Here is a 144179-nt window from a genome sequence, read left to right on the forward strand (position 1 = left end):
AGACTGAGTTTACCAGTATTTGTTCCTCATTTAAAAAAATTGAAAATATTCCATTTTGACTGTTAGACCTAATGTAAAATGTGATTTTCTACTCAGAGGCTGGAATAGGAAGAGAATTTCTTAACAATATGCTACTCAATGTTGCTGAAAACAAGCACCCCCACATCCCCTTTCTATAAAAATCATTTAGATTATAGAAAATAAACGGATGCAAACATAGCGTCCAAATAATAGCATAGTTTCAGCCAAACTATTTCCAAGGAAATCACACTATTAATCTCCCAGGGCTATCAGAGGTACAGAAGACATGGTTGGGTCATAGAGACCCCAAATTCTGTGGCTGTTGTTATGCAGTGATGGCACTACAAGAGCCAGAAGTCACCAGTGATGATTAGGAGGATATGGCACTGGAGCTATTTAAGCAACTAAGATAAATACCCTCATTGGGATAGGTTACTGCTCACACACACAATATGCATTAGCTTTTGACCTGATGAGTGGGTAGTTTCAAATAGTTAAGACAGAAGGCAGAAAGGAGAAGATGTATTATTAGCACATAGCAAAATGACACTTACTCAGTTACAGGACCCTGACAAGCACAGGAGACAAACCCACGGTACCTGAATTCATTAGTCCTTTTACTTATTATGTTTCTCTAAACATATGATTACACTAAATTACTCCACTTTTCTCCAGCTCCTTGTCATGATGAGCTATCATGCCCTTGTCATGCATGATGTGGTTGGCTAGGATACCATCCTTTTTCCTTAAAGCCAATTTTCCTTTCTGTGCTCCATTCCCCACTCTGGCTTTTACACAGAAAAACCAACTTCCAGCAGTCTTTGTGTTCACATCTACTGGAAACAAATTCAGTCGTTTTAATTACAACTGTCAAATATTCCTGTGCATTTAAAGTCTCTAATTCTGAAGTTTCTAAGCTTGACCATTAGTTGAAAACTGGAAATGATTTTTCCATGCAGTTATTACTGCAATGCAGGACATCACACAGTGTAACTATTCTGCACTCCACATTGATCACAATCACATCGCCTGGGATGTGGGTTGCACACTTAATTTCAATTTAGGTTTAATTTTAATTAGGTTTAATTTTATACCTTGTTCAGGTTACTCTAATACATATTTTAAGCTGAAATAGCCTTTGCTTTCTGGACACAATTTTATCACCACCTTTTTATCAAAACTTGGTTGATCTACATTGGGAATGATTCAGATGTAAGCACCTGGGGATCTTGAGTTTAAAATTTCTTGATGACAGAACTCATCAGGAGTTTGGTGGATCTAACCACCTAATTATTAAAATAAATATATTGTAGGTTAGTAATAGATGCATTTTGCAATTGACTATGCTGAAAAAAACCACAAAGCAATAAGATTTATTTACAAAATAAGATTTATATTTAAAATTTAGTGTATTTCCTTTACTTCCTTTAATTTTAAATTAAATCTCTGACTACACCTTTAGACTACAGTAACTTTCAAGCAGGTTACTGCTAGAAACTTGAATAATTCCCAGAATATTTTGTTTTTAGGTTTCCACTTTTCAGGAAATGAAGCAATGGCAAGTATTTTGTAATACACATGTATATACATTCCTTTTTCCCATGTTAATCTTTGATTCATGGATCAACAGAAGAGTTACTTAATGAAAAAAACTATTTTAAATAAGAGCTGTCACAAACCTGTTTGACTCATATTTAACCTTATTTATTCCTGACATAGATAATGTCAGGGCTTGATTTTCCAGCAGTCCTAATAATCTTAAAGATAACTCTGAAATTTACTTGCTATCTTTCCTGTGATGACCTTGAATAACATAAATGTTTCTGCACATATTCTGGATTACAAACTTTTCCCTGCTAGGCACCAACGTGTAGTTTGCAATCATTGCTTTGTGTATTTATTTCTAGGTACACAGTTCTTGAAGCTTTGTGCTGCTCCTGGATTTCTTCAGACAAAGCATTTGTAGCAACATCACAAAGACAACACTACATCTCCTTTTATGCAAAGGCATTAAAACATTAGTATCAGACATGCACACATATTTAAACATAAATATCAGACACACAAATGTCCAAAGTGCAAGTAAAATTCAAAGTGCTAATAAAATATCTGGACTGTAGCTTTTTATTTCTGCTTACAAACAGTAAATGCAAGGATTCCTAGAAACCTCGAGCCACCTTTATGACACTGACTTACTTTAAGAAATGTCTGACTGGGTGAAATGGCACCTGATGATATCTGCAGCACTTAGTGCCAGTCACTGAAGGGAAATCACCATTTATAACCATCCCTACTGCTGGTTAAAGATAAAAATGTAGTTTTATCTTACAGAGAGCTGGATCATAGAAACTTGTGAACTAACATTTATACCATAATTTTAAATATATTCTACATCATGGATGAGTTCTCTGGATTTTGCTGCCTTGAGCATTTTCAGAGGCAGGCTCAAAAATGTACCCAAAAAGTACCCAAAAATGCACCTAAAGCTGCTGGTGCTGTGCTGCTCCCCTTGCATCAACAATCCCAACTGCAGAACTGCCCAGCACCATCACACTCAAACCTGCTCCTCCAGCAACAATGTTCTCATGCTTCCTGAAGGACAGGGCTGCCTTGGGAAGAGGTGGGGGAGCCATTTGGGGTTTAGTGTTTTGTTTCCTTCCTCTGACTGGGTTACTGCACCCTTGCAATGCCAGGGTAAGGAGAAAGGAGGAATTTGGGGTCAGAGGTGAGGAAACCAAAGCTGCCCCTCTGACTGCAGCACAGACCCAGAATGGTCCATGCTGACCTTGAAACTGACCTTACACCATCTGGGATAAGATATTCATGCATTCCCTTCCACAGCCATTTGTGTAGGTTTTCCTTTTAATTAATTTCTGGGTATGATAGATTGTGCTTTCAAGAGCTATCACACTACCATATTAAATTTTAGAATCATTCGAAAAAGAAATTGATAAAAAAGAACAAAAACATGAATTTCAAAGGTTAGGCATAGAATAATAACCACAGGAAATAACAGTCCCACACACCTTGCAGCTTCAAGCAAACTGCTTTCCAAAGGTAAAGAAAGGTCATCATGTTCTGACCTCAAGAGTTATTTATCTGTTTCCTCACATTCCAGAAGTTTATGTTCTAACCATCAGAGTGTAAAGTGTCCCATTAATTTACTTTTTTCTTATTAGCAAATATTACAAATTTTGTACAAACAGCAATCTATCAAACACTAGGGTGCACCCATATCACCTTGAAACACTAAGGGTCAAAAAGCTGATTGGAAAATAACTTTTTAAAGCTTATTCTGCCTACCTGAAATAGGGATTTAAAGCCAAATCTGTCAGAACTCAACATTCCAAGAATATTCTGCAACAGAACTGCTTCTTCCATCTGTTATGGGAATTCAGAGGGGCTGCATCTGCTCTGCTTTGTCCAAAGCACTTCATTTGGAACAGAAATGAGCAGCACTCCTCCAGTCTGTGTGCTGACTTCAGAGCAATTAGGCAGCACCTAAGGCGAGGTGCAAGAGGCAGGGACTTGCCTGGCAGCCTGGATGTCCACTCTCCATCCTGTTACTGGAAATACTCTCCATGGGTGACATTTACAAACAAGAAGCTACTGGATCTCTTGGCTGGCAAGGATGTCTTTTGTGCCAGAAGAACATTCATAGTCTCATCCAATAAATTTAAATTGAAAGTGTCCTTAAATCCCTTTTTTTTTTTTTAATTAGGTTTCACCCAATAGTTCAGAAAAAAATCAATAGTGCTACATCTTTATACTTGTTGATCCCCTTCTAAAGCCACGTGTCAGACTGTTATTACTGAGTGCAAGTGCTTCCCTCTGCAAGGGCTGAACCTCATAATCCATTTTGCACCTAAACCCAATCTCCACCGAGAAAAATTATTCCCCAACAAAACACACCAAGAATCCTCATGTCTGTATGGGCACCAAGGCATCCCTGAGGCTGAAATAACTTTTGTGGAACTGTTCAGACCAAACTGAAGAAGTGTAACCATTCCAAACATGTTTTCCTTCTGTACTCTGGGTTGAAAAGTAAATGCCTTACTACTTACCAGTGGCTCCATCTGCTCTTTTTGAGACTGGTGACTATTCATTTAATCAGTAACCCTAAAAAGAAAAAAGCAGGAATGCTTATTATAGGTGCCACCCTCAGGTTTAAGTTGATGAATCCCAAATTCAGCATTGTTCACAAGCATTTAAATATGACATAGTAAAAAAAAAAGAAAAGAAAAAAAGTTGAACAATCCTCTGCAACTTGATAAAAGTTTTCCCACAATCAAAAATCATTGCAATAGATCTGAACATGTCTGTGTGAGACAACATCTGTTTCTGCCATCCTCTTCACCATCTCTTCAGTCCCTAAGCATGGATTGTCCTGGATGCCTTTTCCTAGGGTGCCAGTGCTTCACAAATTACCAACATTCACAGCTTTTCATTTCCAAAACTCCCAACAATGGAAATTAGAGTTCTCGGAAGTCAAAAATCAAACAAACATGACTGCATGGAGTCAAAATACTCTTATCCTTGTTTTCTCTGGTTTTTCTTCTCCAGTCTAGAAGATGCAGCTCCTTCATCTATCAAAGAGTCTTTGCCAGTTACAGCCAAAAAATGTTAATTTTAGGATTAAATCAAGAAAAAAAGCATCTCAGACTACATTTTACAATGAAAACAAAAGTATTTACACAGCTTTGTAGAACAGTCCAAAACACTTAGTTTGCACCAAAATCCTAAATATATAAATATATTGCCTTATATATTTATTTTATAAGTCATTAATCCTAAACAAATCTTTTCCTGCATTGTAAAATTTTGTTGCAGATTTAAACCCCAGGTTCATTAACAGAAGCATCATAAGGAGCTTAATCTAGCTTGGACTTAGCCTGTGCTGAGAGTGCCTCTTCTAGCTATCACCAGAGAACATTTTGGGTGAATTTTGGTTGATCCCAATGATGCCCACAAAGGGAAAGCTATCAGGAACTTCTTTCAGCATAACAAAGAGTTGGACAAAGCCACTTTTACTTCCTACAAAAATGTAAAATAGCAATAACAAAGACCAGCACTTAAAGAGTAACATAAATTTGTACACAATACCGTGTTCAGAGGCAATTAAGAGTTGCATTTACAGCAGCTTGTTACCAAAGTAGTGCCAGCAGTGTTTATTAATTAAAGGTGTTTTTTTGTGAAGAAAGTGAGAATTAGTCTACTGTTTCTGGGGAATTACAGTTTTCTAATCATTTAAAAAATGAGTGTGACTAGTTCTGCCACCTATTTGCCCTGCAAACATTCTGCCTCTTATACATGCCAGGAATTATGACAGCTCTGTTTCACACTGCCTATACATTGCTTCAAATATTGCTGCTGTACAGAATCAAAATGATTTTGTCCATCAACGAAAACCTGTGCTGGTGTTCTTTTAAAAAAAGCTCTGCTCTTGGCTTTCAGAAGAACATGTTGTTTCATTCCCCTAAAGAAGCTCAGAACATCAAGGAAAATAACATCAAGTGATAGTGGGTTCAAACACATTTCTAATCTTTACAACCCTTCAGTACTTACATTAAAAAAGTGAGGCATAATTTATTTCTGATGAAACAGATTTGCTCAGCTCTCTGCTAATAGGATCCTCAGGGCAAAAGGGGTAGGGAAAGCACTGATAAAAGTAGAGAGCTTCATTTTGCTGGTTTTCTTTTTTTTTTTCCTAGTCTGGAAACAATAAATTAATAATAGTGTTTACTCTGATTATCGTTGATTTAGGATAAATTGTTCTCATTTAGCAAATGGGGAAATGAAATTCAGTGCCCAAGGGACAGAGAATGTAAATCTGTGCCAAAGGCTACAACTGAAGACACATTTACAGATCCATTCCGAGTTCCTGGATTAATTCCAATCATTGCTGATAGTAGGGAGGCTGATATTCCAGTACCATTTACCAGCTGAATGATGCAAGTTGCCACTCCTTTCTCCTCCTCTCTCTTTTCTTTCCTTTCTGCTCTCCTCCTGTCCCTCATAAAACTTATCTGCCTTTTTATTAATCCTTGAAGGGCCACTAGATTCCAGGCTTTTGGAAAAGCCAGTACAATTTTCCTCAGAGGTACATACCTATTTTGAATACTTTTAATCCATCCAAAATTATTCTTCTGCCAGCCCTTATTCAATGTAGGAATTGAGCAAGAAAATGTCAGAACCTTGAAATGGCATATTGTACTAGTAAAAAAGCAGGAATTCTCAGGAAAAGCATCATGAGAGCAAAAGAAACATCATTATTCATCCAAAAAGACATCTTGGAAAAAGTGTTAAGGGTATTTTCATTTCCTTAAAGTGCTGTGATATCATCATACTTCCCACACTTGAAAACAAGGAAAGAGGGTACAAAACACAGCACTGGAGGTGGTGACAGACAGCAAAAGCTTCAGGCTAGTGCTGCATTTCCTGCTATGGAAAGTATCACTGTTTATTACCACTCATTAAAATTTAATTTTATAGAGCATCTTTAAAAGGTCATTTTTAAAATGGGAGTATTATAGCTGATATTACGGATTATTTAGAACTTTGACAACACAAATCCTCAGTCTTGTTGCTTTCAATTATTAAAGACAAGGCATAAATCTGATTAATTCAGCTTTTTTAATAAAAAGCAGTTTATTCTTTTGCTGTGTATCTAGCCCAATCCTTTGCTTTTGTTTGAACCACACAAGCCCAGTGTTTAACAGCCAACTCTTCTTTTTCAATGCACAACCAGAGAAAATTAAAGCCTAGTTAGCAACTGGCACACAGACACGGGGCAGGGGATGCCTTGACTGAATGGTTGGTTTAGACTGACCAGGTCAAACCCCAAATGTCAAACTGCACTCAGAGAATGAACTAACAGTGATACACCCTCAGTCCTTGGTTAGAAAAGGTTTTCCAAACTGCTAGATATAATGCAAGATTCAGTGAGATGTGTGATTTCACTTCTGCTCCTTGGACTCTTCTATATTTGATGCTGAAATTACAATGGACTTGTTCTGAAGGGAATGCTTGAATCAGGCATATCAAAGAGATCCACCTGCTACTATTAAATAGCATTTGTAGTTTGCCCACTGTGATATCCTCTTGTAAGTAAAGTTCAAAACCTATGAGAAAACCTGCTCTAATAAGAAATCCATTTCAACAGAAACACCAGGTTACATTAAAAAAAAGGATTGGTTTCTTAATACCTTTTTAAGTAGCTCTGGCTAAACTGCAGGGAAACATCCACATACCTTGAGCTATCCAGCTGCACCAGAAAAAGAGAAAACTTTAAAAATCACATTTCCCAGTACACTTGAATTTTGTCAGTCCCATAAACAAGCAACAGCCTTCACGTAATCCATCACCAAAATTATAAATGACCCCTAAAATTTATAGCAGAAGCAAATGTAAACCTTAATTCTAGAAACAACTGAGACTCAACACTTTCCCTGAGGCATTCTGATTTTTAGTCTGCCATTCTAAACAAAAATCAGGAGCGTAACTCAGAGAATCAGATGTTTTTGAATTTGCTCCAGAGTGAGATCTTTGTGCCATCAGCACACTCACACAGCAGAATGATCAATGTATTTGACTCTAAACCCATGGCCTCCAAAAGGCCTCCCAAGTTCTTTAATGGCACTTGCTTTCTGCTGATAATAATTCCTTGACAGGATCAGCTTCATGGTAAGATGTGCAAAGCTTCAAAAGGCTCTGAAAAAACAATTTCCACAATAGCCTCTCCACTTATGCAGGCAGTAGCAAAGCTGCCTGCAAACTGACATTCCTGGAGTTTTTGTTCACACCATTTTCAGATGGCCTTACCTATTATTTTTGTAAAATCTTTTACATATGTATTTTAAAAGGACTTTTGAAAGCAGGGCAGCTGGTTATGGAGAGCACAGTAATAGGAAGCAATAACATATCAGGAAGGAAAATGTCCTTTCAAATGCAGTTTGCAAACTCAACCTTGTTTGCTATATACTGCCTATTTTTTAAATAATGCACAAATCATCTCCAGTACCATGGAAATAATCAACACAGAATCAAAACCTGGAGCTTCTACTAGAGCACAAATCAAAAGCTGTTGGAATCCAACAGCTGGAGCCTGCCTCATTATTTCAGTGCACTTTGATGTGCTTTTCAGCCAAGTATCTTAGAGATTTACTTACAGATATGTCTATCTACAAATTCTACATTGCTTACACATTATAGTTTCCAACAGAGATAAATACACTGAGTTCTCATTAAAAAAAAAAAAAGTCTTCTATTAAGCTCAAAATCCTGTAAATAGACGAATTGAAAATCAGCTGCATCTAATAAAAGAATCAAGTTTGTTATTGACTTTGAGCTGGGAGTTGCCATTAGATTATCCATCATACTTTTATTATATGATCAACTGCCTAATTAATTTCATACTCATGCATTTAGGCAGAAAGCTGTATGTTTCAATGGGCTCTGCTATAATCCTGCACCTGCGGCCTCAGAGATTTAGACAGCTCTCTATCACAAGTTTATACTGTGCCTATAATCATGTCAGCTGGAGTATGCTTCCAACTAGCCAGGCTGTTGAAATATAACAGTCTTTAATTTCTGAGGCACTAGAAAATTTGCATCTGTGGTTATGTATCTTTGGACTTTAATCAGATGAAAGTCACTGAGAGATATTAAGAGAGTTAGATACAATATTTTGCTCAGACAGTTTTAGTGGATGTATCAGACACTGTTTTGATTTTCCTTGCTTATCTAGTAATATGAACAGATGCAATCTATGCTATTGTATAATGAATGTTGATTGCCAACAGAATTTGATTTTGCAACCATTCTGTAGTGATAATTAAAGATAACTTGATATCCTATACAGTGATAGTTAAAGATTGCTTTGTTTGCATTATTGCATAAATAAATGCCACAGAGAGAATGAAAAACTCTCTACAACTTTTTTATCTGGAATATATTTCAGGGCAAAAAAAAAGTCACAAGTCTTAATAACACAGTAATCTTCATAGCAAATTTGGTGTCATTTATCCTTTATTTTCTTCTGGCTTATGGAGTTTACACAAAGCAAAGTTTAATAATTTAGGATTCATCAGCTGTTCCTTCCCCAAAAAGGACAAGAAATGCAGTCTGATGGGAGCCATGCCATCACCCACTGATCACACCAGGCCTGCTGGAGCCCATGGGGGGTGTCTTCTGTGAGTACCATGAGCTTCTGATAGGGCCCACGTGTAGGAGAGATTAGGTGCTTACTGCACCATTTGGAAACCTGAGTAAGCAAACATTTAAGTGTACTCTTTTCCACTAATACACTTCACCAAAATTCAGGTGTTCATACCATTATAATTTTGGCCAAAACAACATGGACTTGATGTTCAAACTAAATAACACACAAACTGTGTTATAGGAGCCAAGTTGGAGTTGTCCTTTTCACGTGAGTAGCTTAAGGAAAGCATGGATAGGCCCAGCCAAAGAGACTGGTAATTGCATTTTATTTTATTTTCAGATTGGGCATAAGGATTCTGTGGTTCTCCTGGCTACTGGAAGAAATCTGCCCCAGCCCTGCAACCACTGCTCTGCTCACATCTAGCACGTTCACTGGTTAGAGCATGAGTGAGATGACACAGAAATGCATCTCGATCCACTCAGGTGTGCACAGCACCTACACTGCATCCTCTGCACTCCCTGTGTGCCCAGGAAGGCAGAGAAGCAGAAACACCTTCCTTTGCACTGCCACAACCAAGCCCTTGGCTGACTATCTGCAGCTTGTACAGCCTATTTCAGTGGCAGATATGGCATCAGCCCCATGAACAACAACATCGTGCCTCCAAATTGAGGTGTCAGTTTGGGTGAGTTTTCTTTGGAGCAATGCAAGTCAGTGTTTGATTGCCATGGGTGCTGTATCCAGCACTAAGTAACTCATGTGCATCTCCAGTGTCAATATTACATGATGATTTTTATCTCTGGAGTTTTATGTTTCACTTTTAATCATAATTCAACAGAGAAGACAGCAAGATCCTTAGTTCACTGGTCAATACAGTTAGCAGGTGAGCTCCTTATAAATGACAGATGTGCTTTCACTGCAGCAGCTCTTCCTGGCTTAGAAAGGATGTGTCAGGTGTTGAAACTTGCCAATTAAATCATCTTCATTCTTGATGTGAGCTGTAGTCGTTGAGTGCCTTGTGAGCTGAAATCTCCCTCCTCTCCTGCTCAGACAACACCTATACATTCCCTTCTGGATCACTGATAATTTGAAGCTGATAATTATTTCTGGTTTTTTGCTAAGAAACTGAAGGATACCTGTGCCTCTGATGTATTTCCAGTGTGTCTTTGTGTTTGTCAGAAAGCCATCAGCTCCCTGCCATCTAAGAAAGCATTTCTGCTGACATTTTTCTTATGACTTTTCATTCCAATTTATAAAGGCACCTGTTGAGGAATTTTTATGATACCACCTACTTCCCATAGAGGCTACCACCTAAGCCTTGATTAGTTCACAGGAGATCAAACTCCCTAACAAGTTACTGTCAGTTGCAGTTTTTAAGACTAGAACTAGGTCAGGTTTATTACCTACATCAATTCTTTCATGTAGCACAGCTAAGACAAAAAAAGGGTTTTAGAACAAAAAGAAATAAAGGAAAACAGGACTGAAAGTCTGACTAACAGATATAGAAATGCTTCTCATCTCAGAAGTGAAATGCCACAAATGATTTTTAAATCACCAAACCCCTGAGGCTGAAGCCATATAGTCTCCAGCTTTGACTAAGAGACCTTACAATAGTGCAGGAGGTTTTGTTACAAACATAGCATATGAGCAGAAGGGTTTCTAATATGGAATCCCTTAGATATTCATTCAGCAAAGGCCGTGGAAATGATTTTTGTTCTGATGAGGACAGAAATAGATTTACACAATATTGATCTTCTCCAAGTCTTGGGATTGCTCTGTGTAGTTTTGGAAGAGCTACATCACAATAGAAGCAATAGTCAAAGCTTTATAAAAAGCTGGTTTGTATCATATTTAATTATATTTTCTTTCTCTTTGCACCTCATGATAACCCATCTCCCCATGGAATCCCAGATACCTTTCTACAACTAACATCCATTTAGTGTTAAATCTTTATTTTGATGTTTTGGTATTTCAGGTTCTGATTCAAGAAATTCCAAGAAACTGAGGGATCACAGTGCCTGTTAAAAAAATCTAGGGCTTGTGATTACATTCCAAGAGTTTTTGTGGTTTTTTTATTTGTACTGACCAGCCAACCTATATTTGACCACTATGTACATGGCTAGGGAGAGAAGCAATCAAACACAGAGAACCACACTTAATTTTTAGTTTGTTTGTTTTAAATTTTGTTCCTTTTAGTGGCAGCATCAGTGGTGCTCACATTTTCAGGTCATCATCTCCTCAATGCTTAAGCAGAGAGCAGCTGACAGCAGATAGGTTAAACCTGCTTTTCCAAAAGCACTGACAAAATTATGGCTGCAGCATGTAAGGGAGAATTCTAACAAACCAAACAGATACTGCAATACCAAGTCTAAAGGAGTTAATCAGGAAAGTTAAAGCTCTCAGGTAATCAGAAATTCCTATTGTGGTGGTGTAATAATCATTATTAATCCTCTTGCTTGAGCTCACAGAGTTTGGGGATAAGCCATGGAACTAGATACAGATGGCTTTAGATATGCTTTGCAAGAACAGCCATCCCAGGAGACAGCATGACTTAAACACATTTTTGGGTCATGTCTCCTCTCCTGTACACTCCTTATTCCTGCCAGTACTAATTAATGAACAAGACCAGACAAACATTGCCTGTAAGTGTGTGACAAGCAGCCTAAATGGGAAGATTTCCTAACAGAAATGAAACACACAGGAAGAGGGATGAGGGGTAGACAAAACACCATTGTACTGATTTTGCCACCTATATCAAGTGAAAAAGCGAGGAAGAGCCTTGTGGATCAGAAGGCTCAGCTCAAACACAGAATGCTCCTGCAAAGCTAGTTTAAACCACTGAAGGACTAAAGCTGTCCATCAGCTTCCAGCTCCACACATGCCAACAGGAGCAGGCAAACAAACCAATAGAAAAGTCCTTCCCACGGGTCCTTTTCTTCAGCAGCTCCAGGCCTCCTATTGATCACCATCTCCTCCTCTCGTGAAACAGAGCAACACAAAAAGCAACAAAGCCCACCAGTGGCTTTACCTAGCAACATTTGGGAACAGAACCTGACATCTTTCCTTCTGAAATCTATCCTATCCTGAAATCTATCCTCATCATGTTTCAACCCTTGCCGGCTTTTTGCATAAGTTCTTCACTTCAAGAGGGTGGGTAACAGCACATCTGATCTTCCAGTGAAACCTCCCTGAGGTGACACATGATGCCCCCAACCATAACTAGGAGCTGCCTTCTCAAAGACTGAATGCTCTCTTTTGGTTTTAGAAAATAACCCAAAACCAAACTTAAAACGAAATGCAGAAATGCAAAGTATTGAAGATAGCAGCTGGTGTGATGAGGCTGTTAATGGACTTCACTGAGGAGGGCATCCCATACTTGACAACCTCAATGGAATGAGGAAATGGGGAGCTCTGACACACAAAGGACAGTGTCAGATCACCTTAGGGAGTTCCCATTACAATCCCATTCCCACAGTCAAGTAGGACTGTATCTCACAAGAACCAGGTTTTGGGATTACCTGTAGGAGGATAGGAAGAAGTGGGGACTAACCAGGGCAGACTGGATTGTTGAGGCAGAAATCAAACCTAGCTAGATACTAGCAAAGATACTGTGGTGACAAATGGCTGGAAACAAAAATCAAGCAACCAAAACACCCAACAAACCCAGGCAGACAGGAGGTCACCTACTTCTAAACACAGCACCCCAAGCAGAAGAAAAGCCCTGACTTTTGTGTCAAGACAAGTTAGTTCCACTTTACCAAATGGAGGCAAAGTTCTTGCTTAGGAAAAAAAATAAAAATCAATCAATACTCTTAAATATGGCAGGTCTAAAGACAAGAGCAGAAAGCAGATGTTTAAAGAATAAAACCAATCCCCCACAAAGCAGAATTTGTTTTAAAAAGTAAATAAATATGACCATCCTGCTCCTACTCCAAAGGGGGAAAAAAGAATTATAAAAACCTTTTAAAAGTCCAAAGAATTTTCTGAACCCACAGATCCTTTGCCCTCAGAATCCTTGCTCGTGTGATCTATCTCTACTATTCTTTATGTACACTGCATCTGTATTCACAGGGATGCATTGTTGTACACACACATCTCCCAAAGCTCCCCAGCTCCTGTTTTTCACTGAAACACTGGGATCCAGCCTTGCATGAGCCTGCAGCACTCCAGATGGGTCACAGAGCCTTGCCAGCAGCCCTGCTCAACATGGCAAGATAATTTTACAGTCTTCTGTTTAAACATTGTGCAGTGAATATGATTTCTGATTCAAAATAATAATGACATATGGCACAGCTTTAATAGCACTGCCATTTTGGATGGAATGGAGGGTTTTTTTTTTTCTTTTTAATTTGCTTTATTAAAACACAATATCTGCCTTAGCTACTGAGAACAGACAGCCAAGAGTAACGAGGATGACCTATTCAGCATGGAAATTTTGTGCAAAGGCCTTCTGTGCAAGTTGGCTAAATCATGTAACAGGCACAGGAGTTCAAAGGTCTGAAAAAGTGACAAAACATTAACAACTCAGTATCTCCCTAAATTTAAGAAGTGTGGTCCCAGGGTTTGCCTGACTCCTTTTCTCTCTCTTTTTCTTTACTACTTTTTATTTCTATCAGAATATCTGATTGGGAATTAATCCTTGGCAACCTTTGAAACCATTAAAATATTCAAGTTAATTTTCCTCCATCCTCCAAAATGTAGCTGTACTTTGGGAAGGTATCATGCATTTGATTTGTACTCCCTTTACCCAAACTCAATTATTGCACAAGTCCTTTTATCATTTAAAGGAGGGAAGGAATTCAAGAGCTTGAAAGAGCTGAAACACAGCAGATCAACACGCTGGCAGTGAGTGACAGTTTAAGACCCTCAATCCCACAGCTGAAATATGAAAATTATTTTTCAAATAGCCAAACTGCATAACACAGAAATATCACTTCATTCCTACTCTGACAAGGAGTCCCTTCTCCAGTTGTACAACTTTGAACTTCACTCACACACTTGAAATTAGCTCAAGTTTCTTCTACTCCTACCATTAACCTCCTAGGATTCAAATTCTTTGCCTTTTCTTTGTCCAAGTTTTCCAAAATGGAGATTGTTCTAATGCAGCTTTACCTAAAATCACAGCCTGAAAGTAGTAGGGAAAGTAATCAGGAGGTTAATTCAAATAGAATTTTAAAAAACCCCCAATAAATATTGGAAGATTCATCATTAATGTTTAGGAAAAAAAACCCAAAAAACCTGAAAACTGAATTATTTTATGGAAGTTTTGCCTCTTTTTATTTGCCTGAATATTTGCATAATTCCTCTATGTCCCAGCTACAGGCCCTCAACCAGCCACCACATAGCTGGGTGCAATTAAACAGAGGAGTCATTTACAGAATTACCAGCACCCAGCTGCATTCAGTGCATTTCCTTGCAATTACATGGTATTTTAATTAAAAAACAAGGGATATATGCAAGTGGTTTCAAGGCTCCTTCAACAGAATTTGTTACTGCTACATGGGAGCTAATGGAAGTAGTGGCTTTTTTTCTTAATATTGCAGTTTAAAAAAATACAATCCTGTAGTTTAGATTACACAAGCATTAGGAAAAGCAAAGATGTTTTCTTTAAGCAGACACCAAAAAATACAGTCCATATTGCTGTCCCTCTCTTTCATCATGAGGAAGACTCCTCACCATTTTCAGTCTGCCTTAAGGCAGTGTTAGAATCCACAACGCTGGAAAGAAAAAGGAAAAAAGTGTTCTGCAATTCTCTCAGCCACTCTGAGCTGCACACTGCAAACACCACACATCAATAAGCCTTGCTCAGGTGTGGATGAATGAAACCTTGCACTCTTTAAGAGCCTGAGACAGAACAGCAGAGATTCAGAGCTCTCCCTCTGTCAAGCCCACTCCATCACCTTCCCCATTAGAAGCAGAAGATGGAGAGCACAGATGAGACAGAGCCCCCCAGGGTCTGCAGCCCGCACGAACCTGTCTCACCTGAGAGCCTTCCTTCCCTAATAAAAGGCTTCTTGGGCTTAAACTTCCTGCTGGATCCGTGCATCTGACCTCCACACCTCCCTAAAAACATCTCTCCAAGATGCCACTTATCTTTTCAAATCTGTGGGCTCTCTCCTATCTTGATCCTTTCCCTCTCTCCAGCTCTGAACGGTTGAAGAAAAGCAGCTCCTCATAAATCCTCTGCTTTCCTTCCTGTCCAGCACTGCATCAGTAATCTTTAACAAAGCAGCTTATGGAATAGCATCCACAAACTGTGGAACAATTTTCCATTCCTGCACAGTGCTATGAATGGCCTCAAAAATAAGAAGAGATGGTGACCTATGAAGTAGAAATCTTTTGAAAATTGTGTTTTCCTGTTTTGCTTCCCTGCAACTTTACACTTGAATAGATTAGTCATTTAGCAGCATAACTGCAGCGTAAATCTGAATATTTTAAAGCCCTGTTTTTGAGAATTGGTTTAATAAATATTCTGGAAAATAGATAACTCCCTTGTGACTTGTCTGTGCAGAGTACTGTCCGCTGAGCAATGTTTATAAAAAGGGAAATCCTTGGAAACTGTTTTGCTTTGTTTCCAGCCTGTAGCATGCCTTGCTTCTCAATTCTTCAGAGGGATGAGATACAGCTGTAGTCTGGTGTTATTCTTCTAAAGCATTAAAGCATAAAATTACCATTTATTGCAAGGTGTAAGACAAATTAAATAAGAGACAAAAATCTAAGTAAAACTTTTTACTTCTAATATAACTTTATTTTTTTAAAGAGACTATATTCAGGTTGCTGATGACTTAGAGAAAGAATAAAACAGAACACCTAGAATAGCTTGCATCTACTTTGAATGGTTATCACCAATCAGAAAAATGATATTATATGCCTTTCTAACATAATGTGAAATTACTGGAATCATTCCAACTTCAAGATGAAGCTTTAAACTGTATGATCACAATGGAGAAATTAATTCCTCAACTTTACTACTGGATCAGAAGCTCTGTTTAAAGGAAGAATGAGACAAAAGGGAAAGGATGGTTCTGCAGGGAAAGTCTGGCATTCCCCATCACTTCACCTGGCACAGAAGCTGTGTTTATCATGCAAAGACAAAGTCAGAAAGGAGGAATAAACTTCACTAGTCACTGGTAATGTACAGTGATAATTGGAGATTGAAAGACAGCCTTTCATATTTACTGTACATTTCACAATGCATAACAGCATGATGATAGAAACAGAGAGCTCCAATTTTTTCCCCAGAAAATAACCTAATTTTCTTTTTAAAAATCCATTTTTGTCCCCTTTTTGAGTAAAACTCAAATTCCATTCTTTGTCCACATAACTTCTGGAAAGCAAGCCTAATGTTCTACTTGCCCTTGAACATCTCTTTCCCATACTGAGAAGCATTTAAGGAATATGCTTCAGCTCTCCCTATAATGACCTGAAGGACAATCTAAATGCCACCAGGCCCAGGCACTGTCACCTGCACTCCGTGGTTGTGACACTCTCCCACCAGGAAAGCAAAGGAGACAGCTTAAAGACACAAATTCTAAAAGCAAGCATCAACAGGAGTTTAAAGGTGCTCCTGCAATCTTGATCTGGTAATATTGGAAAAATAAATTAGATATAGCCTGACATCCACTTCATCCTGTGAAAGAGGATGAGAGCAAAAATATTGAAGAACTGCTTTGTAATGCACAGCTGTAAGAAAGAATCCTCAGGATACCTGACCCTGGAATGATAGGGATATGTATTTTCCTTCAAATCTGTCTTTTTTCATACACCCCTTCGTCCCACAGCATTCAATACAAGCACATCTCCAAACAAAAATAATTCTCTGCAGAATGACATTGATAATTGCTTAGTTCATCAGCAAGAACTCAACAAATCAGCCTGAGGAAAAAAAAAACATTTGAACCATCTGCTTTCTTCCCCCTTGGTGTGAAATAAGGGTGGAATCAAGAAGGGTGGTACAAAATGCTCTGCTCACATGAAAGCACTGGTTTAGAAGCACAGAGTATTCCCAATAAATGAGTAGTTCATGTAAGAACCCCAAAGCCTAAAAAGCAGGTCAGCCTGTGCTTTTCCATCTATAGTGCCCTCATTCCTCTCTTAACTCACCCTTCTTCCCTCATTCAATATCCTGCTCCTCTCCTTGTCTGCATTTGAATTAAACTGTTCCACCAGTTTTCTATTCTGCTCAAAGTCCAGGTGGACAAAATAACAACTGAAGGAGACATTTTTTCATTAGCTCAAGCACTCATCAAACAGAAGCCTTGAACAGCCAAGGGGAACAAACACAGTCACAACTGTGTTAAGGTTTAATTTACAAACCCAAAGCAACAAACAACACGCACACAACTCCCTGCTTAACCAGGAAATTTAGGCTCTCTCCAATCCAGGTTCCTGTCTAAATTGTGTTTTAAAGATAATTTGGAAGCTCTAAGGCCCACACTGAATGCAGTTGCAAGTCATATTAAGTGGTTAAGGTTTTTTTCTGTATAGACAGAGAAAAGCAACGTGTGATCACTGTCCCTGGTGCAATATTCCTGGATTAATAAAACAGCAGGACTCACATGGCTTGCACACAAACAGTAGGACAAACTGACTCCATGAACATTTCTAATCACAAAATTGAGTAGTTGCTATGTAGACTCACTCCCACTTTTCAACTTCTGAACTAGCTAACAATTTTGTGTCAAAGGCAAAGCGGAGATCCCCCAGCCCAAACAAATTATTTATTTTTCCAAGAGCATAGCCTCCAATGTGAAATTTGACTATGTAAGCAGAAAGCTTCAGGAAAATTTGCAGTGTCCTTATTCAAAATTCCAAAAGCATGAATTAAATCCCCTAATCTGACATTTTTACAAATTGGAAAAAGGAGAACATTTTAAAATCCTTATGTGGTTTGTTATGCACTGAAAGGTTAGAACAATTTTGGCATGCATCACTTATTAATTTCTGAAAGTCTGAAGGACTTTGCTGCACGTTTGCAGTGCCTAACACACCTGGGTTCTGGCAAGTGGAGAGCAGCTGGACATGAAAACCATCTTTCTCTCACAGCTACTGCAAGACCATTTTATTTCCACTGAACAGTGGGAAGAGGATGAAAACTGCACAGAATCCACAACAGGCACACCCACATTCAGCCAGGAGCAGACACTGTGTCATACCAAATCCCCTTGGTAAAGAAACCTCCTTACAATAAACTGGATATTAATTAGTTTAAACAATGATAAATTCAGTGCTTAAGTTTTATATTTCAAAGGGTGTAGCAACTGCCTGGAGGTCACCACAATAACAGATTTTCACTGGAAAACACCTGGTTCAGCTAACATGCAGTTTTACAAGAGTTAGTTTTTCTATGACTTTTTAAAAATTCTTCATTTTCAGTTGCTTCATTTCAGTCCAGGTGTCCTGTATGAATATACAGGCAGAGATTCCATAAAAGGTCTGATAGAGCTTTTCAGGTTCTTTGACCTTTTGTTATTATTTCACTTTAACACCCTTTACTACAGTCACAACCAGGTACTGCACTAAATTTTTCCTTTCAGCATGACACAGAACTCACTGACATCAGCGTTCATTTTGCTACTGCATGAGTGAGAAACTTATATCTACTTCTGTGAACAAAAATTTTGCAACCAAAGCTCTTGAGTTATGCACTGTTAAACTAAGGTTTGGTTAATGAAACAGTATGAATCATTCATTCCTTTTGTGATTGAGTATCTAACACTGTAGTACAAGTGTGCAACCGAGAGACCAGGGATCAATGTAACTAATTACAAATTTAAGCACTTGCATTATGGGCCAGCAGCACTGAAATGAACAGAACTCAAAATATAAAACTCCACAGGCACAAAATTAATCTACCAGTTACCCTGTTTCTTTGAGAAGAATGACAATCCACAGGTTAACACACCTGAAAAATGCCACAAAGTCCTGAACTCAGTTGCTTCTTCATCACAGATTACTCATACAAATTGGACAACTCAGAAATCATAGTTCTGATTTTGGAGGATTTGTTCCCTGAAGGACATGAAGGCATTTCACAACCATGTCTGAGGCAAAATCCAAATGTACACAAATTAGTTTTCTGCACAAAATTCAGCCTTCTAATCTTTATTTGTACTGCCTATGGTGATTAAGAATGAGAATCTCTTTGGTTTCAGCCAGCAGACTGCACAGCACAGAGGACTCTGGCAGCTGTCCAGTACTCCACTACAGTCAAGTAACATTTTACATGGAGCAGTGTCCCTTAAGAATAACTTAAGAAAGATGACACTACTCAATATAGTACTTGCTAAAGAGAAAATTTAAAATAGATCTAAATCTCTAGTGTACCTCTTGTTCTCTTGGAACAGCAACTATGCTTTTAATACATAACATTTTCCATTACTGAATTTCCACTGTATTAACCCTTATTTAAATACCAAGACACATTTGCACCTACACAATAAAGAATTCCTCAAATTATCATGTAGCACATTTACTGAACTAAGTTAAATACTTCAGTATATGTGTATTCACCAGAACAGCATTTAAAAATATAAGCCTGAGGATCAATGGGAGGTAAAAACTAAAGTAAATTAAGAGATATATAGTATGTATATCTGATATATTGGATATACAATCTGTGATTTGAGCAAAACACCCAACTGCAATGCTACATCTCAAGTAGTTTTGTGCAATGGGGTGGCCTGAAGCAATTTTTATACTTTACAGAAAAGACTGATTCTGTGTCAGGGCCTAGACTGTCAAATGTCACCTGCTCATGGTGTTTAACAAAGAGTTCTGCCACGTGCAAACCCCACACAACACGTTAATTATGATGTATTTCAATCTGAGAATGATATCAGAAAGAAGGAACATTTATGCACAATAGTTTTTGTCTTTTCTTTCTGATCACATTCCATTGATCAACCCCATCATCTCACCCAAGCAACTGGTGCCTTCACTATGACTCAAGTGGATTTGTTTTAATAGAACTGTTTAGAGAACTGCTCTTCTTTCCCCAGTGTGTGACTTTCCATGTCCAATTTATCCCACCTATGGGTGCCAATGCATTCATTTCAGAACAGAATAGACCAGGCTATTTTTGTTGGAATAATGCTCATCTCCAAGTGCCTGAGCTGCACAGGGCTGGCCAAGCTAAGGCTCCAAATGCCTCTTCAACATGGCAGGCCTGATTCTGTGAGCTGTTGAGTCCCTCTGCAAGGCAACTCCTCCCACAACAGCACCTCATGGATTGCCTCTCAGCCAACTTCCCAATGGAGCATTTGACTCCTTCCTGCCAGCACTGACCAATGTGCTGAAGAGAACTGAGCCCTGGAACTGAGCCCTGGGGAGCAGTGCTGGTCTGGAGGCAGAGCCATCCACTGCAGCCCCTCCAGCCCTGCCCTTCAGCCAGCTCCTCACCCAGCTCATCCCACATTCAGGCAACCTGTTCAAAAAGAGGTTCTGGTGGGCAGAACCACGGGCATTACTAAAATCCTGAAAAATTACATGCACCACCTTGCCTTTATCCAGCAGGCAGGTGACCTTAGCATTGAAGAGTACCAAATTAACTAAAGAGGACTTTCCCTTTGTGAACCCCTGTTAACTCTGCTTGTTGATAGCATTACTCTTTAAATCTTTTTACAACAGTACCCAGTATAACCTTCCCAATAATTTTTCCAGAAGCTGAAGTTAGACTAACAGGTCTGTAGTCCCCTGGGGTCTTCCCCCACACCCCTTTTGTAAATTTGGATAACACTGGCAAGCATTCTTGTAAATTGAGATGACACTGGCTTGCTAGTGTTCATCAAACTCCACCAATATCTGTGTACTGCACAGGATTAAAAAATAAATAAATACACTTTTGAGAATGGGATACTATATATTACATATTGTATACAGTATTATGTATATAAAGTTATTTCATATTTTTAAAAATAGTTTGACAAACAAAGAAATTAATCTGTTTGTATTTTCTTAGAAATATTCCTTCCTCTTCCCTAACCTTTTTTCATAGTTTTCAGTGTTTGGTCCTCACTGAAAGGTTGTGTATTAGCCAGGCCAATGGGCAGACAGGTAGGCAGATAAATCAGATGAATGGCCACGTGTTTGTACAAAGCATGAGACTAAAGAAAGAAAATTAACCCTGCATCTGATAGTTCCATTATTTCATATTGCCATTTCCCATTAACATTCACTCAGCAGACATACATATTTTTTTCATGGCAAATGGTATGGGGGAGGAGGGAAAAGTGCATTTTACTCAGAAAACAACACAACTTTTTCAAGTGTCAAGACACTTGCCATTCTTTTGCTTTTCCTCAGCTTTTAAAACTCACTCATTATTGAGAGACCTACAAAATTGCCAAATACATTTTAACATTTCAGAAGACCCAGCCCTTGCCCAAACTGCATTTTCTCTCCTGTATCAGCAGTTTCACTGCCATGTCTGAGTGCTTGCTGACATGCCACCAGGCATCTCTTCCTGTTGACGATTCTGACCTTTATTAATTCAAATCTGGGCAATCTCCACCACTGATCTGTCAAAACTGACACCTTGTCACACTAAGATTTTGCAGGGAGCATTCTGAAATAGTTCACAGGGCATTACATTGAATCTACCTGATACCCAGAGAGGAAATTTACATCTTTTAGCTATTTATTTTATATTTCTCTGGCAGGATGGCCATACACGTTGCAATTAATTTACAAAACAGCTCAATACTCAAAAAGACTACAACCAATCCTAATAAGTGACCATCTGAATAACATTAATTTGTTTTTATAAAATAGTTTTCAATAGTACATTTTTTTCTGCTTAAAATGTATCCCTAAAGATAAAGAAATCTGAACATCATGAAGTTGAACCAGGTAGAGTTTGAGGCCCTTACTCACAGGTTCAGTGTATAAATGTACTTCACAGGAAATAAAACAGCAGGCAAACAGTCCAGCCCTTTTAGCATAGTCTTTTGGAAAAGAATCAAGATTTAGAGACAGCCCTGCCCAAAATATTCCACAGGCTGAACTATTTTGCAAGCAACAGTAGCAATGGTCAGTTGTGGCTGCATTAGGCACCTTCAAGACTGACATTCCATCAGGTCTTTGCACTAATTCCCATGACACAGCAAACTGCTGCCATAAATATTCTTGCCTAGTTGTAACATGGGGTGGTACCTTTTTTATAACCACCTAAAGCCAGCTTAACAGCAAAGGGTAATGTTTCTGAATATGAGCTACACAATAAATGTTTTAAACAATATTATTTAAGTCTCTTAATAATTATTACTCTTACATTTTAAGTCCTGTACGGTGTGGAATAACTTCTGAGAAATGAATGTGTATGAACACCTCACTGTAACTGAGGCAGACTGACTTTTTATCTGCTGTAACTACACTGAAATGAAGTGAAGGAGGAACTGAGCTCACTCAAACTGAGGCTGTGTCAGAACCTGCAGGGCTTTATTGACAAGGCAATTCCCTAGGTGGAACATCACAGCTGGACTCAGTAATTGTTCTCAGCATGGGTGCACTCCCATTAATGAGGACATTCTGGGGAGTCACAGAGTGGCTGCAGAAATGTGCAGGTTGGACTTTCCTCAATGACCTAGAACATCCCCTCAGCATCCTACAGTCTTTAACATCCTCTTGAGGAAAAGGTACCTTTAATTATATGATGCATTCAGAAATAACCTTCTGTGCCAATACACAAGGATTTCTGAAATGCCAAGTGCAGCTGGGACACTCATGCTGTTGGGTGTTTATGTTTATTCAGAGGACACCCTCTCCAAGTTTCATTCCTGACAGAAACTGTACTGTATGGCTGGTGTGTTCTTTGGGGCTCTCTAAAGCCACCATTGTGTCTAAGACAAGGTTTTTATTTCCTGTCTCTAAAGAGATTAGGGCAAAGAAAGCACAGACAGGTCAGAATTACAGACCAATTACAGACCACTCAGCTGTGCTGCAGCCCTGGGCAGACTGATAGAACAAATACATTACAGTGACTATTTATAAGCACCTGCAGATTAACCATGAGATGAATAGCCACCAACACAATTTTCTTGAGAGCAAATCCCTTGTTTGACAGCTCAGTCCAACTTCCTTCAAGCCAAACCTGGTAGCTAAAAGGAAAGCAGGAAATGTCACATCTTGACTTTAGTAAACCTCTCAACAATATCTAGCCAGATTGCCGTGCACCAGCTGGACAGACAGGTGATGTGAAAACCTTGTAAGAGTGGTGAAAAGCCCTTTGGATAACCATTAGGCACATTTCTGCATGTCCCAGTAATTATGGCCTGTCTTCAGCTGCAGCAAAAGGATTCCAGTTAAATGCTATTAGGAGGTTTCAAATCCAGGAGACGACAAAACAAAACTAAATTGCATAACGAGGTCAGGGTGAAACACCACTAACAGCAGATGTGAAGGAGGACAGGATATTTGTTTTGCAGGATTTCTGACTTGATTTCAAAAATAGAAAATTAAAAAGGAATGGTGAATTCACTTCCTAAAAAGTACATTTAGATTATTTACTCCTAGTCCTATTTACTCCTAGTTCAACTTCTTCACCATCTTCTCAAGTATTTTTCATATCTGTAAGAAAACATTGGTAGAAGTTTGGAAGAAAAATAAAGTGAGATGCAAACTAAATCCTGCAAATTGCAGGCCCCTTCTAAAGTTATTGCAAATTCAATGATAAAATGAAATCCACATAAAGCACCAATTTTCTAAAATCACAATTCCCAATGAGACTGAAGAGTGGTTGCCACTTGCAAGGTATGTTAATCAACTAAGGTAACCTCCTAATTAAACACCATGGTTTATCCTAAATGCCAATAAATGCAGTAATCTTAGGAAGCATGACAACATGCCGTGAGCATTTCCCATGAATTGATATAATTCTTAATTCTGATACCCAAGTAAAAGTCAATCTTAGGAGTGCTAGTTAATTACCAAATTTTCTTGATGGTTCTAGCACTTGTAGGCTGTGCAGTGTCATGCTATCAGTCTGGTCCTGCTACTAGGTCCTCCTAGTAGCAGGACCAGACTGATAGCATGACACTGCACAGCCTGACAAGTCTGTAAATAAACTGATTTATCCCCAACAGCAGCACTTATACTACACAGGAAGCAGAAAATTCTCTTTCATAAATTGTAAAAATATTGAAAATACACTAAAAATAAAAAAGACTAGACAAGAATAAACTAAACTTTGCTGTCAGAGCCATTAGGTGAATAGGATTTGCTAAATCTGCTGGGAGAAATAAAAAGGAACAAATAAACAACAAACTGGTAGTACCAGCATTGCAGTGGTTCAGAACACAATCTAGCTTTCAGCTACCATCACTGTAAATGTGATTATTCATTGTCATGAGTAAGGGGGGGACACATTTAAGGCTGTGTCAATCTGCATTGACACCTCCATAAAACACAGGGAGTGCCTCATACACAACTTTGGGGATCATTCATCCATAGCTCAGCTCCTGACCCAAAAGCAGCCCCCTGGGCCAAAGAGGGCACTTGGTGAGGTGCTGCACACAGAACCAGGTCTGATTTCTCACTGTGAGAAAATGGCAAATGGTGAGCCCTCCACTCTTCTGAGCTTGGCATAAAACACACTCAGTTCCACCAAGGGCAGTTCACAGCCTGGGAAGTCTGAAGTTCACCACAGTTAAACACCTTCCCTCATCTCCAGGATGAAGTCTTTTCCTTGATAATGTTTGTTTTTAGACAAAGAATTTGCCTAGAGAACTGATCAAAGAAATGATCTGTTGGACAAGAAGATGAAACTGCATATCTTCTTTTCTGATATATTATTAAAAGGTATCACTGTACCACACACTTCATATTTCTACTAAGGATCTAGCTACTCAACCAGAGATTGTTGTTGGGCTTTTTCCTCCCTTTTTAGAACTGAAACAGTGTTAGAGGGTCTTTCCTACCTGCCTTTTTGTTAAATGTGGCTAGCTTTGAAGCAAGTATCTCTGAAATGAGGCAGATGGTGTATCCTTTGAAGTACCAGCTTATTCAAAGCAGAAGCAAAAAAGGAGAAACAGCTCTATTGCTGTTACTTTATTATGCAATGCTCTTTTAATCTCTTAGGGATGACCACTGAGAATCAGAGGATGAAATCATAATTCCTCCTGCCACTGCTTTGCAAAAAGAGAAACAGAGCTACAAGGAATGGCTTCAGGCTTCTCAATAGAGTGCATGGAAGAAAAGTCCATTGTAATGATCCACTGTCTCACAGTGCCAGAGTAGGAATGCCATTATGATTTTTAAATCATCGGGAACTGCACAAGTTCCTGCACTCCTGTCTAAAGAAAGATGGCACAGTAGAATCTGTTCAAAGGATCAGCCTGAAGAGACCAGAGTCTGTCTTCCAGCACCTGGACTGGGCCAGCAGTATCACATATTTGACAGGTCAGTATAACCAGATCCAAAAAAACCCAATATTTTTTAAAGTGACAGGACAAGAGGAAACGGCCTCTAGTTTCACTAGGGGTGGTTTAGGTTGAATATCAGGAAAAACTTCACTAAAAGGGTGGAGAGGCACTGGAACAGGCTGCACAGCCAAGTGGTGGAGTCAGCACCCCTGAAGGTGTTGAAAAGATGTGCAGATGTGGCACTTGGGGATGTGCTTTAGTGGTGACTTGGCAGTGCTGAGTTAGCAGCTGGGCTAAGTGATCTAAAACTTTTCCTCCACCTAAACAATTCCAGGTTGCTATGACTGAAAGATGCCAGTCCAAGCAAAAAATGTGCACAGTGAATATCAGACTGCTTTTCAGAAAGACAAAAAAGTGAGATTCTCCTAAGGACCAGTTTCCTCAGATGCTGCAATAAAAAGGAAAGACACCTGAGGAAAAATCTCTTTTGGTGACAGCAGGTTCCCATGAACTGAAAGTGGTGCCTGCTGGCAAAAAAATGTTAGCTTGGGATCCCAGCAGGGAACATTGAAAAACTTGCAGTGGCTAAAAGCTTTGGGTTTTGTAAACAAAAAGATATTTTGCCAGCCAAATAGGGTTTTGTAAGTGCTTGCAGCTCCAATATAAAGAATAATCTAAAAAGAGTAAACAGTGGATATCTGCAGGTACCAAATTCTTTTTTTTTTGTCACTTAAATAATTAAACTGAATCTTATTAACTACTGAAATTATTTAAAAACATCAGAGTCACATTCCAGCCAGCATAAGCAACTGGTTTTGCCTCAAGTAACACGTTCAGTGTAGTAGATTTTATAATTTCCTCCTAAAACTTATTCTGTCATGCCTGCAAGAGAGTTATTTTTAGCTGACACATGAAATAGTAAAAAAAATAAATATACATGCAAAGCTTCAAGCGAAATGGATGGTGACTCATCAGTCTGAAACTGCTCTTGTAGCAAGAGGAGTCAATGGAATAGGAATTGGCCAATGGTGCCTTTCCTTAGCAATAAAAATACTCCAGAGCTCTCAAGTTATATGCAAAACTGGCAGAAGTAGTACAGTGAGTGTTGCCTACATGGCAGACAGGAATTGCCTGGTAGGTAGGAAAATTATTTCCTACAAAATGTCACAGGCATCATTTGCATATCACCCAAAAATATTCAAACTACTGATAGCTTGAAAGAACACTGCTTTTTCCTTACTAAAATAAGCACATGAAAAGCTATATGAAAAGCTAGTTTTAGCTGTGCATCTGAATTAGGAAATTGGCCACTCTGTCTTCCTTCCAATAAGGGAGAGACAGCACACAGACAACAGGAGAGGGGAAGGATCAGACTAATTTCCATCTCCATAACTCATTTATTTACTACACTATTTCAGATTATCATCACCCCACAGTTATTTTATTATATCCTGAAAAACTTAGAATGACTGATCTGTCCAAGCTTTCATGAAGAAGCAACATGAGAACACAAAGAAAGAATTAATTACAGAAAGATGACACTGAACTTCATTTGTGACAGTCCTCTTTCTATCAGGTGTTAGGCCATTTATCTTGGTATTTTCTGTGAGCTCTGTGGCTCTACAAAACCTACAGGACAGATTTGTTTGGTTTTTTAAGGTACATGGAATTAATTCTGGCCATTCATATTTTTGCATAAATGTCCATTTCTCTTTTACACAAAATGATTAAGTCACTAGACATGGTCAAGGACCCTTACTTTCTTTTCTGAAAGACTAAAAATCCCATTACCAAAACCAAAAAAAAAAAAAATTCTGAATCAAGACACTTAAATCTGGAAGAGTTACCCAAGAGTTTAGCTCGGATTTATTTTCAAAAGCTAGCTAATTCACAGAGATGAAGTGACTAAAGTAATGTTATATGCTACAAAATCCCCTGCCTGCAATGCAAGCACAAAGAGATACAGTATTTTATCATAGCAATAAAGCCTGGTTTAAAGGTTGCCTTTCCCATCTGTAAGGAAAGAAGTGCTCTAGTTTAAAAAGACCCAAATTGCTCTATTTGTGATGGACATACTTTGAGTATTCCAAGTCTTTATTCCTGAGACTGAGATTTAGACATGTTTGGGGAGGGGCACAAAGCATGTTTTCTTTGGGGGGGGGTTTGTGTGGGTTTTTTTTCCTGTTCAATTCCTCACAGTTATTAGGAACCCACAGCAATCACCCTTCCTGTTGGCAAGAATTAGAAAATCAGGTATGCAAAACAACCTGAAAATCCCATCTTAGGGAATCTCATCTATTTGTCTAACTCCACAACCTACCATCTCAGAATTAGTGGATTCTCAGACTCAAAAAACATATATTGTTAGTTTTCCCAGTTTTTCCTCCCTCAATCTACTTGCCAATTGTCAGTGATGCTTTTTTCCATGTGCTCTCTCCTTTTTCTTCATTTACTGAAAACTTGGTAAGCAGACAGAAATGCCAATTCAAGTAATTCCCACGTCTGAAGGAAATCTGCATGCGATTAGTTTTCTCCAGGGTTTTGTTTTCAACAACTGTTTTAAAGAGCTACAAACTTCACTCTAAAAGATTTCTAATCGTTGTTGCTGCTTATGCAAACACCTGACATTGAAGACATGCCTTTGGAGTGTATTACCAGAGAAGCAAAAACATTCTGCTGAAGAAGTGCAGAAAGTATTCCTCAAGTGTTCCTCAAACAGTAACCTCTGTGATTCTTTGAACTGCTGGGATTCACTTTAGTCAGACAAATAGAAAAATAACACATTTTAAACTAATGAGCTAAAGCACCTGTTTGATATCTGTCTGTGAATGGTATTTATTTGTATTTGCTCCTTAGACACCCTCCCACCAAACAGAACTTCTATCACCTGCAGTCCTTGCTCACCAAGTGACTGAAGAGATGAATCAACACCCAGTGTCACACCTTTCCTGCAAATAGGAAGAGAAGCAGTCTGTCAGACACTCCTCTGTGGCTTTATGAATCAAGCCATGTGTGGCTTTATGAATCAAAGCTGACACCTGAAATTGCACCTAGAATTACAGAGAAAGACAAGGCAGTTGTCAGGCAAATGATTTAATGCATTAACTGTAGCTCTCTCCAGTCAACAGGCAGGCAAGCAGTTCCAGGGTGCAGATGTACACAATAAACAGCAACTTAACCACCTGCATGAGGATGTTTAGCCCAGAGCACAGATTACTCCATCATAATCAAAAATAAGTCCTAAACCCACATAGTCTTAATAGGTGAAGCAAATACAGCCAGGTTATACCATCCTAGACCTTATTGACTGTTCTAAGCTAGCAAAGCATTTAGCTTCAGTTAACAACTGTGTGAAACACTGCACAAACTCAGTTAAAGTTATACCCAGCACATTTCACACACAGAACTGCACCTTCAGAATGCTCTTCAGTCTCTCTGTGCTAACTTGATTAAGCCAACAGAAGAGCAACACACAGTATTGCTGAGATGTGCCCACTGTGAATTGCTGCAGTGAGCTCCACACTGCTTCTTGGAGCCAGGGAAGAAATAAAACACATCAGCATACAAATCATATTTAAAAGCCCCCATTCCATACTCCTTTCTCTTCAGCACTGTACAGACACTTGAGCAAAATACCAGCAGGCCAATTATACAGTACAGTGTATCAATTGTATTAATACAGCAAGAACACAGATGACTTCAGTAAATTACTGAAAGGTTGACACTGCATTCTTTCTCCCATATATTATTATCCATGATGATGTTATCAACTGAGACTGAAAAGTAAAAAAAAAAACCAAAAAATTCCTTCACCTCTTTTTCAGTGAAAACAGGCTTTGTCAAAGATGACAAACAACATGTACCTCATTTCTTATTAACAACACATTTGTAATGTGAATTTAGGAAGTTGTGATATCTGTGACCTCCCACAGGTCATTTGTAGCTATGTCTCCTATGAGTTATGAGCTCTTGCATCCATGGACTAACTTCAATCTGGTGACAGTAATGAGACAAATATGTATTAGCTTCATGCCTCTGAAATTGTAATGCCCCGAGTGAATCCTTGACATTTACTGTTTGCAATTTCCCCTCATGTAAAATGCAGTGTAAAAAACAACTGAAATGCATGAATGTGTTGGCAAGTAATTTCAACTTCATAGTGACTCATTAAAGTTAAAACACAGTCTTTTCCAAATCACTCAAGGAATAAAATTACCACATATAAAAGGGGATGCCATATCTAGTAATATCATGTTTTATGACCTCGACACCAATCTTTTGTGTCACTTAGTCCTAGATTGCTGCAAACACTTGGACAACTTTTTCACTGTTTTTATTTTGATCATCTTCCTGATGATCTTCACTTATTTTGTTGGACTTGACTGGGCCCACTCACCTTTCAGGATGACCCATTTCACTGCATTTAGTGACATTTGTCACATGCAGATGGCTGCAGGTGCTCTGTATTTTAACCTATTGATAAAAATCAGGATAAATCCTCTATTAACTGAAGCTTCCCAACCCCAAAGGCACTGCATTTCTGTTACATGGAAGCAATTCATCACAACACCCACTATACTATCTCAGAATTCCCTGACTGGGAGCAAAACATCTATTTACAGTGACTCTAAAAAAATCTTCACAGTCTGCTGGGTAAACAACCCTTATTTTAAAAATCCTTTATTATAATATATAGTTAAAAAACCCAGAACTGGTATTTTGTCTGATAGACTGTAATGGATCCTGAAGAAATAACAGGTATCTTGTAAAATATCTTTATATATAATTATGTGATGACTTGATGCTAAAAATGAAACTGGATACACATAATATATCATCAATCTACAATAACATGGGAAATTTCAGTATCCTGTTCTAGGCCACCTATCAGTAATTATGGAGCATTTCTCAGCTCACACTAAATAATATAAAATTGTTAATGTCTGCAAACATTTCCCAGTGTATTCCATTTGGTTCAGACTTTCTAGTCATAATTCAGGCATAATTTTGTACCTCCCAGCAGGCAGTACAAGATCATGACTTCCTGATGAAATGTACTTCATGAAGTACAAGACTCTTTCCCCCAGTCTTAATTCTGTATGAAAAGCTTCATAGCTGGGATGTTTATTGTGTAAAACCACTGCAGGATGCTTTCTTACTTAGATGACAATTTTGAAGATCTGAAGGGCCTGTAGCTTTTAGATCAGTGCAGAGTGAATAAGGCCAGTGAATGTCACAGACAACCAAGCCCCTTCCTCCTGCACACCAGTTCTTTCCAGGCAATAAATAAAAGCCCAGAAGCAAAGTAGTAGTCTGAAGATTATGGGCTTTTGAAATTGGAAAGATTAGTCATAGACTTGTGTAAATACTCTGTTCCCCAAGTAAACATTGCAAAGGATTGCAAGATGACACAGTGCAGGCAAAGGCTGCTGAGGGCTAAAGTTACCAGGTCTGACTTAACAGAGCCATCACAAATCAAAGTACACAGATGCCACAGAGAACAATTGATAATAAATCAGATGTCAAATCAGATGCCAAAAGAAATTAAAGGTTGAAATATGAAGAACAGTTTGACATGAATGCTCTGCAATTAGCAACTAAATGATGTTTGGCACACTTCTGCAGGTAGAACTTTACAAGGCACTATTACCTGACATATATGACAATTAAGGGACTATTTGAGCCCTATTTAGGATCTTCCCTAACATTTCAATTAGATTTGGAAGGTTTTCTTACAGAATGCTGATAATAATAGAGCAAGAGAAGTGTTTTACAGAGGAGCCTGTAGATCTCATTGCAGCAAACTGATAGAAGAGACCACTAATCATCCTAACAAATATAAGCTGGAGTTCACTGGAGCATTCTCACTTTTCCCCACAGTAGAACCATGCAGTCACAGTATTCAAATTGAAATTTTGTGAAATTAGCCAAAATGAAAAATCAACAACTTTCAAAACACTTCTCTGGAATTTAACATTAAAAGCTCACAACTAAGCTGATTGAGAGCTTAGTTGAGCTTGTCCACCTCTACACAAAATGTACCTTTTCAGGATGCTTGGCTTATCCTAAAAGTGGTAACTGGAAATTCTACTCAATCAATCCAGAGAAATCCAACTTTTTTCCTCCTAGTTAATTTGAATGACCTGGTAGTGTCTACCACAATAAATATTCACACAGTTCACTGTATGAAAGTCTGGAACACTTTGATTCATATAGGTAATTTAGTAATATTTTGCAAACAGCATTTTGATCCAGAAGTACCTAATTGCTGGAGCTTTCAGAAACAATTACTTCAAGAGACTCTCCAGTTACCTTCACTGGGTTATTCTTAAAGCTGCTCTTACATTTGAAATGCAGTTTCTTCCTAGCGCATAAATCAGTTTAACTATGCTGCAATTGCTTCCTTTTTCCCACTACCCTTTTATTTTGCCTGGTGGAAGAGGTAAACCTGATACAAAATGTTTCAATAAACAGAAGAAGAAACTCCTGTTAGCTTTGATATTGATGGAGACAATCCCTGTTGTCACTGATTTAACTATTGTTGGCCATGGTCTCCTGGGCTCCCATAGGAAAATATCAGTGCCAAGAACAATACTGGAACAATCAAAAAGAGGCAAGTCTATCAAATATGAGAAGCACCATTAGGATTTGCAATTGTGTAGCATTGTGTGATGACATTCAAACCCAAACCAGGGCACTGACTGGCTTTAACAATACAGGATATCAAAACAAGGGACAGAGGAGCTCAGAAAAGGAAATCCTTGTTCAGCTTGGCAGCTACAATGATAAGAAACAGCAAAACTCAACCATGTTTTTTCCCTTAATGTTTGCATATAAATAAATCTAGTTGATATAATCGTATATTTTGGGACAAAGAGCTAAAACATGACTTGAATATTTAAGAGCAAACTGACATGCCATTTTTAGGAGCAACCTGACTCCAGGTACATAAACCATATCAATTTCAGTATTTATTATCTTCCAGCAGATTTTTGCACTTTTTGCTCCCTCTTATGTTACTTCATTTCTAATCCTTGTGTTCTTCACAGTCACTGAGAAGGAACTTCCAGTAGAAAAGATGGCTGTGTCTTTCAAGCTTGTCTCAAATTTTTCTGTTTATTCTGCATATGCAATAATCACAACTTCTTGCTAGATACATCCTATCTACTTGGTTCTTTAATGGGAAGAACCAAAAGATTAACATTGTAGTAGTGTACAAATACACATAAAAGTTTTACTTAAGTTTATTCTTTTTGAACAAAAAAAAAAAAAAAACATTTCAAGCAGGGGTTAGGAAAATAAAGCAAGACCTGGGAAATAATTAAAAGGAAAAAAAATGGCTTTTATAATGACTTGAGTGTTCACATGCATACACAAATATTACAAGTCATTATTTTCTGTAATTCTTATCAGAAAAAACAAATCCAATGAAGTGAAAAGCAGATTTTTTCAGACTCAGAAGAAAAACTTTATGGAGTGATACATGACCAAAAGCTTCTGAGTCACAGTGCCCAGTATCTAGGTAACCACAGATCCTGGCAACTGGCTTTTGTTTATTTATTTGCCTGATGAACAAAGAGATATTGGAGTGCCCTAATCCCTGAGGCATCTCCCCACCTACCACTTCCAAAGGACTGGTTTGCTGCAGCCCATGCTGGATGTGAACCTGAGGATAAAGAGCAGTATCAATGCACTGAGAGAATTCAGAAAATCTTCAACACATTGCATAACCTGGATCATGGGCTGGAAACCCATTCAGTGGTTATCATTAAGCAATCATTTGAAGAGTTGAGTAAATTAATGCTTTTTCTGATTTGATTCAAGTTGTATTTGGCTGTTAGTCTAAAACTAGCCTTTGCTTTCTCTGAAGGACGCTCACATCTGAAAATTCCTAGTTCCACAGCATTCCAAAATACTTATCTACTCATGCCTAGCAAATCTTATCATTTTCAATTCCCATCAGACTTCAAATTTGGAACCCTATCAGTATTTAACACAGCTTCTCAGGTGCTTTAAGCACATAAACCTGCAAAACAAAACGGTCCTCATATTGTCTCAGATGTGGAGTTTTTCACATGTCTGGCAGTACCCTGTTACTAATACTCTAACATCAGCACTAAATGTTCATCTAGAAAAAGGCTGTACTCTTTTCTCCTTTTTAATAACATTTTTATTAAATAATGTACTGATTTCTACCTAGAGTATGTTACTGAGAAGGTGTCAGAGCATGTGTGCCATTCTTATTTGAAGTGATTTTAGTCCTATCCCAAATAAGCCCTTAATTTTCTGTCATTCACTTCAGAGGAAAAAAAATGCAAAAAAACCCAACAAACCAACAATCCACCATGCAACAGTCTTTTTTAGTAGTTTTCATTTATCTGTTTTGCCTGTGTAAAACAATTGATTCAATGACATGGGGGGTTTTATTCCAATAATATTCCATCAAACAACTCCAGCAAGAGACTGGACTTTTTCTCCAAAGATTTGGGAACAAGACAAGATTTTACTGCAGCACGTAGCCACCAGTGTAAAGGGCTGTTTGTCCTTGCTACAGGAAGGAAAACCATAGCGGAGAAATTTCAAATGTGTAATATAGAGAATGAAAATGAACCTTCTAGATCTTGTTAGTTTTCAGACCTCATGAATTATTACCTATTGCCTGTAATAGTAATCTTGAGCCAATTTTACAGGGAAAGCTGGAGTTAGTTAATTTTAGGGAAGCAGTGCCTGGCCAGGTTCATGAAGTTAGGACAGAACATTGCTTTGATTTCTTGGCCAAATTCATCACAGCCTAGCTACATAGTGAGGCCACCAGCAATATTTTTTTAAAATTCTTGCATTTAAATCAAACTCACAAGTTCAATTCCAAGTTTACCAAGCCCATGATTTCCTACAAAGGGTTTGAATCCAGTCCTGCCTCTCAGAAGACCACCCCTTCCTGCCTTCATTACCATTATACACCCACTTAACGAGATCCCTTATCCATGCTGCCTCGCTTTCACTTCCATATCAACCATACTCCATTTCCCCTACCTATTAAAAATGCAATTAACATCTTAAATAACTCATATATATGTATCTGTTGCTGTGCTTTCTCCTCTGCACTTCCCTGCAATTGCAGGTTTTCCCTGGTGAGTCCCAGCCCCACCCAGCACTGTTTCTGCTTTATTCAGCATGAAGTGCTGTAAGATCTAACTTGCTCTAACCATTTCCTCATGGGAATATAACTTTATCTAATACCACCCTGATGTTATTTTGGCAATCTCAAACTCTGCATTCAGCATGCTGATCAACTCTTTGAGCTATGAGCTCACGGTCTTCAAGGTGACAGAACCTCTCGAGACATGAAATCCCCAAAGTTACTTGGAGAGTTCTCATCACGTTTCCTGTTTTTAATCCATGTTAAAGACATCTCCCTGACCTGTTTCTGCTCCTTCCAGTACCTCAGTATTGGATTTCCTAGGTGGATTAACACAGATTTCTCTCCTAAGAAGGCAGCTGTAAATCCTGTAAGAGCTGGTTCATGTGCCCCTCCCTGGAATTTCTCATCCTAAACCTTCTCATCTTCAATATTTTTTCCTGAAGTAGGTGACACTGAACTCATCTGTTGTGTCCATTAGGAAAAAGAAAAAAACTTTAGATTCTCCTCTAGGTTCTATTCTGTAATCAACATTCCCAGTGCAAGTTTTTAAAGCCTCTTAAACAGAGCAATATCTATATAATTCAGATAGTCAACCACAAGATACAACTGGAAATAAATTCTAGGTTCAGCAATATTTGGGGCACTGCAGTATCAATTGGTCAAGATGGGTTTGTACAACACTTTTCTGTGGGACATTGAGTTAGGATCTCTGAAAAAACTTCTCTTGGGCCCCTTCAGAGCACTTGCAGATGAAGATTTTACCTTGTGAATTCCAGATAGGTCTGGGAGAGAGAGCAATGGACAGCTTCTCTTTACTATGCCTGCTGCCATAGAAAAGGAGGAAAAGAAAAATCCAAACAAAATCACCTCCACATGCACAAAACACATTCAAATCCAGTTTTTCTCAAATGACTTATCCATGGACAAAAGGCAAGTGTGAATTTTCAGGACAGTTAAGAACACTGAGTGCATACTGACTAGTAACTAAAGCTGAGGAGCAAACCAGGATGGTAATCACAGACTGCAGAAGTAAACCTGTGCATTAATTTCATTCCTATTATTAGCTTTTTACATTTGCTACTTTTTCATGTGGGCTTTTGTTTTGTTTTCATTTATTTGCATTTTTCTCCCCTCTCATGCTTTCATTCATCACTTCTGATGGGACTTTCTGCCACTTCTGAGACCATCATCAAACTCCAGAGGTTTCAACAGACAAGGTGGATTCAATGGAGCCTACAGAACTTACAGAGTAGGTCCAAAGTAGAAAAATCTGAAATAAATCCAGTAAATCTGCAGCAACACCAGTAAGAACTAAAAAGTGCAAAATAAGAAACTGATAGGAAGTATTTACTGCCACTCAGATATGGAAAATTGTTATCAATAGTTATCATTTCATGATAACTAATTAGTTATTAGTTATCATTTCATGTTTTACTAGGCTAAAGAAAATTCCTCCTTTCTGTGAACTGCACCTGGTGTAGCATTATCATTATACCTCAGGCTTGATTTCCTTCTGCAGTGATTTAGGGACCTGCTTCATTTCTGTTCCACAAGTTCCCAGCTGATTGATGGAGCTTACAGCTCCCAGAGCCCTTGGAAACAAGGAACGCACTGCAGGCTGGTCACTAGTGCACTCTGAAGATACACACAGATTGGGAAAGGGTCTCCATGGCTCAACAGATGGGACAGAACTTCCTGCACAACTTTTACATCAGTAAAAGCTCCCTCTCCTCACATCCCCATCCTGTCCTAGCAGATCCCACTTCCCATTTAAAATGCTTTTGGTATTTAACAATAAAATGTTTCTTGTTGCCTTGCCTAAAATGTTAGTTATCATTTCCCTTTGGCATAACTGTGCTGTATTTTACTTTACAGCAGCAGTTGATTCAACTTCTCATCCTCTTTCTTGTTTCTGACCTGAACAGCATAGGACCAGAAAGTTAAAAGAAAAATTATAGGACAATTATGCCTCACTATTCTCTGATTGCTATTTGACACAAGGGATGGGGAGAGCAAAAGAGGGCTGATTTGTCTTTTTTTAAAAATTCTATAATGATTACTAAAGTACAACATCCCTCTATGCTATGTTCTCTTTGTGAGTTAAACCAGCAACAATAATAATCTACATAATATTCTAAATTCACATAAATAAGATAGTTCAGCACTCCCAAAATTTTTTCTGGAGATAAAAAGACTGAAGTGAGTGAAACTCCATGGCCAGTGGTCAGGATTTTCTCCCCATTGTATGCCAAACCACTGATATGTGGTGCAAATTCAGTTTATTTCTTGTGCTTTGGACCCTTGTGATTTAATGTGTCAAAGGTCTCACACCCAATTATGAACACTTTAATTCCTGGATTAAATATCACAGTTTTGCTATTCCAACTCACACAGCAGTATATAAACATCTTGGAAATACTTTAACTGGGAAAAAAAAAAAAAAAGTAAAAAGCAGCCTAACAAAAAAATCAAACTCAAAATCAGAACTTAAAACAGCACATTTCTTGTTGGATTTTAAAAGAAGTTAAACATTAATTTAAAGTAGAAGACAATAAACCTCATCATAGTGTATTTAAAGCTATTAAACATAGATTTCCATTTATATATTCTTGGATATTAGCAAACTACTTAGTGGCTGGACACATCAGTATTTTATGCCTTTTGGATTCACTGAAATAACCAATATTAGCAAGACATGAATTGAATTTATTTTAGCATTGGCAAACAAGAGAGCTAATTAGTGGCAACAATTTACCTCAGAACAGGATTTTTATGATTTGCTGGGTTATGAACTATAATTAAATGTATTTTATGTGTTTCTTCCATCAAGATAATTGATATAATGCATAAGGCTAGATGGTTTAGGGCCATTTCTTTCTTAAAATGCAATTAAAAATAAACCACACTGTCAAAGATAAACTGAGTTGGACATTTTGAGGCTCAAAATCTTTATATCAGTGTTATGAGGTTAATACAAACAAAAGAGATAAGAATGAGGCAATTTCTTTAAAGTGGCACTGAGGAAATCCCACATTTCCATAGAATCCCATGTGCTTGTAATGGAACCCAAATAAGCCAAAGAACACGGAGAATAATCAACTTGCACAACAGCACTTGGAAACCCCACTCATCAACTTGGTGCTTTCAGAAAGACCTGAGCACATCACCTGAAAAACTGCACCATTCCAAGGGGCTTTCATTCTGTCTTAAGAAATGATGTGTTTCCACTAAAAGTGTCTTGGGAACAGACAGAAAACCTACAGAATATTAAATCACCAAAGAACACCATTTAAAATGATTCAATCTGAAGGCCTAATTACATAATTGAGAGCAATAACAAACAGGCCTTTTTTAAACTTGTGTGCTAACAGCATAAAAAGATTTTTTTTTTAAGCAGCAAAGAGAGTTGGTACATTTACTGAAGGCTGTACATTTACTGTGACAGTCTCTAAAATGTGTTATTCCTGCCTTTTGAATCAGTATCCACTGGTTTAGGTTCTCTTCAACATGATTTGTTTAAAGTACTAGTTCATGCTCTGATAACATTCAGCAGGCAATATTTCCACTATTTTCAGGAACAACTACTGTGCTATTGGAAATAACTGCAACTGACAGAACAACATGTGAGACTTCACTAAACTTGAAATAAAACAGGAAATAAAAGGAAACGTGGGGAGTCAGGGGTTGAGAGGCAACAAAACGGATACAAATGTGATAAACAAGTATTTAAGTTGGAATGTGGCATTAAAAATGATAAATGTTTTCATTTGAGGCCCATGTGCTCTTCAAAGTTTTCAAGTGTTTCAAAACAGTAAAACACTAAGCACTTTCAGAGTTCTATATGCTAAATTTCCCTCTTCAAGTGACCCATTATTTCCCTGGGATGGACTAAGTTTTCAAAGTCAAGATTGGTATTAACTAACCCAAAACAGGTTTTATAAAACAGACAAAAGGAAAAGCCTGACTTGAAGCTGCTCACCAAAAGAAGATTTCCTGCACAACTGATGCAGGTGTATTAAGAGCTGCAGTATGAAATTCAGAGTTGTAAAATACCATGATGGTGGATGACACCAAAATGATTTGAAGACTACATCCTGTGAGAAAAACAGCACTCAAAAGTCAATGTTATCAGGCCTTACCATAAGCACACAAATAGATTTTATATGAAACTAATTTGAGAAGGGCACTCCTTTACATTAGGGGAATGTTGTAAAACTGATGTATTACACATGCTGAAAACAAGAAGGCTTTTTCTGAAAGCTCTTCCTTAGAAGGGGAAGGACAGGAAGAGGTGCACCAGCTGCTGTGGGTGAGGTGTCCCTGTACCTTCTCCTGTGCTGTGCAAGCAGCACTGCCCAGTTACCCCTGGGGCACAGGGGAGCACTGCCCTGGGTACCCTGAAAGGCACAGTGCCAAGGGCAGCCTGGGGAGAGCCACCAGACACACACACAGAACCTGAGGGGCACTCCTGGGTCCTGCAGCCTGGCAGCAACTGGAGCTGCAGCCTCCCAAACACCTAAATCCTGGATTTTGGCAGGAAGGGAGAACAACCATAAATCCAAGGGACAAATGCCAGTACAGTGTTGCTGCAATGGAATCCAGTCGCAGACAAAAGAGTGGGGACGTTTTCATCAATGTCCATGCAGAGGATCCAGGCACAGCCAAATCTCCAGCAATCAGCAACACCCATCCATAATAACCTACCTGCCTTTGATCACATAAACCACTCATCTTCTCATTCATTAAACAGTTTTTCCTGATGGGTAATTAGCTGCTGACTGACTGAGCTAAACAAGGGCTTTGTTTGGGGTTTTGTTGTTTGGTTGTTTTGTCCCCCCTCCTTCCCTAAAGACACAAGTCAATATTACCAGTTAATACTCTTGCCCTGGTGGATACAGCAAGCACAGCATTCGTGCAGGCATCCTTTTGTCTTCTTCCTGCACAATTTCTAAGAGTACCTTGAATTCATTACAGAAATCTTTAACTAATCAAACCATTATTTTATAGTGGGAAAGCATCCACAGTATTTAAAATGAGAGCAGCAAATTACTTGAGTTCCTGTAAACTGTATAAAGCTCTCAAATTCTCTTGACTTAAAATTTAAAATAAAAATATACAAAACCCCCTTAATAAACACATTCTATACTAATTATTTCTTGAAAAAGAAATAACAGATGAGTTGTCAGAGGGTACTGCAATACTCTTTACATGTAAATATTCTCATTATGCATCAAACCACTCATCACCTCCTGACAAAGAAATAGTTACAGTTGCCACAAAAATTTTCTAGTCATGAGGACCCTGATAATAAGTTAAGTGATGAATTTTCTATAAGCAACACATAAATAAAATTATGTTTTAACATGCAGCTATCAGATCTTCTCTTTATTTCATTTCGCTGGAAGGATGAACTAAATGAATGCTTTTATTTTGACAGAGAACCTCCTCATCCTCTCTCAGCTTTCTTCTCACTTGTGAAGACATCTCAGCCCCCCTCTGTCAACTTGAAAGCTCTTACTGTCACCAGGCAGGAGGAAAACACCTCGCTGTGTGTGAGGACTGTCGTGTGCCAATGGATTTGGCTGTCAAGCACTGAAAAGTACTGTCACTCAGTGTCAGAGGACTAACAAAGCAATTATCAAAAAACCCACATTCATGAAGCTGAAGACATGCAGATTGAAATGAGACTCAGACAAATCTAGCTGGAAATCTCTCTCCAAACTAAAAAGGTGTGACTTTCATGCAGATTCCACTGAGCCTTGGCTTTGTATTATCCCCTACACAAACAAAAGAACCCCCAGACCCCCTGCTCATTATTTAAGATTTGGTAAGTATTTTAAATACTGTTTCATGGGAACTCCTTTTAAAACAGCAACTAGAAAAACATCCTTTTAGTGCCCTCCATAAGGGCCAGAAAAATTATCACTTGGAAGGCTGGCCATGGTAAAAAAATAGGTCTAAGGAAGCCAAATGCATGGAGGATGGTGAATTTAGAAAAGTTAGAACTGTGTATGAAATAAAGTCCAGATGCAGTTGTGTCAAACAAGGAAATGCAAGATAAGTCAACCAAAACCACACACAAAGCTGCAGCTACTGAGAATACAGTATTTAGTTATAAATGACTGAACTAGTTTATAAATACAGTATTTAGTTATAAATGACTGAACTAGTTTATAAATACAGTATTTAGTTATAAATGACTGAACTAGTTTATAAATACAGTATTTAGTTATAAATGACTGAACTAGTTTATAAATACAGTATTTAGTTATAAATGACTGAACTAGTTTATAAATACAGTATTTAGTTGCTCAAGAAAAGTGTTCCCAAGGAAGAGCATAAGACTCCTAATGAAGAAAAGCAAAAAATTGGAAAAAAGCAACTGAGCAACATTGACATTCATCTGTTCTAAGGAGCAGCAAAGGACAATCCTTCCACACATGTGATGGTGCAAATTCTCAGCCTACCAGCACTGCCAATATGACATATTCTTGTGACATATTTCAGATTAAATAACCACTTCCTACTCCAAAATACCTTTCTTAATTGGTCTCTCTGCACACTTTAAAACCTGCCCAAACAAATTGACTCACAGAGAGGGGGGTCACTTTCTGACAGCTAAGTCAGGTTAAAAGAAAGTTCTCAGCCTAAAAACCAAACCACTCCTTAATTTCGTATTTCATTAAAAAAGCCAAATAAACCCCTCACAGTTTTAACAATTTTAGTTTTGATGTAGCTCTGAAAAAAAAAGAAAAAACCCTGGAATTATTTGCACAACAATGAATAGTGCACACTTTCCAGATCTGCACTCACTTAATAGTGCAAGGTAGAAAGAGCAGAAGTGATGATTTTGTGTAAGCTGGGAGGACAACAGTTCTGCTGAGTTCATGAAGATAACTCATGCAATAGTAATCCTTTTCAAAAGCATGTTTCCCTTTCCTGGTTTGTATTTCATCCTAGATATAGTAAGATTCCTTAGACTTTTTGCAATGCATTTAGAATTGTCTGCTCTCACTTTCATATCACTATTTCATTGAAGACTCTTGTTACCATTTCTGGATTGTTTGGAAGTCATCAGATATATATCCAATACATTTAAGAGAAACACCTAAAGCTTAAGTTGCTGACAGGTGCTCAGTAAAGTTTTCAAATTTCACAAATTCCACCATGACACATCAGGCTTTTACATTGAACCTAAAGTAGGAGTGCACCATGACAGGAAAAGCAGGTGCCAGAGTCTGGACACTGTTCAGTCTCAGTCATGTCAAACCCTAAAATACAAGAACCATGCTGGTGGAAAAAGTGTTGTAAAATGTATCATATGATTTGATAAATGAGACATTGCACTGTCATTGGAATAACTACAAATCACCAGTCTGCAGATATATTTAGGTGAGCAGTCTGTAGAATTTATGAGAAAAGCCTCAAAAAAATCACAAAAATACCTTCAAGATTTTTTCTACTTTTCCCATACTTAAAAAAAAAATCACTAGTCTTTGAAAATTAACTGCCTTTCCAGATATATCTAATTCTATTTTTAGACTGAGAATTGTACATAAGAGATCCAGTCTCTGTCCAATCTCTGTAAAAGATTTTGCCTCTTGTAAGTCATGCTATGTTTGCAACAGGTACTGGCAGAAGGAGAGCTGTTGGCTGTGAATTTATGACATCTCCCAATGTAGTATATTCTTTACTGGCCAGATCTTCTTCGTTAACTCACTTTTCACTTGCTGGTTTCTAAGTTAGAATGGTTCAGCTTCAGGAAAAAACATCACAAGAAACAGTTCTCTCCAGTGCCTCAAGTATTGGCACAGGCACTAGGGACAGCAGAAGTGGTGGTCAGAGAAAGTTAAGAGGGAAACTCAATTGAGAAAAAGCTAATTAAACAAAAAAAAAAAAAAAAAAAAAAAAAAAAAGAGAGAAAGTTTTTAGCTGAACTCAGTCACAAGCCAGCACAACCCAGAACTGCACAGACACATTACTTTGTCCAGAGCTTTCCTGAAATCCTGGCCAAGCTGGGGTTTGCCCAGCTTGTGCAATTTCCCAGCAGGCTGCATTTAAAAGTTATGTCACCCTCCAAGTTGTCTCTGGTGACAAATGGTTCCATAAATGCTAACAGACTTCAGTGCTGCTTCTTGTTCTGCCCGTGTGTGCAAGAAGAAAATGTTCAGGTCGTGAAAGTGATTGCTCAGGGCCCTCTTGCAGATGGAAGGACAGCAGTGGCAAGCAAGGCAGAACAATTGCTTTTTAAAGGGACTCCATCAATTAAGTCTTCTTCAGATGCTTGGTAACAGGATAGCCATTAGATGAAAAAACCACAACCACACACATTCAGAATTGCCTTTTTCTTGAGTGTGAATGCCATTTACACACTGAGGGTTGAATTATTACTCTCAAAAGAATCACTTCATTCTTTTAGTTGAATATTTCAGAAATGTAATTTTGTTAAAAAAAATAAAATAAAACAGCTTTGCTTTTTAATAGCCATAATTATATTTGGCAAAAATGTCCACAGGAAAGGTGTGTGCCCCTTTTAAGAAAAGCAATTACTCTGCTCCAGGTTAAATCATTTCACCTGCTGTGAAACATTCACAATCTCTTTTGCTATTGAACACAGGCAGCTGCTTAATAGAAGGGTCATGCAGGCATTCACAAAACACTACTGCAAAACAGTCAAAAAGTCTGCCAATAGCAGGTGCATTCAAAAAAATTTTTTTGTATAATTTTAATTGCCAGTAGACTTGCAAACCTTTTGTAGTGATAAAAGTTGAGGGACACTCAGAGCTGCTAGAAAGTTCTGCAAGACCAATTTGTCTTAGAGGTCTTTAAAGAAATCATTCATGCTATTGTTAATGGGCTGATGAAAAAACCTCCAAGCACACAACTCCAAGCGACATAAATACACCTCCTTTATGATTAGTGACACCATTGCTCCAGCACACACCTCATTTCTCTGCCTCTACCAGAAAATCCGAGATTGCAGAGCACTCTGCAGGGCTTTCCCTCGCACAGATTTGCATCTCAGACCCGCCTTTCAAGGAAAGTGAAGGTTATGCAAACCTGCACCCAAAGCCACAGACTAGCTGCTCTGCCAGGATGAATTCCCTGGGAATTCACAGATGCGAGGGAAATCTTTACCTCTGATCTGCCTGCAAGCAAGCCCATCTCAGAGCAGGTCTCACAGCCAGGACAGTGACCTACGGCTGCCAGGGAGCAGGTGCCAGGGTGGGTCCTTTTCAGATGGCAGCAGCTGAACCAGAAAGGTGACAAATACCAGGCTGGGCCCTGAGCTCTGCAGGCACTGAGTGGGGCAGGGCACCACAGGGACAGGAGTGACGGGAAATGGGGCACAGGCTCTGCACTGGCCACAGAAACCTCACCAAGAATCCGTGAAAGGAACGCACATCTGCAGCTTGACAAGTGGTTTAGCAGCAACAAAAGTCTAAATAAGGATATTTACCAGATGTAACAACAACTGAAACAACACAGAGCGCCGGACAGTAAAATATACAATTCCATCACCTTCTGTGCACAGTTTGGCTCTGTCACTGGTTGTACCCAGCTCTTTTTAAGCTTTAGCTTTGACACCCATTCCATCAGCTCCAGTGCAGCAGGGGTCAGTGGCTCAGGGCAGTTGGTTTGCTGCAGCTGCTTGAAGCCCTGGCCTTGCTCACAGCTCCTGCAGGAGTGGCTCAGTGACACTGGTGCAACTGTCACTGACACTGCACAGCTCCCTTGCCGTTCAGAAATGTTCTTATTTACTACTATAAACACAAATACTTGTTACAAAACACCGCCTTGTCACACAGCAAAATTGTACTTGTAGAACGAGTTAGTAGAACTTACAATATTTATATTTTATCATCATGATAATGAAAATCATTGCTTAATTATATAATTAAATCACAGTCAGGAAGTGCTTAAAGAAAGTAGCATGATACACCAACTGGTTCATTTCATTCATTTAGTTCAGTCACTTAAAGACTGTTGGTTTAAAATAGCAATTAGCTAGTTTGCACCAAAAAAAGTGTAAAAGTTAGCATGACATTAGCTTTGATAGTTGAAACTACTTTTTAGTCTTAAAAACAATTTCAGAAAAAAAGTGCATGGGGTCTAGAAAGGCATTTCAAAGCCTTTTTAGGCAGTTTCACAGCCTTCTCATGTAGTCAAATGTTTTCTGTGTGTTTTATCCCAAGTGAATATACAGTCATCTACAGGAATGCATATTTTTCCATCCTGAAGTACTCAGAGGAAAAATGACAATTTATGCTTAGTTATTCATATATAATAAGCACACACATTTATTCACCAGCAGGAATCCACATTCAGAAGCGTGGCCTTATTTGCTGTGCAAGGGGCACCCCTCTTACAAAGGCCAGGTTATTACAAAGATGGTACCAGCAGTGGATACAAAACCATTTCCATGCCACTGAACTCTGCAGGAAAACGCTGTTAGCAGCAAGGAAAGCCGGTGGCATTTAGCAGGTCATCACCTGAACAAAAGCAACAAAGAGGACAAGTCCACACCGTTTTGGAGTGTGAACACCTGCATGATGAATGCATGAGAGCTACAGAGCCTGCTTTAATAAAAGCCATGTGCTGGTATGTATTTATTTATTTAAACAGGCATGAAATAAACTTGTTTGTTTTTCAGAAACTTTCCAAAGTTGTTTTTTTATTTTTAGTTTCTGGAAAGCACCTATGGGTACTCTTTTTCTCAGGAAAAGAAAATAATTAGGGATATTGAAACCAATAGAAGAATAAAAAAAAATAAAGTCCAAACCTAATTTACAGAGGCTCTGAAAAGGGAGAATCTGTAATAAGACAGAGCTATGTTTCACTTTAATGAAACTGACAGACATTAAAATTAATGTTAAATTGGTCTGGTCCCGTTTAAAACGACTCAATCCCCCATTTTAAAAGATATGCAGATGTACTACATGAGGTCACATGATGCTACTTCTAGCTCAAAAGTCTACTGCTAAAGGCATTGACATGGACAAGGAAAAAAATTATACCATTTAAGAATGATTATCATCTAACTATATCTGATCCACAATTACAAAAATGAAATAGCTAGATATCCTGTAAAATCAAAACAGAATAAATTTCAAGTTTTATTTGCTGAAAATCTAGGTACTTCTTTGTCTGTTTCAAGCAAGGAACTAAAATACCAACATAAATAATTTCCACATCTCTATCTGAGAGCACATTCTTCTCCCGGCCATGCATCTCTAGATACTGGAAGGTTTTTTGCAAGTACTGAAATTTAAATGGCAGACATTTACCACTATAACTATTAATTGTCCCTCCACATCCATATCTAATCTATCCTGAAGGGGTGATCAATTCCCACTCCTGGAATTTATATGAATGAACCAACAAAGAAACAAATGCAGGAGCTACCTGGCAAGTGAAAACACTTTCTGTGTCCAATGGGATTGATCTACACAGTAAATCCATTCAGTGAAAGTAGTGATTTCCCCAGGCTTTTAGGGAAATCTGCCTGAAATGAAGGAAAATACAAAGTATTCCAGAGAGACCCTCCTTTTTTTATTCATATTAGAAGCAAAAACTTGTGTTAGATAACAGCATTTCCAACCGAGGGTATGAACCGCAGACAGGGAGATGCTGTACATCCAGATCATTGCACAAACAACCCACAAAGTAAATCAGTTCTCAAAAGTATGGCCAAAACCCCTTCAAATAGGGGGAAATAATTTGATAATGGAAGTTGTGACAGAATGTGCTCCAGCTATCTCAAAAGCTATGCCTTTGGGATCTACTTGCAAAAGGTTCAGATTAAAGCAGTTGATAGGATATCCCACTTAAAGAATAAAAAAAATATCAAACAAAGGAAAATCCAACAAAATCCCTCACACAGAACACCAAACAAACAAAACCCAGCAGCTGGAGAGGCAGCAAATTTGATCTAAGGATTATGAGCTATTTGCCTGAGTAACACCTCTTTTAATTACAATCCAGAGAGGGGAAGCACAGCTGGGCAACTGATTACCTTCCTCACCCATCTCTGCCCCTAAGTGTATAACAAAAGAAAAAACTAAAATAAATGTGAAGAAGCCAGCAGTGAAGAAACAACAAAGAGCACCCAGACACTAGCAGGTATTGGCATCAGAGGAGTAACACCATTTATGAGAAATTTCTGGGTATGTTTCTCAATTGCCACCAGCAGCCTTGCTAACCACTTGAAAACCTGCAGTCTTTCTGAAGCAGATAAATAACAGACAATAATACACAGTCCTATTCCATACATCTGAGCAAAAAACACCCTGGGAGCAAAAATGTCCATTAGAGAATCTCAATGACACCGATTTGGCAAAAATTCAATTAAAGAGAAAAGCTGTTAGCAGAGGATGGCTTGTGCTCACCAATTAACATGATTTTTGACAGTGTTACAGGATGATAATCAGTCTAATGGCTTTTATGGATTTCAGTCTTCCAGACTGGCTTAAAATAATAATTCTGCCTTTAAATACAAGGGCCTTGGAGAGACTTGTAACACAGCCATGCAGAACAACACTGGAATTCTCACTCTGAATTCTCATTCAGAGTTGCAGTATGGGAAACATGGACAAATATTCCATAAGCAACACAGAAAACCCACATCACATCCATGTGCTAGCTAGAGTTACAAGAGCTGCTCAGAGTATCTACATTAATTACAGGGTCTCCCCCATGAGTGTTATTAAACACCCAAGTTTTTTTACTCATTTCAAACACTTGAGCTACTCAACATTTTGGTTTCAGAATCTGCAATTCATTCAGCTGTCGCCTTTTCATTTGGCATTTCTCTCACTTGAGGAGCATCAGAATCCCTTTCCCTCATTTTTCTCCTCAGCTGCCTGGCAGTTGGAGGTACCTAACAAACAGTTTGGTGGCTTTCAGCCCACTCTTCCTCAACAGTTGCAAGCTGGGCACAGATAATACCCCATCAGATTTTACAGATCTCATCTGCTAATGGCTAAATTTATCAAGGACCTACTCTACAGCAGCTTGGAAAATAAAATCCTTTTTATTTACTCCATCACTTAGCAGCATTTCTCACAGCACCAGACACTGCCTGAAGGAGTTTTTTTACAGCTCCTGCAGTGAGCAGCAATTCACTGCTTGGGATATGCAGAGAGCAGAACTGGAACCACCCAGGCACATTCTCTGCTAACTGTCCCCAGTCTGAGCTCTTTAGCACTTTGTACAGACTCTGCCACTTGTGAAAACCTCTGTGGTATGAATACTTGGTCTTTATGATATTTATTGTATTTATGGAGAGAAAGAGAAGCACAGCTCAGTCAGATCCCATGCCCAGGGATATTGTAGCAGCTGCACAGGTATAATTGCTTGTCAATGACAGGGCACAAGCAGGAGTCCAGCCAAGTGCAGATTCAAACATATCCTTTACACTGTTCCTTCCTATTACAAGGTGTGTCTGACAGGTGTTGGGAGTGTGAAAAGACAGTGAACATCAAATAATGAAACACCCAGAAAGCATCAGGAGGTGAATGTGCCTACCTACAGACAGCACATAGGAATCATGAAAAAACCCACTCAAACCCTAAATGAGCCAGGAAGCAAGATGGAAAACCAAGAACACCACAACAATCTCCATGAACTGCAGCAATCACAGACCATGTACAGTCCAAATCTCTCCATTTACAGTCGGGTATTTTTTGTGCCTTAATGGACAGGAGTAGCCAACTATGACAATGAGAAATTGCTTCTTCCACAGCCTGAACTGAGACAACCTCTTCTGAAGATCAATGTTTTCAGGTGCAACAAGGATAATGTTCCATTACAACATGACCAAGAGCCTCAAATACTCTGCAGGTCCTCCTAAAACAAGCCAGATACTAACAGGCACCAAAGCACCCATCTGACAGCATGGTCTGAATACAACACAGAACTGGTTTGCAGCATAGTTCACCTGGATTCAAGCAAAGCACTGTTTTCAACATGACTGACTCATATTTACAGTTTAGGAGTTGTGCACCAATTATTTTACATGGTGACTTAAGTCATGTAACTTTCCTGCACTGGTAGTTACACTTAAGAAATGCAAAGTGTGATGTAACTCACATTTTTTGTTTTAGTACCTGGCAATCTTGGTGGAAACAGTCTTATTTGCCTTTCATAGCCTATAAATAAATCAATATTACTTCTGTCTTGATGAGCAATGATTCTGAAAATTATTTGCAAGTAGAAAGCAAAAAAGCAGCAATTTTAACCACTCACTTGTACCCTGACATTTCAGCCAGAAGCACCTGCTCCCTTCAGGGAAGAGAGCAGTCAGGAAAACAGGACAACCACTAATGTTCTCCATGCTTTTATCCCTCTGTGACTGCAAACACCAAGGTCATGCAAAGACTCCAATCCTGCTTTAGGAGAGAGAAAAATTAACTTCCTGAGTATGGGAATTTCCTCTAAGTGCAATAGAATTTGAGCAGAAAATAACTAAAATGTGATAGCAAGCGCACTTGGACCAAAACAATCTCAAAAGCAGCAAGACAATAAATGAGCATTAGTTATAGTTTTGGCTGAACTCTAATTCACATCAATTCCACATAACTCCAAGCTATGTCTCTTACCAGGCTTCTTTTCTCATTTAAAGTACAAACTTCACACCTGACAGAAAAACAAACAAACCAACCATACAACAACAGCTCTGCTCAATTTAGAGCTTGTTTCATCTTGTGGGGAGAGACTACAATGTTCAAAAAACCCCAAATTATTTACTGGCTATTAGAATGACACATTTTGAAAAATGCACAAGCACTAACTTCTTTTGATGTTTTTAAACTCTGCCTTTGCCTTATCTATCTCACATTTAAGAAGAGAGAGCCTCAGTCACAGAAGTGTTACATTTTATTCACAGATTTGGTATTTGTTGAACTGGGATAATGTATTACCAAGCTCTCTGAATCAAGCCCCAGTCTCCATTTTGCTGCATTTTTCAGAGGTCACAGAAGAGCCAAAAAGACTTTATCAAGAAGTGGTGAAGTGAAGCAGAAAAAAAAAAACTGAACTCAAACTGTGCACTTATAATAATTTTTTAATCTTAATAAATCAGTTTAGGTTTTTTGCTTAATTACTTTGACTGGCCTTGTGGCTGGAAGAATGGAAATTATTACTAGGAGAAGAGACAGTGGCAGGAAGGTAATGAGAAAGCTTCTGTAAAGTGACATTTTTGGATCAGACCAAATTAGCAGAGACCTGTCCATTTTTCTGTTTTTCCACTCTGCCTAAAATGAGTTGTAGAAAAAACCACACCTCAGTACCCCTGAACTATTGATCTGCCAGGAGACAGAATCCAAGTTTCCCTTTCTTAGTGACACAGGAAATGCTCTTATGAAAAAAGAGATCATCAGAAGGGAAACTACATGCAAAGCTGGATGTGCTACAGCACAATCATTAAATTTGTGTCAAAGATTGATGGGAGAAGTGAACAGGCAACTCACTTGAGCTTTATAAAAGTGTAGCATCTGCAAATGGGGATTAAAAACAAAAGCAAACCACAAGAGAACAAGGACAGCAAAAAATGACAAGCAGCAAACCCAGATGACTTAAAGAGGCCTTTGATAAACCAGGAATATCAGGGCCCTTCACCCTTTTCTGTCTCCCCAGCACTGCATAAGTCATCTTTGGGCAAATTATTTTAACATTCAGTTTTCACCTGATAGATCTTTTTTGCTTGTACAATCCATTTTGGAGGCATAACTTGTTTTCTTTGCTAAGATTTCATTTCCTCCCATCTCAGAACTTGATGAAATCTATTTCTTAGTTACTCATCTCCCAGTGAAAGCTGACAACAAGCATCAGACAAAATGTAGCTGTCCCATATGAGGTAATTCATTTCTGTCAAAGATTAGACATTTTTTTCCCTTTACATGAGATGACTGATACTGTTCTGAGAGATCCAAAGGGACAATTTAACCACTTCAGTGCCAAGAGATCCTGAGGATTGGCTTTTCTCCCCAAAGCACACAGTCCAATGGAGAAAGCAGATGGAAGCCTCTAGAAGGTCTGGTAATTTCCTTCCTTTTGATTTGAGACTTGGCCTCACTAAATGTAGGCCTAATCAAGTGTTTTTCACTTGATAAGTTCTGCAAAAATAGCAATACTTTGAAATTACATATTTGAACACTTCTAACCAGTTAAAATGTATTTTCTCCTCTATACAGCACAGGGAGAAAACCTGAGGTGTGTTAAACTGACTTATCACTGTTCCTGACATTAATGGTAACGAGTTCCTTTTAATTGAAATGCAGCTCTCACCTGACTTCCCATCAACATTCAATGATACTCATCCATCAAAACTCAGGGAAACCCAGGCCACGTGAGCTCATCACCCAGCTCCCCAACAGAGAAAGGGGGCAGAGGAAAACGTGAGGTCCAAACCCTGCTGCAGCACGGGTGGGTCAGTCCTGCTCCGCTGGGTGCTTCTCCCTCCCGTGGACTGGGAGCACAGGCAAACCTGGGCTCTGGGGGACCAGGGGTGCTTGCAGTGGGCTGACCCAGCTGCTGCAGCTTGGTGATGCTCCAAAGGAGAGCAAACAGCCCATGAAGGAACAGCAACAACCCAACCCTGATGCCTCGGGGTGTAGCTTTTATGTTTTTCAGATTCTGTGCTGCTTTGGTGTGCAGTTCTGAGCTTCATATAAAGGGAGGGTGAGCTCTCTTCACAGAGTAGGGAGAAAAAAGAATTCCTGCTCTAGCTGGGGACCAAGGGCAAATGATCCAAATCTCAGCCCAAGAACACAAACAACATGGACTGGAGAGATAAAAACAACAAGGATGGGACTTCATAACCTAAAGCTAAAACTGGACAGTGAACTGCGAGATGCAAATGGAGCAGAACTTATAAAAGTGAGGGACCCCGTGAGTGGCCGTGCATTTTGTGACCATTCTGGTTCATCTCGGGTGCAGCCCTGGCTGGGCTCCTGTGCTGCCCATTGAGGCCTTTCAATAAACCCCTACTTTATTCTTTAACTCCATCTAGTCTCTGCTCTAGGTCAGCCTTCTCAAGTCATCAGCCCAGCCCACCCCTCTCTGTTAAATGGCTCAAGGCCCTCAGGACCCTTCAGCAAAGGTCTGACAATGAAATTGGCTGGATCAGGCCACAGCCACAAGCACAGCATATTATTTAATTTCTGACAGTTAATTGAAGCTTTTCCAGAGAGATCGATAAAATAAATGGAAAGCAAAACGTTTTGGTGCTGGCATCTGATGTTTTCCTCAAGAAATAGCTCTTGATGCCAAAAATACTTGGGAATCAGTGTTTGAAAGGTTAATTAGATTCTCCATAAGCATTTCAATTACAGGAATGAGAAATTAGCCCATTTAATACATATTTAATATGTATCCCAATGCATCCTATTTGTTTCCAGATTTCCTCTGTCACAAGATTTTTCTTTTGCAGACAGAGTTATTAATTGCAACACCCTCTGACAAAGCCGTGTTTACGACTTAGATCACTTCTGGAGGCCAAAGGCTACTCCAGCCAAGATCTTTATTTAGTTGCAGTTGTTTATTTCTTCCATCAGCAGCAGAAACCTGCTCTGTTCACAGCAGTGCACTGAGAAGTGAGCTGAGGGCTGTGTTTCCCACACCCAACCCTAAATCTGGATTCTGCACAATGAAGCTGTACTCCAAGACCCGAGATACCCTCTGAGCAGCCATGAATTATACACAGAGCTGCCCAACCTTGTTAACTGCACGGGAGTAGTCATGCAGAAATTCTGGGATGCAGTGCACCCTCTAGATTTCACTCTAATTTCAAATTACACCGAACCAGATGTAGTTAAATAAGCATCTGTGAGATGAGAACAGTTTCAGGTTTTGGAAGAACAGTTTTCTTTCACAAAGTGTGGCTTTACCAAGTTCAGAATATTTTGCTGGAATACACTAATTGTTCCTTACTCATGGTTAGAAAGTGTAACTAACAATGGTTCAGCAGGTTTGAAATATTTAGTTTGAATTTCACTAATTCAATTTCAGTTCAACTTCTACAAACAAAAAATATTAAGAGTAGTTAGAGTGCTTTAACCAGCTACACTTCAAGTCAAATAAAAAAGCCTGAAACATGAAAAATTGGTGGCAGATGAATAAAAGGGAATGGAAGTAATTTTGAGAATAAATGGTAATACCACGTAACTGAACAGTCTGTGCTAGGGTTTGAGGTTTTTTCCCATATCCATAAGATTTATTTATAATTTTGCCCCTGAACTCCATAAGGGCAGAAATCCAGCTAATTTCTATGATTCCACAGGGAATAAAGTGGGAGAAAATCAGATTTGTACCGTGCCTTGTACAATCCCTCACTTCATTTCTTCTGGGGTGGGTTTTTTATGTATATGTAATTCTGAAAACATTTGATTAAAACACAGGATGAATTTCTATCAGACTGTTTTAAATGAAATCCAAACAATTTGCCAGTACTGAGCAAGCTGACACTGTCTCTGTGTTCCAGGGATCCCTAGCAGTGAGCCCAAATTAGCCCTCATTCACAGAAGCAGTCAGAGCTCCTAAGATTCCAGCAGAAGTAGGATTACATCTCTAACAGAACCCAAGGAATCGTTTAAAAAAAAAAAATTAAAACAATTTCTGCACTTTTGCTACAGCATTTTTATTTTTCAGAAATGATCAGAAGCTGAGATAATTTTTTATTAATAAAATAAAAATTGCTAATAAGATCTCTTTTTTGCCTCCCCATAGATAGGAATGAATTTCACCTAAATGCAGTCTTCATGAATGGACAAACAATAGGTTTAGTAAGTACCTCAGCAGGCACCCACAAGGTGCTCAAATAAGAGCCTCAAAGATCTGCTGTGACACCCAAGGTTTTACTGGTTGGCCATTTATGAATGATCAAAGTACTTCTCAGAACTTGCAGTCTCTGAAATGGAAATAATCGTTCTTATCTTAAAATTTACCTTTGCACAGGTTTGGAAAGTTGTGGTTTTTTCTTGAAATAGTATATAATATTATTATATATTATAATATATAATTAGGACATAGGTCCTAATTATAAATCAATCTAAAACTGCTCTGTTCTCTTTGTTCCCCCACCTCGTACTGTTCATCCTAATCAAAGCCACCAGTCCCACCTCTCTGAGCATTCAAAAGAAATATTTCTTACTTTTTAGGATTCGTAGCTTCAATTATGCTTGCAATTATTTGCTAAATTTAATTTCTGATCTCGTTCTATAATCCCAGTGACAATTTCTGATCAATTATTTGATGCAGCTTCAAAACAACAAATCCTAAACTGCACCTCATGCAAGATTGTGGTTTATGAGTGCTCCAAGGGTCAGCTATTGGTAGGACTACCTCAGAGAAAAATGAAAACATCTTCCCTCAGGATTCAAATCACTTGACAATTTCTGCACAACAATTTAATTAGGAAAATTAGCAAGGGAATACTTTGGACTATTTTGCAAGTTTTCAGGTTCCTACCAGCAATATTTCTCCCTCCAGTCCTGAATGACAGCTCTGATTAAGCTGTTGAGAGGAACAGTGGATCATCTCTTATGGGACCAAGATAAAGTTGCAGTCACTTCACCATTTGCAGATTGCAGAAGGCACACAAAGTGCATAAAGGTCATTAAAATTAATCAAATATTAGGAATTTAATAAGATTGGATTGGATGGAGGGGAGTTGTGTGTGCATCCATTCCAGCTGAAGTTGCAGTTAAGCTGAATTTTAGTTTTATGCTCTTCTCTGGTAACTTTGCAATCTAAGCATATCAAATATTTTGATACAATTTCTGCTCCTGTAACAGATTTGAGAAATCACTTAACCACTCATAAGGGTAGTGGCTCACATGCAAACAGGTTTGAGAATAAGAAGAGCTTGTTGCACAATGAGGTGCCTTTGTTTCTCAAATTACTCTCCCTGTCCTAAAGGAGACTTTTAAGGTGAATTCTGAGAGAGCAGCAGAGCTGATAGAAACAACACTCAGGAGTCAATGATAGAGGTGCAAGAGGCACAGGGCTTTCGTGGCCAAATCTGTGTTAGAACCTCTCATTCACAAAGAGCTTGACTGCAATTGCCACCTGCAAAAAAGCAATTTGGAAAAGACATTGCAAAGATAAGGTTAATGGAATTTTGCTAAAAGCAACTCCCAAGGGATTCTCTGTTAAAAGAACCACTTTCCACTTTGGGTCTTGGTTTATTTCAGTTATCAGTCTTGCAAATTAAGGCAGGCTTTTGACAGTATAAAGTGTATAAATAATATGCAGTCCTCCTTGAACTCTTTCAAATTAGCCAGCAGTGAGATTCAGGTGAAAGACCTCAAAATAGCATCATCCAAACTGCAGAATTTCTCTTCCCACAAGGAAACTCAGAAGTGAATAGCAATGGACTGTTTACAATAAAGTCAGGACAGAAGCCCTGTTCCCTTCCCCACTTTATCCAACTTGAGAACTCTGTCTGACAGGGAGGTACCAGCAGAAAAGCCATCGAGATTAAAATAGAACTAAAAATAACTGCAACAAAAGTTAGAAAAAGCATGGAAATTAATGAAGCTACAGCAAAACTGTTAGAAATTAATAGGGTTGAAGGCAGATTAAAAAACAACAAATTACCCAACTCACTCAGATGCTCATAGATAAGAAATTTTCTAAATTTTGTTCCTTTTGTCTCTGTATTTTAGTACAGGGCTTACAGAACACTTTTGCTGAGGGAAAAACTGAAAATACTTTAAACAAATAATTTGTTAAAAAAAAAAAACCTCCATGGAGAAGTGTGATGAAATTATTTTATTCTCTTGAACAGAATGGTCAAGGGAGATGGCATTTTCTAATTTTAAGACCTAAAATTGAAAACAGGATGTAGTAGATGTGATTTAAGTTAGGGACAGCTGTGTTGAAGTTGTACAGTAGGAAATGTAATGGTATTACAGAAAGGATAAATTTAGACTTGTGGGCTGAGGCTAAAAGCTTTTTGTACCAAGCAGTACTTTTTGTTTCTGATCCAAATAACAGAATGCAAGCCACTGATTCTGAAGGGCTCTCATAATCACACAGCACTGTGAGTATTTCAGCCCTCACATCAGAATGTCTGCAGATCTTAGTGACAATCCTTTTTATCCCTGTGTTAAATGGGTTCATTTGCACAAAAACCAGGCACTCATAATTCACCTGCAAGTCAGGTAGAAACCACAAAGCCCCTTGGCAATCATATCACAGCCTGGCTACTGTATACACTGCTCCCAGTTTGTGAAGAAACTGCTTTGCCTTGGAGATATTCCTTCAAACTATTTCCATGTATTACAGGGACACTTCTGTGTTGTTGGGGAAATATTAGAGAAGCCCTGCTGTGCCATTTGACCCTTGGCCTAGGGGGTTCAGTGTCTGGCTGGCACCAGTGTGTGGAAAAGTCTAGGAATGTGTTAAGTCTGACAGCCACTGGAGTTTTGGCAAGTCTCCCTCTTAGGAGCAAAGAAAACGTGGTTTATGAAAAGGAAATAATCCTCAAAGTTCTGCTCATGATGGCTGTCCATAATCCTGAACTCCCATTTTACACAGAGTGTCTTCTGTAGGATTGGATTCTGTTTAAAGGGTCTAATGAAGAAAGACATGGGCAAGCCCAGCTCTAAATAGCTTTTCCTTCCCTCTATAATTCATGTATCTGCAGCCACACACAAAGTGTTATAGAACAGATTAGACCCTGAAAAACAACACTTCTGTTTCCATATATTGGAGAAGGACCCTGATCTATTAATTTAGCAGTATAAGTTATCACCAATGACCCAAAAGCTTTCTGTCATTCCTGTGAGTTACAGCTTGCCTTTCCTTAAGTTATTGAGCAGGAAGACAAAAATTATTATTTCATCCATAATTCTATCTCTATTGATATGTGAACTATATAAAGATATCCCAATTCAGACTGCACTTGGAATTTAAAGTTCTATGTGCTGTTTGGCAACAAAGGAAACAGAATTTTTTTCCTGGGCTGCCTGTGGTGGTTTTTTAGAACTTGAAGGAGAGCTCCATATGAACAGAACTGTAATGTTAGCCAACCTGCCAATCAAGACACTAATCCTCCACACATCTCTACCATCAGGAGACAGATACCTGGAAGCTGGTATGCAGGAGATAAAGGGGAAAGCTGGACACGAACCAGGAACTGTTCAAAATAAAAATTAGATACGCATGTCCAGATACATTTTCCTTTAAAAAACAATCTAATATGAATGATATTAAAGAATTTTAACCTCCACAGATTAATCAGAGCTGTATGCACATACTCGTGGATGTTGGTTGCCTCCAAGTACCCCCTGGAGCAGTATGCTGCCTTCCCTGCATTTCCAGACAAAGACAAAGAGTTCTTGAAAGTGGAAATAACTGCCCTGGTTAATTTTGAGTCACATCAATGACTGTGGGAGGCATATTTAACTATTTAAATAAATAGGCAACGTTTTTATATTCAAGTCTTCACAACTGGATACAATAAAAACATGGTGAATTGGTGAAGCAACAAAACTGTATTATAATATCCAGAACTCACTGGTCATTGAATATTAAACATTGTGTTCTTTCATCCACTGCAAAAGAAAAATGTAACTCTGCTGTCCACTCCTACTCTTTTCTGACACATTAAGGTTCAAGCAGATAAATTGGAATAATTTAAACAAATATTTTCTTCTCAGATGTTCTCTTCAGATATTGTAAAAAATTCTTCAGGTAACTGTAAATGTTATTTCTACCTACAACTCTTGATCTGCAGCATATACCAGGCCATTCATAAGATCAATTTGAAACTCCAAGTTTAGCTGTTTTGACCACGAACATAAGTTACAAGAACTGTTCATGCTCAGTGATACACTGTTTTTTTTTGGTTTTTTTTTTTGAGATTAGGCTTGTCTTAAAACTCTATGTGAAGTTATGAATGAGAATTTTGGGTTTTGTGAATATTCTTGCAATACTTCAAGTTGGCTGGCTCCCTAAGTGTTCCTGCCAGTAAAGTAATTTGCTGGAATACTGTTGGAAAGCAAATACAGAAGGGGTGTGAATACAGTCAAAGAGAACTCATTTGCAAATCAAATGGATGGTGGAAGAGGAGTTGCATTCAATGAATTCAACAAAGACTCTGTCACAATAAATACAAGAACATTTGGCAAGGATAACCTTTGCAAGACTTGCTATCTGTGTTCTGCAAAGGTATCCATATGTGTGAAGCTCCCATCTCCGTGCAGGATTCTGTCTATTCCAACAGATGCAGAACTGGCCTATGGAACAGCTTGAGGAGCCAGATCACTAGACTAGCATTAACATTTAAAGCTGGAACTGAAACAGCTTTTCTGAAGTCATTGTGTAAAGAACTAGCCCTCGTACACAGAAGGAAGAGAAGCTACATAATGCTTTATTCCTATCTTATAATTTATTAAAAATAGCAAAGCAAATACTACCATTATTATCACTACAGCATGGGAAAGAAATTTTAAAAAAAGTGACTTGAACATTAGTAAGAACTAGGTACAGGATATTTATATTTCAACTCTCCTATTCAGGAGAGCACAGAAAGATAGTCAGCAGCATTAAAAAAAAAACAAAAAAAACCCAAAATAAACCCAGGAAACTATTATTTTCTCCTAAGATTCACAAAGAAACTGAAAAGCAGCTCTGTTTACCTCAAATCTCACAACAGTAGGCAAGTCCACTCCCCCAGTGATGGTCACTTGCCTCAGGAAAAATTCCTTCTCCACAGAGATCACATCAGGCTCCCTGTCAGCAGCTGCTTGGAGCTGACCTGTCCTAGGCATCTGCTGGTGTGGTGCAAAAAAACTGGATTTAATGAACTCATCTTTCTGCAAAGGGCTGTTTACCCTGGGAGCAGAACACAGCAACTGGGCAAGGAGCTGCCTCCTCATCCTGGACTGCAGTGCTGTCAAAGCCCTGACAGGAGATCCAGGATTCACAACAGTAAAAGTCCATTTCTGTTCTCTGGGATTCTGTAAGTGAAACCAGCAGTGAAAGAACACAGCCACATTTCTCACATCTTATCCAAACCCTTCCTGGCTATACTGTAATGGGATAAATGTGCCAACTTGAGTTGAGACTTGACTTGTGATTTGACAATTTGACACAACACTTTTTTCATAAATATAATTACATTTCCCTTCAGTAGAAAAGTTTAAAAATAGAAGAACTTAAAGTTGAAATCAAGAAAAACCACTCTTTGAAATATTTGTTCTGGCTAGCATTTTTAATATTTTGGTATCATTGGATTTTAAAATGAAAAACATTTGAAACTCTAAGTTTTTTGTAGGTCTGTTAACTTCTGATGGACTATAGTTAATATCTGAAGAGACTCAGGAAAAACAAATTAATTGCAAAGCTTACCTGATGCCTTAACAAAAATATAAAAATAAAAGGATGTCCAGGCAATGACACTTGTGTGGGGTCCAGCTTCCAGCTGAGTTCTAGAAGACTGTATAGTCCACACTCCCTTTTTCAGTGAGGCTGCCCAAAGGAGGATTATGGCACACTTGGTCAGTTCCGAGTTTGAACCTGGTTCCAGAGATGAAAGCACATGAACTAATCTGTTGAGCTATGAAGTTCACTGCTGTGCTGGTTTATAAAAATCCTATTAGCAGTGTGACTGAGGGGTCAAAAGATAAGATAGCAGACAGCTGGAAATGATGGATCAGACAAATATTTTAGACAAAAAAGGTATTTCTTAGACATGTTGTACTTAACCATGTACCTTACAATCAGGCAGCACTGGTGGCTAAAGGGTAACTGACTCCTCTATTGCTTCAGAATTTTTAAGTTTTAAAGTGCTTCTGTGCTGTCTGCTAGGTTATCTTGTGTCACAATGACTTAACACCCATTTTGGCTTCAGCAAGACATTAGTTAAGAAATGCAAATACCGTGCATAATTAGAAAATTTGACAAAAATTAGCAATTTTTTATTCATTTATAAAGGAAAGGAGAAGGAATGGAGTAGTCTGAAAACCTATCAGAGGTACCAATAATCTTGGTGTTCTTAAATGCAGAGTGATTAAGAACACAAAGACAGAACCAGAGGGAGCCACCTAAATTGTTGAAATCAGTCCCCCTGGATAACAGGGAAGGCAAACAGTAAATACTTAATCCAACATGTTGCACAGACCAGACCCTTTGCAGCTCCATCCCTTCACACAATGCTCAAGTCAAGTTAAAAAACTAACAGCTGAGATGACTACATAGCACAGTAGGGAAAAAAAAATAAGCAAGAGCATCCCTGAAGTATTACAGAGTTGGGCAAAATCCCAGATAATCATAGAAAATGTAGCACCCATCCAGACAGGAGGAAAACATTGCTCCCATTCCAATCTCTATGTGTTTTTATCAGTCTGACCTGACAGAACTTTCCTACCTGATTTCAAATATCTAAATCATTGTACCTTGAGATTTGAGTTTTACACACACCAACCAGAAACTAGATAATGCATGGGGAGGTAAGAGGAGCACTGACATTCTGCCAGCATAGCACTGCTGCAGATAAGGTTTCAATACAAGGACTGGGAAGCTGATAGAAAGTTGCTAAAAAGGGAAACATGTACATTGGATATTGAGGATAGGCAGAAAGTGGTCCTAAAAGATGGATCTTGGCCGACCTACACAGAAGAGTAAAAAATGAGTGGAATACACAGATTTTTCAGATTGAGAAGTATTGCCAGTAATAATGTGCTCCCCAATGCTCAGGGTTTCAGCACAAGCCCTTTGACCTGTTACTATAAACACTGCACCAGTGGGTGTTCTCTTATTGCACAAGTTCTGTAGCTTGTCAGGGATTTCTCATGGGCACCTCCTAGCAGCACTGACACCTTCCTCCTCCCAGCACAGCCAACAACTCCAGCTCTCTTCTGGATAAACCAACCCACACTTTTATAGCCCTCATCTTTATTGGACACACCTGTGGCCTGTTAAGGGCAGACCTGTTGCTAATCTGTGGTAATTAGTACAGCTGCAGCTCATTAGGGGTGGGATCACCTCCTGCACTATCTCTGTTCTCTTCCACTCTATCCCCCCACAAGAGGGGAGTGAGACACCCCTCTCCTCCTTCCATGTGTTTTGCACAGGAGAATTTTACAATTTTTTCCCCCTCAGGGCTATAAGCACCTCAGCTGACTCATATTCTGTGTTATAGGCAGGGATGCAACCACTGCCTCAAAGGGTGATAGTCTTAGAGAGGGGGAACAAGACAGTTTACACTAATTTGTCCAGAGACCAAACTTAGTGCACTGTGCAAAAGGCAAAAATACTAAAAAGAAGTGTAAGATTTGTTTTGTTTAGTTTTTTTAATTGGAATTCAAGTGAGGAAAGTTTAATGGTGTATAATTTGTGAAATTTGGCTGGAGTTTAGGATTTATGAGTTAAAATTTAATGTAGATTAAAAACAGGAGATTAGTCCATTGCAAGATGAATAAAACCTGCCCATGAGTGATTCACTTGCAAGAAAGACTATTATGACTTCAGGATAAACCATGTAGGAAGAAATAACATCTTATTTGGATTTCAGGATTTAGTTCTATTTACAGTAGAACTCTTTTGTTAAAATATTTTTAAGTAATGAAAAGCACATATTCTATTATTCATATTCAAAACGGTAAAATGCCCAAACCAAAACCACCCCTCAAACAACCCCAAAACCCCACAGTACTTTGAGGCAGCTACCACACCAATTCCTATTAGCACTGACAACACTTAACCAGATTAGAATCATCATTCTTTGGGCTAGAAGCAGCTTTAAAGCTCATCTTGTTCCACCCCTGCCATGGGCAGGGACACCTTCCACTACCCCAGGCTGCTCCAAACCCCCTCCAACCTCATCCTGAACACTTCCAGGGATGGGGCAGCCACAACTTCTCAACAAAAACTCTTTCAGTGTCTCACCACACTCATTATAAAAAATTTTTTCTCCTATCCAATCTAAACGTAATGTATACTTTTGAATAATTGATAATTAGAGGCTTCCATACAGTAAGGTAATATTCCTTTTCTTCTGTGACCTGATAAGAGTTTTTCTACAAGATATAGCAATAAAAATTAGGATTTGTAATGTCAGATTTTATATGCTTCCATTTATTTCCTTTAACTAGTAATAGTATCACAGCAAACATGATTTCTTCCAGTGCCCATAGAGATTGAAAAGCTCAGATTAACTCTGCATACTCCAAGAACAATTTAATTATTTTTATTTGCAGGAGGTGACAAACCAGGTTATTGATGCTGGAATCACTGTAGGATTGCACTCAGGAAATTAACTTTTCCCCACCCCAGACAAAAGCACTGTTTTCTCAAACCATTAATTTAATATCCCTCCTTAAAGTGCTTTTAAAGGATTGTAGTATTACAGTGCACATCGAGTCACTTGCCTGGAAAATGATTTCTATCTTTTAATAATTTCTCTTTTTTAATGCATGTTTTGCCATCAAAGGTGGAGTAACACTTAGTCCTTGCTATAAAAGACTCAATATAATTTTGTGTGAGAAGCTCTGTGTCTCTCCTCCAGAAAGAAAAGAATTTCCTACTCCTTGTGCACCCCTTATACTGTATCCTTAGATATGCCTGTAGAAACCTCTAATGTCTATCACTAAATATTTTCCAGTGCAAAGATGTTCTTGCCTTTTTTTGTTTCATTCTCAGAAGCTGTCCTAGGTTCCATCTCCCCCCTCACCTCTTATGTGGCTTAAAAGAAATTATGCAAAGCTGAGTCCTTACTTAAGAAAGATAATCCATGTCCCATGCTTCCCTTCAAGCTGGCAATGCACCTGGGACAATTTGAGGCTGTTTCCAAACAAAACCAGACAAATTGGTATTAAAGAAATACTGCACCTCAGCCATCATTTCCTCGTGGGCTGTGACTGCCTTAATTTGGAGCAAGGCATTGCTGGAGGATAGGATCACAGCACTGCCTCTGGTAGAAAATCCTCTGCAGAACACGGGATACTGATGCTGTTTGGAAGGGGCTCAACAAAGTCATCTGTCACCTGAAATACTCATTTGGGAAACCTTCTATGCTGTAAAATCCTGAAATGTACTGATATGAAACTGGAATGCTTTTTCCTCTTTAAATTACAAGTTCCAGTGAGTGTAAAGGTCTAAACAGCACGGCAAGCTCATGTGATGGAAAGCACAGCCAGTAGATTTTGTGTAATGTTGTTGATGTGATTCTAAACTGATGAATTCAGCTTATACTGCACTTACCATAGGAGTGGTAGAAAACTTTTCTGTTACCTCACAGGGAGTTGCTGTAAATCAGAACCAGCTCTACCCATTACAAAGCATCGTTGGGCTCTAGAAATTGGGAACTGCAGTTCATGTCAGCACAGAGAGAAAGACTATTAAAAAAGAGCTCCTTTCCCCAAAACAGTCACCAGTTAGGAGCTGTAAGCCTGAGAAAGACATCTCCAAAACCACAGGAAAAACAACTTACTGGTCAGGGAAATGATCTGACCAGGAATCTGGTCTTTAGGAATCTGAAAGTACAGGGGAAAAAAAATAGAAACAGTTGTAGCTACTCTTTTTTTTTATAAAGTAAAAATGCCTTGAAGATATAGAGGACCAAAGTCAAATTATTAGTTTTGCCTAATATCTCCCATTTGTGTTACTCACATCTTGTACAGCACTGTTTCACATGGGCTGTATATTTAGGCACATTCTGAAGCATATATATAAAAATACGTGCACATTCTGACACGTGTACATACATAGATCTTCTCCCTCCACTTTCATCTCCTTTCATCCATCTCCCTCATCACAGATGCACACACACCTCTGCTGAAATGAAATAATTCTCACTGCTTGAGTTGGCTACAGTCTTAAGTTCAAACTAGTGATTTTTTTTTCTTCCGTGTTCACATCTATATTTTTTCTCTACAGGATTTAAAGCCTGAGAAGCATGAAAGATAGAGTGAAAATAAATTTGAATTCTATATTACAAAAAAAAAAAAGTGAATATCAAAAGATTCTTTCACAGCTGTGTGACTGCTGGCATTTGTAAAGAGTCAAAGAATCCTGGAATATAAAAAGGCAGAAACACAGTTGGTTTTTCAATCAAGTATATGGAGAAAAAGAAAAAGAAAAAATCTATAGGAACAGCAAGAAGGGCTAGGGGTGGGTGACAGGTAAAACCTATTTCCTTAATTTAAACAGTCATTTCTGGAACCACTTGAGCAGGAGGATGATATGAAAGATTGACAGATTCAGTTCTACTCTTTAAACTGTGGTTTGCATTTTACCAGCAATATAAGGAAGAAGATGAAAGATGTCTTTCCTTATTCCTTACTTAATTGAAGTGCCTATTTAGAATGACATTTAATAAAAGATACAATTTTTCTGTGGTTATTATTTGTATTGCCAGAGCATCTAAGACCTCTAGTGAAAAACCAGAACCTTGCTGTGCTAGTGACTCAGGTATGAGAAATGACTTTGTGCGACTCCAAGCATGTTCCATATTCTGCAATGCTAATGGGAGGAAGGAGACAGGACTACTTCTTTAATCCCCCCAGTAAATTCCTGTCTGCTGTTGAAAAACTGTAGCAAAAAGGATCTTCCATGGCTAGAAAGTTTCTGGCTCAAGGGGAAGAAGAGCACACAAAGACTCAGTGAGGTGGCACTGCTTAGTTTGCCCTACCAGCAACCTAACAATGTCTTGTGGTCTCCTGGGAAGAAATGTTCAAATTAATATCAAACCATTTGGGGTGCAAAAGGAAAACTTTTTCACTATGTTCTTCTGAAACATTTTAAGAGACAAAGTTCTTAGTGAATTAGAAGGGAAGCAACTCAGAAAAGGGCCTGTGCTCAGTTTTATAATTTCCCATTGTTTGATGCTTTTCCATTCCCTTACTTCTAATCCTCAAGTCACGCTCCCTCTTCATGGATTCACAGGCTCCCAGGCTGGTACCAGTTACAATAACTCATTGCCACTAAAGAAGTTCTGCTCTGAGGTTTTCAACAACACTTCAAGTACTTAGATACAGAATTACCATAAATTGTAAAAATTTTGTATTTCTGTGCTTTTAGAGCTTGATGATGCCCATTAGAAAAACTTCTCTTTTGTTTAATTCTTTGAATTGTAGCAGGTTTCTCTAGCCCAACCAAGAATAATGGAGGTAAAATAAAAAGACTGTTGGGATGTCCTGTAACAGAGAGGAAGAAGATAAGAAGATGCTTGTTGGTTTTAATGAATTCATCCTGAATAGATCTAAGGTTTGTATCAGGTATTAGGTTTGTTCTGTGTCCTCACCAAATATGCATTCAAAAACCTGCAGACACTAACCACAAGTGAGGTGGTTTCCATATTACATGATTAGGTCCGGAAGGTCCCTTGCAACCCAAACCATTCCATAATTCTAGGAGTGCAGTCACTGTCAGTAAGAAATATAAGCCAAAAATCAGAAATCTGGCATGCTGACAGATAAAGAGTTGAATTTGAGAGAAGATACAAGCAATGTTCTTTACATGGCATCTAATGGACTGGGCTATAGAAAAACCTCATGAATGCTGAAGCTTTGCTAAAGACTTTTTAATATATTACAGACACTGTTGAAGGAAGGGCTGTTCATTCAAAGCTTTCCAGAAACTTGTGAGAAATCTTCACTCATTACTATATTGCAATTCATTGGATATCACAAGTTTTGAACTAATTACAGATTTTTTTTTCTAATATCTCCCATTTGTTTGCTCTTAAACTGACAAATATACAAAGCCTGACAACCACACACTCAATTTTATTTTGTGGGGAAAAATTGCAAAAAATGCCATTATGGATGCACATGGTTCAGATCTTTTGATTTTTTCTTTAGATCTGCTTCAGTCTCCTCTCTCAAAGTGTTTCTAAGGCAGCAGAATATTGGTGGCTCACAAAAATGTCTTTTTATTTTCTTGTGTACGTGTCATATAAAAATGTATCCTATGGAAAGAGCATAGCTGCTAAAATCTAAAGTTAAATGTCAATTGGAAGAGAGAGCATTTGATCTGCATCTTCTGTGGACAGTTTGCCCTTTGGATAAGCAGCTACTGCAATTATGAAAAACTGGAGAATGCTTTGCATGGACTTGGCTTTTTCCACATGGACCAGTATCATGTTTTCCAGCTAAGTCAGCTGTGTTTGTCCCTAAAACTGAACAGAATAAATGTAGTTGAGCTATGGGTTGAGTGCCAGTGGAGGCTGAGCTCACCAGGGTGAAAGTGTCCTTTAAACAGTTTCCTCAGTTTTGTGAATAGGCTATTCCAAATATTAGATAAGTGTAATTTGAACAGTTGGGTTTTGGAAAAGATTTTAGGGATTTTAATCAGAACTGCATCAACTGCAGTGGTGAAGAAATTAATATATGCATATGTGTCTGTTTATATTTATCATTATAATGAGAACATCCAGCCCATCACTGGGGAATCCAGCAGTGCCCCCTTCAGCTGGCACAGCCAGCAATGAGAGTACCCATGTGCTCTACCACAGGTTTTGTTTTACCTGCCCTGAGTTCTGTGTAGCACAGCTTGACAAGAAGCAAAACCCAAAGCTAACCAGGCAATCTACAGTAAATAAATACATATCTCTAATGAGCTGAAAAAATAAAAGGTCAGAGGCTGAGTTTTTGACAACATCCTAAGGAACATGTCCAGCTGTTGGAAGCCCAACCTTTGACATCACACAGTTGACTGGTTGTGAATTCTTGAAATACTACTTGAAAAAAAATGTAGATGCTTTTCATATGAAAAATAAAATAGGATCACAAAAATAAAAAGAAGTAAAAAAAGGAAGTCTTTGCAGCACACCTTCAGAATTGTTTTTTATTTTTTCTTTTATATTCTATTCAGCTTTTATCAAAGTAGCTACATCAAACTAAGCTCCGCTCAGAGGGCACATCATTTGAAGCCAGTAATGCCAGAAAAGAAGCTCCCTTTTCAGAAATGCTTGCATTTCAGCTAACTGCCTTTTTCCCCTTGACCAGTTCTAAGTGGTAAACTCTTCAAACTTCCATTCAGCTTCAGGGAAAATAAAAAATATATTCTTTTGTTTGCAAAGACCTTAAAAATATATGAAACAACTCTGATACTTCCATCATAATGTGTTGTCCTCAGTAAGCCTTTAGAAGAACATTAAAACACTGCCAAAATTCACATGGAGGTAATTTCTCTCCCTTACATAGTATCAGCTCAGGACAGGAAATGCAAAACTGATTTCTTCTCCCCCTCTCATATGAACTATAGTCTCAAGGGGGTAGCTGGGTGCCTTGTCAATTAAACACCCAAATGTTGTGTTCCACACAGCAATAGGTATCTCAAGCTCAGTATCCCTCTTCGTGGGATCACAAATTTAAAATCCATTTGAATCAGATCAGAAATGAAAAATGCATGTTTGAATAAACCAAGCAGTCATATCACTTCATAACTATATAGAAACACAAATACAAACCAATCCTGAAGATTCCTTTTGTCCCCAGGAAAAAAGCAAACAAACACTGCTCATCAGCAGCTCAGTGCTCAGCCAGCAGCCAGCGAGGGCTGCCTTTGGTGGCTCTGCTCTGAGTGTTTATCACCCTGCCAGCACTGCTGGGCTCAGCCTGGTCCTGCAGCTCTGGGAGCAAGAGGAGCACCAACATTGGTACCTTGGACTCCTGAGTGCCTCGTGGATAACGGACCGGCTGTCCTGGGAATGGTTCTGGTTTCTATATGATATACTAATCATATTTACCCACACTTGAGAGCAACTGCAAGTAAAACAAACCTTGCTTTAACAGCAGGTTTTAAAGAGAAAATAGACCAAGGGGGATATTTATCTGTGTGCTTCAATGTTAGCTGTGTTTTATGACACAGCATTTCTGTGGTAAAAGCACAGTGATACTGGTAAAGCTTTTTTCTTCCCATTTAATCCACACTAAATTGCATTTGTAGCAGGCAGCACTATTTTTGTCCCCACAGGGTTGAGAGGGATGCCCAGTAATTGTGCTATTCTAATACTGAGTAACTGATCTTTAGTGTTGTCCCTTTTATTAGGGGACACATTTCATACAACTCCAGAAACAGCAGTGCACTTATAACAGCAGATGAATTAGCCCTCTGAAATGTTTCCTATTGTCAATTTCCTTCTATTGGTTAGAAACCATCTAACAAAAAATAATTTATTACAAGGAATAAAATATGAGCAGATTGCCCATCTAGCAACTGTTTGTGTAACTTGTGAAATATTTATGCTGAAGTCTTATCATTCTTCATTTTCACATATTTTGATTTTGTTCTTTCACTGTAACAGATAAAAAATAAAGAACATGTCATGCTGTAAATTTTGATTTCCTTTAAAATTTAGACCCTTCTGACATTTTCAGAAAACTAGAATGTCAGTTAGACATAATCAGTAATTCATTTAAAGTAATTGCCTTGGGTTTCTGTTAAGTCTTTCAGCTAAACATGAACTGTAAACACTTTTAATATGATGTTTCAAACTGAGATTCAAGCTAACTGCTTTGCAAACCCTGTCTGCTGCTCTGCTACATCAAAGGATCACGAAACCCGACATTAAAATGCAACCACCTCTTGGTGAAAGAGGGGAGCAAGCAACAACGGGTACAACACAAAAAGGAAGAATATTACTGAGACAAAACTGCAGGGAAGATTTCTGTAGGCAGAGTGCTCTTGAAGACAGGTTCAGAACAAAATTAATCTGGCTAAACAGGTAACAAGAAAATGACTGTTTGGGGTTATATGCCAAAGGGCCCTGAGGCAGGACCTTCAGGGAGCAGTGGACATGCAAGGCTAAAAAAGTTGTGGTGTTTGGCTGCTTTGATTATAACAACTTAATGGATCCAAGGGAAAGAGCCTTGTGCAGCCGTAGCTTTGTGCGGACAAAGAATTGTTAAAGTCCGGATACTTTCTTTAAATTTCTGAACTGGATCTCCCAGGCAGGTCCCTTGACTTTGCTCTTCCGAATCCATGAAGTTTGGAATTGTGTGAGTAATGCTGCCATTGGGTGGATGGAGGATCCCTGATTGTTTGGGCTGTACACAAATGGCTTCGCGCAGTTCAGCCGCGGTGTTAACGCAGCGCGATCATTGAAATGCACCAGAGCAGCAAAATGCAGACACAGACATTTGTTTTCTTTAAATTTCTTTAAATTTCTGAACTGGATCTCCCAGGCAGGTCCCTTGACTTTGCTCTTCCCAATCCATGAAGTTTGGAATTGTGTGAGTAATGCTGCCATTGGGTGGATGGAGGATCCCTGATTGTTTGGGCTGTACACAAATGGCTTCGCGCAGTTCAGCCGCGATGTTAACGCAGCGCGATCATTGAAATGCATGAGAGCAGCAAAATGCAAACACAGACATGTGTTTTCCAGCCAATCTGATAGAAGGGTAATTCATATCACTGAAATGAGGGCTGCTGACTTCCTGTCTTTTTTGAAGTCTCTACACCTTCTCAAGGGCAAAATTGTTTTCTAAATAGAGTGTGCCTGAATTCAATCTCTTCTGTTGAAGTACTCCATCAGAGAGAACTAAAATAGCTCCTATTTACACATAGACCCTGTCCTCATATTATTTGCATGTTGTCTGGAAGCCTGTAGCCTTCTAAATCTATAAACAGCTCACAAAGCCACACACTAATTTCTTAAGGATCAAGAAGTTGCTTAAAGTCAGAAAAAACATATAAAATGCAATTACAAGCCAAGAGAAAAAAAAAAAAAGAAGAAGGTACATTATGTGACAGTATGTGACAGTATGTGAAGGTATGAATGTGATAAAATAACAGATTTTGTTACTATTTCAGCTTACCTAGCCACATCTACATTAATAGCAAGAGGAAGGCCAGCACTGAGCATCTGGAATATTTGCTGGGTAAAAATTAAACATGAAAAAACTTGGCATCCTTCACCAGTCCTCCCAAGCCAATTAAAAAACCAAACCAAACCCCAAACAAACACCAAGCATCTCATCTTGTCAAAACAGGAGTGCTAAACTCATGAAATAAAAGCAATGAAAAGAAGCAAAAAATAAGCCATTTCTGATGTTCTGGGTCTCTTATTTGTAATGTTATCCATACTGATGGTTTTACTGACAAGTGTTACTTGAGCTCATTGGCCATCAACCACTGACATTTGGGCACCCCTTCTAAGAAAAGTGCTTAGGAAACTGGATGTGCAGCAGCCACAGTATTGAACAGCTGAATATTTCCTTTAATATGGTGTAGCATTATCTACAGCCCTCAAATCTATCTGCTGGCTCTGTTTTTCTGTAAGGAAATAGGTAAAACATGGGTGTGCATATAGGCCACTGTGATGACTCAGAAATTTTTGGCTCTTTAAGGAAACTGTTTGTTACAAATCCTCCATTTTCACATGTCTGTTTTCATTCCATATTCACCAGATGTCACAACTTCACTTTTGTTCATGCATCACAAAACAGACTCAGTGCTGTTCTTTTCTGTAATCCTAAAACAGATTTTAGGATGACAGGTAGAAAAATAATTTTAGTAATCCTTTCATTACCTACCTTCTTGTCACCTCAGAAAGTGGCAGAGGAATGCTCTGCCTCAGCTAAACAGACCTTTGGAAATCTTTGATCCCTGCTTCTGATATATTGGTTTAATTGGTCCTATTTTGATCAAGCTAAATTAAGTCTCCTGCTCTTGAAGTAAAGTAACACTGAAACAGTTGCCTTAATTTCATTTTTGCTGTCTCAGGGCAACAGAAAAGCCCATGTAATCCACTCAGGAAGCACTGATTCACTTGTGATAGCAGGTGTAGCTGAAAACACAAAAAACCTCCTTCCCACTAAGATTTTGAACTCATTCAACATGTACCAGATGTTCCAGGGACAGATAAGAAAAAACCATGCTCTACTTATCACTTCCCCCCCCCAGATACATATACTAAATGTACACTATAACTATACACTAAATATAGACCATATATTAAATGTGAATGTGGCATTTCACATTTAATATTAAGCTTGACATGTAAATGCAATGTCCAATACTGTCAAAAAACCTCCCCCCTTAGAGTGGCAAGTGATCCTCTTTGGAAATTCCCCAGACTGACCTGCTCCAACTCCCAGTCCAACAAATCCATTTCTCCAGGAATCATCACAAATCACACTTTTTTCTTTTCTTTGTTTTTAGAAGGGTCTTGCTTTGACCAGCATTTCCTTTGCATATCAAACATTCCTTCTATCATAATCACTATTAATGAAAGGACCAGAAAGGAAGGGCAGGCTTTGTTATCTTCTCACCTTAACAGAATCAGCAGGAAATAGATCAAAGGCTGACATATCCATTCCTGACCTTCCCTTCTGCCTCGTTTGCAGAATTTGGGAAGTATTTACTTATCCTCCTTCCCCCTCTCTCCCTTTGCTCTCTGCATCCCAGGCATTTCTGGTATCAAGAGAGCAGAGTGCTCCTCCATCCAGGTCTTGTCTTTTTACCCCCACAGCAAAAACCTCCTTGTTACTGCTCTGAGCTCAAAGGATTTATTTACCACAACGTGCAGTTGGCTCAGAATACTTTCAGATCTACTCCACAGTGGTATAAATAATTTCACAGCACAGAGGCAAATTTGGCTTTGCCCTGAGAACCCAGCTCCTCTCAAAGCCTCCTGCAGGTTCCCACACATCTAAGTGAGGAGTTTTGGAGTTAGGAGTGTGTGAATCTTCCTCTTCACTGAAATTGCCCTGTCAAGAACAGGAGTTGCATAGGATGAATTTTAACATTTGAAGCCTAGATAATTTTTTTAATGGAAGATCATTTAATCCCTATTAAATCATAAAACAAGAAACCAGGATAATAATAGCTAAAGCAAGCCCAAAGGAACAGAGGAAGAATAAGGTTCTATGTTCTATTCATTTGCTTTAAGACAGACTACCAAAAGTAGGAGGAAGAACATTTCCAGGAAGATGGGTTTAGTTTGACAATATATAAATAGCTTGAGCTGAGGATGTAACAATTGCTCTGTCTCTTCTAACACCTGGCAGGGCAGTAACTAGAACTGAGCTGACTGTGGAACTGGAATGTTTTGCAGCTTAGATTTCTTCAATAAGGCTAAGCCAGCTCAAAAGATTTCACTGTTGCTCTAACACACAAGCCTTTGATGTTTCCTCATCTTTACATCATAGAAGGAGCTCAAAGGGTTAATTAAAATTTAATGATATCGGCAGTACTTTGAAAAAGTTATGAACTTGGGTGAGATCAATCACTTTCTTGGACTGTCTGACTTCAAAGCAAACATTATGCAAAGGAAAAAAAATTCTCTCATTCTGCATTGAATTCATAAGCAAGGATTTCCTCATTAGCGGTCTGTGCATGGAGGAGATTCCAAGTTCAAACTGGAAGAGGTGAGGTGCCAAAAAAATGGTTAATCAGAATTTCATGCCTTTGATGCTAGTCACATGTTGAATGAATGCATCACTGCAAACCAGGGGACACTTGAACAGTCCCAAAATAGGAAGTCAGGGATTAAGGCATGAGCAATCTTTTTTCCAAATTCACAACTTGTTTGCAGAGATTTAGCTAAAACCTCATTAACTTGTTTATTCACTCTTACTGACATTCAGCAAAATGTCAACTGAAATAACAAAAGTAAAGTTTTTAAAAATGTACACATCTCTAGTCTGCATTTGTAGTTTTATTTGTTTACTATCTACATTTTATTTGAGCTGACAGCTTTCACTTCCTGCAGTCTTATTCTGACCTGAAGGTATTACTGTATTTTCTAAGACAAACACACTTTAGATGACAAAATTATGAAAATCCCCTATAAGAGATCTGAGTTTACCAGTGACTAGTTAGATTTATCATGAAGATTAAGAAAAATTTACTTTAATGCATTCAAGTGTTGACAGTAAAGCACCATCCCAGCTCAGAAAAGGGAGCCTAATTCAGCTCCAACCCTGTGCCTTCCTCTAATTCCAACACAAACCTACTGTGCAAAGGTGGAAATATGGTCTGTGGTAGGATTCCTTCTGGAGACTGGTTTTATCACATATTTAATATTCTTCATGAGCAATCATGGGGTGTATTCAATAGATCCATGTGATCAAAGCTCTACAGTTCTCAGTGTAATTAAACATCTACGACAAAACATTTATTGCCTCACCCAATGCCTAACATTTATGACATGTATTTTCATTGAATGACTCCTGTTTGCAAATTCTATTTCTTAAAAATGTCCTACTCTAGACATAAGTGTATTCAGAACCACCAGATTCTGAACACAGTTATGTATTCATAGCTGGTGGGGACGCAGCACAAGGAAAGAGTGAAACTGCTTTGTGCAGAAATGCCTTGCTGGTGTACCCTGAAAGGGTCAGTGACAGTGATGCCTGCAAAATGTGCAACCAACTTCCTTAGAGGACTTCTTCAGGCTGTTGTGATTGCAGGGCTGGCATCATTTATAGAAAGAAAACCATGGGCAGTCCCTGTTAAAGATGGACTGGTTCATCCATGCACTCTCATGGTAATGCCTGCTTTCCTTCCAGCTCTTCACTAGTGAGAAAGCCCCAGCTTAGGTGGCTTGGTTTTTGGGTTTTTTCTGTTGGTGTTTTTTGCTGTTGTTGCTGCTGTTTTCTTTTTCTTCTTTTTTTTTTTTTTGTTATTTTTGGTATCAGCAGACTTTTAGTTCAATGTAATGAAGATTTGCCAAGTCACCCTGCAAATCCACATCTGATTAATAACTGAAAAGGAAGTTTTCTGTTGGAAAAACCAATATTTATGTTCTCAGCATTTCAGATGGCTTGTAGAGGCACACACTGTGCTGATTTTGGTGGACTGGAGTCATCACCATGAAGATGATCCTTTCCATGGTATCATAACAAATATTTCAATAAAATGCTGGATTCTAATTTATAGATTTCAGTTGAATTAGCTCTGTGGTAAAGAGTTTCCATTTAAAATGCATTCAACTTTTTTTTTAGGGATAAGATGAAAAGGCAGCAGTAGAATTTAAAGAACCAAAGCAGCAACAAATCGATTTTCTTTTTGGCACTCCCTTACCCCTTTAATAGACAGAAATTCTATAAAATCTATTTCTGCTTTTGAGGTGGAAGATAATAATAGCTGTCATTTTTCAAGGGAAAAAAAAATTACCTAAAAATGAGGTAGAGCTGTCTTTCTGTCTTCATCTTTTGTCTGATGTCAAAACCAGAAAAACAATACAACAAGGATGAGAAAAGGAACAAGACAGCAGCTCATCCTTTCAGACCTGTCTTTCATTTCCTGACAAACCTGTTGGGCAAAGCCAGACAGACCACAAGGTCTTGTCAGCTCCTCGAGGATGGCAAATCCATACTCAGGGCTGTTTGTGCACAGGGCTGGGAGCACTCCTGTCTGGTCAAAAGGGGGTATGGAAACAGCTTTGGTCAGGTGAATCTGACATTCTATTTAAAAAAGGCTTTAGAAGAGAGGATGCCAGGCCAGCAGATGTGTGAGATAGGAGAGGAAGAGGAGGCACAGAGGAAGGGTGACCAAAGCCTCTCTCAGTGGTTTCTGGGCTCTATCTTGAGGTGGTGGAGGAGGGCTCTTCTCTTCTGGAAAATGCCTGGGGGTCTCTTTGGCAATCCAGAGGTGTCACAAAACAGCTTTTGAAACTCAGCCCTTTCAGGCCCCTGTTCCCACTGAAGTGAAGGGGTGGGATTGCCCACGTTTGGATGTGATCTCATTTGTCTTCATATGTACATACAGAATGAAACATGCTTGGTTCAGAAAGTCAGGCTTCGGTTTGACAGAGAGGTGTGAAATAGAGAGTTCCCTTTCATGCCAAACACAATATGGTTAGTAGTTTCCTTATTTGGGGGGAAAAAATAATCTTGTTCAGCTAAGCCATATATAAATGTCCACATGTATAAACAGCAGCATCATGTTGTTATTTTAACTTTATATACTTCTTTCTTCTCTAGTGATTTTCTCCAGTGAGATGAAGACACTGGTCAATCATTACTGAAAAGAAATTAAATCCACTTTTTTCAAAATTAACAACAAATATTTTTATTCCTTTATATTGACCTACTATTAATTTATTTATAAATTTCCAGTAGCCTTGTTTATCTTTAAAATGAACAAAATATTAACATAAAACTATATATTTTAACATAAAACATAAAAAATATATGTTATATATTAACATAGAACTATATATTTTTCAATATAGTTCAACGAAGTCATAGTATATAAACACATAGAATTGTGAAACTACTAAAATAGGCTAATTGAGGGCAGATCATGGGACTGCTACTACCTTTTGGTGTGTGATTTTAGTTACAGGGCTTCAAGTTAGGGATGTCTCTTTATTTAAACTTCCACGCTGTACCTCAGGCAGCTCTGTTCCTTAGTACCATATTTGTTCATTTGAATTATTTCTGAAGTCTAGTCTGCCCTAGCCTAAAAATCACAGGTGATGCTGCCAAGTGCTATCAATTTCTATAAGCAGTTCTAAATAATGGGTACTCTGAATTCATTTAAGAAGTTAAAATAAAACATCAGCCTGGTTTAGCTGTGCCATAGTAAAATTTAAATAGAAATGAAGGATTTACTGTGACACACAAGTCTATTACAAACTGTTTGCAATAAAAGTATTTTCACAATTAGGTACAAGTAAAAAAGTTCAAAATGACAATCAAATTATTTCCACAAGAGCTACTCCCTACAACCATTTCTAGTACTGGTGATTCCATGTGACTGATGCACAGAGACAGACACAGCACTGACAGGGAGACAGGGCCACTGGGGAGAGGGAAGATGCAGATTAGGAGGGCTGAATACTGCACTGACAATCCACCAGGCACTGCAACCATGAGAAACTTCCAGAGGGAATCCCACACTGCAGAGTTCTATTATAGCAGGAAAGACCTTAATGGTTAATGGAAATTAGCTCTGACATTTGGGAATTGAAAGGGAAGTCATGAGAGGAACAGTTCAGTCAGCTCTCAGACTTCTCAGACTCTTCTCCAAGACCCTGTGGAGCTGTGACAAACTTCTTTTACTCTTATAAAATGATCTCATGTCTGAGAAGACCCCGAGGAAGGTGTCAGGCAAAGAAACAAACCCTTTTTGATGACAGACGATCACCTATCTTAATAACAGCTTATACTGTTCACTCCAAAGACTTTCAGGTTCTTTATTTTAAAAATATAGAACATTGCTAAATGAAATACAAAGTGCCTTTGGCTGTTGTCACTGTACCTCTTTCTGTGCTTCGTTTTTCCCATAAAACCTCTCTGCTGTAAAGGGGAAACCGGTTTAAAAAAAAATAAATTATTTTCTTTTCTCCTCATTCACAAAGAGGTATTGTAGGAAGACAAATGGTAGAATGAGAAAGGGGGAAGCATACACTGCATCCTTTCAAAGCACATTTATTCTCCCCTAGCATGTGCTTCATTGCCTCTCAAGGGTGCAGTTTATCTGCTTTTCTACTTCCAAGTAGATACAGTGCCTTTATACCTCCTGAACATCTCCTATTACATCACTACCACACTGAATACCAAAAGGATGACATGGAATCAAAATGTTCAAATGTTGCAGTTCTGTTAAATCCTCATTAAGCCACAAAATTTTTAAAGATTCCAGTTTGGAGGCCTATATTCCCTTGGTACATCTCAATAAGTCTCCTTGGTCTATGGAGGACATGAATTATTATTTCATCCTGTAGAAGTCCAAAATAGAGAGGAAAAATAATAATAAAAAAAAGAACCTGAACCTGCCCTTGGAAATAACATTTAGTGGATTACATTTTAGTGAGCTGTCATTTGTATAGGGAATGTTGATCATTTGGAGCTTTAACCTGGGGTTACTTTTGTGGTTGTTCTGTCTTTGTGTCAGTACATTCAAACAATTCCTCCTCTTAACATTATGAGACAAAAGAGTCAGCAACAAGTGAGGTTTTATATGACTTTGTAACTGTGGGAATATAGTTACTCTCTGCATCCTGCTGCAATAGCAAGCTTGTGCAAAATAATTAATTGTATTTGAGCTGTCATATGAGTTTAATATATAGGTGGTAAACTGTGACTTTTTCGTTGTGTTGATATGCCTTACAGGGAATCTGTCTCAGTTCTGTATGGGTTTAAAAAAGAGGCACAATATTTTAGTCAGATTTTAGCATGAATTTCAAATGGCAGAAAGCATGAAACACTTCAAGTGCTGTGGTAGGTTGACCATTAATACAGGAAAAATATAGAGTTAAAATTCAGTGTCTTTGATAGTGTTGCTTTCTGCATCTTTAACTATAAAACTTAGAATTTTATGTGTAATATGAACATAACTATTTCTGGGTTGACCCAAACCAGAGAAATGTAAAGAACTTTACATTTCTAGCCTTAAGACAGATTTTTAATAAAATGTTTTGACTACATCCTTGCCCTGAAGTAATTGGGGTTGCTGTGTTGTTGCAGCTATGAGGGTTTGAGTGCAGAAAAAATTGCAGAAATAAATAATATATTTCATTAGACAAAGTGATTTCACTGGAAAAACCCAGACACATTTATTCATAACAGCCATTCTTCAGACCCAAAAGAGAATAAAAATATGTGTTAGAATCAATCTAATTAATAACCTAAACATGCGAGGGAAGGGAAAGTGTGATGAACACCTTTGGAGCCAAGAGAGGTGACCATGCAAATATCCAATTTTTCAGGAATAAAGCTAACTTTTGTTTCAGCAAGTTATTTCTTAGGTGATGGTTAACTCCCCTACAATTATCTGCACCCATTATATTGAAGGGTTATCACATAACAAAGATAAACACATTTTTTGGTTCCAAAAATTGCATCCTATATTATATCTCAAATTTTCAGCTGCCTGCAGCTTAATAGAAAAGCTAGAGCTTCAATGCCTGGTCATAGAGGGAGAAAATTCATCAATAGTAAAGAGATTGCACTTCAGTCCTCATAATACGAGTGTCAAGAACGAGCAGTGCATGGGGTTTTGAAAAGATCATTGCACAGATAGATAAAATTCTTTCTTTACAGATCACCAGGAGACCTAAGCATCAGTGAACCCAATTTTTGAAGCCTTCAGAGGGACTGCACTGGTGGAGACACTGCAGTGAAAGTACCAGGTAGTACAGCAGCAGGAGCATGCCACGCTGCCCACACAGTCCTGCCTGGAATTATTCTTCCTCATGTAAGGCACACACAGAATCATGAAGTGAAATCATTGCTTGGGGATGAAATAAGCTCTCGTGGGTAAGGCTCAGTTCTGTTTCTGTGCTCAGTGATTCCTTGGCCAGCACAGCCACTATAAACTTCTCACTATAGTTATTTGCCTTTTTTGTAGTTTACACCTGGCCTAGGGCTCAGCTTTCACACAGTTATACATCTAGTCATTTGTGAAATTAAAATTTAAATAGACAGGACACCTGTGGAATACCTGCTACCTTTAAAATGACTTCAACATATGCTTAAGTGCTATGCTGTTTTTTTTTTTTTTAATAACACCTGGATTTGCTCTTATCTGAAAGTGATATCAAAACATCTTTGCCTTTTCCATCTATGTATTTCCTTCAATAGGCAAAATGTTTACATTTTCTCAAACTAAAACACCCAGCACAACAATAATAATTCATCCTGTATTGCCAGAATATTTTGACAGTCAAACCTCCAAAAATATAAATAAATGTTTCCAGCTTTCATCTTCTCAAACAGCAAAAACTGCAGCCACATCTCAGCCAAGATCACAATGCTGAATGAATGACACAGCTCTGTAATGAAAAAATTTCCAGGGCCTAAACTCTACCAGCCTTCCTGGTCCTGTCTGAAGGTAGGTGCAGACTTCCAGGATTCCAGAGGGATTCAGACTCCATTAAGCATGATTTTGAAAACTGAATTTATCTAGCCATCTAAACCAACTCTTAATGCTCCACAGAGGCAGTGTGTGGTCCCAATATTCTAATGGCTTCTCTGGATCCATGTTAGGGACTTGAACACCTTGATATGTCAATAGCTTTCTGACTAAACAATAAAATAAATTGGAGGAGAAATCCCCTGTTAGTTTGCCATGAATTATTTAAGCAGAACTCCTACTAGTGCACAAGGTCAGCAGGGGGATAGCACATTCTCACAGTCGTGCTCGGTGCCATCTGCCAAGAACAGCTCTGTGTTGGTGCTGGGAGCAGATTGACAGAATGAGGTTAGCTGGGGCAGTCAATAAGACATAGGCAAAGGTTGGCATTCACACACATCCCAGTAACATTAACGAACTGAGTGAACAGGAGTGCATCCACGCTATTCTTCTGAACAGAATGCCTTAACAGCCTTGAGAAAAGGACAGCCAACCTTGCTCTCCCAGCTGCACTTGTACAGCCATAGGAAATGCAGAGGCAGGATGAGGAGAAGCGTTTGGAAAAGCAGAGATATTCAAGATTTGTCTTTACTGGTGGATTTCTTCTTGCAAGCCAAACCAAGAGAAAATGACAAATGTGCACTGAATGCTGGGAGTGGAGTGGACTGTCTTTCACCTGCTGTACAGCAAAGAAACAGCCACAGCTCTGCAGCACAACCACTAGAGAGAGGAGAACAAAGATTCAGTAGTACCTGTAACAGAAGCAAATCCAATTTTTGCTCTGTGTGCAACCCCTCTATCTTGTAAATAACAATGAGAATAAACCACTCTGTTCTGAATCTCCCAAACCCAAGGATTCACCGCAATTTCTCTGTAGTTCAACATGCAAGATTATTCCCTGAAATACATCTGGCCACAAAACACCTGTGCTAATGGCAAAAGCTTCTTTTGCTGCCTTTTCTCATCACCTCAACATGGTAATGAGAATAGAAAGCATGTAAGGCTGTGGAGGTTAGTGGGATTGCTGGTTTCCATCAGATATGCGACCTGGTAATGAATGACTGACAGGCACTCTGAAGGGAAATGCATAACACAGGCAAGAACCTGGCCCTCAGATGGAAACTTGATGGCTGGTAAAAGACTTGTTAAGATTCACATCAGAATCAGGAATATCACTGCAACTGCTTCCATGACAACAAAATATAATGTCATAATGCATATTATGATTTCATGACAGGATGAAGCCTGTTTATCCAGGCAGCCTCTTCAGTACTGAACAGGATTGGAGAAAAAGAGTTTACTTTGGGAACAAGAATACTAACAGTAATTTAAAAAAAAATATATTTTTCTTTGTTACAGAGATGGAAAAAAAGGGCTTATTCAGTGCAGCTTATTTCCATCTCAACTATGATCAACACCTACAGCCTGGATAAACCTACGTATCAGGTTTCAAAACAGTTGGGTTCTTTGCTTCCATCAACTCTTCTGGCCTTTCAGCAGAGTATATTCATCATAAAATAGACTGTCTCCTCTTTTGTGCACAACATATCAGTGATTAAGGCTGGCAAATCATTAATATTTCCATCACACCTTTTATTTCTATTTTTTATGATAACCAAGCCCTGCTGCCTCTGTTCCTGAAATACATTCCACAGATTTACTCACACACAACAAAGCTTTACACCACAGATCTGCACAGCATTTTTCTTTCCTGGCCTGCAGACACTCCATGTATTAATACACACACATCTCATTTTTCTTTGCCTGAACTGGCAGAGTTTCTGTGTTGAAGATCCTGCTCAGATATACATCCTGCTCATATAACTCCCATCAGTGTTACTCATAGGCATACTGGAGTCCCCACGTTAAATCCTGATCCTTGGGAATGGTGTCTCTGGGAACCCACACCCTCAGGTGCCCTGCACAGATGGAAAGGAACTTCATCTCCCATGTTCTGCTGGAGGGACTGAGGGAGAAACCAATGACTTGCTCAAGTATTTAAGCAATAATCCAGAGGTCCTTTGTAAGTATATACCACACAATTTTACTGTTGGGCCTGATGGAAATAGAACAAAGCTGGCAGTAAATAGCTGGAAAAGTCCAACGGGTGACCAATACAATCCTTACTGGACTGCTTAAATGCCATCTCCATGGCCAGGACTGAGCAGCTGGAGTGGGTGAATATTACAGGCCTGTCATGACTGGTACTGCTGCTTCCCTGGCATGGCAACACGCTGTGAAAATTGTTTCTACTCAAAACCAGCTCAGCAGTCCCCTTCTCCATGCTCCAGTTGTCAACCTAATCCAACAAGAACAAAAGCAAAGTAAATAACGGGTAAAAACATGTAAAATTAATTTCCTCATTCCTGCCAAGAAACACTTTTTTAAAAAAAAAAAGCACGCCCATCCTGGGAATGAATAAAGGTCCTCACTGCAACAAATATCTAAATGGTCATACATTAAAGCAACCATGACAGGACAGTGCTAAAGTCAGTGCAGTTCTGTTTTAAATGGTTTTCTAATGTCAGGAACATTACAGATTCTTTGTGAAAGAAGCATATAAAACCTTAAGTCTTCTATTTTTCATATTTAGTTTAAGGATTTCACTTCAATCAGCTTTCTCTACTTCCTTTTTAGAAATATCTTTGGCTGACTGGCTAAGGCTGCCAGTGAATACATAACAGTAGTTAAGCAATAATTTTCCCCGAGGAGAAAATTACTTTTTGCATAGAATAAAAAGGAATTAAATTATTTGAGGCTCAAGAAATAAATTTCTCAACACAATGAATCTATTTCTTTATTATTTTTAGTGCAGAGAAATGCTTTTTTCCAAATTATGTGTAATACAATAAAGACTGCATGCATAATTTTTAACCTTTCTGAAATAACTATGTAAAAATTATAAAAACAGTCACAAGAACAATGTTCATGATATGCATGGCCTAATTACATGCTGAGAACATTTGTTCTGATTTTTTTTTTACAGTCTGAAATTCACCTTTTTCGTTTTCAGAAGCCATGGAAATAGCATAGCACACTTTTTAGAATAATGCAGCTGTCATAATAGGAATATGCAAATCACGATTATTTAAGATGAACTTGATCTTTTTCTCAAAGAGACTTTTATCAAAAGTGACTCATATAGAAAGGTCTTATTAAAAGATAAGAAATATTATTCCCTCCTTTGATATATTACTCTCAAAATAATGCTACTGAATCAGACAACAATTACTTTGCTTGTACCCAGGAGCAGTTTATTCCTACTAAGTCCTACACTTAGCTACAATTGCTTTCATATTTGCCAAAGGAAAATGTTAAAATATTAATAATCCAGTAACCTATTCCATGGCAGTGAGTCACTGCTTTGAACTTTTGTTTCAGTCACACATACACGAAGAGCTAAACTTTAATATTAGCCCAGAAATGGGAGTAGATACATTATAAAAGTTGTAATATCAGGTCTCAATATTTCCTGCTAGCACGAAATAACCAGTAGCACCAGCCACAACTGACTTGGGCAATGCAGAAAGAGAGGCTTGTGTGTTTATACATGTGCACTCCTCTGTGCTCCATTTATGAAAACACACTTAATGGCTGAGTGAATTCTGGTTGGAATGGCAAAGAGCAATCCCAGTTTGGAGTTTCTTGCTGTTTTTACACAAGATTTCCCTTTTAAGCAACTGAGGAATTATTTGTAAAAGCAATTACTGAAAATGCTTAAGTGTTGTTCATCACATTAAACTCCCTCCTAACAGCTACAGGGACACACACACACACCTTGGTGGCAAAACTGGCCATATTCCAGGAGACTGAGATAAAGAGTTTTTACTCTGGTGCCTGAGCATTTAAGAGGACAGACCTAATTGTGCTTTTATCAATCCTGATCACAGATGAAGTTTCACACATAGAAGGCTCCAACATCCAAGCAGGAGCTGAGCATTCAAGGGATTGAATAGACCAAAGCAACCCTTTTCTTTGTGTCTGATTTTGAGGACCTGAACACCACACTCTGGGCATAATTTTCATTTTTACACAGAGTTTTCATAACAAAAGAAGTATAAAATCCTCATATCTGGATTCATTATTAAGCCTGAAACATATAAATAAACCACTGTTTCAATTCATGCTAGTCATCATACTTGAAGAGAAACCTCTTCTAAATTTAGAAAAAATATTTTTTCTATTATGAGAAATGAACTAGTGCATGTGCAGCTATTTAGTTACTGGTTAAATCCAAATGTATACTTAAAAAATGAAGTAAAAAACCCAGCAATTTAAATGTTCTCATTAAAATTATAGAAATTTATATAATTATATAAATAAAATAGACTCAGTAAAATAGTCTAAACAAATACCAGGAAATGTTTACTCAAATGCAAAAGCCAAATTTGCTTTGGTAATTTTTAAAAACTCTATTTCTTTTCACATAAAATTAGTGGCTTTGTATTTGGGTGTGGTACTTATTGGGTATTTTGTTTTGGTTTTTTTTTTCCCAAATACAACTATCTTACTGGAAAGAAAACACTCATGAAAATCACCAAAAATATGTTTTAATTTAAAGATTTGAGTAGGAATTGTTCAGGAGCCATCTTGCCTGCCAGCCTCGCTGATGGATTTAAATCCAGTTCCTGTTTACAGTCACCTGCTCAGAGCACAAAATGTAGGAGACATAGGGAGATGGCAAGTGACAGGTATGGAATGCTGAAAGAAGTAATTTGATTGAATTCAATTTGGAAATTGATTGAAATTCATTTGCATATGAAATATGTTTTGCAGTTGACTTGGCTGAGGTTGTTTGCCGAGCTCAGTTTCCACCCTGTGCAGCTGAGGCTGGGGGTACCTGCAGGGCAAGAGCTGGGGAGGGGACCTGCCAGGTGGTCCTGCCCTGGGACCCTCTGTGACCTTTCCTTCCAGCATCCCATCCTCCCCTGAAGGCTCCTGCTCTGCCAGGCAGCTTCTCTCCCACTTCTGTAATGGTTCAAATGCTTTCCAAGCTGCAAAATGCTCAGCTGAGAAAACCCAGAAGGTTTTCTGTCAGGTAAAACTCTTCTGTATACACCAAGATCTTTGATAGCTTAAACCAGGTGAAAAAATACCCTGAATGGGTAGGAACAATAAAACACAAAAACTGAGTTTTTCTATCCTGCTTCTCTTACTGGAATTGCTCTTTCCATGGCAAGTGATATCCTCACCCAAGGCAGCAGAGAACACACAGAGCTTGGTGTGGGAGGGCCCAGAGCCAGGTGCACTCAGCCTGTGCTTTTGTTCTGGGCCATGTTCCCCCTGTTAATCTTGGATTTACATCAGCACCACGAAAAGGTCACATTATGGCATGATCTGAAAGGAAGTTTTTATTTCCAGTGTAAACCAAGCTAGCCAGCACTTTCCCCTCCTTAAAATTCTACTATTCCATTCATTCATTCTCAAATCACTTATTAATTTAGCTGATGATTTCCTGTGGCTAATCTTACAGACCTAAATCTGCTTCTGTCTCCCTCCTTCAAAGAAGAATTTAAACCCCTCTAATGTAATTCAGAAGTTCAGATTCACATATCCCTGTATCTTTTCCGCTTCAAGTTCATGTCCTGCATTTAAATGAACAATGATACAAAGAACTAATATTTCCTTGTGTAATTTAAATTTTCAGACTGAAGACTCAGAAAATAAAAATGAAAGACGCTGTTATTTAACTTTTCTTAGGCAATAGCAGCTCTCCACTGTAAGTAGAAGGCTCTTTGCATTAAATTTCTTGCCTTTTTACTGGAGGTAGTTGCATGTCTGAAACATTAAAAAAAAATGACTAATGCCAAGCTGTTCATATTTGATAGAGAGCAATCGTGATTCAAGATTGCTTAAATTCATCATTGTTTTTCTCTAAGCATGAGAAATCTTAAATGGTATAAAGAGCTGTTCTATACCACCAGACATGAATTTCTTTGAATTGAATTAAACCCACTCCACCAATTTCAATATCAATGAATTGGGATATCTCCTACAGTGAAGAGAGTCAAAGAAGAGATACAGAATAAACTCACATATCCTTGCAACAATTATGATAATAAATTCATCTTGGCAGATAGGATGACTTTTTCCAAAGAATAATTGTCCCTTCCTGGTTGCCAAGATACAGAATTTTCACTCAGAGCATATCTTGAAAATTGGGAGCATTTGAATTTTTACAGTAATTTTAAGGTAGTCAAAGGGTAATGGTGAGCAGCTAAACAAAAATCATTGTGTTGAACACTTCACAGGACCTGAACCATGCAGGAGATATCAAGCAATCTCCTGTAAATCCCAAATATTGAATTAATAGGATAGTACAAGCATTTAAATCTCACTGATTCCTCAATTCTTTCTCCATAAACATGAATGAAATTGTCAAGATTTGCAACAAAGGCAGAAGAAAGAAAATAAAAAAAAATGTTTACCTCCAAAATACTGTGCATATTTTAATGGCAAGATACAAGTGACAATTACCAACAAACATCCCTCTTAAAGAAATCAACTAAATTAAATCTTTAATTCCAAAACCTTTGCAGTAAATGAGAACTGTGAAGAAATACTTCAGCTAATCCTTTGCTCCATTAAAGCTCCCAGGCTGGGTTTTAGTGAGCAGCCTTGACACAGTGATTTTTATTCTGAGTTACAGCACCACTGGCAGACCATGCTGAGGCTGGAGGAGTGGGACATCAGGAAAGGCTGGGATATCCTGTTCCCTCCCAACTGCCATGATCTTCTGTGAACTCTCATTCACATTTCCTTTTATCAAATAAACTACTTCCAGACTAAATAGTTGCTTTGACATCTGCACATCTGCAATGCAATGTGTGAACACTTAAAAAAAAAGTAATTTCTGGCCACCTAATCCACTTAGAGCTCTGGTAGGGCAAAAATGGATCAATTTGCTGTGGCTTGAAGAGGTACACGATGCTGTGTGCTGTGTCCCTGCACTTGCACATGACAAACTGATGATACTAGATGGCACTGAGAATGAAATTACACTGAGAAGAAGCCAACAGCTTTCAATGGAGTATTTTTGCATGAAATCTACATTTTTGGAACAAATCTTTTCAGGAATATAGTGATGATGCAGCAGGGGGAAAAAAAAGTCAATTTTATTGCATTTTATTAAACCAGTATTTTTAAATAGAGAGTAGTGTTTATACATATCAATATATACTGTATTGCTTCTTTTGATATAGAAGTCTAACTTGTTTTGACATTACCAAATCTCTGAAATCAGATCACAGAATACCAAGAGAAAAGAACTTAACCAGTTGTTCTATTACATATGACTTTTATGTTACACAATCTTCAGAAAACCTGCACCAAGTGTTTGGTACATTTCTGAGGGACTAGCGGAGAATTTCTAACCTGGGGGTGCAGTTAAACATACTTTAGTCCCTAACTTGCACATAAAAAGCCTGATCTGATGTTCACAGTTTGCTTCTGGACTGTCCTGCCTTGGTTTTAGCCCAAACCCCCCAGAGCTGGCTGGGACAAAAGTCCCAGCAGCACAGGGGAGCTTTGCAAATGGAGACCAAATAAACACCAGGCTGCTGATTGTTTCCTGCTCTGTGATCTTCTGCCATTAGAGGATGCTGAAGCAGCAGGTTGCTCTGACATGTTTTTTGTAGGATACAATTAACATATTAAAAATATACTTTTTAAACCTATTGCTGTTGATAGTGCTCTAACCTCATTATAGTCTTATTTCTTTCCTGCTCTCTTTCCCATATTTTTCCACACCCAGCTGCCATGTGCTTGAATATTATTTCCTTATTATCACAACAGTGGAGGCAATTGTAGGGATGATGGTCAAGAACGGGCTGAATTGCCTTTAAGGCTGCATTTCAGTACATTCACTGAAAGGAGTGGTTAGTAACAGCTGCAAGCAGATACTCCTGTTTCAAACAGAATTGTTCGTAGAACATGCTAGCAAAATTAAACTCTGCTGGGTTTGCTATGTGAAGGATGCATTAGCCATCCTTACAAAAGGAATAATTTTGGACACAGAGTGATAAAAAGTTCTGAATTAAAGAAAAAAAAACCCACCACATTTTCTTTCATATTATTACATTTGGTTTTAACCATGGCATACCACAATTTTAATAGAGATTTTCCAGTTTATTCAGATTGACATTATTTGGTTCCCCTCCATTAGAACAGGGGCTGTCACCCCCTGAACATAGAGCTGCATGTGGTGTAATTCACCTGGCATATTCTGCAGCTCATGAATGAATGAAGCACATCCAATTAATGCTGAAGTTTCTTTGAACTTCACACTGGCAGGAGAGCAGGAGTGTCTTATGCCAATTACTGCAGTGGATGGGACTGAAGGACTTCCCCCCTTGTACAGTCCCAGTGAAGACAGAAGCTTTATACTTTAACAGGAATTAGTCTCACAGTGCTTAAAGACCAGGAGGACTCTTCCCAATCAGCAATTCAGCCCCTTGCTGCTGCAGACATACACCTTATCAACTCTTACATAAACATGTTTTGCTCCATTTTAAGTGTTATCTCCCATGCCAGTCAGAGAAGCTGCTACACATTTTAATACCATCTATAGTTACAACTGTTCATTTCCAATAGAAATTTTCAAGGAGGACTTTTAATATTGCTGTGAGAATGATATCCTTTAACATGAGCAGCTCATCACATCTTCCAATTTTTATTTAGCTCCCACAGCAATGCAGCCCTGCTGGGCTGGGCTTCTGAGATGAGGTTTATGGGCATTTTGTGCATCTGCCTCCTTATGCAGGCAGCCCAAAGCTCTCATCTTTGCTCTTCGACTGCTGCAAGTTCTTTCCCTGACTTGACACATATTTGAACCACAAAATTCCAGTTTCATAAGGTTAGAGGCCACTGTGTCAAGCAGCACTGGAAGGTGGGGGCAGAATGCTCCATGTGGCACTGGCCAGGTTCTGCGTGATGGGGAGGATCTGCATGAAGATAACACTGCTGGCCAAAGCCCCCAGTTCTTCAACCTCAATGATCTTTTCTAAAGCAATATCAGAAAGAGTTCAGCAAATTTGACAGGGGAAAAGTGCCAGCAGTGAACAGAAAAATAGAGAAGCAGAGAGAGAGAGTTGGAAAATGGACAGATGAAGGAAGCAAAAAGCAGCAAAAGCAGTCATGACTGCCTGACAGTCTGCTCCAGGCAACAACCAGTGTCTCCCAAATCCCACAGTGGGGATGGTAAGAGCTTGCTAAGTGTTATGTTGTATAGATGTGGTACTTCAACAATGAACACTTAATTTTTAGATAATATTGGGTTTGCATGGTTTTTAAATTGGGAAGATTTCCAGAAGAATTTTTTTTTTGCATTATTTCTAATACATCCTTTAACACTTCTGTTCCACAGCAACAAGCATTAGCTGAATGTCATGAATATGGGGTTTTCATTTGGTTGGTTGGGTTTTTTAAATGTCAACAAGGGCTTGTCTGAACTTAAGGCTGAATCAAACACCATTCAAATTCTCAAGTGTGAAATAACAGCAATATTTGAAACACCTGTGGGGTTTTTGACTGACACCACTGTGCTAATACCACTGTCTTTGCCATGCACCCCACAGACTCCCAAATCTTATATACAAGTCCACAGCATCCATCACTGATGACTCAACTGCTCTTTGTCCAGAACATTCACCACATTTACCAAGCCTTTCACAGCACAGATCCTTGACCTTTCCTGTCACTACAACAGCTCAAAAACCTAAATATTTGAAATCCCCTTTACTGTTTTTCTTCTGAGGAGCTACAAAGCTAAATGTGGGCTTTATGCATTCCTTTTTACAAAGCCTTTCATCATGTATGATATCTTGTTACCTTAGATGTTGAATCTTCAGTAGGGGCTAATCTGTGGATGAGCTTTTTACAAGCCCCCTACTGAGGAAGTCAAATCAAAGTACCCTTATGAATATTCATGAGCAAAACAATGGTTACTTACTGTGCTGGGCGGCCCTGGAAGCCAGTCCAAATGGTTTTGATTTTGTGATTGAGATTCTTAATGGTCGTAATTATCCGTTGCAGCCATGCAGTACAGAACATGATGGGTAATGGAGATACTTAACCCCCCTCAAAAACCAACAAAAAACAGCAATCCTGAAGATTCTAATGCTCATGTTGTAGTTCCTACAGGGCAATTAGCCCCTACTAATGATGTTTATATTTATATGCAAATGTATAAAAAAGAATCTTAACAGAGACTTCATATTTATGCTCCTGGGATCTGACTACCCCATCTGTCTGCAGAAAATATTTCCCATTAGCTGTGTGTGTTGCTGATCTGGCAATAAAAACTATTTAATATCTAGTAATTTATATTTGATTTTATGTTTTTCCATTTCCTTCAGCTCTATCATAAAAAACCTCTGCTTAAGAACACAAGAGTTACATAGTACATCAGCCAAGATTTTAGTTACACTTTCAACAAGTAACAAAGCTTACATTTTGATTTGAATTTTAATATTTTTTTCCCCATGTGCCACTACTCTTGAAGTCAGAATTAATAATAATTTGGTAGCCTAAATAAGCTTTCTTGAGGCAGATCTTTTTAAAGCTCACTCTCTAGAGCTCTCTATTACATGCAAGCAAGCGTGACAACCAAGCCAGCAACATCTATGTAAAAAACCATCTTTTTAAATGAGGTGACAGTTATTCTTCTGTCATTGAGAGCTGGTCTTCTGAGACCAACTTTCTGAACATGATGTAATGCAAACAACCTTATATCATGGCAAGTATTTTATTTAGCTTTGCAGTAAGCTGTCAGTTAAGGCTCCTAGAAATCAATGAAAGACATCCTTAAAAGTAAGGATATGGTTGTTTTACATTATAATGACAGAACATATTAAAATTCTTAGAGTTGCATATGCACAAGTTACTGAGAGAAATCTGCCAGGAATTAAATATGTAAATTAAGAGCCTGAGCCCAACATAAAAATTTGGCTGATCAATGCTTTGAAGGCTTTAGATGAAAGTTATTCTGGCCAATATTCATAGGAGCATAATCTACACATCATTTCAGGTCAACTGTTCTTTTTTCTGGCAATACCCAGATGTAAAGTAATTGACCCCCTAATTTCAAGGAGTTTTCCACTATCTTCAGAGACCTCCTGCCTACCACAGGTTCCATAATCTGTTTGTGCTATTAAACCAACATAGTCTCTACATTGCATCTTTAATGACATCCACTGTGCGAGGAGCCTGAGGCAGGCAAAGCTGAGTCTGAGCCTTGCTCCTCTTCCTGCCTATCCTCCACCACCTCAGCATAACCCACATACTTCCTGTTGGGCTGATCTTCCTTGGATTCATTCATATTTTAGGAAAACATCAGATATCTGCTGCCAGAATTCCTAAATAATAAAAATAGCAGTGCTATGAAATAAATGGGTGTCTCAGCAATGGTTTAGCTACACTGCAATGCAACTGTCATGTTTTTCTGTTAGGAATTCTTCATGTACATGTCTGCTAATCACTAGAAGATGATTTGTTTCTATTTATTAGCCTGACTTTAGGAGCTTAGGAAAAGCACTTGCCTTGCAGGTCTCTCATCCAATATCTGAACAATCAGAATGCATGACTAATTCTCATTAAGCTCAATGGCTTTAGCTGCAATTCCCCCACCTGTTCCCAAGTCTGAGATATTTATTAACTCTTCCAGCACAAGAGTAGCTGTTTACCTTTTCTGTATTTTAAATGCTAAGTTGTAACATGTCAGGCTGTTCAAATGCCATCCTCTGCCTCTTTCCCCTCTGCTCCCTGCCCATTGTTCTCCTCACATAGAAAACACTAAAAAAAGAAGAAAAATATTCAAGCAGAAAGATCTTCCATATGAATGCATCCTTTTTCAGAGAAGCCATGGTCTAATTTCCCCAATCAGACTTAAAGATTTCACCTTCACCCTGAATATAGCTGTGACAAGTCAGTCAAGGTCCAGCGATTCCAATTAGAGAGGTTTTCTCACCAAGTTAAAGCACATTGCATTTCCTGACAATACTGTATTACAGCAAAATTGTTGTGAAAGGGTTTATCTTTAAAGAGGGCAGTAGTAGCTACAATCACCTTATTCAGTGACTTAAAATTGTGACATAAAGTAATGGATAGCACAAAATATCTGCCAAGTACAATCTCTTTCTCCTATCAGTGTTCACAAAGCAGAACCATCACTTTCATGTGGCTTTACTCTTAAAAAAGAAGAAAGTGGTAAATGGTAGCATAACTTCAGCAGCAATTAGAATAATAATTTCCAATACTCTTTGTTATTCTATATCGAGTTTTAACTTTTTTAAATTGAAAGATCAAATCTCATTTAATAGTGATAAACTTTTAATTGATGAAACACTGACCGTACATGGCAATAGATCTCTAAAACTGGAAAAGAAAATCCAAATAGGAATAGATCTCATAATTGGAGAGGAAGGATTGAGGAAAGAGTGAGAAGCAGAGATTGTGTACACAATTTTATGTTCAGCATTCAGTTCCTTTACAGAACCATCTGCAGGCACGGGGTAACTTTCAAATGACAGGGTGATTAAAGGTGCAGCAGCTACAAGTCACAGAGCAGAGTTTACACTGTGAGCACTCACCTGAGTATCAGATTGTCAATAACTGGGGAGGTGGGCAGAAAGGGAATCAGTTCTAAGCCTGTGAAACTTTACTTACAGAGTAAGAAATTCACACCACTTGACCTTAGGTGTAGAGTCCAGGTCTATATTGCTGTCTCAAATGAAAATTCACACTCCTTTAGAAAATATTTATGTAATTTTAGCCCAGTTATAAAATGTTATGGTGTGCCAGTCTGGTAAGAGAAAATGTGCTGAATTCGCTGGTATGATTAGTGCTTTGCTGATATTTAATTCACAGGTAGATCAAAATTTTCAATTATATCAGGATATGAGTATATGCATAAGCAGATATGCATATTATGAACTGTTTTCTCTATTGCTAAATAAGCAAAAAGCATTATTCTCTTAGGCTTTTAGTTGTTATATTTTCCTTACAAGCTTTTTTTTTTCAGTTAGCCAAATAGAGTAAAAATAAGGAAGCAAAAATCTGTGACTAACATTCACAAATTGAAATGAAGAAATCCCAGCAAGTTTCTGTTTTGTGTTATTATATGTGCTAAGTGTCACATCTTAACAATTCTTCAAAGCTTGACAACCCTATATCCTCTATTTCCAGTGGTACTGTATATAATTTGCTCACACATTTTTAAAAGAGAAATACATGTCATAAGACATTTTTCCTCTTATTAACACACAACCATTCACTGCTTTCTTTAAGCAACATGCTGGGAGCTAAAGGTGATCTTCTGAAGCCTGTGGATAAGGTGTGCTCATTGCAATGGAGTAATTGGAAGAGTATAAACAGACATGAGGAGAGGAAATGAAATATTTTCATTAACACAGGAGAAATGCACTGTTGAATTTGAGATAAGAGGTTACCTGATGATTATCTAAATTTGCTGTATCTGGATTAGGGTTTTTCTTCCTTATCTTTTCAGTCTCTATAAATATCATTTACCACTATGTATTACATTACACCTGACCCAAAGTAAAGAGTATTCTTTGAGGTGATTTTCCTGTGTATGATGAATATGTAATAATTGTTTAACAGGAATGATTTTGTGCCTAGTTTGGAATTTCTGGAGATATAACCTATTTGTTACCTTGTTTTAGTGCTGAAATGTGCATGGTGTGACAGGTGAAGGTCCTTTCTGGTAGGCAGCAACATTCACTTGCTCTTCAACAAGGCTTTCTGAGGAAGCAAAGCTTCACAGCCTTGAAAGCTGCCTTCACTTCAATTCCTCTTGTGTTCTAAAAGGGACATCTTCAGCAATTCATAATACTGGAATTAAATTCCAGAAGGAGCAGGCAATGCTAGCCCAACTCATTCAGAGCTGCTATTCTGGACACCCATAACTAAAAAATGCTCAACTTCATCACTTAAAATACCTGCAAATGCAGTCAGGACTGCTTTCCTCCCAGGACAAAATGTTTGAAAGCATCAGACTCAGGAAGAAGACTGATATCTTCCAGTCAGTAAATATTCTTTGAGTCACACCAAATTGCTCAGATCTTTGTTCCTATTTACTCAGGAACTGAAGGAAAAAACCCAGTCTGTCTTGGCTTGTAGTCACACTGTGCTTTCTCCTCTGTAGGCCTCAAAGTACTTTACAAGGGTGGTTAAGCTTTATCAGCTGGATTTTACAGTTGGTCTAGCTAAGCAAAGAGATTTTAAGCAATTTCTACAAGGCAATGTCATCTGGTGGATAAAATATGTGTCATAGAACTCCCAGGTTTTCTTCCCAGAACTCTATCACACTTCCTACACGACCTTTTCTAACTTAATTTTGCTTCTTTTCTTTCACCTTGAAAATGGACTAATCCATTCCTGTTCTAGAGAAATGGAAGATATTGGTAAGAGAAAAGATTCAGTCTGATTTGAGGGTTTCATCTCTTTCAGGGAAAAGGCAGGATGACACAGAGTGACAGAAGCAATATTTTCTCACTGTGATCCCTATACTTCAGATTTACTGAGAAAATTGCTTAGGACCTTATAAAAATATTTATAAACTATTCCACAAAACAATGTTAAAATATAGCAATGGTTATATATAACTGGATATACTTCAAGAATTTTAATTTGTGATTTGATCCAACAACTCAAGAACTTCAGAGAAAATGTTCCTGCCTGATCCTGGGAACCTCTACACACCAAAGTCAAACAAACTAAAACTCAGCAGAAGTCATTTATTTATCATAATAGGAAACTATCAGAAGAGCTCTGAAACTTGAGTCTGGGCACCTGAATACCCCTATAAAGGATGAACAGGATTACAACATCTGTAGAATATTTCAAGACAGCTGGATACTGATGACAAAATAAAACCCCAAAATGCTGTTCTCACCTTGCAAAGATGGAGGAGAAAGCATGAACCCCACGAGGCACAGGTCAGCCAGGCTAGCAGAGCATGGCTGGAGGGCCCTGGGTACTGAGGGCAGTGCTAGGGACAGCAATGACACAGCAGAGCTGCCCTCCCCAAGCACTTGGCTCAGCTCAGTGCCACAGCACCTCTGGAAACACTGCTCTTGGTCAGCCCTTCAGAGCAAATCACAATCCATAGGTGTCAGCCAGCAATCACCTACTAGCCAAAATGAAGACAATCTTCCCCATGAGATGCTGAAATACTCCTTTCTTGACTAAAAGCCATTTCTCAATAACTCTCAGATTAAGTTCCCTGTGTTAGAGAGGTTCCCTTGCAGAGTCTATAATGTAGAATGTCTCAATTCTAATTATTATTAATTTTAAATACAAAGAAAGCCTCTCCCTTTCCCATATTACATGTATGTATTCCCATATATACATATATTCATTATATATACACTCATATATTCATTACATATACTGCTATGTTACTCATATTACTCATATAAAAGTCAATTAAAATAATTAAGACATGCAAACTAACTTTTTTGGTCATAGCTCACTACTCTCATAAAGGTTTGAAAAAGTAATTAAAGCCACTATATGCTAATTAGTTCTCTGACACTCAGGTGCCAGGTGGTATCTACCTTTGAAATACTTGATTGTTTTCAAGTTTAGTCATTGATTCTGTTCTATTTTTTGTCCCCTTACAACTGCACCCCATAATGACATTGTAGAACACAAAGCTAAACTGAATCACAAATGCTGTAGACAGAGCACTTATTTACTGCCCTCTACCAAGAGACATTGACAAAAATAATTCACCTTACACCCCTTATAATACACCTTACACCTGCAAGCAGGACCCCACCTGGAGTGTTGCACTCAGCTCTGGGGTCCCCACCCTGAAAAGAACGCGGACCTTTGGAAATATGATCAGAGGGATGGAGCACCTCTCTCATGGAGAAAAAACTGGGCTGTTGAGCCTGGAGAGGGCTCCAGGGAGAGCTTGCTGCAGGTTTCTGTACTCAGTCATGGACAGACACCTTAGCACAGCCTGATACAGCTGGAAAAGGGCTCATGGTTTTGGATCATAGAGGGATGATCTAGATTAAATGTTAGGAAGAAGGGTGGTAAAACACTGGCCCAGGGTTTAGCCTGAGAGGCTGTGGATGCCCCATCTCTGAAAATAGTCAGGGTGGATGGTGCTCTGAGCAATGTGAGCCAGCTGAAGACTTCTCTGCTCATGGCAGGGAGGTTCTATGAGGTGACTTTTAAAAGGTCCCTTCCTACCCAAACTATTCTAAACTTCTGTGGATGCAACACAAAGCTACATTCCTTTTATTTGCTTTGAAAATGTCCTCAGTGAGCTGTGAGGCTGCCAACTGCCCTTCCTGGAACTTATTTTGCTAATGCAACACAGCTGCATCTCTGTCAAAGTGACCCATATTACAATCTCTAACAAGTTCTTCTCTATGTTGAGAGCTGGGTTTTGTCAGTCCTTTGTGTTACTTTCAGGCATTTTTAAGTGCTTTTTTCAGCCTTTGTGGAATGAACTGACTTAACTCTGTTTCTTTTAATATCCTATAAAGTGGCAAGAAGAAACAGGGAGAGGAGAACAAAAAAAAAAAGAAAGGAAGCCATTCCTCCCACCTTTCATTTCTAATGGGAAGCCATCAACGATGCTTGCACTGAGTATTTCTAGTGCTATATGCAAAAAGTCACTGGTGACACTCTTCAGCACTCTGTGGGGCTCCTTTTCCATCTCTCTTTGCACACTGTGTAATCATTGTCTTTCTGAAAGAACATCTGCTGGTCCCTCCACATCAAAAGCTGCTTATCCTCTTGTAGTTCTCTCATTTGAGAGTACCCCATATGATGTTGACAATCTATTTTTTAATGTCCTCTCTGATCTCTTTCCTCAAGGTCTCCCACAACTCATTGTGTTTGACCTGCTCCTCTCTTCTGTTGTAGTTCTCCTTTATCTGCCCCCTTCAATCATGTGTGTTTTGTTTCATTTGAATGTGGCTTTTCTCTACAGCCTGTTACCTACAATCTCCTCTTTGCTTTAAGCATTGCTTTCTTTGATTTGTCACTCAAACTTTATGTTGCTTCAGCCAGAGCTTAAAACCTCATCTGGAACTGGAGACTGAACTCTCTCATCGTTGTGGAGACATGTTTTGTTGCTGTGAGGTTTGACAGTTTTTCTGCTGTGTAAGTCATTAAAATGTACACACTGCTGCACTTGCATCATAATCAAGATCTTGAAGGCAGTCGGCACTCTTTTTTTACTTCAAAAAAAAGTCACAATCTATTAAATGCAAAACAGGTAATCTGTTCACATATTTGACATCAGTGACAGAAATAACTAATCCATTAACTGAATTATTTAGTTAAATGCTTTGATTTGAGCTGTGTTTTCATTATAGAAAAGGATTAATAATCCGTTGATACTTTCATTTAACATAAGATTCTCTTGTCATTTATTATAATCCTATTTCTTCAGCAATTCATCCAGTAACTTTGATTTGCTTTGGGCTAGTTCTTTACAATGTTCCTGTGATTTTCAGCAGACAGGCAGATCTTCCTTTTCCCATTTACAACAAAACTCAGCTAGGACACCTGGGTATACAGCAGGTGCTGCTCTGACCCTTCAGCATTTAACTAAAGGGTTGGCTCAAGGACAGGTCTGCATTAGCATCACAAACCAGACTTAGTGGATTGTGTATTTGAATAATGAAAAAGTTATAGGTTGGTCTCTGCATCTCTCACGGGGAGAAATGTACCTTGGAGGACTTAGTTGAGGTTTATTGGTCACTAGCAAGGCTTTGTCCAAAGCAATGGGGTTTTGTCTCAGTACAAATAAATACTTAATCTCATTTCAAGCCAAGTTTTTTCACCTGGCAACAAGGCTGAAATAAGTTGCAGTGCCACAACATTCACTTGGATTTCATCCAAAGTGGGAATGTCAGCATATGAGGAAGGCTTCATATTTCTTCTCATTTTCATTTACTAATGAGTGCCTTGCTTAGGCTGTATGAGAAATTTCATATGCTCTTTTAAAACTGAGATCATATTACAACATCAGGAAAATCCCAGATACATTCTCAGAATCTTTAAACAACCCTAATAGGAATTTATTTTCAACAAATTTGTTTGGCAAACTGCTGTAAGGGAAGTTCACCTGCTGTTTCCAAATCACTTGTGCTTACAGCTATCTGCAAATCACCTGCCAGCCATCTGAATTTTCATGAGAGCTGACCTGCAGTGCAATTTCTCATCCCACACATCTAAGGATAACTCTACAGAAGTGAGAAAGAGTCCAAATTTAATTCCATTAGACACATTGTCCCTGCAGAGCTACACCATCACCACGTTTTCTCACAATACCAAAAACCCCACCTGCAAACCCTCACAATCCACACAGCACATACCTGCTTTAAAACCACAAAATAGTTAGGGAAAGAGTGATTTTAATGGAGGCCAAAATGTTTCCTGAAATGCAACCATTCCAACAAGCTGCTCAAAAGCTGCTGAGCTGCCAGTGATTTCAGTGCACAGTGTGTCTGTCTGGGATCATGCAAACATGGACCAACCCCATTCTCAGTCTTGTTAAGGGTCATGACCTGTGACATTTGAATGAGAACCCTATTTACCACAGCTGTCACCCTTCAAACCTCCTTTTCACCTAGGATCCAAGCTAAATCCTAGTGAAGTCAAAGGAGTAGCTCAGGAATTCAATAGGAATTTGATCTGCATGGTTAGAATTCATAAAGAACCATGCCTGATGCCTGAAAAAAATCCCTTTCCAGTTTGTCCTGCTGCCTTATGCCAACCTCCTATTCCCTCCACCACACAAAACACCAGGGGAAGGAGAGCAGGGACAGGTTTCTTGCCTTTGTTCAGCAAACAAACCCATACAAGGGGCAGGAAGGGTAAAGCAAGGCTCCAAATGGTATTTTAGAACTCATAAGAATGTTCTCTTATTCACAAGATTTCTCCCTTCTCCAGTGGCACTCCACACCTGAGAGCAGGGAGAGCCTGGCTAAGTGAGCAGGCTTACTGCAACTCCTCAATAAATCTCCTCATTTTCCTCTCTCTAGCTGTACCAGGTAAATTGCACTCTCTGAGTGCTTTTACCTGAGTATATTTAGATATTTTGCAGAAAAATATTGAAAAACCAGCTGTCTGCACTTCTGATTCATGAAAAGACTGATTAAATGTCTCTCTTCCCAGATGTGTCACATGCCTTTTAAATTAATTTGTTGGATCTCTCATTTTGCATAGCAACTTTCTTCGTGAGAAAAAGACATTTTCACTGGCTTTGGGAAGAAATAGTTCAGAGGTCAGTCCTTGTACATCCAGGTAATATGTTATTTATAACTGAAATATCTCAAACTATTAATAGAGAGCTGATTCACCTTGGAAAACAAGGCTGGCTTTTATTATTATTCAGCCCTTAGTATATAAAGCAGTACAATGCTCACAGTTATTACTGGGACAAAGGTGCCAAGGCATTGCATATTTGGAAATGACAGAGAGCAGAGAAACAAAAGGAAATGGTGTGAATGTGAGAGGGCAAAAAACCCAAACTTCTTTAAAGACTGGGAGAGTAACCCCTCCCTCCATTTCTCATTTATTTATTTATTACCCTATGCCATAGGGAAAATAGGCAGAACCCTGGTGATAAAGGCATGAATGTAATGTAGGGAGGGGAGCTACACCTCAGGACTCATCTCCTCTCTCCATCACAGTCAAGGAAGGAAAGACAACAAAGTGGGGGAGAAGAGAACTGTTAAAGGCTGGAGCTGCTGATATTCTCATTTTGATTTCTTTGAAGCAATATCTGCTTGTATGCCTATTACTCATGTTTTCTTACTCATCCTCAGCTGTATGCCTAAATTTGCATGCTATATATTAAATTTAGGTATAAAATTAATTTCTTTAAATGCCTCAGTATAGGTATTTAATTTTAAATAATGCTGTAGTAACATTTAATTCCACTGTAACTTTTTTTTGCTTTCAAAAACACTCTTCAAATCCACCTAAAAAGGTACTGGCTATTATCTATTCCTAAGAAGACAAATAATACAACACCCAAGTTAAAAGACAGAAAAATCAAACAAAACCCCAAACAAACCACATCTCCACTCCCTTCTCCTCTTCCTCTCCTGCCTCAAAGCCCCAGACTGGTACCAAGGCAGTAAATCCACAATAACAGCTGGTATTCCACACTGCTGGGTGGATGCAGGAGCCCTGCCTGCCATGAATGTCAAATATCAATTAGGTCTACACGGGAGTTGAGGACCATATGCTACAAGGTTCAGATTTGGCAATTTAAAACCACCACCTATGTATGAAATTAAATCCATTCCTCTACATCCTAACGCTTAAAGTGAATGCCCACAACTGAGCAAGCACTGGATGAATCCCTAAGCCCAGTCTGTTTCTGGTTTTTCTTGCACAGAAGGAACTGAGAAAAAAGAAAATCAGGGTTATAATTTTCATACAAAAGAAAGCAGAAAAACAGAAAAGGAAGCTCAAATCCTTGGACTGCATTTCCAATAGAGCTATTGCTAAATAATATCAACCGGAGTTACTAAAATTTTGCTCTATAGTATACACCCACAAAGGGATTCATATTTGTAATTAAATATCAAAACTATGAAAGAAATAAATTCCAAATAAAGATCACTAGGGAAGAAAAAGCAGGCCTTGTGTATTCCTGAGAACTGTCCTTGGAAATCTGTGATCACTGACAGCATGGAACTGCTCGTACAGACAGAGCCTGAGAGCTGAACCTGCAGCCCTCCAAATCCTGCTGGTGACACTGGGCACTTTCAGTGTAGCAGGATCTTTCAGTGGATCTGAGTTTGAGGGAAGCCATGGCTGCAGTGTGGAACTTGGCCTGGAGCTGCTAAACAGCAAATATTCAGGTGCTCAGGATTAAGAAAAAATTATTCCCACTCAGCTGAAAGTGAGCAAGAGAGAGGGGCAAGAAGAAAATACAAGAATTTTGCACCTTTTTTCCCCCCTTAAGCCTGAAAGACTTTTCATTTTACACTGTATTGGTACCTGATTTTGATTTAGCTAACTTTGCATGAACTCAGAGGTAACATCTACAGTCTTTCTCCTGAAGACAGCTATTTTTTCTTTTCTTCTCCTTACCCTGTGCTGCTCTACAGAAACAGAGTCCATCTGCATTTCCAGGATATTCAGATTTAATTCCGTCACTACTATTATGTTCTCTGGTGCCTATTTATTTTTGTCTTCTAGCAAGGTATACTATAATTTGAATATTGCCTTTAATTTACACAATGGATACCCATATCACAAGAATCAGAGCACAAGTATTTACTCAGAATACTTAGAGACAAGAGCTTAAACTATCACTTCCTCAGAACAATCCTTATTGCTTGAGGGAGGTGGGGTACACTAAGGACTATTTTCATGGGTGAAAATTGTCTTTTTAGTCAATATCTCTTTTATTTTTAGCCAATAACTCTGTTTATATATCTTAAGAGTTGCTTTAAGAGATAAGTTTGTTTTCACCTAGGCTTATGTTTTATCTTCTATGCTTAGTCTTTTCTGACTAAGGATTTTTCTCTGTTTACATGTAAGGAAGTATTTATTGTGCCAGCCAAGTGGAAAGTTATAAAGTATGTTAAAACCTACACTTCCATAGAAAACCCAGTGGCAAACCCTACAAACCCTGACTCTCCAGTTAGGGCCCCTGTCCTACATGGGAACCCATTTTCTGCTGGTAAACCTGACCATGAAACCTCTCAATTAGCATAACTGGCTGTGCTTGTATCCCAGATCTTTCAAACTCAGCCTGGGGAAGTGGAAATTGTGTTCCTGGCAGTCCCAGGAAGCTGCACGTGCACAGAGGTGTCACTGCTGAAATCCCAGCTCCACTCTTGTACCCTGGATTTGCAAACACCTCTGCAGTACACAAGTTTCTGAATCTCAGTGACTGAAATTCGTGACAGTTGCAGATGAGTGCTCTAAAAGATTCTGTCATTGATGGAGGGAATGTCTTTCCCATGCCATAGACACAAAATGCACAAAGTTTTGCTGATGAAAGACTGAAGGAGGCTTTGGGGGCTTGAGGAATACATATGAGAACAGAGTTGAGATATGGCTTAAAAGTCTCAACAAAAATGCAATCATCCCAAATGGGAGCTGTCAGGGTTTCTGCATTTCAGAATGCAGCCAGATCCACTGCAGCAGTGTTGTCATCCATGAGCATCCTTGGGTGCAGAGGTGAACCCTCTTTCAACTGAGCACAGATAAACCTTGGAGAATCTCCAAACCCTCAAGGGGATGTAATGGTCAGTATAGGCAGGCCCTGCTGGATAATTTGGACACATTATTGGAGAAAAGAGGAGCACAAGAACCAAAGGATACAGAATGGACACTGGGGGGAAGAAGGAAGGAGAATTTTAACACTGAATAGAACAGTGTGTGTAGAGGTAAGAGCAGTTTCTCTCCAGGTGTGCCTGTTTTGCTGTGAGTGCTAAAGGAAAAGGAAAGCATCACGTGCTTAATGCAAAGTGCTGTTTCCCTTCACATCAAAAGTGAAATCCTGTGAGCACACGAATGAAAACATTTTGTCATACATGTACTTGCAATCAATGTGTGCATGACTGTCTCTTGGAAACAGACTAAAGTAATGCAAACACCAGCGTTGCTTGGGAACAGGGACACTCATTCAGCATATCTTAATAGAAATTTGATTTTTTTTTCCCCAGAGTGGCACAGATATTTGACATTTCAGAAAACAAGCATGCACATTTATGCTAAAGAAAATATGTTCTGTACTCTTAAAATATTTAAATGCTATTTAATAAAACTTAAATACTAATGACCTAAATCAATTCAAAGCCTTATCACATTTAAAAATTCTTTTTTAGACAGAAGAATAAATACCACTGGGTAATTATTAGGTAACTCTCTTCCCACTGGATGCTGAAACATGGAGAAACACCAACACGAATTTGAGGACTCAGAATAGCACAGCCTTTTGAAACAATAGCAGAGCATTTTGAAAAGGACACTTTGAATACTTTTAAACACAACAGCTTTCCATTTTCATTGCTGCAGAATTCAGTGTTCACTTTTCCTGATTCTACAAGTTGTCATAACTCAATCACAAATACTATATCCAAGAGCAGGCATGAGGTGCATAAGTTTATATTTGCAGGGACAGTAAAGGACCCTTCAGGTACTCAACTACTGTTGGAAATTCCTCCTGGAGTGTAGGAACTTATCCACCAACAAATGGGTGGATTTCCTTCATCACACCATGAACTACAGAACACCCTATACTTACTGAAAGCATGTCCTATACATGTAGCCTTACTTCTGACCCTGTTTCACAATGAATATCAGGAACTGCTCCAATCAACTTGGACAAATATCAATATATATGTTTATATCTGCCTCAACTTTGGCTGTTTTCCAGGTAGAAAACAAAGAAACAGCTTGGAGAACTAGCAGCAAGCCAGCAGAAACCCTCACTTTAATGAGAACTAGGATTACAAGAAACAACTCCCCATGTTTAACAACAAAATATAATTTTTTTTAAATGCTCCTTTTTTCAACAGCTTTCCAAGACTGACACCAGGGAAAGAGAATTTCTTTCATTAAAATAACTGGTTCTGTGAGGAAAAATAAAAATAGGAAAGGATGAGAATGGACTCTAGAATGGGTTGATGATATCAGTTGGTTGCCACCTTTCCATGATATTTCAGCACATTTTTGATGGCTCTGCAGTCACTTCTATGACAAGGCTTACCACAGTACTAACTTCACCATTTGCATCATGGAAACAAAACACACTGTGAGTGACCCTCACTCTGATTACATTATTTAACTCAACACTGGTGGTTACAAATGTTAGTATTTTACATGAAACAGAATATTTTGGAGCTCTTTTCCAAAATCCCCATTGAGACCTCAAAGCAAGAAGAAATCTGCCACGTAAGTATGCAACTTTCTGTCATGATAGCATCTCTCACTTTGCACTGAGCAAATTAAATCACTTGAGAATGCTACAAAAGACAGAAATCTTTAAGCTGAATGCCATTCTTAATGCTACACAGCAGAGCAAATGACGTGCTCCCTTTGATACAGGAAAACATATTTACAGCACTGCCTATTGTTAAATAGAGGGAACTGTCAGATACACTTCTGTCAGGATGGAGTCTCTTTTCCAGAGCTGGAATGTGCTGTTTAAACAATAGGACACACTTATATCAGGAATTTAAGTTGATTATCTCTGTATGTCCTATATTAGCTAGCTAAATGAAGCCTTACCTTGCTGTTTCTCCAGCAACCACCAGATACAGAGGGTGTTACAGAACTCTCTAAGCTGCTTTTGTTCCTCTGGTTAAAAAAAAAACAACAAAACATTCAAACAACAAAAAACAAAAACAAGAAAGCAAAACACACTAAATATATATAGTCTGTGTATGTGTGTATGTATATATATATATATATATATGCACCTACCACTAAAGAAGACATACCATATGTCTATTACTAAATTCAAGTGCAACAAGGTTTGAGCTTTTTTTTTTATACAAGCACCCTTTTCCTTCAGCTTTGGTCTTTGGATTGTGTTATTTTAGATGAGTAAAATAATTTGTGTCATTTGGACAAAGTGATGGTTTCTCACTAGACCAACCACACAATTCTCACACACTTTTTCCTGCTCCTTTGCAATGCCTGGGAACTCCTTTGCTGGGGGGGGTCACAACAGGTATAAATTATAACCTACAACTCACATAATGAATTAAATAATGACTTTTATTAGCTTGACCAATACTAGGCTGTAGGTGGACAGCATCCCCACTGAATCTAGCTCTGTTAACTGCAATAAACACAGATGGGAACCATGAGCACATCTGAGCTGGGATTGCAGCTCCTTTTGACAGCCCACAGATTTTAGTCTGCTCTGATTGCACGTTTTTTTTGCCCAAACAATTCCAAATATTACCTGGCCTGGGCACCATCACTATATTAACTGTTCTTTCCCCAGAAATATTAGGGTTTTCTATATATTGTGTTTGCTTGGAGCCTGTAAAATCCCCAAAATACTTTTACCTGGTAAAGGCTGGCTATGTATGGAGCATTTGCTCTGTACATTTTTGTGAAGGTCACTGCTGAGGGAGCTCAGATCCTCCAATTCCACCCAGCCATGCCCTTCCATATTTATTTTAGCCAACCAGGGAACCAGAAGCAGTTTGGAGAGCCTTGACATTTCAGCTGAGTTTCATAAATACTTCAACCATATACTATTTCCTGAGAGTGAGCATTGGGAAATAATTTCTTGGGAAAAAGTACACCTAAAGTCACAGATCTAATGTTTACAGGAGAGAGTTATGCCTTTGGACATTCATATAGAAAAATTTAGTCATATATACTTAGAGGAGTTGTGTATTTTAAGCAGCTGAACCTGTTCACTGACTGAAACTTTTTAGAGCAATGCTTCTCCAGAAATAAATTCATAGTATTCCTTCATATCAGGTTGCCAAATTATGCATTTAGTAAATCATGATGCAGATGCTTATTTCTGTAGTAGAGAAAAAAAAGTGAGACCAGAAATTGGGGTGGCAGAAATTCCACGCAGAACCCATGGTCTTGCACAAAGGAGTTCAATTAAATATTGAAATTGGGGTCATGCAAATGTAAACATACATTTTTTTCCCCCATATGTTATTTTTCTATCAAAACTTTAAAAAGAATAAGCATATACATGCTCACATATACTAGAAAAGATTGAATACAACAGAAGTACTGCTTAGTGATAGATGACAGATTAGTTAACTCAACCATATATCAATTTGGTGAAAACCAATTAAGAAAAACTCATTTACAGAATGTTTGCTCTTCATACATAAATAGCAATTTGAAGCCAACTGTGTTATACTCAGAGCATACTTGCAGACTACATTTTGCCACAATTTTTCAAGTTTCAATTTGGAAACTGAAAGTACAGTTACTGGAAGTTAATATAAAATGGACTCACATAATAAAACATTAGTACAGAGTCAGAATTCAAACACTCTTCATTGAGTGAACAGGATTTCAGCTCCCTTATAAACTTGAAGCTGTTAAAGGCAGTGCTTGAAGAGAGAAAGCAACTTCATGAGGAAAGTTCCAAAACCTAAAACATTTCTAACTGTTGTACTAATATTGACCTTTCCCAACAATAACACTTTAGAACTTCTCAGCTCCATGATTCGGTTTTTCCTTCCATAAATAATTACAACAGCCACTTCTATAAATAATTACAATAGCAGTGAGCCTACTTCAAGTGCATGTGGGCCAGAGGTGGAAGCAGCTCCAAAATGAAGGACATCTCTCACACAGTTAAAAAGTTTGCCCAGAAGTGATTGGGATTTCTAAGCCAGGTTAAAGCTTATCTTCTTTAGCTACATGCATACGTGCTGGGATTTGGCATGGATTGGATTTGTTTTAGTGGATCCTGGCCCTGACAGTGTTTGATTGTAGCTTTCATTTATGCTCCTAAGTGTTACACGTGTGCAGTGAGCAAGGAGCAAACATCAGCAATAACATGACATGCACTTGCTGATTTTCCTCCAGGAATGATGGGAGTTCAGGTATATCACTTACCAAATCTGACTGCTGGGGAATTTGATAAAGGTAAATTATGTTATATAGGGTTTGGTTTGTTTTTCATTTATTTTTTGGTTTGTTTTAATAAAAAAATCACTAAAGCCCACCAAAAAAAAAAAAAAAACAAAACCAAAAAACCAAAAACAAACAAAAAAAACCACCAAACAACCACCAAAGCACCACTTCCACTATGAAATATTCACAGGCCATACACGTTGCATTTGGTGAATGTTGCAGTCTGAACAGATCCATGTCTCCACTTCAGACTGTGAATGTTCTAGGCATTGATACCTATTACATACCAATATGAGCACACTAAAATTACAGAATGAGGTGTTTGAGGATAGGTGTGTCTGTGCTGATATGAATGCTTTCCAGAGCTCTCTTTTCATGCTGAAGGCTGAACAGACACCAGTCATGGCAAAAAGATCCCCCCAGGGTGTCAGAAGGGATCAAACTGTCTTTGGTCTCCCATAATGTTTTGTTAGTATTGCAAAGAAAGCAGAGAGAATAACCTTATTAGGTTTTCTGCATTGCTGATAAGATTTTTGGAGGTTCTCAAGAGTTTCCCATTAAGCAGCATAGCAAATCAGTAAGAAAAGGAGGAAGGAGGGGAAGCAGCCCTGTAAGGTCCTCTTTATATAAAAATACATCACTGAAGAATATGAAGGAAATTAAAATAAAAATGTTTGCTGGTATAACCATTACCTAAGTCTCCAGTTACTAAAAATCAAACTACTTCAGGTCAGCATATTTTTTAATAATTAAGGGCCCTTACTGTAACTCAGTGCACTTATTTAAGCTTGTCTCAAAATAACTTCTCCTTTACCATTCAAAATCAACAACACTGAGCTTGCTTCCTTTACCCTGGCAAGGTCTGAAACAGCAAGTCACAGACCTTTGTAAGGGGCAGATCCTTCAAGGTACAGGATTTTGGTCCTTCAAAGGCAGCAAATGAGCACTGAATCTGAGAGAGCCCCCAGCAATCCACGTGCTTTCAGCAATGGCCTGACCTTAACACACCATCAGTTTGATACTCATCATGCTGCTAGTTTCCATGAGGGTTTGTTAAACTAAGTGCTAAACATGAAATCACTATAAAAGTATCAAGTATTCATGCATTTATTTTCCAAAAATTAATTAATGGGAATTGGTTCATAAAGATAACACAGTAATTCAAATCTAAGTTTCAGGGCAGTGGCAACCTGACAAGTTGTCTGTCATAAAACCTGGGACACTTTTCTGAAATGGCTTCAAAAGGTTGACATTAATCTTATCCCAAATGTATCAAAGCAATTTACAAATGAAAGTGTACGACTGCACCAAAGAGAACTTCAAAAACTAGGAGGAAATGAAATACAAATCTTGCATTTCTAATTGGAGAACTCATTTCTTTAAATTAGCTTTCCCTAAATAATTCCTTCTCTGAAACACAAATAACAAGCCTCCTGAACTCCACTGACAAAGCTGCTACAAGCTGGTAGTCGGCAGGAAAAGAAAAAAAATATTTGGAAGGGTGAGAGATTGTACTTATTACTACATTTTTAATTATTTGAGAGGCACTTATACATCAGAGCTAACCCAGTTATATAACCCCAAGACATTTAAGAGCCTATTAAAAGTGTGTATTGTTAATTGCAACCTTCTTATTTATAAGGAACTTTAAACTATGGGTTTGTGTCTCAAATCCCTTTCTTCCCCTCCACATTCTAAGTAGCCAGGCAATTAGGCTAATAGTCAAGCTCCCTGGGGATAAAACCATCAGGAACTACCTATGTTCCTGTGGTACAGTTTTACTGTGTTTGAGATATGTTTGGTAATGAGAAAAATAAATACCAGAGGTATATGATTATTCTGTAATGCAACTTGCATTTTTCTAAATCCCCTAATAAGTAGATTAATTTAGATCTCGTTAAAGAGATAGAGATGTGCCACTGAGTTTAAAAATCAAAGACCATGAAAGCTGTTTAATACAAGATTTTATCAGACATGATCAATATAAGCATCTGCAAACTGAATCTTATCATTCTCATTCATGTTTCCTTTCTCAATAATGCAGAGAATGAGTCAGCACAAACTGCCTGAATTTTACCAGATGTTTTGTGGTGCTTGCTCTAAAACAAGACTTTAGCATAACTTGCAGTAAAATGCAAAAACTAACACAAAGAAATCCAACCCTAAATCACAAACATATCCTTCCAAAGGGAAATTATTCACACCACCCATAATTAGTAAGTAACTTATGAAAGAGTAGAATACTTTCAACCGTACCTAGCAAAATTTAATCCCACAATTTATGAAAATCAGGGCACTGAATTTTAACCTACATGTGTCCGTGGATAACTCCAAGCAAAGCTGAAAGTCTGGTGACTCAGAGAGCAAGGCAAACCCAGGAAATTGTCATATCAAGTATCAGCAGTGGATATTGAGCAGTTCTCAACTCTTAGTTTGTGAAAGCTGGTTTACAAAAGTCAGATTGTAACCGTGCAAAGTATTTCTCTTATAAATACACTCAGTTACAGAAGCAGCAGCAGTCATGGTTTGAGTGCCCTGGTGAGAGGAGTGCAGCACACCTGCTGCATTTAGCAGACTTGCTGCTATTAATGCACTGGTTTTTGTTGAATGCCCCCAAAGCAATGCTCTGCACCATGTTCTGATATCAAACCTGGTGCCTGCCCCTACCCTGGCAGAGACCCCACCATGCCATCACACAACACACACCACAGAGATTCCAGGGGCAGAACAATGCAGATTGAACAGGGCTGCCTCAAAGTTTTCCTGACTGCTTCCAAATCCCTGTGCTCCTTAGAAACAGAGATGCAACTGAATGTAACTAGAACCCATCAAACAGCAGCACCCTCTATGCATTTAACTACTAAACCTGTTCATGACTTCTGGTATTGTAAGCAGGATCCTTTCACCGCTGAAACTGAGAATATAATCTGTAGGTAAGAGAGTCTCACTTTGAGCCCACAGTGAGAACACCATGTGGCAAGGGTTCAGCTATTAGTTTCACATTCATTTAAGGCCTATGAAATGCAGTTAATTCATTAAAATGCAATTATGCAATGCAAACTCAGAGGGAGTAAAATGTCTTCTTTTTAGTTCATTTCCATGTTAAATTAAAGATCTTAACCTCTTTATTATGCATATCTTCATTACAAAAAAAATTAGACATTGAAAAATTCCTTTCTGCTGATTTAAAGACAATTCCTTACCTTGGATTTGAATTTATACTTGCTCTGGAAACCACACATCTACATCTTTTTGTATTCCTAAAAATGAAGGTTTCACCTCACCAGGAAGGGTGAGGTGAAACCATTTTAACAAAACTTTAAATTTGCTTCTGGATGGCAGTTAAAATCCTGTCATTTGAGTTCTATTTTAATCCTCAGCTTTCATCTCTGGGAGCAATACAGCACAACAGCACAAAGTATGGGTATGGGCTTATTAAGTTCCAGTCACTGTTGAAAACAAATACCTGCTGAGCACAAGCTGGAGCAAGTGAGAACTCTATAAATTGTTTACAAAGAGTATCCATACTTGACCAAAAAAAAAAAAAAAACCCAAAAACCTGGAAATAAAACTGACTTCCATTTTATTTTCAAAAGTTTCAACTCTCTTTTCTAGAAAAAAATAGTTTGCAAAATTGGCTGAGAACAGAGGTGCAACAGCCACCTTCTCTCACATCACTGAAGTTCCACAGTTGTGGAACTGGCAGTTGAAATTGCCTCCCAGTAACTCAAGTTATTTCCAGCTACAGACAAAACCAAAGGGGGATTTGTCCCTTTTCCATTGCCAATGGATCTGTCCTTCATCTGGGAATAAGAGTCCATGAGGTTGTCTGTATTGTGGATTCCTTTCATATAAAAGATGTTTTAAGAGGCATTCTCATGTTTAAGTAGTGCTTCTTAGGTTTACAGCACCCAGTCTGGATTTGTGCTCTCCTGAAAGTATTTCCCTTTTGTGTCAGTAAAATTTCTGCCAAATTTTAACTCTGTCACTCCTTGTTAAAAGGAAGGTGGTCTTGTATTTTGAGCACAGGACAAAGTCCAGAGTTTGGAGCTCGGTCTGAACCTTCCCAGCACCCTCATATGTGGTCAACCAGGAGCAATTTAATTTGGTGAGTCCTGATGTCAGAATTTTGTTGGAATGAGTTGCTTTTGTGGTCTGTGTGCAAACTATCCCTGGTTTCACCCTCTGGTTTGTGCTGCAGAGAAAATGCAGGAGGTCCAAGTGTGCTGGGAAGGCACCTGAAGCCATGCTGGCAGGTGTTCTGCCTCTGAGGAAACCCTCCAGCACAGCTGCTGGCCCTTGGCATCAAACCTCCTGCACCTTCCATTTGGACCTGGAGAAGCAAAACACTTTGGCCTGTAGTGAGCTGGCCCAGGTATGTGTGTGTGCTGCACTGTGTGACCAAGATCAGTGATCTGATAATCCCAGTTTAGGTGTACATCCAGGTGACTGCATCTCAGGGACACCAAATTTCAAATGATGCTCCTGGTTATACACATTTCCAACTGCAGTAGAGCAGATGTATGTAGTATGTGGCTGAGAGGATATAGGCTATTTTAATGTGAATGTATTTTAAAGTGAGCCATCTACAAATTATTCATGTTACTAAAAAGAGCATGAATTATTTCATCATTCCCCTCAGTTAACAAAGTCTTTAATGTGAAGTCAAATCTCTCTATTAAAAAGGCTTTTAAGCAAATCTCCACCTGGCTTTGTCCCACCTGCTGGACAGCAGTCTGGAGAGCTGAAGGGAAGTGGCATTTTTATTCAGGTGGTGATGATAGCCACTGTGTTTCTCCTGGCCTATTTGCAAGACTCTCCTGTCATCATGAACAGTGATAGGCTGCTTCAACTCCTTTTCTCTCTGAACCATCTTTATAATTTATTTTTGAAAGAGCAGGGAGCCATTTTTGCTTTCAGCCTTGCTATTTCCACTCTTTCTTGCCCAGCCAGCTGCTCACACCCCTCTGCAGCACTGCCAATGCCCTTCCAAGACAACGAGCACAGCACTTCTGCACTGTGCCTTTGCTCAGACAGGGTGGGTTCCAAATGCAGACAGAAAAACCTCAAGTATCTGGGCAGCAGCATGATGCTGCACTGCACCCACCATGCACAAAGCAGACATTATCAGCTTATTTCAGGGTTCCAGCAGATAGGAATATTGAATTGCCTCTGCTGGGACAGCTCCAAATTACACCTGAACCAATACCTCCGAGGTATGCAGGTTTTAATGTAGAACTCCAGTGCCCATCAATCATTCAGCATTCAAGATTAAGTACAAGTAGAAAGTTGAAAGTTAAATAAAAGCAATTGTAAGGCATCACAATTTTTTTCTCAAATATTTTGGGTATTTTAAAACCAATGGACTTCAGAGAAGTGAAGCATGTACTTGTTGAAACAAAACAGGACAGACTGCAGAAGCCTCATCATGCAAACTTTGATTTCAATTGTTTATCTCAGTAGTTTTTACATGTTTATTTGTTTAGCAGGAAAATATATGTATTTGTCAATAAAGAAATATTTTTAAATGCTTTTAAAAGCTTAATTAAGACTATTTCCTTGAGAATCATGAAACTTTTTGGCATAGACCCCCTCAGTTTCTGTAAATCTCATATTTTGTTTATTTCCACTACTTTAAACATTTCAATTTTTGTTTATAGCTTTTTAAAGACTAAAATATGGTTATCAAGTGTGACTCTAAGTAAAACAATAGCAGCTTAGCTAATGCTAGTCTCAGATGACAGAGTACTTGAATATGATAGAAAAAGAAATCTTTTTGGGGGATTTTGGACTTAGTGGTTTCTCAGATATGATTTGTTAGGGAACCATGGTCAGGTCAGTGCAGTGAGGCTGTGCTAGACAGCCAGGAGAAAAAAAATAATTCCTGTTTAAAAGCAAATTGGAGATGTCTTTGAAAAGGGTATATAAAAGTGATAAATTTTTAAGAAAAAACAAAATGGTTTAGGTAAAGAAACTTTTGAAATGGATTTTAAATTTACCTCTTAAGCATTTGTGGGAACTGTGGTATAGTAGTGCTATCTTATAAGGAAGACAAATAAAAAGATTTCTAAACTTTTATTGAGATGAAAACTAGTGAAACACACCCTTTTGTCTAGGTTGCAGCTCCTTATCAGTAAATTGGACTGTAACAAGCATAACTCCCCTCTCTCTGTCTCTCTCTAAACACAAGTGCTGTCAAACTGGAGAGAATTCCTCTGCTACAACAGATTTCTTTTGAGTGATTGTGTACTCGGACTGCAAACTCTCTTAAGACAAAAAAAAGTTTTCCAGAACACAGAAAAAGTGAAATGTACTAAAATTCTTATTTTGAGTTTTTATATTAAGTTCAAAAATCACCCAATGCTCAGAACACTTCAGGTATAACACATAAGCCAAAAATCTCTCCACTAAATCAACGAGTCCAGGCAATAACACCAGTGATTGCTATTTGCTTATGACAACTACAGTCCCAATTGCTCTGCACTTCCACAGAGGATCCTTGATTTATTCACAGCTAATTTCTTAAATGTCACAACAGCTTTATGAAAGTCTGCAGCACCAAAGGAATGATGATTTTTTTTTTCAAAAACCTCCAAAATGAAGAATATTAACCATTAATACCACTATGAAAAGAGGTTTTAAGATTACATATTCCAGCCACATCTGTCACACATCCTGTTAATACAAGTTACCTTTCTTTGCTGTTATGGAAATACTTTGAAATAAATAAGACACAATGGAGCAAAGGACAAATATAAAATATCTCTGCAAGATATTACAACTGGGTGTGTAAAATCTCATGGGGCACCACCTTTCAAATGTGTAAAACTGCAATTAAAATGGATGTGGGGGTGGAGACACCACATGTGTGTCAACAAAGAGGCCAAAGAACCTTGGGTAATGATCTCCCCCTCCTCAAACATCATGGAGGTGATAAAGTTCAGGTCAATTTTAGATTAACCCAGCAGAGATCCCATGGAAAAATGGACCCCAACAAGAGGAACAGGCTGGCTGACACTTATATAATTGCCTCTCAGGAAAATGTCAAACCCACCTGCCTGACTATTGCCACGCTCCTGGCTCTGCTCAGCCTCTCTGCTGCCTTTTGGGCAGAGCTCACCCTGGAGGACAGCACTGAGTGACCAAGGGGGGCTCAGCAAGGCCCAGGAGAGCAGGGGAGAACAGGCCCTTCCTAAACAAGGTTATTCTGCCCATTCTGGGATTTGGATCACGAGGGGATCTGAAAGCCAAGGCTGAAGAATCAGACTCAAAGTGAGCAAAATATATCCCAAGACATAGATTTTTTTTTTTTTCCATGAGAATTTTTATTATTCTAAAGGTCATTTCACAACTCCATAACTAATGAGAAAGGATATATTCCTAGAGTCATCTGGGATCTGCCACAGAGCATTTGACCAAAGGTGTGCAGCTCCTGAACTGTGACATTCCAGAGAGATGAGGGGCAGCACTTGCAGCTCATATCAAATCTCGTGTGGCAGTTCATATTTGCCAATATATCTTTCAGGCTGAAATGATGTGATTTCCTCCCTGGTGGTTCCACAAGTAGCTTTCATCAAAAGTTTGTTTAAATCTGGCATGGCAAAGGTTTGCAGCAACACTCTTGCCAAGACACAGAGCTTCCCTTTATGAGACCACATATGCTTCAGTTTTCCCTGGATATTAATATGAAGCCTAAGTAAGTATTTCTGAGTTTATTTCTCCAGAAACCCAGAAAGAATGAAAAGGAAAAGAGGGCACACATCCATGATGTGCCTGCTAATAATGTACATATCTCTGATACTGAGCTCCCTCTGGTCATTTTTGGGTACTTTGCAACTTAAAAATACACATATTCCAAACAAAGCAAACCCCACAGAAGCTAGAATATACTATTCTGCTGTGTCATACAAATAGTCAAATAAATGCACTCTTTGACAGTTCAGCATGTCAAACATTTGTAATTTAACATTTAGCCGTAGTTTAAAAACTATTTTGTATCAAAATCAGCAGCAGTTTAAAATTGGTCCTGTAAGTTTCCTGCCATATTAGAAAAAAGACTTCTTTCTACTCCTACTCTCTGTTCCAAGTGACCCTCAGTGCCCCTTTTCTTTTATTTCTCTGCTGAACTTTTTCATCTGTTTTAATACACTTTGTTTAAGGATGTTGAAACTATAAAGGCTTCTTTTGATTCTACTTATTGTTTTTTTGTCTGTAGCGTGGCAGTCTTATCCTGTTGGAAACCTTTTCAAAGAAACATGCACAACACCACCTGCAGAATCTCACCACATTCTGGTGCTGATGGCAAAGGCAAGAATGCTGGATTAAAATTCCCCCTGTGCTCTCAGGCCCTGGGATTCCCCACACAGCAAATGTCAGTAGAGGGATCCTTGCTGATCCCCCTGTGCTGAGGGGATGGGGCAAGGCTGCTTGGCTGAATATTTGTTGTTCATTCAATACTCTTTGGTCACCATTTTGGTGAATTTCCCCCTCTCATACTCTACTAAAATCATAGCAAAATTAAAAAAAAAGTTCTGCTTATGCTTACCAGGCAGGTTTCATCCAAATTTTACAGTTATAATTAAAAACTACATTTTCATTAAGGAAATTATGAATTGCAATAAAGTGCAAGGAACATGCAAAATGAATAATTAACATTGTATAGACTTCAGCATCTTAATGAAGATTAAATAATACATATATTCAAACTGGATTAGCACATCCACAGAAAGCTGTTATGTGCTCAGTAGGGGAGTCTATGCACTCACAAAATAATGTTTTATGAGGAGTATTCTAGCAACATTAAGCATAAGGTTGTCATATATAAAATGATTAACATTTTATATAAAAGGAGCTGTAATTCCAGTGAATGAAGTCATTTCATCTCCCTGCTGCTTCCACCTTTAGGAATACACTGTAAATGAAAAGTGGCTCAATGTGAAGTCTAGTTAAATAGAATATGAATCCTCTTTTTCAAAGTTAATGAGACTTGGAAACCCACATTTAAAAAAATTGTTGTGATTTTAAATCACAAATTTCATTAAGATTTGAATACAGCACCTACATTCTTGTTTTATTAGGACTCCCACTTCCTTAGCTATGTAGGACAGGATGTCACCTTGCTTGTCCTGATCTTTGTGTGCAGCCTGTCCACCACTTCCAGCTACTTCTTCATCATGGGGAGGATTGCTTAAGAGATCCTGCATTCACAGAAGGCAGGTGAACAATGAATCTGCAAAAATGCTCAGACAGAACAGAGCTGGGGAAAGTCACTCCTTGGCTACTGAAGATGAAGTCATTTTGTCAAGGCTGAGTAGGTGCAGATTGCTGGGGTATTGCCTCTCAGCACTCAAATGTCCATCTGCAGAAGGGGGGCTGACAAGTTGCCAGCTGCTCCAAGCTGACAGATCAGAGGAGGAATGGGCTGTAATTTCCTCCTGAAGAGGACAGATGATGGCAAGGTTAAATCACACCTAGGTAGGGAAGTGACAGCAATGTCAGATGCAGATAAGGCAATCTATGCATTGGTGTTTTCTGCTCTCAATCTGTTTCATCTAAAGAAGGAGCTGCTCTCCAGGGAGCACTGATTTCAAACTGGGAAACTCAGGTCAAACGTGGTGGACAGAGGATTATAAGTGCTCAATGCCAATCCATTTTGACTAGAGAGATTTTGGCTGTAAAGCCACAGAAAGGGGGATAACTCATTTTACTGACCTCTTTGGCAGGCCTTGCCCTGCCATTGATAGGAGCAGGCTGTGGGCTGGGGCAGGAGGAGATCAAGCAGCACAAAATTGAGCCCTGGTGCAGCAATGAGATTGTTCAGACAAAAGCTGCAGTCACTCCTCTCCTGCCAGTGTCATCCTGCACCAGGGAGGGGCTGGCTGGGATCTTGTTGAGCCCCTGCCCAAACACAATTTTCACTGTTGTCACTGCCTTCCCCTCAACCTCTGTGGGCCTGACACAGCCAGGGCTCCCCTGTGCTCTTCATGGCAGAGTAACCAGCACTTTGTAGCCTGTACCTGATTATATTTTCTTTTAAATTGAGAAAACATCAAAAATTTTCAATACTCCAATAAAGCTTTTTATTCTTTTGCCCCATAAACATAAAATGGAAATTATTTCCTATTTCTGTTCTGTATTTACAGCAGTGCCTCTAAAACATTTTTGGAAAACTTCCACACCTGCTTAACCACATGAGAAGGTGCAGTTCCTGAGGAGCTGTTCTCTCATTTACATGCAGTTGGATTTCACAGAAACACAGTTTTCAGTCCTCCAGTGAAATAAATCTTTTTTCTTATGCTAGTAAAGAAAATCTATGCAAACAAACTAACAGATCAGAAGCGGAATTGCACGGCCCCGAGTTTTAAAATACATTTTTGATGTAGTAAAATCTTGGCAAGATGCATGTTGCTACTGTCAACAGGAAAAAAAAAGAAGAGTTTTTGGCTGCCACACTTGCTGGAACACCTGTATTAGTAAATAAGGGGTAACAAGGCAAGAATCAGTTGGTTTGCAGGTTTTAGAAGGTCTCATTAAAAAAAACCAAACAAAACCAAAACCAAACCTCTGTTTATGATGTGGACTGTTGTTTTACTGCATGTGCCTGCTGGCCCCTGCCTTCTCAGCAGTGAGTGAGCTCCATGTCTGCCCTGGGCAGGGATTCATACAGCTGGAATGCTGCCTGGGATGAGGGCCCCAATACTACACAATAAATCAAAGTATTGTCATGCTGAGGCAGGCCAGGCTCAGAATGGGCTCTGGGATGGAGGGAGGAGGCAGGGACAGGGATGGGGTGTCAGGTGAATCCTTTAATTCTGTGGAAGCAGGGAGGCAGGAGCTGCTGCTGGCACACAGGCAGGAAACCTGTCCTAGCAGGGTGGGGTGGTGGCTCCTGGCTGGTCCCTGAGCAGCCACTGGACTCCCCCTGACTGGGAGACACCAGGAGCTGTTGGGGATGCTGAGAGCCCTGTGCCTCCTCCTGTCACCTGAGCTCACAAGCACTGAGACTCAGTGGGAAACAGTCTGACTTGTGGGTCATTTCATGTGGTCTTGTGTCATACCTGCTTTTAATTTGAAAGACTGATTTCCATTGTGTAAAGCAGCAGGGTAACTTTGGGATTACAAGGAAAGCACAGGTGCTTTATCATGTGAAATATTCATACAGATACAACTAGATTAACCTTATAGATTGCATGATATTGAGAAATGGTCCTCCAGGTGTGAGCCTGGAATGAAAGAAAATGACAAAGTGGAGCTCATGTCCCAGGGGCCAAGCACTCTGAGTCTCAGTCAGACTGGGCTCATGATATACCAAAGTCTCCTGGAGCCAAGGAGTGTCTTAGCAGCTCACAGAAAAAGCAGAGCATGCCAAGCAGCTTGGTGGTGTTCTACTATTATTTTCCACTGGGATTGTCCTAGGAGCCCTAAGGCACACAGAAGGAATTTGGAGAGCTGCTCAGAGCCCTGCCTAGGGATGAGCACAGCCTGCATGCCCTCTAACACCCCAGTGCTCCCGTGCAACTCTGCTGTGGCCACCAAAGGTGAAAATGCACCAGGCCACCAAAGGCACAAGTGAACTGAAAATTGCCCTTCCACCCTAAAAACTGAAAATTTCACCTGTCCAGTCAAGCAAATTTTCATTCAATGTTGTTGACTGGCAGAAGGAGGCCCATTATTTAACTTTTAAGTTTTCTAGGCAAGCCCATGTTCTAATATGTAAAATAATGGGCACAAATCCTGGCAGTGTTGGAGGGCAGGGCTTGGACCAGCCTGGTCTAGTGGGAGGTGTCCCTCCTTGGCACTAGATGATCTTAAATGTCCATTCCAGCCCTTAACATTCCATGGATTTATGGTATACAAAATAAAGTTATTGTATGGATTTGCAAGCAGAAAAAATACCCTGAAAGAACATTTAGGTAATAAATAGCCAGGTTATAAAGGCAAATCCTTCAGAGATTTGCTGGGGACTGGGCAGTTCAATGTATGCATAGACAACCTGGGGAAGAGCTGAAGATTTTTAATGATACAGATTAATTATTTGTAGTAAAAAGAAAGGTGAGAAGGCTTACAGATTAGTTAATGATATTTTTTCTGAATGATGAAATGGCAGAGGAAAATCAGTGTTGATAAATGCAAAATAATGTTTGTGAGAGAAACAAGTATAACTTAATAGATAAAATAATGAGAGCTAAACCAGCTATTACCACCCATGAAACTCTTGACATGAAAAAAAGATATTTAGGCTACTATATTTGCGAAATGCTTAGAAGGAATAAAAAAAAAAAAAAGGGAAAAGCAAATTTCTTTCCCCCTCTGGATGCAAATATCATCATTATAAAAAAAAACCCATAAAGTCAGGGTATCTGCTTACAGGAATATCAGCAGCACATCCTTATAATATTTACATTAATCATGGATCTCTGAACCTAAAAACAACAGAGAACTTGCACCTGGGGCTTTCTACAGACATGGATACTGGAGCACAGAAACACATGGATGGAAGGGGCCCACTGGATAGGGAGTCTGGCCATCCAGGAAAAGATGATCTGCCAGGAATGAGCCAGCAGCCCTCATCCCACACCTCACACAGCCCAGCATGAGCAGTGCTCTTCAACAGGCTCCTGATCCTGTGGCACAAATGGAGGGGAAAGGGCTGTTAAGGACTGTAATAATTTCCTTGTTCTCAGGACAGCTGAGAGTTTGTTAAGGGAAGAACATGCAGGTTATTCATGTAATTGCTCTCAAGCTACAGAAAAAGGCAAACTTTCTTTCCTACCCATCCCAAACGCAGTTTGACATGGGGAAAAGTTTCTTCTGGGAAACAATTCTAGTGACCATTTTAATCCTGAGCAAAGGAAGGTTATGAATTAATCACTTATGAGATTTCTTAGTATCTCCAGGCATGTTAGTGCATCCCTTCATCATCTCTTTCCAGCCATGTTAAGTCTCCGAGCTGAACCCTTCAAGCACAGATTTAATTAATGGCAATATCAATTCAGTACCTGCAACAATCAACAAATGACACCTGAGAGTCTCAGCATCCCTGTCTTGAGGGTACCAGCACATGGAACATGCAAGGAAAAAGGTCACAAGTTTTAGTTTTTCTAATTCATTAATTTTGCTGTTCTATTATATTACACTTCACACTCCTCGTTGTCTGGAAGTGTTTTAGTACTTTCCTTTTGGCTAGAGCTTAGAAATATTTTTCTGTTTTCACATCTACATTTAGTGTTGATAAATCTGAATATACACAATATTGTACCAATAATATCCTATTAAGAATTAATGTTGTCTTATCTCACTTTGCTCTGAGACAGCCTTGTATAGACTTAATCAGGATCCACTGCCACCCAAAGGATATTGGCAGTTTAAATTTACTCCAATTTCCCCCCCCCAAAAAGCCCAAAACACAAACAAAACCACCAAAAAACTCTGGGACCCCCCTGCCTTAGTTAAAAAAAGAGCTTGGAAGCCCTGCAGTGGCTGTGACAGCTCAGTGCAGCCTGGTAGCCCTGCACACTTCTCTGAGATGGCAGAAGCTGCCTCCAGTGCTTCCATGACCTTTGAAAGCCACTTGTTGAATCCCTTGTGTCCAGAGGCTGCAGAACTCCATTTCCAAATAACCCCTTCCACCATGAGTTGTAATCAGAGGAAATTTGTGTAAGGTGGCATTTCCCAGCCTTTCAGACATGTAGGTCAATCAGCCTTATGATTAAGATTCTTGCCTAATCATGCTAAAGAGCATTAAATTTTAATTGAAAATTGGATGAGAGTTCAGAGAAGCAAAATCTCTATTGACAAGAGAGCACAGTTTTCAATCTGCTGCTACTATTTCTGCCCTTGTGGCCAGCTTTAAAATGTTTTATACACATGTTTGTGGCTTTAGCATTTGACAGATCCAAACACTGTCAGTGAGGCAAGACTGGGTGAAGGTAAAGTGATGTGGAACAATGGCCTAAAGCAAAGGAGTGACAAGAAAGACGGAGAGGGACTCGTTACAAGGGTGGGCAGTGACAGGACAAGGGGCAAGGGCTTCAGACTGAGTGTGGGATTAGGTTAGATATTAGGAAAAGTCCTAGCCTGGGAGGGAGGGAGGCCCTGGCTCAGGCTGCCCAGAGAAGCTGTGGCTGTCCCTGGAGTCCTGAAGAACTCAAGACCAGGCTGGATGATGGTTTGGAGAAACCTGGTCAAGTGGAATGGTGTCCTCTTAAAGCAAAGCTCCCATCCCTTCTTGGTGATTTCCAATGGGCAGCTCCTTACAGCACTGACTCCTTCCTCACGGCACACCACCCAACTCCAAAGCTCTCCTGACCCAGCTCACCCATCTTTTATAGCCCTCATCCTTATTGGACACAGCTGTGGCCTGTTAAGGGCAGGCCTGATCCTAATCTGTGGTAATTAGTGCAGCTCCAGCTCGTTAGGGTGAGATCACCTTCTGCACTGGCTTTACTCTCTTACATTCTATCCCCCACAGTGGAAATTGTCCCTGTGCATGGCAGGGGTTGGAATGAGATGATTTTTGAGGTCCCTTCCAGCCCAAACCATTCTGTGATTCTATAACTTTATTTTGAAAAGTCCCAAACCAAATACTTTTATTTACACCTAGCAGGCTCACAACCAACATGCAAGCATGTAGACAAACATGGCACCACCTGACAGGGTTGGGCTATACAAAAAGCTCAGGTGTGTGTTTCAAATTCATGCAGCACCTACAGCTCATGCAGATGCATCTGAGTTAGTTATAAATGAGCTTAGCAAAGGTCATTGCAGATGCACTGCTACAGAAAGCTGGGAAGAATTGCTGCCTGCTCATTTGTGGAGGGCTCTGGATGGCTTTTAAAATCCCTGCCCATGGAAGACACAGGCTTGCTTTGATTTTTTTGCTTGTGACAATGGTATGTTCTTCATTGTTTGGATACTTTGCCAGTGCATCATCTCTTGAAAATAAATATTCAGATTGTAGAGCATTGGAAACAATGATAAACAGGCATGTCAACTAATTAATGTCACTTTCACTGGTGAGGTAAAGGCAGCTTAATTAGGAAGCTAATGTACTTCTTCACCTTGAAGATTATGATTTGCTTCTAGTATTATCCTCAAATTAAAAGTTCATATAAATTAGCATTGGCTCAGCTCTTTCTCATTGTACTTCAAATTGTCCTAAAGTGTTCCCTTGGGTCTATTTGTGTGGGAAACCATTGACATTATTCTTATTTTTATTTTGCAGTAAACCAGCATGGCTGGAATGAGGTTAAAAGAATAAAGAAACGGTGATGAAAGCAGGCAACTGAAGATTTTAGGATTACAGGAAGAAATAAAGACCTGAGGAGAAAACATTGAGCTGGTACTGAAAACATGGAGTGCTATAATAAACATTTATGAACATTTTATGTCTGCCTTCAACTATGGAAAACTATTTATAACAGATGCTTATTTGCTATGAACAGCAGAAAATACCATTTGGAAAATCTACAATATTTGTAATTTACTAGGAAGTTTTAGCCTATGGTTAATTAGGCTATGCCCAAGGGCACTTCATAAAGAGAAAAAAAAGTTGAAAAGACCTGTCATGACTGCTTCCAGGAGGACTATATACACTAGCTTTGATTCTATCTGAATATGTAAATGATGAAAAATCTTTAAAACCAGATTTCCTTAGTCCAGACCTGAGTTCTTCAGGTGCCAAGTTCACAAGGCTGATTTGCTTCCAGTGCCAGAAAATAATGCCAGGAAATGGGCATTCCACATCTTCAAAAGATGCAAAGATTTTGTGTCTGTCTGCCAAAAAAGTTGCACGTATGGGCCACTGCACATTATCACTAGAGATGAGTAATCCCTGATAATGGAAGGCCCAGCAATAGCAGTGGGGCTGTGTCAGCTGGAGGTTTGTGCTGAAGAACTGTCATCACCAAAAGCCTTCCTACAGACTAATGACAGGTTTTGAACCTAGACTTACTTTGTCATAATCGGGGGCTGGAACAGGTTACATTTTACTCACCATGTAATTATATTCTGTACAAGACACAACTGAATGAGACATGAGCCACTTGTTAACTGTCGTGGTGTGCAGCAGGGAGCAGGAACCTCACCCTCCTGTGGCTGGGAATGCTGCTGCTGATCCTGCTGGGCACCAGCAGAAATGCACATTTGGGGCACTGCAGAAAGCACTGTCCCTTGAGGTGGGTTATGACTCCTGGGAATAAGGTGCAGTGTTGTACATTGCACTGAGCTGTGGCACACTGCAAATTCTAATGAGGATGTGGCTGAGGTCCCTGAGTGTGACCCAAAGGGTGACAGCCCTTGGGCAGCACAGAGATGGTCACTGTGGGGACACTGGCCACCTGCAATGACTGTGAGAGGTGCACAAAGCTCATTCTGCTCGGCAGAGCCCCAAACCTGCCACGGGTGCAGTCATGATGTGCCACAGACACCGAGGGAGAAATCACCTCAGCAGTTTGGTGTCATGACTTCTAGCAAGTACAAGGGCTTGGGACTGAAGAATTTCTCATTTCAAATGTTTACAGTCAGTGATGGAGCTGCTGTTTGCACTTCAACTCATCAATGAAACGAAATCTTATTTATATGATTTAATAATTAGATGCATTTAATTATTAATGTAAATATAATACCAGGAAAATATAAATAATTAATGATATACTTATAAATAATTTCTGTTAGTGAAATAGATTGAGAAAATGATTTGTTCTTAATAGTAGACTTATAAATATTTAAAATCAAGTCCCAACAATGTAGTTTACAGATACTAAGAACCCTAATGCCATTAAGCCACTTATACAGTGTCAGATCTGGTTATTAAATTTGAAGTTAAACTAATGATTTGCTGGACTTAAGCTTTTATTTACTGCCAGGAAGTTTGAAATTATTTTAAATCTGACTTTTGACATTGTTTTATAAATAAGACTGTTTTATAAATAAGATGTAATTGATTTCTAACAAAACCCTTTCCTTGAATCAGAGTATTTGAACACAGATGAACCAGGGAATGCTTGAAGCCATAGCAACAGATTTTGAGTTTATGTTTGGTGGCTGATATGACATGCAACTGAAACCTCAAGTTGGATCTTTATGTTTAGCTAAGCCACGATTAGTGTGATGAGAACTGGGGGAAAATGTGACTTTTTGGTGTGTGATCATCCCCAGCCAGCTAAGGTAAATGTCACCAGCATAAATTATGACATCCTTGGGACTGCTCTGATTTACTCTTACTTGTAATGGTGATGGAGCCCTTTCTGACAGCCACCATCCTTTATACCCAGGGATGCCTCTGACTTCCTGACTTCATATTGACTTCAGTGGAAAAATAAATCAGAACCCCTGTAGTAATGAACACAAAAAGCTGTTGGGGTCAGTTGGATCAGGATCCCCCAGTGTGTCCAAACCACTGCAAAGCAGTTGAGAACCAGAGCTCTGCTTCCTGCATCTTTAGGCTTTCATAACAGAAATACATTATCTTAGAGAGGAACTTTATCAGAGAAGATAAATTCTCTTCAAAAGAATTTTCCAACAATCTTTTCATTGTAACTCCTGGATTTGGCAGGTTACTCAGAAACACTTCATGAGACTAATATATCCTGATCAATTTTGAACCCTTTGAATTTATTTTTTTAAAATATGATGCAGTTAAAGCTCTATAAAATTCTATACAATTTCTACTGGTTTAAATTCTGTTGTTTCTATTGGCCACTTCATGAGAAATGGGGTCTTTTTAAAATTTCCAGGTAGTAGAACAAAACATCACACTGATTACTTTGCATTATTGATGAGCACGAAAAACTTGATCATCATGTTGGTTTAATTGGTCAATCAGAAAAATATTTTTATTATAATTCCAGCATTTCCAATCCACAGGAGGGTGAGGTTGGTGCTCCCTGCTACACACAATGACACAGTTAACAAGTGGCTCATTTCTCATTCAGTTGTGTCTTGTACAGAATATAATTACATGGTGAGTAAAATGTAACCTGTTCCAGCCCCTGATTATGACAAAGTTAGTCTAGGTTCATCTGCCTGTCATCTAAATGGCAGTCTTCTCTTTACTGAGGCATTATTTAGTGCTGGCTGCTGGCAGTGGGTGCCACTGCACCACTCTGGGGGCTGTGTGTCACAAAAACATCAACATTTACCCCTTGGGTGATGCTGTAAAGGCCTTGGACAATCCTCTATTAAATTCCTAGCAGAAAAACTAAGAAACTTTGGGATAACAGCAAGTTATTTTGAATTGCAAGCATCCAAGTGTGTTTAAAACAGAAAATAGTCTCATCATTTCTTTTTAGGTTGTAAATGCCTCTGAAGTACGTAATTCTAAGATATCACAGGGTAGTTTGGGTGGGGTTTTTTTTGTTCTTTTTTGGTTGGTTGGTTGGTTAGTTTGGATTTGTTTTTTTTCCTCGGTTTTTTGGAGGGAGAATATATTAAAGAAGACTTTTGACAGAGTTTTCAAGAGTTAGATCCATGTATTCCAGCCAGCTCCCCTGAGAAGATGCATAAATGCCATAACATCTCCAAGCAGCAGCACAGCATGTCCCACCTGAAACAGCTGTGCCTCACCTGCTCTCTGAGCAATAGAAATGAAACATTTCCTATGTGACTCTTTGGGCCTCCCTCACCAGTCACAGGGGGCAGGTGAGGACTAAGGCATTTATGATAAAAAATCAGGTTCATTATTCTCAGGGATTTTAAAGGCATCTGATTTATCCTGCAATACAGGTACACTATTTTGGCACACTGTTTTCTCAGCACGTTATTTTAAGATCATTTGGCAAATTAAAATTATTATTATTATTAAGATCATTTGGCAAATTAAAATTATTATTTTAATAATTTAAGATCATTTGGCAAATGCTTATGGAGGGACTTTTTTATCTTTATGAAATGTAACAGCTCCTCCAAAGCTCTCAGAGTCTTTTTTCCTCTTTTTTTTCACTCCTTTAATTGTTTTTTCCTGTCCTTGGTCAGTGAGTTTGTACAAACCTCACTGAAGCCACTTTAAGCTCTAATGGTAAAACAAGTATTATGAACCAAAAATGCAGTGAAAGGCTTTCAATAGATGTGAAAAGAAGCATAGAGCAAAGAGGATTGAAAAAAAAAGGGTTACAGTTTTCCCTGTCCCTGAAAACATACCTTAATCTGTTCCAATGTACACACAGAAAAATCTTCATTAATTTCTCATATTTTTCTCCCATCTTCACCATTTTCAGTTTGACTTTGGTATTGGGCAGTAGGATATTCAGGAATGTGCCTTCTAGCCTGCTCTGCTTTCCTCAAATCAGGGAAGTGCTTTCAGTGCAGTGCAGTGGCTGCACTTTCTGAGCCACCAGGGTGCCCACAGAAGCACTTTCTATTTATAACAAATAGGTCCCTTCCTTCAGAAGTGCAGTAGGAGCTCTTGATTTTGTTTCTATTTCCTTGGAAAGCCCATCTCCTTTGCTGAGTGTCATCATCCATTGGACCCCATCATCCCAGATCTCTCTCCTGCCCTGCCTTGACTCCCATTCCACCTCCTTAACCCATGAACTCTGTCAAAGCTTTGAGGAGAACATTTACAAGCCATGCTGCATAAATAGAGAGACAAACAGATTTTTGCTTTGAGAAACACACAAATCCCTAGATAATTCAGTGCCAGGTAAGTGAACAGTTACCTGGATATGTCCAGAAAACTTGGACAGCAGTGGTGGATATTACAAACCCTATTTACCATTATTTGACCCTTACCAAAATCTTTGACTTCACTGTAGGAGCACTGCCCAGATAATAAATTCTTCTGAAATCTCTTTTGGGAAGAGAATACATTTAGCAACAACCAGGAACCAGGCTGTCTCAAACACCATGTTCCACTGAATTTGAACACCCAGGCAGAGAAAAACAGCCGCTTTTAATTTCAAACTAGATCTTTGCAGTCATTAATGCAGCTGCATAACACAATACCATGGTGTGAAGACAAAAATCACAGTCTGATTATCTAATTTCAACTCAAGAGTGTCAGTATTCTGGGACAACTCCATTGCATGATACATCAGTCCTAACAGCAGTCCATAGCCTGACATGTGGCAAATTTGATGTGAGCTCCTATTTCGCAGCAGAAATTTCCATGTAAGCTGGCATGTAGGTTTAAATCAATATATTTGCTGCAAACAAGGCTCCACATTTGCTTTGCAGATTTTTCTTTTTCTGACTTCTAGGAAAAGCTTTGAGCTAAGCAAGAGGAAAATGCCATTATGCCACAGGATGAGTGTTTAAAAGGGTGTTATTCTAGCAGCAACACGTGGATGTAACTAGGAAAATTCTCCTGGGTAGACAAAATATCTGAAAAATGTCAAAACCTCTTTAGGAATGCTCTTTGTGACTTTAATAAAAGTATCTGGCCATGTATCATTTTGTTTGTGTATAATAGCCTCCCATACAGCCTAAAATAGGAATATGAACTCTTGAATCTTGGAAATCTCTGTCTACTTTTCAAATGCCTAGTGATTCCTTATGTAATCTGAGACACAATTTACAGCTGAGGTTTGACCTCTGACAATTGATCCCCTTCCCAGCTGCACCATCTGTGGTGGGAATTTTACTGACAATATTCTCCCCCATACTCATTGATATCTTCAGGGTATAATTATATTTTGTAAGGTTCTGAAATTCTATAAAGCTGTAGGATTACACTGGAGCCACACTGAATAAACAGTTACTTTAGATTAATTTTACCAACTGCTGATCCACTCCAATTACTGTATTTTAAGAGGCCCAAACACTGTTCAGAGAGATTTAAAAAAAAAAAAATTCCTTCTCCTGGTGAAATTATGTAAAAATAAAGAGCTTTGAAGTTAAAAGTTGCTTAATAAATATATTCCATGCTGTGCGTGCTTCTTTTACATAAGTATTTAGGAATGTATTTTAGAAAAGTCTTCTAATTGCTAGGGCAACCACCAAAACTACTTTATTGGCATTAAGGCAAATAGCATGAGCATTATGATTCTCTTTACTAACTTTGTCTTGATTTTCAGTCCTTTTGATATGGCAGTAATTCCTTCCTTCTCTCATTTCACCAGCCAAGGAGCTGTTTTGTAGGCATAGTTTTACATTTGAGTTTACACACTGGGATTTTGTGTTACCTGCCCCTTGTTCCTCTGTAGCCATCACCTTGGAGTTAAATATTGCTGGATCTGCAAGGAGTGCTCAAAGCAATGAGGGTCAAAGATGTATTTTTCACATTATCAAAACAAGCAAGAAGTTTATATTTCTGAGGCCCTTCAGACTCCACTGGTGCCATTGTAATAATTGAAATGAAGCACAATTACTGATATCTGCCAAGATGGACCTTTGCAAGGCTGCTGGCCAGTGCTGGCCAAAGGCCACAGCACAAAGGCCACTGCCTAAGCAAGAGCTGCAAAACTTAACTTGCACTTAATCAGAGATTAGGAATTCAGGAATTAGAACAAGCTGAATCTATGATTAAAAATGTGAGAAGGAATCTGTTTATATAAAACAACTAGTAAGACAGTCAGAAGTGCATGCAAACATAGGTTAACACAAGACAAAATGCTTGGTGAAACTTGCTCAGTTAATGGGGCTTCAATGCACTAAGTGTTTATTTTCACTGTTGGGAAATCTATGAATCCCAGCTTGATTTTCTGCTCTCAGTTTCTAGCTGAAAAAAGGTGACAGAAAGTTTAAATGCAGAACTCCAAAGCCAGGGATGATGTGACTGGTAAAACTCAGTGTGCTCTCATTTTGGTAATTTAGGAATTCAACTCATTTGAATTTGGAGCTCCTGTGACAAGGTGTTTGACTATTAAAAATCTGAAACCTACTGAAAACTATAATGTAGCATCTATTTACGATATATTGATGAATTTTTATTATGGATCTGCCTCTAAAATATTTTAAATGTCATACTTTTAAAGAGAAAAGTTGTAATTGGTACAGATGGAATGGAAGAAAATTATTTTTCTCACTCTCAGACTTCAGTCTGTAATGACACTGAATGGGAGTCTCCCACATTTTATTAAAAAATGCTAAAGCTCACCCAGAAATATTTACTTGCAGGAAGTACACATTAACTAACTTGCTGGAGTAGATTTTTGGTTTTAATTCTGGTGAAATTGCAGCTATTTAGCTCCCAAAGGTGGGAATTTTGATTACATAATATGTTTCCTTAGAAGTTTGCTTTGCACCAAAAGCTGAAGACAACTACGTTTTAATTCAACAGTCATTTAAATTTGTTTATTGTTCAGTGTATAAAGGGAATGAAAAGTAGCACACACCAGTTTTAGAATGACATAAATGTCATTATGACCTTCATGGATTTTCATACAGTCTAAGTAATCCCTATAAACTAAACTGATTCAAATGCACATCTTCAATCATTTCACTGCTGTTTCGCCTTCTGCTACAGTTTTATAAAACTCTTTCTAATACATCTGTTAAAAGAAGAAAAAAAAACCCAAAAACCACAAAACAAATCAACAAATCACCCTTGAAAAAAAAAAAAAAAACAGTTGATGCTGTTAAAGCTAAAAAATCAGAGAACCTGTCAAGGAGACCTGCTCACTGACAGGCAGCAGTTTTCCAGGCTTCTGTTGTTTTAATTATGTTGTATCCTTGCTTTTTGCACCACTTTAGTTAAGGTTGTGTCAGCATTTCTGTTCTAAATCTCTGCTCCCTGGGGCTTTATAACTGATTGTTAAAAATTCCCCAAAGGCTTCATCATGCAAGATTTCACCCAACAAGTGGAAACTTAGCTCTCTGTGTATAAATGGGGTTTGGAGACAGAGTTTGCATGTAAGGGTTAAATCACACCATTTCAAAAGGCAAAGGAAGACAAGTTTTGTAATTTCATATATTTTTCTCTTTTATGAACAGAAAGCCAAAATAGCTTCCTCTTAATTAACTTCTGCATCTGTCAATTCTTTTATTTTTTGAAGGAAAATATAGAAGTAAATAAACAGGTAAGTTGACTCATAATGCAATTTTCTACACACATGGTCTATGTTTTGCTATGAAAATGTCAAACATATGTTCTATCTATATATAGTGCACCCTGCTAATAAAAAGAAGTTTTGATCAAATTTATAGTTCCAGATTTTGGAGCTGGGAGAAGCTATGTGTCAGATGAAAATTAGGATTTTCAAAGTCTCAAGAATGTGCACAATAATAAATCTAGGCTAAAAAATGAGGAGAAGGAGAGATTTCTAGCACACTTGATTCAAAGTGATGGTTAAAAGAAAAGGATGAAAAGCCCACATGCAGTAGCTTTAGTCTGAGCAACAATACAGCAGGAGGTACAGTGGGACTGGATTCTGCAGGTATTGTCAATCACAACCCATGGAATGTGCTTATGGAGCTGACTGTGCATTGCAGACCCTTCCACTGGGTGTTTTCAGCTGCAGACACTCCTACTGCTTCATCTAAAAATTAGAGCAGAAAAATGATTTACAAAAAAACCAGCATTCACTCATCTGGGTGCTGCAAGCCCAGTCTTACACTGCAGTTCAGACCTGCAAGTGAATATTGTGAAATATACTGGTAACACACAAACATACAGCAATGTAGTATTGAATGAATATTTACAGGTAAATTAAATTTTCAACTGGCAGCCAAAATATGCTTTATTATCTGCTAAAGCTATCAGCATTTTCTCAGTTTGTGAGCAGACACATCAGAGCCTTATGCTTATGGGATATATAAGGAGGGGAAGCTCATAAAACTTCAGAGTCAACCTCTCCTTTGCATCATGTTGTAAAATTCTAGAATATTAATATTTTAAAAATGAAATTAACATTTTTTTTTTTGTAAGAAAATGGAGCTTTTGGAAAAGAGATGAGACTTTCACTGTCCTCTGGTACAAAACACTCCAGAGAGAGCTCAGGAATCCTTCCACCATCCTTTCCTCCGTGCAGGTTATACCCTGTTGAGAAAATGTTTACTCCCATACTAAAATATGCCAAAAAGCTGATGTAAAAATATGATTTTTTAAACACATATCTGTTTGATTGGTGCAAGAGCTGGCAAGCTTGCTTTTTTGGTTCTTCTAAGTGATTCAGTTTGATCTAAATTAGTTTCAAAGCTCTACTCAGAAGTAATACTCAGCCTCTATGTTCAGCACTCTGTGGAGAGGCTAAGGAAGGATTAAAATGAAAGCTCTGCTCTCCTATTCACAGCTCGTGTTCTCCAGCTGTTCCCTGACTCCATTTTACTGCTTGTTCATGTCACAGGTTTACTGTGAGCTCTGCAAAATCCACCTTTGCAATTAACAACACAGCGACAACAGTGCCAAGAGAGTGACCATCTTTGTGTCCTTAAGTCAGACAAGAACTAGTACAAAATATTATTTTATGAGGGGAAAAAACTAATTAATAGAAAAAGCTAATGATAAGAATTATAATTACTATTCACTACAGATGCAATTATAATGAGATAACTTCCAATTACAGCAGCAGTGGTGAAGTAGAAGAATAATGACAATTAGCTCCTCTCTTTGCTGCCTGAAGACTGTTATTATTTAATATCCTGTGGGGCAAGACAGCATGGGTAGCCATGAAATCTGAATCAAGTAGGAAAAAGGACAAATACATTAATTTCCTAGGAGTTTGAGAGTTGTTGTTTTTTCCTGGTGGCTGGCTGTCAATCAGCCAGCATCACTCCAAGTAATATTTGAAATTTGCTTCCCCATTACACCTTCCAAACTCTTGTTTCATTTGCTATTGACCTTATTTACATCTTAATGTGTAATGCACAAAACTCTCTACCACTTGCCTTGTTTACACAGCTTCTAATATATGATAGCCAGCCTGAATCTGTAACAAAGGCAAGAAAAAGGAATGTCATCTTCAACAAGGAAATAAGGAGGTGCAATGCTTCTGCTGTGCAGAAACTCACAGGACCTTCTATACCTTCAGAAATAAAAAGGGAGATAAGCTTGCTATTGTTAGAGGTAGCCAAGGGTATTTTGGCATTAGGTACAAATTTTAAGAGTAATATATTCCTAGGGAAGATATCACATACAGACTGCAAATTTTGACAAATGCTAAATTTACACTTTAAATGTCAACTTTTGAGTGGCATATTCCAGACAACATCCAGCCTTTGGGGATCAATGAAATGGCCAAGCAATAGACAGCTCTCTTTCCTGAGCTACAGGGTGTACAGCATGGATGCTATGTGTAGATGGGGAACACTGAATTTTTAGCACATTTCAGTATCCCCAGTTGTGGTGAGTAGCAGCCCTGTTTCTGGAAATGGATGCCACCATCTTTCCCTGGAGGATGTAGATGCCTACCTCCTCGTATGGCAGGGGGGGTGACAGATGGTGGGCTCGGGAGGATTGCAGCTCCCCTAGAACAAAACCAGATTGGGCGTGGACAGAACTGACTGAAATGTTTTAGTGCCATCTGCCAATGGAGAGGAGAAACTGACTGGTCTACCTCTGCCAGCCTTTTGCAGTTCTCCCACCGTGCCTCTCCCACCTGCAGGGACACTGAGCCTCCTCCCTGCTTCTCCTCTGTCCCTCTGCATGGGCACAGCTCTCAGCCCTGACCCCATGGTCTGCAGTCCTAATCCTGCAGCTGGAGCTTCACGGTCAGCACTGATGTTTTCCAAATAGATCCTTCAGCTTTTCCTCACCACAGCCTTCCTGCACATGGGAAATGTGAGTGGGGTTTGGGGGCTGGCAGTGAATGCAGGCTCAGGACAGAGCTGGGAGCTGCTACACAAACACACTGCTCTGCTTGTTAGCGTTCAGGAACACATAATCACGAGAAATGATTCTATCCAGGTGCTTTTATTGAAGAGCTCTGGGTGTCAGGGGTACAAACCCAAATCTGACTCTGACATAGGATCAGGATGGATATGCTTTTATATTCTATCATTATATAACTTTCATGTTAATTATTAAACTTACATTGTTCTATAGAATACGTAGATTTCAGCCAAGCATGGCCACCTTAGACTAGGAACATACAGTTTCTCATTGTTCTTCTTATGATTATACAATAATTATTTTAATTACGACTACTTACGCAGGTAAAACACAAGGCTTAACATTTCAGAGTTTATCTTAGCATTTTCCAGGGCGCCACTGTCATGCTAAATGGTGACATATCAGTGCCACAAAGGGACATGGGTGGATCAGTCAGGGTGCCTGGCTCTATCATCATAATCCATGCCACTGGATGCTTTTGCCACCTGAATGTGCATTCCAAGAACATGAAGAGAAGAGTGATATTTTTATGCAAAGAAAAAACAATAAAGAATTTGGGTATTTCTGAGTAGGAAAAAGAGCCACGTAAATACACATATGGATGAGGTGAATGTGTAGAGAAATTTGAGTGTTTTAAATACATCTGCCTCTATAGATGTAACTGCTCATGTAAAGGAACTGGTAAAGAAGACCTCAGAATGTATTTAGATTTCAGATTTCTTACAGCACTCTGCCACTGTCCACCTGTTAAAGCTGTCACACATGATTCCATCTCAGGACCATACATGCCAAAGCTAGTAAATGAAAAGGGTGTGCACTCTGGGCCCACAGGAGGATAGGGGCAGAAGGAGGAGGAAACATCAACACTGCTCTGCAATACACAGCAAGAACCACCTGAATTGCTGTGTTTATTTTGTGGAAAAGTCTGATGGTACTACTATGGATTTTTTTAGCACAATGCACACAATGGGTAGGTGATAAACAAAATTACTGTTCCATTGCCCTCCTGTGACCATGGTCTAAATCAGGGGCAATGCTCCACCTTGCTAAAACTCTACATGCTGCCATGCTCTGGGAATGGCATGGATCACTGTCCTCTGAACTGGAATGTCACCAGTTCACCCAGCAGAGCACTATGGATATTCACTAATCTCAGCACAGCATTCTAACATAAGTAGGCAATAAATTAAATGAACTGCATTGTGTACATGCAACATCTGTCCCTGCCTAGACATGACTTTACCTGATTGAAAGTGAGCTCTGGGATCAAGTTGCACAAATGCTTGAATCTTTACATCTCACCATGTGTTAAGTGTGTCCAGATGGCAGGTGATACACTCCTATTAACAATCCACTTTCCCTTCCCTGAAGTGTCTTTGTAGCCCATTGCTGATGTTATTTTAAAGATAGAGGTGATTGAATATGCAAAATATTTTAAAATAATTCTTGTGAGAAAAATGGAATGCATTAATGTGCTTTAAATAGATACACACACACACAGGGTGTATTTTGCAACGCTGCCAAATAGTCATTGTCCATTTACAGAGAGAAAAAGTCAGAGATAAACAGAGTTATAGTAGGAGCATACTGATCTGAGCACTTTGTGTTGGCACTTACTCTTACTCAAAGCCATTCTTTTAGCAGCCTGCAGAAACAGATCTCAGATTTTTCAGCCAGGTTTTGAGATGCTCCCCTCAGAAAAGTGGTGCACATTTGAAATTCTTTGTCACAACACTCAAAGTTTGTTCATCCTTCAGCATAGATGTCATTTCGTTGTAAAGACAAGTAAAAATTGCCCCCCACTGCATTTCCACTGGGTAGCTCAGGTACCACAGGTCAGTCATTAAGGACCCTGGGATGGCTATTTAATCTTTAACACAAATATGTTTAGGACAGGTGTTTCTGTAACTGCAATACTGGAAAATCTGCAGAGTTCATTGCCCCTTAAGCTCAGACTCCTGCACGATGTGCTGCAGTGGCCTGATGTTAACATGCTGGGCTGCAGTACCAAGGATTAGGGTCAGGATCTCCTTGGGATCCTTTTCTTACTCTGTCTCATTATCCACACGCATTTTCTCATTTCTCATTTGGAAAAGAAGTGTATTTAGGAGGAAAAGACAGCAGGTGTTTTACAGAAGTTAATCTAGGTGCTTAGTGTAGGTCTACAAAAGCAAGCAAGCAAACAAACAAGGAAAACTTGGAACATTAGTTGGGGAATGCTTCACTTTTTTGAGCTTGTTTGTTCTTTTTTCTAAAATAGACTTAAATGGTGAAAATTTAAAAGCCTAGTTTATACCCATTCATTTGAATATTCAGCATCTGTGTAATCCTTGCTTTTCCATTTTATAACCCTGTCAGATTCTCCCAGAGATTCCTATTTTACACGAGATAAAAATGAAACACAATATTAAATACACTTGATATACATAAACTGGCAGCTGGAAATCCTTTTTCCTCCAGCCATGACCAAGGAGCAGAAGTGATTAGGGAAGACCCATTGATTCCTGAGCTGCCTAGTGCTTATTTTCTTATGTCTGTTGGGGCAATTACCCAAAAGCCTGTGTGCTGGGGAGCTCTTTGATCAGACTAGAAGTACAGCCCAGGCAAGTGATGATATCTAGGAAAATATTCCTCTGACAGCATTTGGCAGAGTGGCACTGCCAGTGTGAATCAGGGCCCCATGACATGCCCAAAGCAAAAAGGGGACAACTGTGACCCTGCTGCAGTGTCCCACAGCTCAGGCAGGCAGCCACACTCCATCCCCCCACCTGCAGCTGCACCTGCTCCATTTCTCCTCTGCATCTGCTGCTCCATCACCTGCATTGTTACTGCTGCAGGCACTGCTTACACAACAGCAATACCCAACAACTTTCCCCTTCATTTCCTCCTTTTCAACTCTACACCATTCCTGCTGTTCCTAACAAGAGACAAGTTCCTCGCCTCTCCCTGTTCCTGGGAGTTCAGCATCTCCAGGTGCTGCCCTTCCCCTTAGGGGAACTCCCTGGCTTGCAGGTGTTCAGTGCACTTGTCCCCTCAGTGCCACCTCACAGAGACAAACATCACAGCCCTAATCAATAGCTGTCCTCAGGGAGCCTTTTGGAGAATTGTGTTTAGAAAAAGCATGTGGAACTTAACCTTAGATCTCAAAAAGGAGGCACGGCTCTCAAGTGTTATTGATTGAAAAAATAATATAAAGCCACATGAAAATGCAGGTTATAGGGCAAAGGGAGAGTTTGGTAAAAATCAGGCACTTGACAGGTTGAGTTTCCTAATCTGAACTCAGGGAGTGACACTTGTGTTTTTATGAAATTCTCATTAAAAGACATGCTGCAAAAGGTGCTCCCCTCCACCTGGGCCTCAAATAGGAGCTGACAATACAGGTCTCTACCTAGCTATCTGTAGAGGGTGATCTTGTCCCCCAGTGAGTTGCAGCTGGGTCAGTTGCTGAAGATTGGAGGTGAGCCTGATCTCAACAGGCCACACCTGCAATCAATAAGAACTAGTGCTAGATAAGAGTAAGGAAAGAGGAGTGAGGAGAGTCAGATTACTGCCAGGACCTGGAGAAGTCAGTGTGTAGAGGAGCTGCCTGTATCAAGAAGGTTTGAAGCTCTGATAATATGAAATCCTCGTGCTATGATGATGATGATAGAAGCTTTGCTATCTAAGACAACACCTTTGCTATCTAAGACAATAGCTATCATCTATCTATCACTTCTACTTTAAGCAATGGAAAACACAAGCAATGGAAAACAAAGTACTGCTTCCTTGAGAAATTTCTTAGCCATGGTGACTGAGGAAAAATTGCTGAAGATGGTTATTTTATTGAGGCAGGCTCGTGAATAAAGCTAGTGTATCAAAATATTGATGGTGGATATGTGCTAAAGGATTTCATTGAAATACTGGTTGAATTTGCCATTCAGGAAGTGGTTAATGCAGCCATGACTGACTTGCACTGACCTCTTTCTGTTCTTACCCACAGAAAGAAAGCTCTGTGAGCCAGTTCTGCTCTGACTGCCTATGGGAGGGATTTAATAAAGGTCTAACCTCTTAATTTTTGTGAGTTGAAAGGAAAGACCCAGATGCTATCAGCTGGGAAAAATTAATACAAACACATTTTTTAATACAAATGTGTTTCCCTTTAGAGAAAGCATTTTTATTAATTTTGTGTATCTCTATACAATGGGAAGTTGATAAAAAATGTTTCATACAGAAAAAAATAGGTATAAGCCATTACAGTAGTTGATAAAAGACTGAAGGAATTTCTGTCATCTCAATCCTGAGTATTCTGCTCATTTGGCATGAAGAGAAGTCTGCACATCTACCCCAAAGCAGTGCCAGCATGATGGGCAAGTAGACCTTAATTAATACCCAGAGTTGAGCAGCTCCTGCCAAGCCCTTCAGAGATACCATAAACAAAGGGATTTCAGGAACCCACTGCCTGCTTGGGCTGAGGTCACAACATGCAGGAGACCTTTTTTAAGCTTTGTTTGTTTGTTGTTTTTTGTTCCAGACGGCACTATTTTTTTGTGAAATGCTTCCTATTATGGGGAGTCAAGATTCACAGTAAAATGGTTGCAGAAGTTTCTTGAGAATATAGGTCAGAATTATTATATAAGCACTAAAAAATGACTTGAACCAGGAGAATGAATAACAGTCTCTAAGTATCATTCACACCACTGTACCACAAATCATCATTTCAATCATTATTGCAATTATTCCTGTAACAGCTCTGGAAGGCTGGAAAGAATAATTATTTCTTAGTAACCATTAAGGAGGGAAGAAAAGTGCAAAAAAAGGAAATTAGGCTTGCATCATTTAAATGAAAAGTTCATGTCTAACTATGAAACAAGAAACAAAAAATAAAAAAGCATATTGTTTTATGTATGTGCAGTATAGAACTATATCACTTCCAAACTAAAATATGCATGAAATATTGAAAGATCAATGTGGAAGCTAAAATATCAAAGCTAATTAAGAAAATTAACAATTTGGTATTTTCCTGAAAATGCATGTAATTAGAATTACAACAGCACGATATGTGCTTGGAGAAAATTGAAATACAACACCAGTGTGAGAGTTCTGCACAGAACAGGAAAATTGGTTGGGAGGGAAGAGAATCCAAGTTTACTTTATGATCTTTCCTGTGAGAGGAGGGATGACAAGTGTGCTTCCTTGGCTTTGCTGCTTGTTTTCCTCTACTCTGTGGCACACTGTCAAATCTGAAACGGCCTTAGAATTCCACCAGTCCCTCACTTGGGATAAACAAATGAAATATGTGAAAGAGGATTATTGTCATCATCACCAGAATGATTTTTTCCACAAGAAATGATATAGAAAGTTTTTAATCTCCTTTTGCAAACATACAGATCTATCAGAGATGCTCACAGGTGTGCATAAGTGAGGTATGTAAATGTGTTTACAAAGATGTACATTTAATCCCTGCTCTCTCTAGCTGATTCACTTCAATTCAAAAATGAGAATAATTCCTTTCATTACTGTGAGGGACAAGCTGTGTTGGAAAACACCACTTTACCTTTTCAGCCTCACACTTGACTAGGTTCTCCCAGCCCCAGGAGATGCTGAAGTGCTGCCAGAGATGGGCAGTGAACAGGGAGTTTCCTTTCAAAAGCCCTGATCCCACTCCCAGCAGATGCAGCTGATGTGAACCTGCCTCCGTGGTCTCTGAGATGACTGCCTGGAATGTTCTCATGCCATTTGGAGTGTCCTATCAATGCTTTTCTGCTCTATTGAGAAATAATAGTCCTACCTTTAAAAGGCTGGCCCTTGGCCTGGAAAGAAAGGTGCTGTACCACAATAATTATGGACTTTTTTCCAGGAGGGTTGGTTTGTCTCTGTGTTTTCATGCTTTGGAGGACAGGCCCAATGTGACAAACAGCATTTTTTGTTCCAAAGTAAGATGGCTACCCCGTGGTAGAATCAGTTTAAAGAAGATTTTTGTCATTGAACTGGAAAAGAAAAAGATAGGCTTGTCACTTTCCCTCTTTTTTTTTTTTTTTGTAGAGGAGGAGTATGTTAAAGATTTCAACAGTGATATTCTGAGACAACTTCAATTTCACATGAAAGCATGTTTCTGCCTCCTCTGCCTCTCCTGTACTGTATTGATAGGTCTTTGGTTGTGCCTACTGTTGTGAAGAAAATTAGCTCTTTCTCATTTCCACTTCAAAACACTGCCTGGCAGGACCATCCTCTTCCACACCTCAAATGTAGTTTAGAAGTGCCTTAGAGGAAGATTCTGGTAAAAGTATGAATAGAGTACATGATTTCAGGAAGGAATAAAACCATACCTGCATACACATGTATTTATTAATGCACACACACAAATGTACATAAATATTTAGCCTGTGTGCAAATATAAATTTGTGTGTGTGTACATTTTTAAATATGCAAACACATGTATTAATATACAACTAAACATACAAACCTCACTGCAACCTACAAATACCCAATTTAATTTTCAATTAACTTGCAATCAGAAGCTTGAGTACTTTGTGTGCTCACACCCACACAGACATTTGTCCTTTTCAGCCAAAACCACAAAGATTTTATGGATATGACTGTAAGAGTAATAAAATTTGAATTAAACAATTATTAGTATCATCATCAAATGGAAGGATGGGAGGATAAGTACCCTGCACATGCTTTGAAAACTCCATGTCCTTTGCCACTGAGGACATTTCTGCTCTTTCCCCAAATGCCAATGATTTGAGGAGGTATGGAAAATTGTGCACAAGGTACTCCCATGTGTTGAAGTGAATATTTCCTGTGTGGCAAGTCCCTGTGGTCAGAAAAAAAAAGTGATTCTAGGATGTATTAGCATTCCAACAAACTGTGCACAGATTCTCACACTCCTCTTGTTGCCTTTAATATTCTACACAGAATGGCACAGGGTTTTCTGCATACAGAGGGATTCATGTGCAAATCTTGCAAACTGTATGCTTGTTCAAAGCAGATCTTAAGGAGAAACTATGTCTAACTTTTAAATTTATTAAGCAAAGATGATAAAAGAGTAGCCAAATAAGTAAATAAATATGAGGGAAAACGAAGTTCTGTGGAAATCTATTTCTAGAAATGACTTTTTACATGTCACTTGAGCATATATCACTGAAAAGGAAAAAAAAAATCTTTCCTGTGGAAAAGTAAAACATGGATTAATTTAATTATTAATTTTTCTAATGAAATCTTTGTAGAGCAGCACTATTTGAAGTCTTGAATAGGGCTAAAGTATCAGATTCTATGAATGTATAAACCTAAGAGGTTATTTGTGAATGAGAACCATTAACAATTAATCCATCACCTTCCTGCTGTCAGATAGAAAAACTGGACTGGAGTTACAGTCAGGAATTCTAGCTTGCTTTCCAAGGCCATGTTTTACTTTTAAAGGTAGCAAGCATAACTTTTAGATCTTAGAGCTCTGATTAAATTTCCAGCAAACTCTCTCCACTGCAGATGAAATAAAAATTCCCAGGTATTTTGGCAGTGAAATCCCTACAATTTGTTTCTGAATTTTTAAGCAATGAAACCACATAATTGTCTACCAGGCTTTAAATTTTCCACTCTTTTTCTGTTAATGTCTGCATGGAAAAGAATCCCAGTACAGAGTGGTCTTCTAAATAATTTCTGGTTTTCCAATGATTAACTGGGTAATTAGAGTTTGAATAATCCCAGTCTTTTCATTAGTAACTAATTATTATGTACAGCTGTAATGACTGTGGATAAAAAAGCAATAAGGGAGGGAAGATGACCTGCTGAAAGCCTTCTGAGTTGTCTTGAGGAAAACTTCTCATTGCTCACTGCTCAGTGACTTACCTATTTGAGTAATAGTGTCTGACAGTGCTGCATCGTGTGTGTTCATTTTTGGAAGTCTGAGTGTTTTGGAGGAGCAGTTTGGATAATTGTTCTGCAAAACCTCTGGATTCAAAGGCTGAGGGGTGAGAAATGTGATGTGTGTTTGCTGTCCCCTGTCTGCTCAGTGTATCTCCCTGGCACTTTGTATCTCAGCCAATTAAACTGCACTAATCTTTGTCCTTTACACCATCCTGTTACTATTTGTTTTAAATAGTTCCATTCACCTCCTTAACTGACCAGGAGGGACAGAGCCTTCCAGGTAGCTGAGACTCTGCCTAGGCTGTGAGAGCTCTGGCAGGAACAGCACATCTGCTCCAGAAGAGATGGTCTGTGACAATTATCACATGGGCCAGAGCAGAAGGCAGGCTTTGGTTTCATCACTGTACATACTGTAGAAGAGATTTCCAAAGGTAAAAGGTTTGGTTTTATCACTGTACATACTGTAGAAGAGATTTCCAAAGGTAAAACTCCCTCCCTGCCTGCACATTGGCACAAGAACTTGCATTCAGCAAACAGAGGTAAATGCAAATGCCAAAGCTGGCACAGGTAAAAGGTTATGGATGTGCCTCAAAAGGCCCTTGATAATGCAGATAAATAAATATTGTATATTGTAACAAACCTCTTTCATGCAAGCCACCAAGCAAAGTGAAAATGACAATATGAACACATTTCTCAGTATGATCAGCATGATGAGAAGTCTCTTTCATTTAGATAATGTCATTTCTATTTTCTTTTGGCTTTCATAAAGACCACTCGTGTGAAAAGAGTGAATCATTTCTCCAGGTATTTATTGATTTAGGTGGAGACAGTTATCAGAAAACTCCAGGCCAAAGAAATTAAAAGAAGATGCTGTGTGAGTATTTCCCAGGGCTGATTTAACCCTGTAGAGCAGTGTCTCTGTCACACCTGCAAGAACAGATTATCAGAGGACACTGAGAACACCCAGAACCAGCCCAGGGCCACCAGCCCACGCTGGCATCGCCCAGGCTGGGCTCAGGAGCTGAGAGCAGCAGCTGCTCCTGGCAGAGGAAGAACCCAGGAGCACAAATTGCTACCTCAGGAGGCAAGGAGCACCCAGAGGTGCTGTGAGCAAGCAGCCCCTGTGGCCCTGAGCAGGGTGTGGGGATTGCTCCCCAGCTGGCTGGGCAGGGAATGCAGAGCCAGGAGCTGGTGGCTGTGTGGCTGCTGGTCTGCTGGCAATTATTGCAGCTTGCTCCCACCAGCACCAGCAGCTGCACCTCCTCCCAGCTCCAGCCCCTAATAGGGAATAATCATAAACATCTTTATTCCTGACCACTTCATGGATGGTCTTCAGAATTTCAGAAAGCTGCTCATAGCTCAAGACAAATAGCTGATTACAAAATAAAATAATTATGAAAAAACTTAAAGAACAGCATGCCTTTCATCCACCTAGGCTTTTGCATATGGACAGGGGAAAAGGAACTTGCTTTTTCTGACATACTTGGAATTCCTGAAATTTACACCAATTTGAAGGGGAAATTATGTAATTTAGATTTTTGAGAAAATGGAAGCCACCTCTTTAAGACCTTCTTGGGCTAGTAATAGAAGTTTGTGTGCTGGAAACCTTCTTTGAAATGAACCTGAAACAAGTTAGCTGGCAGGTAGGTTTGTGCTGCAAGGGATTCTGACAGCCTGTCAAAGTTCCACTTTTCTCACATTCAATCAACCCCTCTCTTCTAAAGAAAGCAGAAAATATGTCAAAATGACAGCTGCTGAAGCATAGCAGGAGCAGCAGCCAGCTCACTGCTAGGCCTATTACCTTAGGAAAAAATCAGGGAAAACTTGTGTAAATGGCAAACACTGAATAGGCTTATAATTTGTCTGGTCAAGTAATGACTCAATTAAAGGCTAATTAACCCTTCAGCTACTGTTACTAATGTCTCCACAACTATTTTTTTATTATTATTATTTTGAGGTTTTGGCTCATATAGCAGCAACAAACTGATTTACAATGGGATTACTTTGATGCTTCTAATGACTTTCCAAAATTAATTTGCCACAACATTGAGTAGATTAATTTGAAAGCAAATCCAGCAGTGACAATAATATAATTATATGGGATTTTAAACTGCTATATTATATTGGGTCAATATAATCTTGATGATCTTAAAATCTGGAGGAGGAAATAACAGTGTTGTTTGTCTGAGGGCTCAGTTACTGCTAATGCTTCTGCTCAGCAGAACTTTCTATGTGCAGAGAGCCTCACAGCCCCACCCAACCTGCTCAGATCACTGGAGGAGATGTGGTTGAGATCTCTGTCCCATTTCCTTCACTTTAGTCCTGGTTTTGCCAGCAGGAAATTCTTTTGGCAATGGCAGGAACCTGGTCTCAGCCTGAAGGGTTTAAATGCATGTTCTGCAAGTATTTCTCTGGTAACTCCATCTTTATACCTCAGCTAAACCTGACTGGAATCTCGGGAGAAAGAAAGGCAGTGCTCTGACTGCATGGCTCAATTTCCAAAGTCTTCTGCAAACAACAGAGCTCCTCAAGCTTCTCACAGAAAGGTCATAAAAGCCTTTCCCTGGGAAAACCTTAAGCAACATAAATAGACAGGAGGCTCCTGCCTGTCAAGGTGTGTGTGCACACAGAAAATGTGAGCCAGGGACCAGGCACATGAACATGGAGCTCCCACAGATAGAGCTGCAGGGTGGATTTGTCCTAACACCTTTAGCTACAGACTTTACCCTTGACATCTTGTACTTCAAAGTTTGGAAAAGAAATGGCATTAGGCTTTTTTTATGAGTTTGGGAAGCTTTAGATGGACAAGATACCAACACTGTAAAATAATACATCTGAAAACAGCAAAATGGTTAGACCAAGAATTATTTTTTAGAGCTGGAAACAATACATCTCATCTTCCCATTGTGGGGAAGGATGAGTGATACATGTTATTTCCAAGCCCCTCTTCAGTAGCTTTTAGTGCCTCTAATTGTGCATCTTGTAATGCAAAGTAAAAGCAGGCTAAGTCCTACCACGGAAATCATCTCACACAAAATCCAACCACTTCCATTTCTATGGCTTAATCTTTACTCAGCAGATCCTGCTTAAGTTGAGAAGTGCAGAGTGAAGTAAATCTCCTTTTAAAGGCTGTAGCCATTCACTTGCTCTCTGTGGCTGAGGAACAACCTTCCATGGGGATGGAATCTCTCTGTTACTCTGAGCTGTTCCAGAAGGCTCTGAGAGCAAATTCCCTCTAAGTAATTTCTAAAGCAGAGGTTTCCAGCTGTGAGCCATGTTTGCCTGTGTTATATGAGCACCCTAATTGCTCCACAAAGAGCATTATGTTCTCATACCCAACCTTTGAGGAAAATTACAGTGATGCTGTGGTGATAAAAATGGGAGTGAGCAACAATCCCAAGAAAATCAAATTCAACAAGCCACTCTTGCTGTAGCCAACTGTGCAGCCATAGTCAGAGCCTTGACTTTCACATCCCTCATTTAGAGAGAACAAAGACCTGAGATCCCTGTATATTACTGTAATAATACATAATAATGCCCCCACACAACCCTTCAAAGTGCTTTCCTTAAAACTTCCATCTGCCTGCTAATTTGCCTTTTCTTGGGAAAGCAGCAAAAACTTTCAGTTGGTATGAGGCATCCTCCATTATGTCCCATTTTTTTTCATTAAGAGTGCTTGACAAGCTTAAATTCCAACATCAAAATAAAGGTTAGCAAAGAAATGGCAAGCTAAAGGACTACACTTTTATTCTTTGTTTTTAGGAAGCTTCCTTTTCATGTGGTTTGGTGGCAATAAAAAACCAAAAAACCCCCAAAAAACCTAAAAACCCAAACCAACAAAAACAAAATCCCAAACCAAAGAACTCTCATAATTAAGGCCTCTGCAGAGTCATGGTAGCCCTGGAGGATTTACCTGTAAGAGTTCAGCACTGCTCATTAATTCCAATTCTCAGGCTGTTAAATACAGCTAAGCTCAGTGCAGGATTACAAATTTAGACAGGGACAGAAACCCAGGTCCCTGCTCTTTACAAGTGCTCATATTTTTATTTATTTTTAACACACTTCCCTGTATAGACAATAACTCCTGGGTTATTTCAATCTCTCTGACTCAATGCCTGTGTCAATCATGAGCCAAGCATTTCATACACAAAAGTCTTCACCTGACAGTAATTCCTGATGTGCTGAAAACACACTGAGGGGATTTTGTAAACAGCTATTTACCAGAATCTCCAATTAACACATCTGCTATTAAAACATGTTCATTTGCATCCTTTTCACAACTGACTATCTAGGTAGAGCTTCACTGACCTGTCTGGAGACAGAAGATGACAATGTACAATATTTTTTTTCATAAATATATACTATATAATATATATAGTATAAAGTATATGTGTGTAGTGATATATATATATATAATATAATATATATATGATATATAATATATATATATATATGGTATATATATAATATATTATGGTGTGTATATAAATATATAGTGTATATATATATATATATATAAATATGTATCTATATGTTTACAATATACATATATCTTGTACAATATACAAAGTAGATACAGCAGAATAGCAGCAAAGCTGATTTCAGCTTGGTGAAGCCCTGCCCTGAATGATGTGCCCTAGAGCCATTTACTGGGGGAGAGGAAGATGTGGGAGAAAAAGAGCATTTCTGTGCAATCAGAAAGCATCAAAAGATAGGAGAGGATTTTTTAGGATGCATGAGCTACGTGCAGGCACCAGAAAATAAATAGGAACTTGCATGTGACAAGATCAGCCTCTAATTATGATGTATGGAATTGTTTCCTCATAGTCTGTGAGGTATTGGGAAAAGGGGCTTCTGCAGATGACATCTGGTGCTCCTGGGTGAAAGAAGCAAAATCAGAGGTATGATCCTTCCATTTATCTGAAGAATATTCCAATATATGGTGCCAACCACCCTAAAACCCAGCCTGCTCTGTCCCTCCCGCTCAGTTTCAGCTCTGCAGAGCTCCAGGCTGATGCACACAGGTTGATTATAAAGCAGTGTGTCTCTGGATGCTGGAGGTGACATGCTCCCTGCCTGGGGGATTCACCAGCAGGGAAAGGTGATCTGAATATCCTGGGGAAGCAGAGTTCTATGGACTCCTTCAATCTCCGAATTTCACATGCATTGAAACAGGAGTTTTATCCAGCAGCAAAAGGAGATCAAGATCTCTCAAGGGACCATGGAAACTCCTGCACCTCATTTGAGCATAAATAACATGATAATCATCACATCTTCCTATAACTGCCTGCGCTTAGATTGAAATCAGGAAAAAAATGTAATTATAGATATATAGATCCACAGCTTACAATACATGGACATTTTGCTAATACTTCCCAATGAGATATTCTGATCCAGAGCTAATTCAAAAAAAAAAACAAAAACAAAAACCAAAAATTCTATTTTGGTAGTCATGTTAAAAACAGTGGCTGAAATATATACATTGTTTCTTTCGCTGTTTTTAGGACTTATCAGCAAAAAAAAAGCTTCACTTTTAATCAAAACATGTGAAATTATTTAAAAAAGGTAATTGGAAAATTTTGGATAAATATCTTGAACCAAGAA

The sequence above is a fragment of the Serinus canaria genome, chromosome 13 (genome assembly GCF_022539315.1).
Source record: "Serinus canaria isolate serCan28SL12 chromosome 13, serCan2020, whole genome shotgun sequence".
NCBI lineage: Eukaryota > Metazoa > Chordata > Aves > Passeriformes > Fringillidae > Serinus > Serinus canaria.